Source organism: Temnothorax nylanderi, unplaced genomic scaffold, assembly GCF_030848795.1.
Source record: "Temnothorax nylanderi isolate EJ_2023f unplaced genomic scaffold, tnyl_v1.0 TNYL_tig0325_pilon, whole genome shotgun sequence".
Lineage (NCBI taxonomy): Eukaryota > Metazoa > Arthropoda > Insecta > Hymenoptera > Formicidae > Temnothorax > Temnothorax nylanderi.
In genome coordinates this window covers 15916-160094 of record NW_027249387.1, presented here as the reverse complement: position 1 = coordinate 160094, position 144179 = coordinate 15916, and the positions used below count along the sequence as shown (strand labels likewise).

At 38.8% G+C, this 144179-nt stretch overlaps 9 protein-coding genes and 2 non-coding genes across 21 annotated transcripts; 7 read left to right on the top strand and 4 right to left on the bottom strand.

Annotated features, from left to right (window-relative positions):
* Positions 1–993: 993 nt before the first annotated feature.
* LOC139781263 (retinaldehyde-binding protein 1) lies at positions 994–8601 on the top strand. Its single transcript, XM_071720113.1, has 5 exons — positions 994–1372; positions 5032–5372; positions 6397–6525; positions 6790–7024; positions 8349–8601. Exons 1-5 carry the CDS (start codon positions 1249–1251, stop codon positions 8378–8380), a joined length of 861 nt encoding a protein of 286 aa, XP_071576214.1. The 5' UTR covers positions 994–1248; the 3' UTR covers positions 8381–8601.
* Positions 8602–12758: 4157 nt separating this feature from the next.
* On the top strand, positions 12759–23150 carry LOC139781260 (alpha-tocopherol transfer protein). 2 transcript variants are annotated; one of them, XM_071720104.1, is made up of 7 exons: positions 12759–13084; positions 15889–16155; positions 19609–19700; positions 22032–22277; positions 22450–22644; positions 22769–22940; positions 23008–23150. In XM_071720104.1, the coding sequence occupies exons 2-7, from the start codon at positions 15921–15923 to the stop codon at positions 23046–23048; spliced, it is 981 nt and encodes a 326-aa protein (XP_071576205.1). In that variant the 5' UTR covers positions 12759–13084; positions 15889–15920; the 3' UTR covers positions 23049–23150. The 2 variants fall into 2 exon arrangements, with proteins under 2 accessions (XP_071576205.1, XP_071576202.1); XM_071720101.1 differs by having other exon boundaries at positions 12761–13097.
* Positions 23151–25339: 2189 nt separating this feature from the next.
* Positions 25340–46096, bottom strand: LOC139781261 (alpha-tocopherol transfer protein-like). 8 transcript variants are annotated; one of them, XM_071720108.1, is made up of 6 exons: positions 45951–46087; positions 45207–45487; positions 27862–28035; positions 27033–27586; positions 26186–26336; positions 25340–26042 (listed from the first exon to the last, which is right to left on the bottom strand). In XM_071720108.1, the coding sequence occupies exons 3-6, from the start codon at positions 28028–28030 to the stop codon at positions 26011–26013; spliced, it is 906 nt and encodes a 301-aa protein (XP_071576209.1). In that variant the 5' UTR covers positions 28031–28035; positions 45207–45487; positions 45951–46087; the 3' UTR covers positions 25340–26010. The 8 variants fall into 8 exon arrangements, with proteins under 8 accessions (XP_071576209.1, XP_071576210.1, XP_071576213.1 ...); XM_071720109.1 differs by having other exon boundaries at positions 45898–46025; XM_071720112.1 differs by lacking the exons at positions 45207–45487; positions 45951–46087 and adding exons at positions 29512–29594; positions 29667–29827.
* Positions 46097–53455: 7359 nt separating this feature from the next.
* LOC139781258 (alpha-tocopherol transfer protein) lies at positions 53456–59530 on the top strand. Its single transcript, XM_071720099.1, has 4 exons — positions 53456–55180; positions 55671–55765; positions 58387–58701; positions 58857–59530. Exons 1-4 carry the CDS (start codon positions 54844–54846, stop codon positions 59202–59204), a joined length of 1095 nt encoding a protein of 364 aa, XP_071576200.1. The 5' UTR covers positions 53456–54843; the 3' UTR covers positions 59205–59530.
* Positions 59531–61324: 1794 nt separating this feature from the next.
* On the top strand, positions 61325–76271 carry Ac3 (adenylate cyclase 3). The gene is made up of 9 exons (XM_071720119.1): positions 61325–62705; positions 66189–66568; positions 67405–67689; positions 67978–68273; positions 68822–69150; positions 69444–69779; positions 71231–71536; positions 71646–71987; positions 72447–76271. The coding sequence occupies exons 1-9, from the start codon at positions 62133–62135 to the stop codon at positions 72627–72629; spliced, it is 3030 nt and encodes a 1009-aa protein (XP_071576220.1). The 5' UTR covers positions 61325–62132; the 3' UTR covers positions 72630–76271.
* Positions 76272–76427: 156 nt separating this feature from the next.
* LOC139781267 (uncharacterized) lies at positions 76428–88977 on the bottom strand. 2 transcript variants are annotated; one of them, XM_071720121.1, is made up of 4 exons: positions 87879–88977; positions 82108–82326; positions 81437–81735; positions 76428–80046 (listed from the first exon to the last, which is right to left on the bottom strand). In XM_071720121.1, exons 1-4 carry the CDS (start codon positions 87882–87884, stop codon positions 79752–79754), a joined length of 819 nt encoding a protein of 272 aa, XP_071576222.1. In that variant the 5' UTR covers positions 87885–88977; the 3' UTR covers positions 76428–79751. The 2 variants fall into 2 exon arrangements, with proteins under 2 accessions (XP_071576222.1, XP_071576221.1); XM_071720120.1 differs by having other exon boundaries at positions 76428–80049; positions 87879–88976.
* A 9351-nt stretch (positions 88978–98328) lies between these two features.
* On the top strand, positions 98329–103426 carry Serp (chitin deacetylase-like protein serp). Its single transcript, XM_071720086.1, has 5 exons — positions 98329–98796; positions 100152–100550; positions 100703–101024; positions 101315–101614; positions 101696–103426. Exons 1-5 carry the CDS (start codon positions 98748–98750, stop codon positions 102222–102224), a joined length of 1599 nt encoding a protein of 532 aa, XP_071576187.1. The 5' UTR covers positions 98329–98747; the 3' UTR covers positions 102225–103426.
* Positions 103427–107225: 3799 nt separating this feature from the next.
* On the bottom strand, positions 107226–107323 carry Trnay-gua (transfer RNA tyrosine (anticodon GUA)). Its single transcript has 2 exons — positions 107287–107323; positions 107226–107261 (listed from the first exon to the last, which is right to left on the bottom strand). It is a non-coding gene; the product is annotated as a tRNA-Tyr (tRNA).
* Positions 107324–108338: 1015 nt separating this feature from the next.
* Positions 108339–108439, bottom strand: Trnay-gua (transfer RNA tyrosine (anticodon GUA)). The gene is made up of 2 exons: positions 108403–108439; positions 108339–108374 (listed from the first exon to the last, which is right to left on the bottom strand). It is a non-coding gene; the product is annotated as a tRNA-Tyr (tRNA).
* Positions 108440–122178: 13739 nt separating this feature from the next.
* On the top strand, positions 122179–131120 carry Verm (LDLa and CE4_CDA_like_1 domain-containing protein vermiform). Of its 2 annotated transcripts, none has more exons than XM_071720083.1 (6): positions 122179–122301; positions 123240–123369; positions 124743–124855; positions 128589–128738; positions 129026–129948; positions 130038–131120. In XM_071720083.1, the coding sequence occupies exons 1-6, from the start codon at positions 122253–122255 to the stop codon at positions 130269–130271; spliced, it is 1599 nt and encodes a 532-aa protein (XP_071576184.1). In that variant the 5' UTR covers positions 122179–122252; the 3' UTR covers positions 130272–131120. The 2 variants fall into 2 exon arrangements, with proteins under 2 accessions (XP_071576184.1, XP_071576183.1); XM_071720082.1 differs by lacking the exon at positions 124743–124855 and adding an exon at positions 124536–124666.
* Positions 131121–135238: 4118 nt separating this feature from the next.
* Positions 135239–139130, top strand: LOC139781251 (fatty acyl-CoA reductase wat-like). Its single transcript, XM_071720087.1, has 8 exons — positions 135239–135681; positions 136540–136633; positions 136775–137020; positions 137100–137245; positions 137581–137883; positions 138070–138354; positions 138636–138893; positions 138974–139130. Exons 1-8 carry the CDS (start codon positions 135521–135523, stop codon positions 139068–139070), a joined length of 1590 nt encoding a protein of 529 aa, XP_071576188.1. The 5' UTR covers positions 135239–135520; the 3' UTR covers positions 139071–139130.
* Positions 139131–144179: the final 5049 nt, after the last annotated feature.

The window sequence follows — 144179 nt, the reverse complement described above, 5'->3', positions numbered from 1 at the left end:
GTGATAGTTTTTGTTTGATAGTTGATAAAAATCGAGGAATGCGCCGATGTGGAAATATATTTAACCCGTATCGTACGAGGCTTGGAAAAGAGAGAAACAACAAATAATTATTTAATATCACTTATACAAAAGTTTACTTCGTAAATCGATTAGTCGTGAGTGTCATCAAACTTTTTAAATTAGCACACGGTGTACTCATAAAATCTGTTATTGACCATCACACTTTTATCTTCGCAGTTAATCTACCCTTCCTCGACTCTTTAGCACGTCAACAAATCGATTCCAATCAACAGCGTGTCGCGATAATAGATGTCGAGAAATGATTGTTTCCGAAGAGAGTCCTCTGTACAAGTCAAAGTCTAATTATTATTCTCATAACTTTGTTGTCGATTATCACCCTCTCTTTCGTCTCTCTTAATCTCTTTATCCTTTTAAACTTTTTAACATATAATACTAGGTCAGTTTTGACGAACAGGAAGACCGACTATTTGTTCCGCGATGGAAGCCACCGCGAAATAGTTGTTCTCGCAAATAAAAAATTTTTTCATTATAACCATTATCATTTTTATTAACGGAAAATAGATTTATGTAAACGCAGTAAAGGAATGTTTTTTTTTTTTTTTCAAGAAAAGAGTGGAAGAAGAAATCTTAGATTATTAGAAATACGTTAAGCGAATTAAATCTATAATATACATATTTATGATTTACTGCTGACTGTTGCCTTTCTCTCTACAATCAGTCAATTAGCGCGATTCGTCTTAGACCATGGATTTGGCAAACAGAAAAGTCGACCATGCGCATGATCTCCGATAAGAGATGTTTATCGGTTAATCTTGTTATTTTTAAATATGAACAAGTTTCTCGAATATCGTTTATATTCCATTACAAATGTTGGAGCAAAACTGCCAACGAGATATTATTTTAGAGGTCTGACTTGAATAATTAACAAACATATAGACAAATGGGCAGCTCTTCCCCTACGTATGTCTCCTGGAGGGAACCGGCGCGAAATCAGTGCTCCCCTCAGATAGAAGCGCGGAAGACAGAAACTCGTAATGCCGGAATGGACTTTGAGCGGTCAAAGATTGTCCCGAGACGATACACGAGAGGTACTCTCCTTCGGTGGTGGTGGCTGTAGATAAATGTTAATCGTCCTGCTGGGGACGTCGCTCAGTCGTCAGTTTGAGAATAAAGCCGGACACAGAAAGGAGCAGCTGGAAGACAAAAAGAAAAAACAGATCGTGAAAAATGGCTTTTGCTATGTCAACGGATCCACCCGGGCCGGAAGCCCGGGCCCTGGCCGAGAAGGAGCTCAGGGAAACTGAGGAGAACGTGAAAAAGGGCATCGAAACTCTGAGGAAATATATCGAAGGTTGGTGAACTCGTCATTTTTTCGCAATTTAAATCTGAAGCACGTAACACTTATTCGAGTATTTCTATTTCTAATTTGCGAAGTCTTCGTGTTTCTTTTTCCTTTGCTTTTCTACTACCAAAATATTGTTTAACCTCTTTTGTCGTACGTATTCCATGTTATTCCTGAGGAGAAAATACGCGTCTTCGTACATCGTTACAAATTTGCTCCTTAGAAAATAAATTCTTCTACGAGGTATTCGAGTTTTTCTATTCTATTCTATTTATTTATTTATTTATATTTTTTTCTAATTAATTTAATTTTTTATTACGCTTTTATAACGGTTCACATAGTTATAATGATCTTATAATTATTCAGATAATTAAAATGTTTTTATAATCAATCTAATAGTTGTAAGATTTCGCTGTATTTTAAAGATATTAGTTCAGAAGAATCTCTCGTAGAAAATATCATTTGCCAGATATTTTACCCGATAGTTTTTTACAGAAAAAGAAAACTAATAAAAAATTTTATTTCATGCATTTTCTACTGGCAAATATATTATTTTAGAATATTTCAAGATATATGTACAATATATTTTATAATTCGCGACTTTAATTTTTACAATTACTATATTCTTTATTGAATTTTAAGTCAATCTTTTCTTACAATTAGCAAAAGTGTTGCAAAAATAGTTTCCGAGTTATAATTATTGAAAAGGAAAGTCCCTTTGCAAACTAACAAATAATAAAAATTTATTACTTGGCTAATTTCTTTTGCGCGAGTGAACTTTTCTTCGGAATTTATTTAGAAACTTAGTTGGAAATTTGTTGCTTCCAATTAAAAGTGCGATATAATATGTGGAAGACAACTGTAAATTTAATATAAGAAATGGAATAAACATTTTCGAACTCCATTCATCGTCAATAAATCATATAATTTGCTACGAATTTTATCTCCGAACGAAAGATTAGCCTTCTGCGGCCCTATTCTCGAATCCTTTTCATGAAACTCGCATGCGAAATTCAATGTTTTTCAAATAGTCACAATGGATCGACTCGTATCGGCAGAATATCGAGATACAAACTTATCGAAACTGATATAATAAGAACGGTCATTCGCGTATTCTGAGAATTATGAATAGAGTTATTTATTGTTAGCTTTGCACAATAAATATAGCGTTAAGTTATCTCGAAAATTATAGAATTTGATGCGGACTCGTGCCTCTGGAAAATTTCATCACTAAATGCTAATCACCAAAGATTAGCATTATCGCGTTATTACATGTCTTCTTATATATTTTATGTCGATTATCCATTATCGCGTTTGTCCGAGTTATTTCGACTAACAAGTAAGTGATAAATATACGGCTATTAAATTAAAGAAGAAATATATATTTTTTGCGATAGCGAACGTCTGTTTTTAGTAAAGAAAGAATCTATCACGCGGATAGCCACATAGAGTATTCTTTCATATGTAAACGAAACAAGTCGTTCAGAGATTAAGAGTTTTCTTAATTTATTAATGCCATCACTTAAACAAAAATTATTATCGAGACCGTTTGAACGACAGAAGCTGAATGGAGCTGCCTGAATAGATGTATTGATAATGTTGAGGTCAGCGCTGTGACACTCTGATAATCTCGTTTCCTTTTATCTTTCCTCGCTGCAAACGCATGCACAGCAACGCGGCCCGACTCATCTTCTCGGAATTAAAATCGAACTTCTTAAACCTTAAACCGTGACGTCGACTCTTAAAATTGCTACTACACTTCACATCGTTACAAAACACATACGGAGCTTCGAGCACCGACCGTCGCAAAACATCTCAAAGTCTAATCGTCTATAGCCTTCTGTTAGTCGAGAAGTGAGAAGTAATTATTAATTTCAATTTTATATATGAAAATGAATGAAATATGCAATGTCGTTTGCTACGCAACACGTTTTTTGCGACAAATTTCTGAATATTCAAAAGTAAATGAATGCATACTCGCTTTACGTAACTTAATTTGTAGTCCAACGTAAAGCCGTTTGTAAACGTCACGCACTACAAAAACAATCTATGGCGACAGGAATGTATTAGATACGGTTAAGGAATACGTTTTCTTGTCGTAAGTGTCCATACACGCGCGTTGCGCGATAAGGACATATTGGACGATAAAAAAAATCTTTTGATAAAACGATCGATGAAGTCAAGCGCACCTTGACCCCCGGGCATGTGAAACAATAGTAGGTGCACACGTGATATCGCGCCGTTTGAGGACCTTTCGAGTCGGTAGATCTGATTCCCGAAGACACCTTCGGGACACTTGACGCTTGTTTTCCAAAATAAATGTATATCTCGATGTTACACGGAGTCGCATATCGAGACGTTGAACTCCGGAGGCGCGTAACGCTTATATCGCGTAATAAAATCGCGGTGATACAATCCCAGCGATAAGCTAACTGACGCCCGGTTTTATTCGGCAATTGGGCAACTCTTCGTATCTGTCGCTATGCGGATAAAAATTACAGGCTCCGAGAGCGCGTATTTATCATCGCGGATGTCGTCCGCAAATCGTTTTCGGTCGCGCCGTCCCTTATCCGTTTTCGTTGATCGGCATTGCGCATTCGTGTGCACGAGCATCTGTTTAAACTTGAAATGGAGAATAAATGGCGACCCTCGTGTGCAATTTCCCTAATAAGGAGCACAGAGGTGATTACTTTAAGAATAGGCATCGTGACCTCGCACGCAAAGTCGCCCCGAAGCGATCTGGTGGCTTTTATGCCATGAAAACGAGCGTAGGACGATCGGCGAAGGCTAAAATTAGCGTTTTTTTTTTATATACTGTTTGCGCACTGAATGATTAATAATTGCAAATCAAACTCGCCGATTGCCTCGTTCTCGATCGATCATTTTCATTCGAAAGTCCGCCGCATTTGTAACTTTTGTTGATTGCGATGACACACGCGACTTGACTGTGTACCTTGATCGAAAAGCTATACGATAACGTGACGGTACGATACAAAGTCCGATAATTCTGACAGATAAGAGGAATGGATCAGCTGGCGATGAATCATTAGTCGTCATTATTGTTGCAAGAAGATGCGCGCGTACCGGCTATTCATATCAGCCACGTGCGCAAGATTGCTGCGTTAGTATCGCTAAAAATAAAAAATATCTAATTTAGTTCATTATTAATAAAAAATTAATAAATAAAAAATTAACTAATTTTATGGATAGAGTGACATGGATCTATAAAAGTTATCTTTTTAAAAAGAGGTCCAAAAAAGGCGCCAAGTACAGGCGCCTGTCTATCTACAAAAAATATGATATTAGAAAATGGCATCAAGTAGGAATAAATCTTTGAAATAAAGCTGTTGTATATTTTTGAAAAATTTAATCAAAATAAAAGAAAATATTTAATGTAAAAAAACTTGACGCTGCTACACCTAAACATATTCAAAAACAATTAAAATGTGTGTTTATGTGTAAAATGGACATAATAATATGTTTTAATATTAAATATATAACAAATAATATTAATATATTATATAAATTTAAGTTACTCGATGTAGCAGCGCTAAGTTTTTTGCATTAAATGTTTCTTGGATGTCTTTGTATATCCTTTGCGTTATTTTTACGTTCATACACCATCGATGTTGTCAAAGTTAGCAATATCACGAATCTTTATGTTTCAGAGGACAAAACACTCTATTATTGTACCGATGATGATTTCCTCATGATCTTCCTCCGGCCTTGCAAATTTTATCCGGAGAGCGCGCTGGAGCTAATGAGACGCATCGCGGACTTCAAGGTGAAGCATGCGGTTCTGCTGGACAATTTGTTGCCGAGCGACGAAAAAGAGGCCTTCACCGAACACAATATCGTTAACGTATTGAAAGACAAAGATCACAAAAATCGCAGGGTGATGGTAGTGAATTCCGGCAAAGCCTGGAATCCATCAAAAGTCACCTGCGATCAGATATTTCGTATGTTCTATTTGATACACGAGTTGGCCATGCAGGAACCGGAAACGCAGGTACGAGTGAAATATCGTTATTATTGCGTCTCTCCTTACATAAACACGCAAAAACTAAATAATTAAAATATAATAATAAAGGCTAATAAAGACTAAATAATTAAATTTAGATAATTTGCTTCAGATATAAATGTAAATACGTTACAATATTAAGAAGTGAAAGAAGCTTAAATTAGACATTCTTTCTTAAACTTTTGCATATACAGGTCTTCGTATACTGTGAATCATTGTGTACTACAAAAGTATAAATTAGCTATAAACACGTATACGTGTATATAATCATCGAGCTGAACGTGCGATAATCCACGATCAGCAAAATTCCATTAACTTGACTGTGCAAGAAAGAAACATAAATTTTCGCGATCAATGCCAGAGAAAACGAAAACTTTAAACAGTATTGATACTATTATTTGTAATTATAAAATCAAATTTTACGTACGAGCACGTACACGCACTGTTAAATTCGTAGTGTCAGATTATACACAATTTGATATACTCATTTTTAACCGTTTCTATTTTTAATCATAGGTCACCACTGCTCTTACTCAATATGTTAATTTAACTAAAATTAAAAAAAAATCAACAATGTTAATTTAATTAAACCAATGCATGGAAAGTCAAAATAATACTGTTTTGTGTTGAAATAAAAAATTTCGATACACATGGTAGTTAAAAATAACAAAATGTTATTCAACTCCAAGTATTGGTTTAAACTTTAGTCTTTAACAGTGCGTTAGTTAAATTTAGTTAGTAACTAGTAATAACTATTTTAACAAAGTTAAGCGTCAAACCTAATTTTGATGGATGTAAGCGCGAGTCAGGCATGATTGCACTTTGTTCGCTTGATAAGAGATCCGATGAATAATCTAATATCAAAATACAAGAGAGAAAGAGAAAAGGGAGAAAGAGGGAGAGAATATTAAACTTTTTCTCGTCAAAATAAAATATGTAGGAAATATTAATTAACATTTTAGAATAGTTTTGTTAATAATTTAATTACAAGCGTTTTTATTCTTTTTCCTAGATATACGGCACGGTGGTGATAATGGATTTCGATGGGCTCTCCATGAAACAAGTCACTGGAATGACGCCATCCTTCTGCATGAGACTCCTTAGTTTCATTCAGGACGCGATGCCACTGCGTTTAAAAGAGGTTCGTATTAATGGTATACCAAATAAAATTGCTTCACAAAATTACTTTGAGAAAAGAAGAAGTTACCTACTTTTACGTCCTGCAATATACTTGGATCGAATATCGATGAGAATAAATATTATCTACTTGCTCTTTCTTTGTGGCTCATGTGATAGTAATTATTTTGTGTATTTTCGAAAATCAACTGTTATTATATAAATATATTGTATATTTCTAATTATATAAATATGTTGCACATTCTAATTGTACTCGATGTTCCTTCAGGTTCACTTTGTGAAACAGCCGTTCCTGTTTAACATGGTGTGGCAAATGTTCAAACCGTTCGTCCGGGAAAAATTGAAAAAACGCATGTTCTTCCACGGCTCCAAGATGTCTGCGCTCCACGCGCACATCCCACCGAGTCATCTGCCGAAAAACTACGATGGTGAACTGCCAGAAATAGATTACAGCGGTGCCGATTGGTATCCAGTGATGGTTGCTAACGAAACTAAAGTTAGAGGTATAAAATAAATCGATAAAGAAATGTCTATACATTTATAAAGTCCTTATGCAGCTTTAAATTTTCATAACGTCCGTTCTAAAGCTGGGTCTACACTATATAACAAAACACGTTATATATAGCAAAGTTATACAACTTGTTACAAAAAGAGAAGAAAAAATGTTATATAACATGATGTTATTTAACATTTTTCGTATTATATAACAAGTTATATGTTATCCATCAGTTGTCGGTAAAGATCAAAGGAAGTTATAAATCTTTCCTATATAACATATTTTAGTCAGTCTACACTTGAAACTTGTTGTGAAACATCCATTTGATTTTATTCAGAAGTTCAGTCTTGCTCTTACTGCATCTCGGAATGTTGCGTCCTTTCTACCTATCTTATGGCCGATTTTGTTTATGAGGTGTTCAAAATCAGAACTTGTCATCCTTGCAAAGTTTTTGAAACTACCGTCACATCGAACTTCTCCCATCAATAGATCTCTATCATCTCTTTCAAGATCTGCCAGAAGGGTTGTACCAATATATTTTTTTCGAGCTTCTGATGGTCGCACCCAGAATCGCCTTTTAGTCCTAATATGTTGTCCAGCCAAAATTACACAAGCTGCTGCTGCGAGACTTGCATCCTCTACGTTTGACGTCATTATCAATAGAGATGCGAAAAATGTTTTACAACTTGTTATTAAAATTATTTTTACAAAAATAATGTTATCCAGTAACAAGTTATATGACAAGTTGTACAACAATGCTGTACAACATGTTAAAAACAAATTTTTTATATAACGATGTTTTGTTATATAGTGTAGACCCAGCTTTATAAGATTAATCTACAAAAATAGATTATTGGAAGAATTTATTTTAGAGAGTTTTACATACATTTATTTTAGACTGTTATTTCTCAATATATTTATTAGGTATATCGAGATACGATTCTGCAATTTTATATACATACGTTTTGTAGTTGATTGACAATTAATATGTCGAATTACGTTAGATCATCTAAAGATCGTCTAAAGAGCAAAATTTTGTTGGATAAACAATAGTCTCAACGTGATTTCATAGAAAGAAATCTAATGAACTCAAATCTGGTGAATGTGGTGACCATGGGATTGATCCACCTTTCCTAAATTATTTGTTAGGAAAATTTAAAATTTGTATAAATAGATCACTCAAAATATATATTAAACTTTGCTAAAATGCAATTTTAATATTATTTACAAATTAAGTTTGTTATGTGTAGAACGGAAGTATTATAAAAGTTTAAAACTGCATCACACATACACACATACACACAACTAATATTTATCTGTTTATTTTACAGAGTGGAACTCTTATGGACGTCGCAAGAATTAATATACTGAACTTTCATGAGATAGTTGCTGTAGATATTGTTAAATATGTTTCTTCGCAATTTAAATAGATTCCAAACTATGGACAATTTAATATATTGAGTATATGATATTTAAAACGTAATACAACATATTTTATATATGAACAACTCTTTTTTAAACAAAATTGTATTTTGTATTTGTGTGTATAGTCCTATTAATAATAAAAAAATTGATAACAAAAAATGTAGTGCAAATTATAATAATATTCAACGAATATTAATTCATGATTTATAGATTTAAAACTTTGAATTATGATTATATTGAATTTTATTACGATAACTGAAGTACAAATATTTTATAGATAGTGTAGAGTTTTTATATGCATAAAAATAAACATTATTACTTTTATCCTTTCTAAATAACTCTTAACCCTTTTATTCCCAAATTATTTAACTACAAAAATTTGTTTGTATTTTTATGTATATTACGTGACAAATAAGCGAATTCTGAAAATATTTTGACATTTTGAAATGTTAATTTTGAAAATGTATAGTAAAGACTTTTCCACGTGTTACCAATGAATAATATATATTCACAGATATAGAATGGAAATATAGAGACCACATAGTAATATTTTATTTCATAATTCATAATATCCATTACAGTAGGAACGGTTTAATACAAGAATAAAACTATTAATTATCTTATAGATTCGCATTTAAAAGCTAAAAAGTATACTCTTTAGCATTGTATAATATCAAATTAATAAAGAGGTTTGAAAGCCGCGTATAATGTGAAGTACCTAAACTCTCGATAGCGAAATCTGTCAAGAACAGATTTTATAAGTGCCTGCTGCAAATTTTGTGGATAAAATATCAGCAGAAATATAACAGAATTTGCTAACAGAATTTGCTAACAGAACATAATAGCAGATTGACCGCGGAAACTGAACAAAATCTGCTATTTCGTAACCATTTAAATAGTGTATTTCTTAAAATGTTTACAAAATAATAAATTCTGCTCGGTTTCTACCGACAAGTTGCTGTCAGATTATATCGTTACGCTCTGCCGGCAAAACACGAATTTAATGCAGACACAGATGATATCAGATTTGTTGCGATATTTGAGCAAATCTGCTGTCAATCTGTTGTTATACTGCAGGAAAAGTTTGCTTTTTGGGTTCTTGTGGGATTCAATAATTCACTATTTACATAAATAGTCGATGTTGAAAATTATTGACGGTTCCTTATTAACCTTATAACTTATTTAATTTTATCAAATATCTAATAGCATTATAAATTGTTTGAGCTAGTATAGTAGACTCCCATAAAACGCGTACTTTATATATACGACAATTTCCTATAACGTTTGTTCCAACCCTCAATTACGCGGTGAATTATCTCCGTACTACATGGTTCTTTTCTAAACTGTGGTTTAGTACATTCAATTTATTATTGTGGTAATGGCAATTATTTTGGACTCTTGTGGTAAGATTATTCTTGTAATATGCAATTATTTTGTTGATAATTTCATTAAATTTAACATTTTATAACGTTATACATATATATAATGGCTCGTTAATACTAACAAGACTTTGTTTGCTTTGATTTATAAAATTTTTAAGCTTTTTTTGCGTTAAAACGAAATAAGAAATAATTAGTTATTGTTAAATTAAATTATATTTTTCTATAATGAAGGACGTATTCTTACGTTTTCTACTGAAAATAAATCTCGTACAACGCGGATTTTTATAGTACGAAATGCGTCCTAAGCGTTATACAGTTTTTACATTTGGTTTCACTTGCTTAGCTTTTTATTAAAACGTCACGTGTACGATTGCAACTTACTTCGATCGTAACTTCCTTCGATTGTAACTTACAATACTTCAATAGTAACTTACTTCGATCTACTTGTTTCGTAATCTACAGTTCTACATATTCGCAGTAAGCGGAAGTACTTACCTCATTATATAAATGTGATCAATTCTTACACGTAAGGCATTTATAAATACGATTTCCATGCGATTATGATAAATATAATATCGTGATGAAATCATGATACTGTGCTTATGCGTAACGTATACAGGGTGTCCCATTTTACTTTTTACGCAATTACCTTCGGAACTATTTGTTATTCGAAAATATTTCAAATAGAACTTACTCTGTTTCGAGGACATCCTATTACGAACATAAGACTTGTCTAAGTGGAGATACCTCCAAGATTTCAAAGTGACTTTTGTTTTTTTGTTAAATGGGATCCACTACTTTTTATTTTATCATCTTTTTCTATTAATCAATTTGAACAATTTACGTTCGAAAGATTTTTTATTTACTCAATATTTTTTAAAATATTCAGGGAAAATTCGGTAAATTTTTCAATATTTAGCTTTCACTATATTTCAATAATTGCTTGTCGGAGGGAAAAGTGGCACAAGACTTTTTTGACTGATTTGGTTTCAAAAATATGCTGTTGCAATAGTGCCCGAAAATAAAATGTTGTGTAAATTATATTACAACATACATACAGTACCGATCAAAAGTATCGCTTATTGAAAAGAAGTCGTTAAATACTTTTATAAAGAAAGACGTACATAAATGTTATAAAATATTATTCCAGTACTGTTATTTTATGCTTTGATAGGAATACTTTGAAAAAAAAAAAAAACACAAAGATTTTAATGATTTAATTGCATTGTTTCATATCGTCGACGATAACATGACGATAACACGAAAGATAAATAAATGTTATAAAATTTTATTTTAGTACTGTTATTTTATGCTTTAATAGGAATACTTTGAGAAAAAGATAAAGATCTTAATAATTTAATTGACGTTGAATAATTATCATTGACGATAATTGTTCAATTATATTATTAAGATCTTGTTTCTTTCCTCAAAGTCCTATCAAAGCATAAAATAACAGTACTAAAATAAAATTTTATAACATTTATGTACGTCTTTCTTCATTAAAGTAACGAATTCCCTCTCCATAAGTGATGCAATACTTTTTACCAGTACTGTAAGTGTTCACAAAAGTTGGGGCAAACAAATAGTTCCAGAGATAATTGCGCGGAAAGATTATAATGGGACATCCTGTATACGGCACGACAAATAGTATAAATGTTTCTTATGTTTTATAAAGAATTTTAACAGCGTTACTGTGCGATTTGAAGATTTACTACTCATATCGCACTCAAACGTTAAAACATTGTCAACGTCCGGTCCAAGAGGGCAGTTTGTTGATTAAAATTCGCGATTTGGCCTAGACCTCTATCAATATTCTATTGTATCTATTAATTTATTAATGCTCTATGTTGTTATGTAATATAATCGTATAATTTGATAATGAGTTGTATAATAAATTCCAGATACGGTTACAAAGGCTATTCCTTTTATTCACGATCCATATTCGCTTGGTCACCAATAATTCCGATCGAAATCCATTCCGAAAAGTTCCATAATGACTCGAAATTATCTAGCGGTCCGACAATCCGAATATCAAGATCATTCACGCCTGGGAATAACTGCAAACAGTTCGAAACTATATTTAAGTGAAGGAGATATAACTCCCGATATCCGCAGTCACGACCTCCGTTGCTTCATATTTTTCCGCGACTACGCCATTTCCTAGAGCGCAGTAAAATATTTTAACCTTTGAACATAAAAATTTCTTCCTCATTTTTCTCTTTTCTGGTGTCGCATTTTCCGTTTCAATCAAATCTCGTAATATGTAGATTCTGTGGATTTGTATGCTTATATTCTTGCGCGATGATTCAAATTCTTTTCTTTGTTCTACAACCGCAAATAAATTACCATTTTTTTTGCTGAAAATAGATATTGTAGACGAAATTTTTACTCGATCTTTGCGAACACATTTCATTTTTCATATCAATCTCTTTAACGGACTTGCTCGAAATCAAATCTTGTACATAGACAATAAAGTTATTGTTGTTAGGTGTTACAAGAAAAAAAGAAGAAATAAAATAAAGAAATATTCGTACGCTTGGCGTGAGACTCTACCGTGTCTCTCGGGACGAACACCATTTTTCCTGGAATTGTCTGCAATTGTTGTTCCGGATGTTACAAATTAATTTGTATAATCACGTAATTTAATTCCGCTCGAAACTCGAAACTTACAATTAGATATTTATATTTCAAAACATCACGATCACGCGATTTCTTCGATTCTGCATCTTGTTCCTCGCATCTTTGTAATTTTCCACGTTATTTAAGCAGCGAAGTTTTCTTCAAATATAAGTGCATCTTGGTAGCACATATATGATTGTACACGAATGATTGCACGTTTTGCAACGTCACACGCACGTGTAAAGGTGGGGAAGACCTGTGGCTTTGAAATAATTCTGACTGGATTATTTCGACGCAGTTCTCATCGGCGCGGCGATTCGTGCACAGCGTTACTGACCCTCTTTCCTCCCAGGAAAGGTGGTCTTTCCTTTTCTCTCTGCCTTCCGGGATTCGCTCGCGCGTCATTCGCGACGAGTCGAGGGAGCGATAAAGACCGGTGAATCAACACACTCGGTTCTACAGTCATCGCGGCGCTCGTCCCTGTTTTTGATGATAATATTCGCGAATCTCGATGTGGGTGAATCGAAGTCTCGGTGATGAAAGACACACAGTTTTGTAACACGTGAAAATTGTTTCGAGAATAAGGGTGTGCGCGACTCTGAGGATCGGTGCGCGACCGAGATCTCTGCGAGATCGTTGAGGTAATATATTCTGGTGAGTATTCGCATTTCTTTTCACTTTGTTAATAATTCCTGCACGCCTTTTGCTAAATGATAAGTATTTAAGTATGTCGGAAATGCGTTTGTCATAATATCATTAATATCTGTTTTTCCCCTTTATTTGCAATGTCTATATTTACACTGTTAAAAGTAAAGAATAAAATTTAAATCAATACCTTAAATTTATTTTTAACTACTATGTGTGTCAAAATTTATTATTTTAATAAAAAACATAATTATTTACTCCATCAGTTTAGTTAAATTAAAATTGTTTTAGTTAAATTAACGACATATTAAGTAAGAACATAATAAACACTGCGCGGACATCATGTTTTTGGAGCACTTACTAGAACACCCTGGGATTTTTAAGTCTAAAAAGGTTTTTGAAAGCGTTTCTGTGTTAATCCGTATTATTAAAAATTCATGTATCATTTTTAAGGTTTCAAAAAGTGATTTCTATACTTCCACAAGGCCGGAACTGTTGCAATTTTGTTTAACTATAGGAATGGTTAAAAATGACTCGAATTGTGTATAATTTGACACTACAAATTTAACACTATACCTTCCCTTTTTGTTCGCTGCAATAATTAAGTGAGGTACTTGCTTCTTGATACAGTTGAAGGGGTTATTACCGGAGTATTATTTGTTGAGAAATATGATTACGTTATGCATTTATAACTTTTCGACGATAAATTGAAACAGATGCGTGGCTAATCACTTATCTAAGTATATTTTATTTTTAATATAGTTAATCTCTTTGTGATATTAAAAAGCGAAATCTATAGAAGTAATAAAAATAATAGTAAAAAATTTAGAAAATTAAATACATATATAATATATGTAATACAATAAATCGAAACTCATGTTGCAATAGTAACTACGGTTACGCTGGAAAAATATAATTATGAATAATTCAAATTTCGTTCATTAAAGTATTAATGACATTCATATAGTACGTTTATGTAAATGCCTCCATTGTACTTTACCCGCTACGCTTTAAACATCTCATTAAAACATTTGATTATGCCACGTGAAACAATAGATAGATTTCATTAACGCTAATTCACAAAAATATATACACATATAAAACTTCTACTGGACGTGAGTATTCAACTCGCGTGATTATACGTAAGAATTATTATATAGAAAATGTCTTTTATTTTTTATTTTTAGAATAATGTTTTCTAACAAAATTTTTAGTGCCGTTTTCTTCTCTATGCAAATTTAAATTTACACGAACAGTTCTACGTAGTGACGTAATTCTGCGTGTAATAATATATTCTGTTCATACAGATAGTTCTGTGTATATGTAATAATATACATTTTAATCCTTTAAATAGCGTAATAAATAGCGGAAAAAGACGATAATCATACCGATCAACAAGTAGATTGATCTATAAAAAATGGAGCAAATAGATACTTCAGCAGCACGGTTTGGTTTTTCCCTTTACATAACGTACATCATTTACATCTACACAAGCTCTACCCATATTTACGTTATTACCGCAAAGAAAAAACTTGTTCGCTGGAAAGAAATAATGAACAAGTTTTACTTTTCGAGGAGAAAATTCTATTTCTTGCAAAATACACGTGTACATTGAGCGGATAAATAACGTATGATAAATCGAATAAGTCATAGCAAAGTAGGAAAGAGTTCTCTAAATTTTATACTTACTAGAATTAACTAATACATATCAAATTTGCTAGCGACAAAATAAAGTAATGAACAAAGATATTTCTCTGGAAATATTTGTGTTCTATGAAACAATTGCTGAGTAGCGAGAGCGTGTGGTTTCTTGAGTCATTCAAGGAAATTGCGGAATGTCAAATCAATCATTCTGGAAATTTATTTTACGATAGGATGGAAAACATGAGCATCTTGACATTTTCGCTTAACAGTGAGTGAAAATTAAATGACCAAAATAGGTTGTAATAACAGGTTACAAGTTGTGTAATAATCATAAGATAATAAATATAGCTGTTATCTCTCAAATGGGTTCGGAAGTGTGCTTGATAAGAGTGTAAAGTCTATTGGAGTGTTTATGATTTCAACTAATAATTTGCGATTCAGAATTAGAATTCTAATGTGTCACATTGCCGGAAAAGCTGAACGAAGCGTAATACTTCGTAAAATGACTAAAAAAAAAAAAAAAAACGGGCTTTACATTATAAACGGAAAGATTGTAAATTTTTAAAAACTTCGAAAAATTAATATCGTAAAAGAATTAGATATATGTATTAATGTATATTAATTTTTTTAAATGCTTAAAAAAATAGATTAGACGATTATATGCACTAAATTTCAAATTTAATTATTAATTAAAATGTTTATATAAATTTTTAGATTGCTTTTTAAATCGTGAATGAAGACTTGTTTTTTTTTTCTGAATCAATGCAGACAGTAAAACTAGTTTTACCAGGAAAAGTGGAAGAATTCGGGAATCTCTCGAAGCATACAGCTTCACCGCAAACGACCTCAACGTTGCACTCAGCTTCTCGTGTTAGTCGATGCAAAACTTGTTCTAGTACGCATACATATGCACGCACACATAACCGTTTATCTACTTCCGCGATACAGCTGACCAGAGACTAATGAACACGACAGATGGTCGACTGATGGGGAATGGAACATAATATAAAATCGGCAATTTTGTCTTGCATCTCAATTCACTTTCGTGCATTCGTTAAAATTATTCCTACCTTCACAAAGCTTGTGAAACTGACATAGCGTGTGTGTTAATATATCTTTGCCGGGCGATAATTCGTTTGCTAAAATTGTCTGACAGATATCCATTGTGCTGTAATCCAGCTGGATGCAATGGCGTCGTCCGCGACCATGAAAGAAAACATTAAATCTCCGCCGGTGATATGCAAACAAGAAATGTATGAGCACTGGAAGAAGAACGCCCCGAAGATCATGTTTGGTGAACATCAACTTTCCATTGAAGTAAATGAAACCGGCGACTTCTTTCTCCAGAAGGCTAAGGAGGAATTGCGGGAGACGCCGGAAGTTGTCGCCCAAAGTATCAAGGAACTGAAAGAGTTGCTTACAGGTAGCAAAAGCTTAATTGTATCAAAAATGTAGTTGTCACTGTGTTGTTTCGACAAAATCGATGCCTCTAATTATGGCGTTACAAGACCCTGATAGGAGTAAAAGTTAAAAAACTTGGGGAGCTATAAAAAGTTGTAAATTAATAAAAGTACACATTTTTTGTAATTCGATTAAAAGTATATCTATTAAGTATATCTATTACGTATATCATTAAGTATATCTGTTATATATATATAGTAAGTATATATTTATCAAGTGTATCACATTTGTATATTACACATTTTGTATATCTATTATATATATATATATATCTATTAAGTACATTTAACATCTTGGTATAAAAAAATTAGATTTTATGATAAATATTAACATTACTAACAAACAAGTAATGGAAGTAAACTTCCTTTGCCAGTAAATAATTCAAAACAACAGTCGTTTTATTTCGACCTAACTGGCCAGATTAATATATTAATCACAACGTTTCGATCGAATTCCGGTCCTTTTCAAGTGAGGTTCACGCAATCCATCCGCAAATCCACATACAAAAATCAATTACGTCGCTGACGTCGTGCCCTGACTACATCATGCATAACGCAAAGATATCTTGTGTGTCTCGAGACTGTTCTTATATTTTGTCTCGAGACGCACAAGATATCTTTGCGTTATGCATGATGTAGTCACGTAATTGATTTTTGTATGCGGATTTGCGGATGGATTGCGTGAACCTCACTTGAAAAGGACCGGAATTCGGTCGAAACGTTGTGATTAATATATTAATCTGGCCAGTTAGGTCGAAATAAAACGACTGTTGTATTAACATTACTGTATGCACACACACACACACACACACACACTCTTCAATTTTGTTCTGCAAGAAATCATGCTTCAGCGGTAAGCCTCAACAGAAGTGATCTTAAATTAATGTTTTTTTTTTATTTATATCTTTTTTTATTTATATCTACTTATCAGTTTACGGAGCAAATTTTGAAAAATAACATTTTGTAAAATACGATGGGTTACAATTGGGTTACAAAAAATCAAATTTAATCTTTTCACTGAAAAATCCAAGCTTGTAAAGTAAATAAATAAAAATGATTTTGAAATTTGCGGAAAGTCTCCGTAAATCGATAACTATAATCTTAATAAATAAAAAAATGTATTGATACTAAGTTCAGATCACTCCAATTGAGTTACCGTTGAAGCAAGATTCTTTTGCAGAACACAATTAAAATAAACACAGTGATGTCAATATTTACTATAAAATTTAATTTTTTTATACCAAGATATTGTCAAATGTACTTAATAAACATGCGTAACAAAAAATTTATACTCCTATTAGTTTCCAACTTTTCACAACTCCCCAAATTTTTTCATAACTTTTGCTTCTGTTAAGATCCTGTAACCCCTTAGGGCCAGTTTCACCAACATCGATTAACTGTAACCTTTGATTAAACTCACTCTTCATCTCTTTCTAACTGTCCCCCTTAGAAAGAGACGAAGAGTGAGTTTAATCGAAGGTTACAGTTAATCGGAGATGGTAAAACCGGCCCTTAAGGAACAAAGAGTAAGATAAAAAGATGTAGTCGCGTGAACCAGTAATGATTTGTCAAAACCAATTCTCCCGTGTGACGATCCATCGAGAGCCCGCCCGCATGATGTCCTTGCCGCTACTTTCTTCCTGCGTTCTCCTATTCGTTTTTCATTTTCCGACCGGTTTTCTACACGTCACACGAAGAATGCGTCCACGAAAATAAAATGTTATCATTCTCGATATCCTTTTTTTTCTTCATCTTCGGCTAATATTGACTTCTCTCACTAAAATTGCTATTGCTCAATTAGAGAAACGTACTATTAAAACAAGTTGCGTTAGATTCCGTGTTTATAAAAATTAAAGAGAAACTCAAAATAATTAATCCGCGCAAGGAGGCGCGATGACAAGTGGAATAAGAACATTTTCCCTTTTATGTAATCACCAATGAAACACGATATTTTAGCAAGATGTATCTGCTCAATTAGATAAAAGAGTGTCGTATCATCGAAAATCATGCAATTCGCAAAATAAGGATCTATTAATTTTTTTATTCCCCTACCTCGCAAAGTGGCGATTAATTTTTTTTCTTTTGCTTGAAGAACGTCAGTCGACGATAAATCGAATAATATTTCTAGAGCTAGAACGAAATTTTGCTTGCAATTACCGTTCATGTCGTAACGGTCAATTTAACAATGGTAAAAGTATATACGGCGTACGCGGCGTATGAATTCAGCCATGCTCACACGAATCGGGTAAAAACGAAAGTTGCTCGCGCCTGTATCGTAATAATCTTTAACGGAGTCACGCTTCTTGCCTACGGGCGAGTCATATGAAAATTATTTCGCTATACAAATAAAAATTCGAAATTCTTTCAGAACACTCGATAATTACTAGCATAACCGGAATATAATGACGTTTTTTGAGTATTGACCGATATTTTAAGAGTTGATTTTTGAGGTCATTTTATTAAGCAAATTCATATGAATATATGCATAGAAAAAAAGAAGTGTTAAATCAAGACTTATATTTTTATATATAAGCAAGAATCTATAATCTTCTTATAAGAATTTCAACTTTTTTTTCTTGATTAAACATATATAAATACTTTGATGCATAAATTAAATCGAATCGATTTAATTAGGTGTAGGGGGGGGGGGGCGATTTTACTACTCCAACCGGAGCTGTGTTTCAAGTCTGACAAATTTAGTCGGCGCGCAGTCAAGGTTGGAAGATATGTAAAATAGAAATAAAAATATAAAACTTTCCATTCAAACAAGTTTTCTTCGTTCAACGCAATTTATATCTCATTTCAAGATTATAGATTCTTGCTTATATATAAGAATATAAGTCTTGATTTAACACTTCTTTTTTCTTCTGTGTGCGGTCTCAAAGTTGCGGCCTCGCGTTTTAGAGGTACACAGAGTGTGTCAAAAATTCTTAAAAAATATCCTAATATAATAATATAATACTATTACTAGAACTATTACTAGAACTTCGTTCTTGCGCAATCATCATTGACGTTACGACGATTTGCGATTATCATGATATGACAAAGTAAATCTCTCACAAGAGAAATTGGTGTTTATACATCAATTCTGCATTGTCATCAGTTTCGGGCCTTTGACCTTTAGGAGTATATATACCTAGAAGAAAAACCGGAAAGGAATATAATATTTAAAAATCAGATAATCGTATCTATTATTGTGTTTTGTTTGTAAATTGCTTTGCCTTATGGAAAGAAACGCGAGGTATATTTTATATATTTGATATGTGCCATTATTATACTGCAGTCTTTGCATTTTATCCTTGACCCACTTTTCCGTTGGTTTCGTTAGCATAAATTACATACGAAATATCTCGTGCACACACTGCAGAATTGAAACAATTAATTTTTCATTAAATTATTATCTCCTTCTTCTTTAGGAGAACCTGATCTGCGCTTACCGGACATGGAAGACTACTATGTAACATTCTTGCGCCCATGCAAATGGTATGCGAAAAGCGCTTTCTCGCTAGTAAGTGTGTCATATAATTTCGTAATATCTTTAAATCACGATTTCATCTCGTTTTAAATTTATATGCTTACGTACATGAAACCAACTGTGTAGTAATTAAATGTTCAGTATTATATTATAGTCCTAAAACAATCGGATGTGCCATACAGATTTTCTGGCTAATTTTGCATTATATTCTTTTCCTGAATATTAAGCCAGATAGTTCTTGTCTACTATATTATACTTTCACTGCCAAGCGGAATAAAAAAAAATACGCCCTCAGGTCAAGGCTGTTTTTTGACTGGTTGTTGTATTTTATTGTCGATTCTAAAGACAATAATCATAGTTAGATTTTATATTTAAGATTGTTTCAAAGTCTTTAGACGCTATAGTCGCTATACGACTTGTTGCATTTATGCTTTTCCATTTTCTTTTTTTTTTTACAGCTTTAACCTGATTATTCAGGGTATCATTTGCACCTGGCTTGCGTGATTAGGTTCTGGGCGTATCGTAAATGATACACGTGCCAGAGAGAGTGTTAAACTACTAAATATGATCTACTGTATTAACTACTGGATATAAAAAGCGAACTGAATTGCAGGAAAGAAAGCAAATGAAAAAAATCATCTTTAGTTAATTATCTAGTAAGCAAAATGATAGCAGTATGTCGGCAGATTGTTGGTAACACATGCAATCAGACATGTCGGCAGACTGATATCAACTGCGTTCGCATTCAGTTCGCTAATGTTCTGCAAACAGACTCTGTTATACTTCTGTGTTGGCGTTCTGTCGACATTATATAATATAGGGTGTAACTAAAATAAGGAAAACTTCGGGAACGAGCTCCCTATCGAAACATGAAAAAAAGTTTATATCAACATATATTCGCAAACCCACTGTTACTGTGATACAGCCCAAAATGTTTTATATAAATAAAATGTTTATAAATTCACTATTTACAATCGGAGCGATTGCTTATCGGTACTTGTCTAACTTATTTATTTATTTGCTCTGTAACTATTTTCTTGTACAACTATGTAATGTATTGCACGCACGGCGTTTGCCTTCCTCCAACATTTTTGAAAAAGCATTATGCGTGTCGGAATGTATCTTTTATAAAGTGTGCATGGTGTGAGATAACTCTCTGTTTCACGTGTTTCTACGACAAATATCATCCGATATAATTGTAACCGATCTGTAGAGAGTGTTGATGATAGTGATGACGAGGACAAATAAAAGTTTTGGCACAAGAATTTTTCGCATTTACTTGTAATTTTGTATTTTAAATTATATAACTATATTCATATAATGGTATTTTATTTCATATCGCTTTATTTTGTATCGTGTGGAATGTATAAAATGATAAGGTTATAAGTTGAATAAAAATTATTTCCAGTTTCGTGCGTAAGTTAAAAAAAAATTGCCTTTCGAAAGTGTAAATTTAAAAGAGAAAAAATTGTTGGTTACGTTAATTTTATTTTACACGAATAAACATTGCTAGGTTACATAAAAAAAATTTAAAAAAAAGTGCGAGGGACAAGAGTTGAACTCGGGTCGGCAGCGTAGTAGTCGTGCGCTTACAATTTTTTTTTTAAACGAGAATATATGATTTCCTATAAATATAACAAAGTTACAGAATATTTACATTTGTAATTCCTACCTTAGCGCTTACAATTAGTGCTCCGAGCTACACCGCCTTCTCGGTAATCGACATAACGGAGCCGGTACACGACATATCGTTCAAATCGATTTTTCTCGGAAATGGCTGAGCATTGCGCTCTATCCCTTTACTCAAGGGGATACTCTTCTGGCAGAGTACTATACTATATAAAAACCTTTTTCAATTCGGTGACCCCAGGTCCGCGGCCTTCCCTTGTCAGTAACAGCGGGTTTGCGGATATATGTTGATATGAACTTTTTTTCATGTTCTGGTGTGGGGAGCTCGCCTTCGAAGATTGTCCCCTTATTTTAGTTATACCCTGTATATCAGAACCGGCATCAAATCTGTAATCTTTATGCCGACAAAATTTGTAGCAGATACGTTACAAGATCTGCTTTCGACAGACTTGGCTGCCTGGGTATATAATAAGATTTATAGTAGTAATCCAAATTGTATTTGAAAATTTATTTAAAGCTGTCTTATGATGATATTCAATGTTAAAAATTGGAAAGATGCGCTATATAAATTAATAATTCTCCTCGACGTTTTTTGCAAAGGAAGAATCACTTTCAAATTGACCGAGGTTGAGGCTAAAACCGAAAATCATCCGATTGATTCTAGGGCATTCTGTGCGTTTAATACAGAATTTGACAATAACAATAAATTGTTTAAACATGCATTTTACTTAACAGATGAAACGGTATTATCGATTCCGCTTAAACTACCCACACATATATAAAGATTTGTTGCTCACCAAAGAGAAGACTGCAATTTGCGCTGGTTTGATATATCCATTGCCGCTTCGTACCAAAGAGGGATGCAGAGTGTTGGTAATCGAGGCCGGAAAACGGTGGAAACCGAAAGAGGTGTCGCTCAATGATTTCTTTAAAGGCTTGATATGCATTTTGTTTCTGGCGATGGTGGAATATAGAACTCAGGTTCGTCGGCGGAAAATATTTCTTTAATTGATTTTCTTCAAGATATAGCTAAATATTTAAAATTAGTCATAAACTTTTAGCGAGAAATTTGTGAGAATCTCTAGAGCGCTCCATGAATAAATGCGTGAAACCGTTGCGCTTAACCGCGAAACCTTTATTTTTTGTTTCTTAGATCGCGGGTACGCATATCATTTTAGACGTCGAAGGTTTATCTCTTAGCCATCTGACGTATCTGACACCGACCTTTGCCAAGATGCTGGTAGATTTTATACAGAAGTGTTTGCCCACTCGTCTCAAGGGTATCCACATTGTGAATCAGTCATTTATCTTCAACATGGGATACGCGATATTCAAACCATTTCTGGATGTACGATCTTATATGATTTAGTTTTATAAGTTGCATAACAATAAACTTGTAGTGTATATTTTAGAACTTTTTGAAACTTTTTAAAATCTTCAATCTTCATAACGTGACGCGTTGTATATCGCAGGAGAAGATTCGTAAACGGCTTCACTTTCACGGAACAAACTGGGACTCCTTAATAGCTTTCATAGATAAAAGGACATTGCTTAGGAGGCATGGGGGCGAGATAAAAATGCCCGAAGGAGAATACGGGGTGATGCTGTGGCAGAATATGCTTTCATGCGAACCCGCTTTCGAAGGTAATTATATATATAACTAACGTTTCACTTGCGATTTAAATCGTATAAAATTTGTATTTTGTTTCAGCTGATCAACATTATGGATACATAACTAATAAAGATATATGATCGCTGCAGCTATTGTCCGGTCAATACGTTATCATTATCAATCATTATGGTTGTCAACCATACGCATGAAGCTAATAGTAATAAATAAATAAAGTGCTCAAATTGTTGGCGTCCGATATCTGACGAGATGCAGCTCGCGGCTGTTACGTTGGCCTGAAATTCGCAATTGTATGAAGAGGGAACCAAATTGTATATTATGATCCATTTAGAAGCAGGTTTTGTATTTAAAGGTGCAAATAATATATTGACGGCATCGATGAAAAATGTTGCAGAACTGTAACACACACTTAGGGGAAGAATTATTTACAGAATCTTTTTTTTCCCGAAAATTTCCAATTACAATATTAAGTAGTATTCAATAAACAGAGAATTATATGGATTAAAGTTAAGATACTGTTGATAATAATATAAAAGCGTAAAAAATGAGAGAGAGATAGGTAGATAGATACAGAGATCATAATTACAAATATCCAAAACTATAATACTGCAATACTTTTCATTAGTGCTAGATCATATGTGCGTGTGTCCATGTTGCTTATCAATAACACATAGTTGCACATCGTAGCACTAATAAAAAGTATTGCACTATATAATTTTGGATATTTTTAGATATAATCTCTCTCTCTCTCTCTCTCTCTCTCTCTCTCTCTCTCTCTCTCTCTCTCTCTCTCTCTCTCTCTCTCTTTCTTTCTTTCTTCATTTTTGACATTTTGACACTTTTATCGTATATTATTATTAATAGTATCTTAAGGCGATGCTGGAGTTACCTGCACCAGAACTTAATTTTCGCGTACATGCTATTTTTTATTGGTTCTATAGAATTATAAATCTTTTTCCAGGATTGAAGTATACGCGCAAATCAAGAAGGGACGAGTCAGCTTTACGTTGGAAAAGAAAAAAAAATTATAGAAGTATATAATCTTTTTTCTCACCGTAAAGTTGACTTGTTCCTTCTCCGTTTGGGTGTATACTTTAATAAAAATGGCACGTACGTGAAATTACATTTTGTCGATAAAACAGATGACTCCAGCATCGGCCTAACTCTAATCCACATAATTCTATGTTTATTTAACATTACTTAATATTTTGTAATTGGAAACTTTTGAAAAAAAAGATTCTGTAAATAATTTTTCTCATAATTTAGAAGAAATTCGGGTAATGTAAAATACTCTTACAAATAGAACCACCGCGATATTTAGAATATTAAGTGTAACAATCTAGCGGACAGCAGTGGAATTACTATAGCCGGTCCTATAATCTAACATTCTGACATACAAAGTGGCAGCGTGGCACAACGTGTCGTTAAATAGCAAATTGAGGCGTGTACAGCGCATACAGCGTAAGGTTAGTATATAAACTTTTATTTTACAGTTTATCTACTTAATCGATTCTTAATCGATTTTTGTTGCATGTAAAACTAAGATAGAATTTTAGTGGTATACTTAACAAGTGTCAAATGGTGTACATTTCTCATATGGTGTACATTGTATACGATAAAAAGATAAAAATGGTAATGTCGGACAAGGCGAGATAGTTCATAATCCGCCACTTTATAGCATTTTAAATATTGTATTTTATATTGTATTGTTTCTTTCTTTAGGTGTAATATTATTACGATGAGTAGATATTAACGAGTATATATGGATAAAAGTTTTAAACGTGTTACATACATTTGTATGGGATTGTTACAAAAAGCATAAAATTTTTTTGCAATTTATTATAATATAATAAATATATAATATAATAATTATTGTAGACTATTTATTATTAATATGTCTTGAAGTAGAATAAAAATTACTTTTTTTGCAAGATTAATAAAGTGATTCACCTTGCCCGACATGGTTCACCTTACCCGACAAAAATCTACCTTCGAAAATTTTGCTATAACATTAAACTCACTATAAATAAACGAAATTGGGAACACGTTGTAACAAACATTTGGCATCACAACTCAGCGTAAACAAAGTTCAGCTATCTTTCAGCTTCTCATAGTTTTCAAATTATATTGAAAAAGGCTTAGGGTAGTTCAGAATACCCGCACTTCCTCTACAGTTTTGCAACATTTTTATCATGCCATCAATCTATTATATTTGCATTTTTAAATACAAACCCTGTTTGGATCATCCTCCATGTGTGTGATTTGGTAACATACACTTCGCATTCTTTTCGCACAATTGCGAATTTCGGATTAACAGCTGCGATAGATATGTATATAAAATATACATATCTACATATATTTTATATACATATCTACAATGTATTAAATATATTTATTAAAGATATTATATAAATCCAGTCCACAATAGCAATGATATTTTATTACAAATTTACACCAAAATACATACCATCCACACACTTATTTAAGTACACAAATTATATATATAATTTTAGAATTTTTAATAAATAGCTAATTACACACATATATACATATATGTGTGTGTGTGTATTTATATTTAATAAATGATATATGAATATATCAATCGTTGCGTACGAAATGTCTACGCGGAATGTATAATACTTTTATCACATTATTACAGAGTAATTAAGATTATGATAAAAATTAAAATTACAGATTTTTAATAAAATCACTGATATCTAATTGATACCAGTGCAATTTTTGCAAGATTAAAAAAAAACGAAAAATATGATACAACCTAATCATTACAACATTAATGATTATGTCGCTCTTTTTGCATTATTTTAAATTTAAACAATCTTGCTAAATTGTTGAAAACGACAAATAAGAATTAAAAGACTATACAATAATATGCTATAAAAAAATTTACAAAGTGAGCAAGGTTTCGTTAAGGACGTTTCAAGGAGTGAACAAGAATAGTTCACGATAATCGTAATTGATGCTAAACCCAACACTTCTCTTGGGAAATGTCGCTCTATAACTGTTTCTCTGCGCATTTAATCCAAATACCTATTTTTCGTTACAATGAATTTAGCAACTGTAAAACTATTTCTTTTTGTAGCCATACGAAGAGATCGCTGCAACAGAAAAAATATCTCTCTTATCGACAAGTTTCACTGGAATACATTTGCGTCTTCAAAATAGCTTTTGAACTTTATTTTCAATTGCGTTATCTGGTTACCATTACGAGATGAGTGATAAAGTTTTCCTTTCGACTTACCTTCGTATTCCTTGTCGACTTGTATTAGCAATGAGTACCATTGGGGTCCGTCTATCGTTTTCATTTCCAGCGTACCGCCATATTGCGCCGGTAAACATTTCGGCGACATATGTTGATGCAATGATTTGCGATCGGTGCCGTGAAAGATTATCTGGCGGAAGAAAGATATAAAAACCGTTTAGAAAATCGAATCGTAAATTTTAAATATTCAGGAAGATAAATCCTACTTTCTTCGTGAAGAACAATTGATATTTTAATTGTTCCAATTGAAATATCAATTGTTCTTCACGAAGAAAGTGGGATTTATTTTCCTGAATATCAAATATCAATTGTTCTTTCACGAAGGATGTAGCCAAATCTGTCGCAAAGCGTCTGCTACAAATTTTGTCGGCAGAAACATAACAGAATCTGCTAACCGAATATGACTGCAGAAACCTAGCAGAATTTATTATTGATAATCATTTAAATGATATACTTATTTCACTTAAACGACTATAAATAACAGATTCTGCTCGGTTTCTGCTGGCAAACTGCTAGCATATTGCTGACATTTTACTTACTAGAATTCTTACTCAGTAAGTGATCTGCTCGTAGTATGACAATAGATTAGCAGCAGATTTTACTTCGATATAATTTCACAGCAGATCGTCGGCAGAAACCGAGCAGAATCTGTTATTTCCTAAACATTTAAATAGAATACATCATTTAAATGGCAGATTTTACTCAGTTTTTGCAATCAATTTGCCATTATATTCTGGATAGCAGAATCCGTTATATTTCCGCTGGCATTCTCTCAACAAAATTTGCTCTCGACAGAGCTATTTGGCTATTCGGGCAATATACTCACCCTGGTCTTCAACTTCTCCTTCAGGAACGGTTTGAACAGCGCGAACACCATGTTGAATACATATGGCTGGTTCACGATGTGTATGTTCTTGATTCTGACGGGCATCGCCTCCTGGAGCAGATCGACTATTCTCTTGGCGAACGGCGGGGTGAACTGCCAGGTTTGCTGGAGGGTGAGACCGTCCATGTCAAATATGACGATCGCGCCGGCAATCTGCGTGCTCGGCTCCAGCATGGCCGCCTCCAGATACAGCACGCATCCTTTGTAGACCTCGTCGAGGCTGCACTTATTGTGCTTCCACTTTTTGCCGAGCTCGATTATCAGTATACGCCGGCCGTGCTGGTCGCGATTAGGCAGCACGGTCAGGATGTTATGCTCGAAGATATTCTTCTCCCTGCTCGGCTTCAAGTTATCGTACACGGACGCGTGCTTCACCTTGAAGTTGTAATAGTGCTTGATGAGATCGACCGCCGACTCGGGATAGTACTTGCACGGCCTTAAAAACCTGATCAGCCAGGCCTCGTTGTCCAACGGGCATTTCAGATCCTTTTCGGCTGTCAGATGAAGAGAATTTTAAATGGTTTGACGTAAGCGTTCGAGAAGTTTAATAAGATGCGTTATACGAAAGATGTTTTTTAAACGTCTCCGAGAAATATCGTGATAATTTATTTAAGCATTTTAAAGATTAAGAGCTAAAGGTTTAAACGCTCAAACGTATTTAGCATGCGTTATTGACATTTACAATATAATTTGCATTTCATTTTATATCTTTCACACATTTCGCAATCTTTACATTAATATACCAGATCTTTCACATTTAGCACGCTACCTTTTAATAATTCCTGCAGGCGTGCAATCGACTGTTTTTGTAGCTCGGGAGATTCTCTCAATTCCTTCCTGGCGACTTCTTGCAATTCCGGACTGGGAGGACCTAGCTCGAACTCGAGCGTGAAGTCACCGATTTTTATGAACGGCACTTCGGTGAGGTCCGACAACATGATTCCTGAAAAAGTAATACAACATGTTAGCAAGACTTTTAGCCAATATTTGTCCAATTTTCATTTCACAGATATTCTCTAACAGCAACAGTAAACACTCGTAGATGTTTATGGGAACAACAAATAGCTAATTTGTGCTACTTTGTTAACAAATCAGGTTGTTAATGATATTAATAATGTAAAAGAAAAATTTTGCAAACGATATTATCTCTATACTTATCTCTATTTGTCTCTATTTATCTCTATTTATCTCTATTTTTACAGACACTTTATCTCTATTTATCGGTTAAACATAAAAAGATAAAAACATGAAGAGTAATACAGTTTTACTTAGATTATTTAGACTTTTATGTTATACCGCACACTCTATTTTAAATGCTGAAGCAAGTCGATTATTGTTTATAACATATTTTGTGGATATACATGCAATAATTACCAACACTACATCGTATACGCAACATATACCTATTTTAATTATCACGCGAACGATGGCGGAAACAACCAAGTCTCTCAAGGAGTCAAGCGATACTGCCAATCGATCGGTAAAAATGGATAAAAGAACCGAGTATTACTCGTCGTCAGGTCAGAACGATCATTAATTAGTGCATCATGAATGCAGTGACGCAGCCGACTGACTCCGGAGGATAAAATCTCCGTTGCTTGGCGCGTCACGTTCGCGCGGACAATCATTGGAAACGTGACTCAGCTACGTTAGGAAACATTCGGAAAGAATCATCCTGTGGTCAGATAATTATTCCGCGAGCTACCAAATAACTGTAACTACGGTACATTTCTACAGCGTGGCATAATAAAAAGATATCGCACTATAATAAAATTTTTATTGGATAAACATAAAGTTAAGAGGGTATCATAAAATTTTTAAACGTAAATCAACTATAAACTATTATTACTATCAAGTGTCAACTATCGTTTATCATATTTATCCAATATTGACAAAGAAGCGAAAGGAATTTGTGAAAGACACATGTATACTATTGGCTGAGTTTCGATATTCACTGCCAGTACTGGAAATCTATAATTTACGTCACGTATACCTACTATAAATTTCCAGTACTGGCAGTGAAAAACGAGACGCACAGCCTATATTTATCAAAGTTGAAAAAAGTACGACAAAGAACAAATTCAGCGCTGTTTAAATATCGTCTATGTTGAGTCACGGATAGATTTGTTTCCTCATGATGAAGAAATAGAGAAAAAACAAAGTTTATTCCATCGCTGTAGCGCGTATATTAATCACAGTATAATTTTGTCACGTATCCTCGACCTATGCTCTTGGCCACTGACTCTTGAAAGATCATTAGTTAAACCTAACCAGACAAGTTAAGAACTTCAACAGATTATGAAAGCTGTCTGCATAAGAAGCAATAAATGCCTCGAGGAAGTGGCATTATTACTTGCTGACAACACTCGACGCTTTTTAAATACCGCATGCAATATAATATTATTATCATCATTCCTACGTGATATGAATTGAGATCGATGTCGCAGAGAGAGAGAGAGAGAGAGAGAGAGAGAGCCTTGAAAGTAAACCTTGACTCTGCGACTAAAAGGAAAATAATGTAATTTTTAGCAAGGTCAACTTGCGTAACTTTAAAATCTTTCCACTCTTTCAGACCTTTCATCTCTTTAGAGCGCGACCGAGAAGCACCATTTTATTTTCACAAAGTTTATGCTGTTCTGACCAAGTTGTAAAGCGTTCGCCGAAACGCTGCAACAACGGAACGAGTGTGTGCAACGTTATATGCGCCGAAAAATAACATTACGTAACACACGCGTTTGTATGCCGCTCGGTACGCGCTCGTTTGATATACTGATGATAACGTTAGTGCAAACTAGACTAGTGCATTACCGCGGGCAGTTCCTGTCGGCCGTATGCCGGCCTTATCGCGCTTTTAAACAAGTGTGCGCACGAACGACGTTTTTTTATTTATTCTAAGCACGCCCGCGAAAGCCGGGAAACTATACCTATGTGCGCGCGCGGAGCGCGTAAGCGGCGTAACGTATTACGTACGCGAATATCAGATTTGAGATGAAGAACTTGCTGTGAGAGAATGTGTAAACGCGCGTCCGTTACGCCACGCGTCTGAACTTGCGATTTTGCAGGATGCAATTATGCAACGCCTGAGCCGAACGTTATTGCACGGCGCGCAGGAGGATATAATTTCGCGGTGGCACGCGAGACCCACCGCCGCCCGTCTCTATTTTCCGCGGCCGTGATGCGGTGCATCGTGCGGCGGCATCGCAAATTAGCTCGGAATCTTGACCGCGCGATCGCATCCACGTGGGAATTAATTACGACGTTGTCCTTACGTTGCAAATCGATAAAAGCCGGACAATGCCGACGCGATTTCCGCGGTATATACCGTGCGAAGTGCATGCACCGCGTGTTCGCAATTACACGTTCGAAAGAAATAGTATAGTCATTATTTATGTCGGCGAAGAAGTTCGATTCGATTTTTTTTTCTCCGCATGCGATATAAATTACGTAAAGGCGCGATTAATCGGAAACGGAAGGAACGAAGAGTTATCGGGATTGTATAAGCGTGGAATTTTTCGCAGTTTTCTTGTAAGTCTTGTTTTTGTTCGGCATGCGTGAAGATCGAATCTCGCACTCGTTTGTATATAATCCAGTTTCTACAAGTTTCTATAGATTTACCGCGTTCATCAATGTTCTCTTACGCGGAGAATTAGCGAGATGTATTTCCGCGGTATACACAGAAAAGTACATAATATTACCTGCAAGTAAATATTACTTGTTCTAAGTACTTGATAAGTTTATATATCCGTAAATCTACCGTAAAGTTATCACAAGCATTATATTTACTCAAAACATATTCTGGATCTTAGCAAGTGTAGTACTTCAAACAAGAATATTTAATTAATACTAGAATTCGGTTTACTTACTATATAGAGTCTATGGAAGAGAAGCATATACTTTTAAGTACATAATATTCTTGGAAGAAGAGTAAATTTTTCTTCTGAGCAACTTTTCTAAGACTTGTGCCAAGTATATATTAAAACTATTATTAAAAAAATATTCTTTGTTGAAGAAAATTACTTAAATAACTATTACTTAAAACAAATAAAATAAAATAAGTACCCAGATAACACAGCATGTCATGACAAATATGAGTCATATAATTGTAAATAGAGTTGCTTTTTGTTTGCTGCATTTTTGTCCATACTTAATTGTATATAAATTAAAACTGGCAATAAGTGAACAAATATTCCTAAAGCGTTGTCATCAAACAAAAGGCAAAGTAATAACAATCATTTTCTACTTGATGCAATAGCAATTTTCGGGCAACACACAGTCTTTGTAATGCACATAAACATTTTAGTATTGAGGAGTCACCTTGTTCCGCTTAATTAATTGTTCGACTTGATAACAACTTGCCGGCAAAATTGCAAATATTTCGTTATCTGGGTAATTGTTATTCTTGGCTGTGGAGTGATATTTTTCTGTGTGTACGCGTATTTAAAAAGAACATTCAGCACCTAACACTTGACCGACTTGTTTGCAGGCGAGGCACGTCACGGGAAACTACATTTCAAGTTTGGAGTTAGGTACCTCGTCTGCGAAGTCGTTTATGAGGCACTTCTGCTTTAATGATATATCGATCTTTCATACACGGAGGTACGTTGATATAAAAGACGAGGAACCGATTTCCTCTGAGTGAAAATGTCGAGGTAATCTTTGAGCCATGAATCGCTAAAAAGCAATGAATTTTGACCAAGTGAATTTCAAAGATGCACCGATAAAGAATAGAGAAGTATCTTTCGATTAATCTAATAATCTTACATTAGATATATTCTCTTTAAGTCAATTTAATATTAAATATAATTTAACTGTACAATTAACTTTGACAATTAATAATCAAAGTATATTAATTGTACAATTATTATGTAAAATGACAAATTAATTATTAAAATGTATGAATTGTACAATTATTTTAACACAATTAATAATCAAAGTATGTTAAAAAGGTGAAGTGTTATTTTAAAGAAAAAAGGAAATAGAATATTGTGAGAACCCAGGTAGCAAGCACTCGTCATTTTGACGTCAAATGACGTCAAAAGACGTCAAAATGACAGACTTTTGACGTCAATTGACGTCAAAATGACGAGTCTTGCTACCTGGGAAAATAATCCAGAAATATTTCAATAAATATATTCCGAGCTCATAAGCATAAGTATGTTTAGGCGATGCTTAGAAATTAAGAAAAAGTGTTCTAGATGCTCCTGCTCACTGTTTTCTACTCTTTGGCAATCGCGAATACACTTAAGTGCACTTTACTTCACTTTCGGGACGACTATTGATTTTGTAAACAACTGGCAGTCGACCAAACATCCTTTCGAATTGCGAAAAGTGCATATTGGCAAGTATGTTCACGAGCAAATAAACAATTTTCGTTCGGATTTCAATATCGAAATAATTGACTATATAGTATATTCCGGTTTGAGAATGAAAGGACGGCTTTGTTATAAAAATAAAACTCCGAATAATGTTTCCAAACAAAAACCATTATGTCCTATTTTTATTCTTTAATAATGTAATCTAATATTTCACCGCAAAAAAATACTTGATTAAAATTACAACAAATACTCTTGTATAATTATATTCTTCAACAATTTTCTTTATGAACAAAGCCATTGTCTTACATCGTTCTGTGATAAAATTTTCGCAGAAGAAAACGATAGATAATAATTGCTTAGTCCGTCGAGAGATTAGTTGAGAGTGTTATGCCCGCGGACGCGATATATTTGCGGAAGGACAACAAAGGAAGAAAGAAAAGAAACCGAGGAGCATTTTCTACTCATTGTTAACATACGCGACATCTAACATTAACGACTTCGCGACGACGCGAACCTCCTGGCCGATTGAAAATATCGCATTTGTAGCGAATTCTGAAAAATTGTAATTACGCAGGGCAGGAAGAAGGTACGAGTACATCCGTAAAATAAAGGTGCGCCGTAAATGGAACGTCAAATATTTCTTCGCGCGTAACGCGCCATGAAGCCACATCCGGCCAACGGGAAATGCGATGCTGATGACTTCTCTCGAATCAACTCGCGGGGCACTTAGAAACGTCGCTGCCTTAAAAGCGAAGGCACCGGCTACTAAGTCGCATCAAGATACTTTGTTGAGATTTCAAAGCGAGATCGGAGTTTATAATAACGAGGTCCACTTTAAATATAAGATCATCTCACGTTCACTTTATTCTCACTCTAAACTTTGTTCGTATCATTTTGCGAGATTAAACAGTAATAATGCCTTTATTACTGTTTAATATTTTATCTCTGTTGACCTCGATTTCGTGTAAACGTATAAGAAATCAAATGTCGCTTTATCCGTGCCAATTGTACCAAATTATATGATATTGCTGAAAGCAACACGTCTTGTCATACAAAATACGAACGAAAAACACATGACATAACCGACAGGTTACACAATCCCTTTTCGGACTTGAATAATGAATAATTTATAATCGTTTTCTGGCTCTTCTTTTCTATTTCTACATGGCACAATTTATCTGTGTAAATACAGCGTTATATAATCAATGAATACGAGATGTTTTTTCAACTATTAATTTCGGGAATTACTTGTTTCTGTTTATTCTAAAAAGAAACGCAAAAAAAGATTAATTACAAATTGGTCGAGGAGACTGTAAATCACAAAATAATATATTCCGCGAATGTTTTTTTACACTCATGACATTATATGTCATCATTATATTATAAGAGATTGTCCGTTTTCTCGTGAATTCCAATTTTCACGGGATATCACCTTGAAGCGGTTCGGCAGAGAGCGCTTATGCCGCATTTATGTCACGGTCATGAATCGAGTGATTGCTTCGTGGGAATCCAGGACCAGTTTTGAGCCACGAGACTACTTTGGAGCACAGTTATCGAGAATATCTATATATAATCTGTGCTGAGAATAAAAATTCAGAAAGATGTTTCTTGCTTCTTCGAAATTGACAATATTTTGGATTAGAGCACTAAATTAATCGTAAAATATTCGAATAATTCATAACTTCTGTCACTAATAAATCATCTTTATCGTTGTCTTTTTACATTAATAACATCATTGTAAATGTACTGGGTTTATTTTATCGACTTATTATGTCTTATATATATATGTTTTTTTTTCGAAAACGTAAAATAATTATCCGCGAGAGTGGCCTAAGATCCTCACGTGCGACAAATCTCAGATAATGGTGGAGAAAAGCCGTTCGCAGCAATTAAAAGAAATCCTCATTATCTGTTCAACTAGTCCGCTGGATCCGGAGGAAAATAATCGGGAAATGAGTAAAAAAAAGTCCCGCACGTTTTTGTTGGAAAGACCAATTGGAGGAATTCTCAAGAAAGTAGCAAGCTGAGAAACGCGAACGGCTTATGATAAAATGCGCCGTTAACGGTTTACAACCAACGGTGGGATTGCATCGCTCTAATAAATTTATTCCTGATAAATCCTCGGTTGTCTTAAACGACAATTTAATTCAAGGATTCAAGGATACCTTGTAAAAAATATGTTATTTGTTAAATTATTCGCATTTTTTTCCTTTCCGCTAGAAACAAGTTAAGCTCTGTGAAAAAATTGCTGCTACATAAATCTTTATTTCTGCTTCTCATTTATATATATACATACATATATATATACATACATATATATATATATATGTATATATATATATATATATGCGCGGATATGTAAACACTTTTTTATGCGATATGCATAATGATCGAATTGCTCAATAGGGTAACTCGGGGGAATATGCCACTCGTTGTGTTTAACAAAGCTACGACTAAAAACGCTCTTGTAAATACCATGAAACTGTTCATAGTTCTATATCTGATGTTTTGCATAAGTTTTGTTTATTTCCTGGCAGTATTATAGTTTTTATTTTAATAATATTATTGAAATTCAAAGAAAGTAATAAAAACACATTTTTTACACGTTTTAAAACACATGTTTTAAACAATAATGCCTCGAATGTATACGAGGAAGACTAAAAAGAAAAAAATGTAGTTGAAAAAAGTGAAGCTGACAGTTATAAAATTTAAAGTTATAAAATTTACAAAGTTTTAAGATTTCAAGGTTTATAAGATTTTAAAATTTGTAAGGTTTAAGGTTTTTAAGATTTATTTCTCATTTTAATTTTAATTGTTGCAATCCAATATTACAATAATTTTAATATTACAATTTAATTTTAAAATATTATTTTTTATGTTAAAAACTATTTGTACTGACTTATTTTAAAGACTATTTGTACTGTTTTTATGAATAAAATAACTTTTGAAGTTAAATTACTACATATTTGTATGTAGTATATTATTTTATACTATGTGGCATATTACCCATATGGTTGGGTAATATGCCATTTTGCAACACTTTTGTATTTCTTTCTTTTTAATAGTAAGCAATCAAAATATTTTATTAAAATCGTGTACAAATGACAGATAAAAGAAGGAAAAAGGAGACCAGTACGTAAAGATACTTCAAAAAGAAAGAAAAATAGAAAAAAATCAAATTTTTGTTAAGTGTGGCATATTCCCCCGAGTTACCCTATATAGAATAAGGAAAGTTTATTGGAATATCACAAATATTACAAACAAATATATCTACAGACATATTTGTTATAAAATTCTCTTCTTTTTTTTTTACTTTCAATGAGTAACGACCGATTTCACCGTCTCCGATTAACTTGATCCTCCGATTAAACTTACTCTTCATCTCTTTCTAACTCTCCCCTTAGAAAGAGACGAAGAGTGAGTTTAATCGGACGATCAAGTTAATCGGAGGCGGTGAAATCGGCCGTAAATCTTAAAAGTTTCTAAATATTTTCTACATTCAGTATCATATGTTATATAATGAATAAGCTATAGGTGTTAGTAATAAGCTGTAGCACAAGTATAGTACATTTTTATTGACTCGAGAAATCTTATATAAGATCCGAACATTTTTTAATCACAAAGAAAAGAATAAGCGCGAATATTAAATTGCATAACTCGTCATCAATAATACATCGTGCAATAAGGCCATCGCAATTTTAAGATTGCGAAAGTGCACTCTGGACAAATTCTTCCGGTTACGCAATCTCGTTTTGTTTATAGCATACCGTGACCTAATAAACGATCGATCGGACACGCGCTGCAACGAAATGACAGATTTACAAACAATTATAATGTTATCACACTTTGAATCGAGGCGACGTAAATTAAAAAGTGCTCGATCTCACAATTTTCTGTTATTTCGTAAAGTAACAACTATAATACCGCTGCGCGCCGTAATCGCGAGAACGTGATGATTTCACTGATTTTTGGCTGTTAAAGACATTCTTCGGACGGTCACTGAAGCGAACGGTACTCACGTTTGATACAACACACGTTGCAAGCAGATATGATCGATGGTGAGGAAAGAGCGTATCAAGATAAATAGACAAACTGTTGACGTGCAGTACGGCCGAAGCACGCGTTAACAGGATAGACGAAAATATGAACAGTGTTCGGCCGTTCACCTATCATGCACGTGCGCTCGGGCTTAGAAAGTTGATACAACAGATGTGATATCGGCCGCGCGCCGTCTTAGCCGTGGCCGTTCAATTCGTTCAGGCGTCGAGCCAGTCATACTACATGATGCGATTTCTGACGTCAAACTGTCGTACGTATCCGCACACGGTTCACGCGCGTAACGCTCATGATGAAACGTGCAGTAATACGAAATGACACGTCTCGTCACGTAAGTGGCACGATTTTCTTTACAGATATATAAAATAAGTAACATTTGTCCGGCAAAGGGGGACTTGGAGCTGTGCAATCGTGAGCGCGCACTTTTGAGTTCGAAAGAATCGGTTTTTTTTTTTTACTCACTTTCCATCAACGGTGCCATGATGCGCTTGCCGTTTTTCCGCAATATCAGCAGGCACGTGACTCGAGGATGGAACGCGAAATTTCGAAGAGAATGTTCGGGAAGACGCGAAAATCGATCACGGACGCTCAGACGTTCCAGACGATCCGAACGGCATCGAAAAGCGCTCGAAAATGCGGCTGGCACCGCACCGGTATCCGCTCTTATACGCGGTATAAAAAGTTTTCAGGGTCAAGAAGGTAGGCAGTAAGCGTCGATTTTGCACGAGCGCACGTCGACTCCGTTACCTGCATGCGAATGTGGACTGACATATAATTTTATCATCGCTGCCATTATAAAAATGGCCGTAACAATAAACAGAACCCGGCGGCGACGTGGCAATATGGAAATAAAACAGTATAATTATAACTTAACGATATACACGATGGATATCGCCAGGAGGCGCGACTATCAGGTCAAATCCAACTTACTGATTTGAAAAATTTTTGCGTATGTCTCGGAATGTGTATAATCTTACCGTGTGTAAAATTGCAGAACGATTTACCGTTTCTGAGATATTTGCATTAAATGTTAGAGAAATTGTAATTTTATATAGATATACTCCCTATGTAAATGTCATATTATGTGTCTCTGCTCTTATGCGGTAAAAATGAATGAAATTGTTATGTTATACTTCTGTGACATCGTGAATGGCAATCACGGTTTTTTTTTTATTTTTTAAGTTGGATTTTTTTTTCAATTTTTAAATAATTTACTTAAACAATATCAAGTATGAAAATGGGACAAATGCGATTTTTCTGCCTTTTCTGTTCCAATAATAACATGTTGTTTATGAATTATTTCTGAGATTAGCTTTACACTGTTTAATCATGAAAACAAAATTATACTATATATAAGAAACAGTTGTACCTCCTTAATTGAATCATCATTAATTGATAGAAAGGTCACATATAAAATATTCAATTTTAAATGTCAGCGTATCATTCGATATCGATAAGCAACACTCGCGTTTATTATTCTCGTTTATTTTCGCGGCGCTAACGGCCTGTAGAATTATTCGTGAAGAGAAAAAAATATTATTTTATAAAAATATATAAAATATTGAAAACTCTTTGAAAAAAGAGTATTTAAAATCAAATATATTGTTTTGCTATAAGGAATTGCTAGGAATGGAAAATTGTATCGTCAGTATATATTAAGTGTATGTATAATTACGTGTATTTATCAATTTTCACAACTGCCGTCCGTGATAATTGTGAGAAACATCGGTGTGATAAAAACGTAATTTGATGCAAATAAAAACTTGAATAATTTCTCAGTCAGCATGAGCGTTGATTATTTTATAAACAACGAACTTGCTTAATGATGCAATTAATATCGTTATGAAATCTCTTATGCAACGGATATATGTATACAGAAAAGAGTTGCTGAAATTGTATTACTTATTTATATTGATATTTTATGTTACACTTCTCATTTTGTACTAACTTGTACGTAAGTTGAAATATAGAAAATTATAACTTGATGTTAAGGCCAAGGTTAAGACACCTACTATTATATGTTTAACTTTTGGCGAGAACAAATTAATTTGTTATAAGTCTTTTTATGAAAAAGGTATGACTTAGGTAACCGGTCCCCTAAATCGTACGTATCAATTTCCCAAAAACATACTTTCGTTAAAAATAATAAATTTGCGAGCAAAAAAATATGATTAAGAAGATTTACACTGTGATTTGTTATATTAATAACAAATCAAAAAATATTTAACATATAATAATGATACGATTTGTGAGAACTCATGTTTAACATATGTTCGCTACACGCATTTACTATCACTAATAGCACTTATCACTTATCACATATGTGATTAGATATATTTGATTTAATATTATATGGCTATATAAAGAATTAATAACGTAGTTATAAAATAATAAATAATGTAATAAGCGAATAATTATTTTAAAATGATATATAAATAAGCATGTTGTCAAATCGTACTAATATATGATTCAAGAAACCACGTGGTGATATGATTTATGATACTATGCGATTTATAATATTATTACAATTTATGATAATACAAAGCATGATAAGTTTTATAAAGATATTAATTTTTATAATGATTGTAATATGTACATAAAATAAATATAAATTGTTCTACAATAAATCTCTATTTTTATAGAAATGTAGAGTAAAACCGCGTGGTTAGATTATAATTAGCTACATAATTGATAAAAAGTTACATTAATCGTATCTGAGTAATTAGTATTCATTTATGTAGGCAACTCTTCCATACATAATATAATAATATAATTATTATTATATCTTATGCAATGTAATAATAAAATAAAACTTTATCACACTAGATCATTTGATGGCGGTACACAACACAATGTAAATAAGCCCCACTTGTCGTACTTGTCATTTTACTGCCACAAAAGTGAAATGTAATACGTGCAACGAAACCTGCACGGAGTAAATATGAGCTGTTTAAAAGAATTTTCGTTTTCCCGACGCTGCACATAAAGTTGTTATATTAAGTTTCGCACCTGCTGGGACCATCATCGTCATTTTGCCGAACTGCGATCCGTCGATCCGACTTGGTGGTAAATCAGTCACATGAGAAGCGCGAACGAAAGATTGACTTGGCACTGACGTACAATAATGTGCACTTTATGAAATGATGTGCACGTCGCTAATGGAATACGTTAGAGCGACGTTTCCTTCTATATAAACGAGCACGAAGTTCGGGCCAGTTTGATCTTTACCCTTCCGCCGTCACTCGCGCGACCACGTTACGTTATGCCTCCTATATCTATATTGTCTCTTCCCCTCCACTTTATTCGCATTTAATATGTGGCCAATGATTCATATGCAATGACAACGATGCAAGCCAATGCAAGCAAATGGAAGGGGGAATGCAAATAAAAAATTATACTATAGATAAGAGGTATCGTATTACTATTTCAATGATTCTCACGAGGCGATGTTATTTTCGTTTCCTCACTTCTTCGTATCTTACTATTTATCTTATTTTTGACCTACTTGTCTCAAATCGCCTGCCACATGGGCTTGCTATCAAAAATCACTTATCATATATGTTCTTTTCTCGCGCTGTATTTTTTAAATCGGAAGGATGCAGTAGATAACCCCTTTTTCTTCACATTTTCGCTAAGAGAAAGAAGAGATTACAATAGCCGGAGAATCTATTGTTAAAATGTGTAATGCGCGGAAAGAAGCTTTATATTACATACATTAAACTTTTAATGTATATCAAAAAATTAGATGATGGGATTATGGCAGCAAGAGTATAACAAAACCTCAAAAGAAACTACTGCATTCCCTGTTCCATTATTCACCAGCCAGATTCGAATATTACCTGACAATAATTTAAATAAATTAAATAATTTACTTATATATATGTATTAAAGGGTGGATTTATGTGATAAGGTGAATCCTTTGCTTTTATATCACATATAAATAATAGATAAAATGCACTACAAAAAAAATATTATTTCAAAATTAGAAAGAATTATAATTTACAACCTTATATTAAAACAGATAAATTTAATAGATACCTTTATATTTTTAAATTGTCCCTTTTTTCAACATCATGTGCATCGTGTACACTACGTATATATATTACAACGTTTTACTAGCAATTATTGAATTAATACGCTGATAATATACATAACTACCAAGAACTAATTATTATGCTATTCCAATCTGATATAATGTAATCACAAGACGCAAATTCATATTGCTTGGAATATTATAGAATACGATTATTTTACATTTTTTTACAAAATTGTGTGTATGGTTCGATAAATATCTACATTTTAATGCAGATTTCTAAATTATTTATTCAAACATAATATCCATAACATAAAAACATTTGCATATTTTGTTTTTATTCTTTTCTGCTCTTTTCTATACCATATTATATGTTACCTATACTATTATATTATAGATATATGTTGTAATATATTGTAATTATTCAAAAATTAGCAAAATTTGATGAACAAACTGACACAATTAAATGTGTCAAAACAATTAAAAACAATTTTTAATGAAACAATGTGTCACCGAATGTCTAGCTTTATGACGTAAAACACAATGTGCTATGTCTCTGTTGAGCCATGAAAAGAGAAGCTTTTCATGGCTCAACAGATTTTCTCGATTAGTTAGATTTTTTCCGATATCATTAATCTTAAAAACATCTTCTCTATTGCGGATTTCAAAATTATTTGCGCGGATTATCGAAGATTATCGCTGAAAATATGTCGAAAGCAATTCCAAAGATAATCTTCCGAGATATACTGTGGAAAATTCTGAAATCTAGTAAGAAACTACCAGCACCTGCATCATTATGCAATGACGATGATGTTTGTATTCTCATAATTTGTTGTTAAATGAAGGTTCGTACATGTTTTTTACACTGTTCTTTTTTTAACGCGTTTTTCTTTGCAGATTTGTATACCTATATTCTCAAGGTATATACAAGAGGATGTAATTATAAATCCAATTTCTTGCTCAAGAAGTAAAATATAAAATTATGCAATAAATGTAACAATAATGAATAATATTTTATTCCGCGTTATATTATTTGGATAATTAAAAAAAAACCAAGCAGTTTATCCAGATTGACAAGTTTTCACAAAGTTAAAGATTAATCAATCTGTGTGGAACTCTTATAAAAAAGCGAGACGAGCGACAAGTGCAAATTTCACCAAATACTTATTTCTTCCTACCAAAAATTAACAAGATATCTGTTGGTTTGCAAACGCAATTGCGTTCACGCTGAGTCAGATCGATTTCCCTTTTTTCTTTTCGTTCTTATTTAAGTGTTATGTGCAACGTTTTTGTAACGCGTGCGCGCGTCAGCAGGATGCAGGAAAACAATTAACGACAAAAAACAAAGCATAAAGAGTAGGTACATACGTACGATGATTTAAATTATATTTTCATTTATTTTCCACTTAATGTCTATTTAAATTTAAATATATAAATAGAACGTACGATGATTTAAATTATATTTTTATTTATTTTCCATGAGAAGATTGTAAGGATAATGCAAACTGTTAAAAATGGCATAAAATTTATAATATAATTTTCTTTACAAATAATGGTTACATGTGAATTTTTTCAGATTTTTTCACCGACCCATTTTTGCGTAAATTAATATCCAAGTTTCACAATTTTATAATCGACTCTTATGAGAAAAAAATCCGATTCTCCACTATCTATTTTTAACAAAAATATATATTTAAAATATTAAGAAGCAAATAAATTTATGTGAAGAGTATATCATATTAAAAATATTCAAATATTAAGTTATTTTTCACCGCATAGTTTATTTGCAATACTAAAAAATTTAAGTCAATATGTAATACTCCTGTCATCCGAGCTGTGTGATGGAGGAAACTTGACAACGCTGTTCGCGGAAAGATTATGACGTAAAATGTAACCTAACACTTTTGTGTCACTTGTGTTCATAGCATACTCATTCTCATGCATTAGACTGCTTTTTGAACTTGGCACCCGAATCAAAAATCTATTCTGTCAATCGATGGTAATCCTAACAACTTTGATTTTTCATTCCACAAGTCATTACTTGTAGTAACTATAAAATTGGTTTTAAAAAATATAAATTTATATGTGAGACTTTTACATAAATATAATAATTTATATTCTTTGCACTTTAACTACATCCAATATTTTTTTCAAAATTTTAGATCAATATTGTTTTAAATATCAATATTTTAGATTGGCAGCACTCCATACTTCTTTTGTATGAAAACGCTACCTCCTCACCCTTATCTCAGCCTTACAGCCTCCTTAATGTCTATTTAAATTAAAAGTGTAATATTTACAAGGAGTGATTGATTAGTTACAATTTAATTCTAACAACTTAATTCATAATGCATTATTTGCGTCATGAACCTTAATGTCAATTAGGTACAAACATAAATGTATTCTCTTATTTTTTAGAGTTATCAAGAAACGTGTTTATGTTAAATATTATGTATTGTAGGGAACAATTAAATCTATTCCTGTGATTATTTATCTGTTTCTGCGTAAGTTTCTGCGTGAATGTATATATCATATCAATAATATCGCCGTTTAGATTAATATTTACCGCGAAGCCGATGGAAATCGACAATCAAATGAATCTGTATAACTATATTTTTACATTATTTTAACCATAAATACTGAAAACAAAGCTGGTTTTCCAAAATAAGATATTTATTTATTTAAAAATATGTATAAGATATTCGCATCCATCTTGTTGAAAGAAGAAGCACATTTCGAGTTTGTGCCGATGTAGATATTTTGTTTCGCAGAGTGTAGCTCACTTATCACAAAAATATATTTTCCCGAGTCGAAATTTTAGACCTATTTTCGACCTAAATTTTCTAACATCTGTAGATGCTAGAGGATCAATGTAGGTTTAATTTACATGGAAACTTTAGTCCTACTTAGCGTCTATAAAATAGCAGAAAACGCACAAAATGCTACTTCTAGGTTCTAAAGAGGACTTCAGTAAAGCCTCGTAAAAGCCTCCGGGTTAATTGACTATTTGACATATGTTAAAAATTCATAACTGTAAGTATAGTTACAGTTTGATTTGTTAGAAAAAGAATTTAATATTCATTGATTTGTCGGCGCAATGTACTAGTCTTCTTGTGCAGATATCTTATTATGTTTTTCGTATTTTCCATATGCAATAATAGCCGTAAGCAGAATCAAGGTCTAAAAGTTTTTATAAAGAATAATTAAGATGTATAGAAGATGCAGACATGTAGACTTCATTCTATAATGACGTATAATCTATTTCACTATCTGCACATAATAAGCAAAAAAGAGAAAAGGAAAACCCCAGTATAGTAATTAGCTGAGTTGTAAAGATTAATAACATTAATGACTGAATGATCAATACTATCTTATTCAACTTAAATTTAACTTATTTAAAAATAAATAAAGGTATAATATTTGTTATATGTCTCGCTTGACAATAAATTTTTAATCGATTATTCTATTTAAAAAATATACAACGTACAAAGATGTATTAAAAAATTTCTAGTATTTAAATTTTCTATGTGAAATAAAGTTCAAGGTTTTGCCACTAAATCTCGCGAATGTCTATAAGTATTGTGAAAGAGTTTTGCCACGTCTAAGAATAGCGTATTATTGTTCAGGAGATTATAATATCTGCAATTGTGTTTAGCAATTTTTTGTGAGATGGAAAAGACTTTTATTAGAGAACAGCGAGTGTGTGAGAGACTGTCATAATTCATAATCTTCAAGGAAGCTTTTATATGAAGATAATGTCATGAGTAAATCGCAAATTTATAAGTGTCGTAATGTCTATATGTCTGCATGCGCCTTAATAATAATAACCTGTTTTTAAACACATTAAGTAGCAAAAATTATTACAAATCAAAAAGCTTACGCATATTGTGTAGTGATAGATTTTAAAATTTCTCAATAAAAAAAAAATTTTTTAAAACACGCAAAAACACTTTCGCCTGTTAATCGAGCATTGATCCGACGCGACGTTTGCACAGCGCTAAATGACCAGCGGCCGAATTATCAAGCGGAAACCTATCTACTCTCGCGTTATCGCGCACGTAACGAAGAAAGGCTCTGTTTGCTGAATCGAAGCGTACGTGTGCGCACATGTGTGCATACGTGTTCGCGATTCTGCACGATTCCACAGCAGTGTGTGTTTTACGTTTGTGTGGGTGTAGGTGTGTGTAAACACCGCTGCGAAGCATGTTCGATCGCGCTTCCGACTTCAGATAAATTTAGTTCTATACCCAAGCGACGATTTCCCTTTCTACGGGTGTAGCTGTCCGATGGTCTTTGCATCGTTTGGTGATAGTTCATGCGTGGGAATTGCATAAGCGCTTTAAACGGTCGCGTGAGCCGCTGCTCAGCGGCTTTCAACGTGATATCAGAGATGATCGGAGGTCGCATCGGAAGCTGAACGGTACGCGATAATAACGTCTTCCGTGAAATTGATTTAGCATACGGCGCATCGAGGATGCTTCCTCCCGATGAAAGTATTGAAGCAGCCATCGTGCATGAAAAAAAATCTACGAGAAGTCGGCAGCAAATGATGACGTCTCATTAAATTCTTTTCTGAAGAGGAACTAACTCTAATTTGACTCTTAGGACAAGTGTCTCGGATTATTTGTATGAATAGTGGAGAGAGTAGTTATACAAATGTATTTGATATTTATCATTTGTTACAGCTTGATAATCAACAAAATTACAGACCTTTATTTCCGCTGGCTCTATCAGTACTCTTATAGAAATTATCCGACTCTTAGTGAAGCTAGTATTATCTCCATGAATCTCTCGTTACGAAACTCGTCTGTTGTTACTCCTCATTAACTTAACCCGAGGGGAGCAAGTATATGTCTGCGTGACAGATATAATTGCGCGGGCTCATTACACCTTAATTCCGCTTCTCCCTCATAATCCTCTTGTAATACAGCGATTCTCTCATAATGTAAGATTTAGTCCTCGTAGAGCCATTACCGCGAGGCTTCTCTACCCTTCGGAACAACGGAAAATTAATGTACGGGATGATCTTAGGCGAAACGAGATAATAACATACTTTGTATCATTAATTCCACATAAAGGAAATGCAATCGAAGAAAAAGAACGATCAATTTTCTGTCGGTATCGAAAACAGAGTTGCAATTCGAATAAAACCGCGTATCTATAAAGTAAAAGTACCAATACCTGGACACCTTTATTATTTATAAGTATAACGCGAATTAAAATCAAAGATAAAAATATTTCTCTTGTATTTTGAAACTTTAGTTATGGTATCCAAATGTTTATTTCCATAAATTTATATTTTTTTAAAGGTTTTCTTTGAAAAAAGGACATAAGTATGTACGTGTCCAGGCATTGGTACATTTACCTATAATCTTAAGTGTCCGGGTATTGGTACTTTTACCTTAATCTTCGCCCGATGGGATTTGCTGACAATATAATCTGTAAATTAACTACCTGATAAACGTATGTGGTGTATGCGCGTAGCGACACTACAGAAGAGCTCCACCCAAGTAAAGGCGTAAGACTGAGCTCCTCCAGTTCAGCTTCGACAAGTAAATGTTCCGTTGTCCCTGACACGGCTACGTCCTCATGCTTGACGAACAGATCTCGCGCGGTGCGCTCGATCCGTGGCAATCTGGCCGACGTGAATAAATCCGTTAGACGCAAATATCAAATAAAAGTATCAATGAGTGTCGTAAGATACGCTGGACGTTCATAAAACAGATTCAAAAACGCATTTACAGACGCGACCGTAATTGAGAAGTAAAGCCGGCGCGAAGCGAATTATCGCGGATAATTCGCTGCTCCATTTTTTCTAAACTGCACCGTCATTCCTGATTACCGAGCTACGATCATCGAGTCGGATATTACCGTGAGTTAGAAAGTAGTGCGATCGGTGAACGTCGCGCAATCGAAGATACTTTGCGTGTCTCGCTGCGCTGTGACGAAATGCACATGTTAATGATGTCTTCTATTATCGGACCATCTGCCGAGCGGAAATCCTTCGCGCCGATTTTTGATACAAATCGTGCGTCAGAGATGTGAGGACCGCGAATAATTTAATGATCTTAGCGCGACCGTCATCGTCTCGAGAAGCCAGTTTTTTGCCGAATAAATTGTGCATATAAACAAATCTACGTGGCCACAGATCCCGTTCTATAAATTTAAACCTTTAAACCTGTTTAGTTATTTATCAGGGAATTTTACAGCTCTCAGAAACTTATTACCTTCGCCAGTAAATAATTAACAAAAATGATTTTTACTTTATATGAATGTTACAATTAATAAATGTGGCCAGTTCGTGTAAAAATCATTTCTGTTTACAGCTCCTCTTATCACGTGAGCTCTCTTTCTGTGACTCTGTTCTCTAGAGGTCTATAATTATTTATAAGCATGTCTCGCGGACAATGGATAATAAATTTACAAGTAAAATCGTTGTTGTGCGTATTAAAAGAGACAGCTGACGACAATAAAGCACACATTATTTTTATTACTGCAAGAAATATCGAGATAAAAAAAAGTATCCGAGAAAAAAGTTTCCCCATGTTTCATTTTATTACATAATCTTTGTTCGTACATACAAGAAAGATAACAAAATCAACAATTTTTTTGGACTGCGGAATTAAAGTTGTTGTGCACGGGCAACGAGTGACGATGCGACTTAATTAAAGACCGATCCCATATAAGTGGTATATGATTTGAGAGACCTGTGGGCCTATTTTAAAACTCTTAACAGTTTCATTATCGTTATATTGTCGTTGCGTAGCCTTTTTTTATCATATATATATAATATTTGCGCAACGCAAATACAACGACAACGAAATTGTCGTTATAAGAGTTACAGAATACTGATCGCATCTAAAGTTCCCCTTTACTAACAATAAGACAATTCAGATAATACTAAGCAAGTGATTAAAATTGTGTCGGAATCTGTCAAATCCTACCAGGCTATAGCCCTTTGCACAATAGGCGATAGCGATAGCGACAGCGACAAGGTTGCCGACAAAGCTATACCTTTGTCGGCAAGTTTGTCGCTGTCGCTATCGCTATCGCTATCGCTATCGCCTATTGTGCAAGGGGCTTAACGATGAATAAAATTTTCATCAGATTAGAATGCTTGAGATCGATGCTGAAAATTGTTGCAACTTGGATATCGCATTATATATGCTAGTTTTAGATCTATAAAAATATTATTTCTGTCAAACCCAATAACCCGAACCGATAGACCAAATACCGATGGTCTTGCGTTAATTAGTTTGAATTACGGAGAGATTGCACTACATCATAAATTAATTAATACAATCTAATATATTATGTATTGCATGTACACAAATTGATATGATCTAATTTACTACCCATGTAGACGTACACCCATATTATGAGCTTAATTACGAAATTAATGAAATAATCTCGTATCATCGAATTGCTTACGTCTAATACGCACACGAGACACGCTGCTATACCTGCGAGACATTAGTCGTTTTGTAGTTGCAGGTTGTCGGCCATCCTCATTTGTCTTGCGAAAGGTAATTAAGATACAATTGTCCAACCTTGATCCCAGAGTTGCATGCATTTTCAAAGATCAAGTTCGTATAATACAGCTTTTTCATCAATTTCTTATCTACATATCCTGACTCCGCTAATCATAGGTAAGCAGTCTCGCAAGTTGAACGTTGGCTTTGTAGGAAAACAAAAAAAATTAAAACGAAGTAGGTGTAACGTTAAGCGTTGAAACTTGTCGACGGCACGCAAAGCGCCGCAAAGCGACGATGAACCAGAAGCAGCGACTTCGCCGGTGCCGGTTAACGGTCCCCCCGTGAGATTCCGCGTGAGCCCTCCAGGAAGCCAGGATCGGCCGGAGTTCACGAGCATATAGACGACGGCCCTTCCATCGGCTCTCCGCGAAAAGGTGATTGTACCAAGGCGGTCGTGCAACTTTCTCGCTGTCGGAATCGCAAATGCGGAAGAGGTCGGAGAGTACATGAGAGAGTACATGAGAGCCTATGGTGCGATTCATCGGTTAGTACCCACAGGATCGTTGCCCTGTAAAGATCGTACCTCGGGTCCCCCGTATACCGGCAGCTACCCGGTGAGTTGCCGCGCACAATCGAATTCCGATCGCGAATCGAGATCGCGAAATAACGTGCCGTTCAAGCGTCAGCGTGAATTGTAATTGCTAATTTCGCTGGATTAATTCGAAAGCTTCGTATTTGAATCCTTTTGAATGCAAAGCTTTGAAGAGAGTGGTTTTATTTCAAAACATTGGAAATTCGATCTCTCCCAAAAAGACAAGGGTTTTGCTTGGTATGTTTTTTTCTTTATTAAACGGCTATTAATGTCAATTAGAGAAAGAGAGAGAGAGAGAGAGAGAGAGAGAGAGAGAAATTTCGATTAATTTTAATATTTGATGTAGTAATGTCTCGATGCTTCGTAATTACCTATAGGAGTTATCAGACATTTCGCCAATTTTAGGTAAATAATGCCTCTAGCAATAAGTTAAATATTTGCAAAAGTTACATATTTACAAGTCTTGATAAGTGTGCTAAATTTATATATATTTTAGTTGATTTTATTAGCTTATTTATTAGTCTCGTCACATTTTAAACTTAATCTTACAAAAAAAATGATACAGCTTTGGAGTATGATATTGATTTTTTCAACAATGTCTTTTTTTCTCTTGTGCAATTTGTTCGCTAAACTAACGTCATTACTTATAAGAAACGATAAAAAACGTGTGTGAAAAAGAAAAAAAGATCAAATCGATAAAAAATTTATTGCGTACACAAAGACAAACATATTATCAAGACAATTTATCAAATTTGATTAACTTATTACTTGCTTATTATTGACTAATTACTGTCAATAAACAAATATAAAATACACAATTAATTATTATATATAAGTTTAATAATTAATTAATTAACGTAGAATAATTAATTAATTTATCGTCAGTCTTATCAGTATTTAACAAAAGAATACGTAATAATAATATTGTATGTTACGAATCAGTGGCATTATAAATTATTTTAATAAAAGTCTAATAAAAGTCCCGCTACACGCACAAGAATAATAAAAAGTAAGAAAGCGTAACAATACATATCATATATAAAGTATGCATCTGCTTGTAAATATAGAATTGGTTACGTGTATTCCTCCGATTATAGATTTAATCAGAATTATATAAAAAATACTTCCAAAAAGGAGTGTTAACAACTTCCGGTGTATCGATTATCGTGCCATTAAGAATGATATTTGTGATCTAAATTACGTGAAAGAGAAAGACGCTGCGTACGATAAAACATAGTTCCTATAATAACAGGATTTGTGTCACGAGATTGAAAACAAAACCTAAATAAGATAATGCCACTTTCGATCTCGAGAAGTAAAAGCATGCAATTGTCAGTACAAGGAAATGGTTTGTAAGGCATTGAATTTGCGGAGATAACGTAACGATATTTTCATGGACTTTCATAAACCAACTTTCTAATAATTTTATCTAGATTTTACGTATGATTATAGAAATATAAATCAACTGCTCTATTATGTCTGAATACTACGTAAAAGCAATGTTACGCAAATAATAATTTAAGATATAACTAATAGAAAGTTTTGGTATATGCTATGAGTACTGAGAGAGATTACGTTGTCAATGAAAAAAAAATAAATTTTAGCAAGGGCGAAAGAGTCGAAAATTTGCGCTCGATAACTTCGGCGGGAAATACCGGCACGAGAGGCTGAAATGCAGCCTACGTTACACGCAACTGTATGCAGTTGCATATCGACAGGCGCAGCCTTGAGTCTCGACCGTCGCGCGCGCGCGCAGATTCTCCGTAGAAATTCTCCGTGGAAGTTTTCAAGATCGAAGGCAAACGAGAAGAATTTCGGTTATTACGTTTGCAGAAGATTGATGTAGAAGCACGCGAGTTATGCCACGGATGAGTTAACGCGATCCGCGAAAGAGGGGAACCCGTTCACGAAAACGATTTATCATGCTTTCGTGGACTGACCTTGAGAGATTTCGCATCCTTCGCCAGACAAGTAGGAGTCGATTTTTCGGACTACACACGCTCACACGCAGCGGTTCACGCAAGATATTATAAGAGAAAACATTACGGGGATAGTGGCTAAAAACTATTTTTAAAATTATTTTAAAATTATTTTAACTATTTTAAAATTATTTTTTAGCGTTTTGTCGAGGTCTCTTATAAATAGATAAATAAAATATTTTTATGGAATAATATATTCCTATCGCTTTAAGAGAACCCGCATGTGTATTGATCGCAATTAGAACGTCTTTGAGACAAAGTTCTGAAACATCGATAGTGTATATTTAATATATGCTATCTTTGTAAACTTTATAATAAATTATACTAGCTTATCTTTATTTTTTATGATTCCCCAAAAATTATGAATGGCGGAGATATTGAGATAAAAAGAATAAAATTTTCTCTCTCTCTCTCTAAAACAAAAGCATACCCACCCAGCGTAATATCTTCTAAATGTTGCAACGTTACGGGCGCCGCCGCGCCGGTCTGGTTTCAGTTCAGCACAATGTAGCATTCTTTGATATTTCGTGGACAAGCCTCGGCAGAGAGTGATTGACAAATAAATAAAACGCAATAATGACGTAAGACGGAATAATTTCATGGAATTCTTAAGTTTTGACGATAAATAGATAACGCGCATGCAGCTAGACGTGGAAAATATGTTATTACCGTTGGCATACGTATGATGAAATACCGTCGAAATCAACGGAAAGAAAAAGCACTAATAACATGTACTTTAGATTACGTCAACGGAACGTCGCGTCGTTACGTCGTTACTGGATAGACGTGAACTTTCATGCGCGATCACGTGTTCTACTATGATGCACACTCTTGCGAAGATCTAACATCTAAGCACGCATGTACATTCACGTGCATTCTTCTCAGCTCGAGTCATAGCTTAGATTCTCACGTCGAGACCGAGAGCTGATGGGGAATACTTCAACGCTTGCAGCGCTGACCTTTCACCGAATCGTTTCGGATTAAAAAATGAGAAATCTCTTCTCAATTCCCCTTTGTTCGCCTATCTTCCGTGGAATTCGCTGATAATCGCGCGCGACAATTAATCCGTTGATCCCGAGCGAAGAACGGGCCCTTTGTCCGATCGCGGCGTGCACGCGACACGTAATAACCGTATACGCGGTCGTCAGTGAAAGCGCCGGACTGTCGATGCAATAAAGTGACCCTGACATATTTCGCAATGCGCCTTCGTAGTCGTAATTCCCAGGTGTAATTTGTATCGGCGAGGAGTCGCGCTTATCCTCTTCCGACCGCGTGAAAGGCGGCTCCCTAGCTACGCGCGCCACACCGTCCTCACCTTCCATTTCCTTCGCGTCGGATCTCCGCGGTTTTCATATACTTATACGCACGCGACGGTCGTTCTTCTCGCGCCGCTACTTCGTGGCGATTTCCGCGAAGCCTTTCTCTTCGTTGCGGCACAATGAATGACTCGGACATTCTGCCGACTGTTGTTCGCATGCATAGTGCCATACACCGCACCGTGACGCGTGACAACAAACGATAGCGTTACGTCACAGATAACGAGCGCGCCGAAGTAACTTCGTGAAGCAACGTTGGGAGTTCGCACGAAAGTTTACGTGAAATATCACGTCATGCTTCTATGATGATCTCGTAGATTCGTAGACGAACTAGAATTTACATTGCAGCCTCTTCGAAGAGTATCGCATGAACAGTCACTATTGATGGGCCTTGAGAATTTACACCATAGATAATTTATCTTACATGTCGCGAACGCGAATACCAGCTGATGAAACTTCATTTGTTTAAAATAAAATGATTTATGACATTGTGATTTCATGATTTGTTTAAAGTAAAATTATTCATTTTTATATTTCAGTGTATTTATGATTTAAATTTGTTTTTTTATGACACACGGACTTCATGAACATCGTTATCGATAATAATCTCAATAATGTCAATAATCTCTTCTCCGTATAATTCGTAAGTTAATCACTGACAAAGCACTCTGCAGTGAATATTAAAGAAATTGTAACGCCTTCTTAAATCCTCGCGTTGAGAAAGTTGACATTCATAAAGCAATCTATTAGACAGAATAAAACATACAAAAGTGTAATTAGACGTGCAATTAAAGATGAAAATATTCCATGTACCTACAATTAAAATAAAAGACATTATGTGAAAATGTTACGAGAAATGTTAAATAAGACAATTGTGCGAAAGAAAATTGAAAAGAAAGCTTAACAGATATTTGCTAATTAAAAAAAATCTCCACTAATTACCTGGGACTGCTGGTAGGGAATAATCTCGCATCTCGACCGTAACTATACGTGAGGGACGACCTCGCATTTACGGTACTAGCCCACTCACGGCCTCGGACACGCGAAGATGTACTAATGGTCGTTCAATTCGTGCGAGGGGCTTTTTCAACGTGCGGGACGTGCGGGCGAAAAGTGAACCGCCGAGGCCGCGTGCCGGTATACAAAGAAATGTGCGCCAGTTACATCATCGCCGCGATCGGCACCGCGCCGGGCGTACAGTATCGCGCTGCACTCGCGCGGGAAACTGCACCATAACTGCAGCTGCATCTTTCACCAGGCAGTGTTCTGACTGCGAGGCGAAAATCACATCCGCGAGCGCGATGTGCATCGGAACGCAGAATCGTCCGTTTCTCATTTTAACGTTCGTCGCCGAGCCGTCGTCCTCTTCCGTGCGTTTTAACGCGGACGCAACAAGCGTCCGCTCGACCGTCCGCGCATTCAATTAGATTTCATGTGCACGCTATATTTTTCTGTTTAAATGTGCGCAATATATCGTCCCGGCCCGCCTTCGGAGAGAATTTACCTTCGCACGAGTGCAAGAAGATAATAAGTGCTGTTTAAGAAAACAAAAAGAGCCGTCTCTATCGAGGAAAAGGAACAATACCGTGACGCTGACGTAACATGTTAGCTTGTCTCTCAGACAGACAACAGATCAGACTGCTGCTTGCTCGTTGCGCAACGCGCGCGCTGGTTTTTGTTAACAAAAAAGAAAGAGGATATGTGAATCGCGCGTCGCTACGAGCGTAAACGACGGATATCCTAACTGCGCGCGCGAGGCGTTCTCTGCGGAATTAATAGAGATAGATTTTAATTACATGTGCGTTTCGCGCGCGCGATTCCGAGAAAATGACCAGGATTGAAACGACGACGGCGGGTAGACGTTGCTGCAAGAGTAGAATACCGCCAACCGGATATTGGCTTCGTAGAGGCTGAAGGAGGCGCGTAGTTGTGTCGCGCACACAACGACAACGGAACGCGCGTTCCGTTCGCGAAAACACACAGCTATATCGTGCTCGACGCGCGTATTACGACACAGGAAAGGGACAAGCCTTTATGATACACTCCGAAACGTTTACGAGTCCACGAGGCTTGCTTCAAAGTGGCACGCTGGCATTTCGTGCCAATTAATTCATATTGAAGAGTGATACAATGATTTAATGGAGAGCAACATTGGAGACGTTGAGAAACGCTTTATCGGCGATACAACAATTTATTGGCGTTACGATATATAAATCGTAATACGTTGACGATGAGATATTCTTTTAACACTGCGCAGTTTTCTTCTTTAATGCCTATCTGCGTCATCGGTTAATTCGATAATTTCCTATTATTCATGCAAAACGTATCACTTGATACAATGTAGGAAATGTTGGTGTAAAAAGAAGGCAATTATTTTTTTTATCACCGTGTCTGTTTAATCGGTATTGAGATCGGTAAATTGAGATGAATCAGGCCGTGTTCTGAACTTCGTCCGGTTGATGCGAACTAGACCTCGCCGATCCCGCTCCAAGTTTGAGAGACTCAAGGTTCGCGCTGCTGCTAACTGCGCGGCATTTAAATAATCTTTATTCAAGGGCGCGTCGCGCGGTCAATATTGGTCGCAGGAAAAAAAAGTTCAGTTTGAGTCAGCGTCAATAAGTCGGCAAGAGGCTCACGGGAGATCATTGTTTGCGTATGCACCGGTCGCTCGCAGGCAACACGCGCAACTGCACGTACGTGCACTCGTGTATGCGTCAATGTATGCACGTACGTTTATCTACTCGCGTGTATAGATGTTCGTGTGCAAGAATATCGGGTAGAAGGAGGTTATCTGGTAACGCCGGAGACAGGCGACCGGCCAATAGTTGTACGAGCGCGATCCACGACTGAATGACCGCGCGATTTCGCTTTTTCGCGCGCACGAGTGTCGATCGAGAGACACGTCGATTCCGGAGATTCCGTGAAATCTTCCCATTAAATGGTTAAATGAAATAGATCATCGATCTATCTGTGCTGTGTGCTATCATGCCGCAGGAGAGCGAGAAGATCAGCAACGGCGCCGGCGCCGGGTCGAGGATTCTAACGAAAGAACGCTACGGTCCTTCGATCGAAAGTGACGCGGAGGCACAGAGGACCCTCGCCAAGGAGAAGTCCGATGTCAAGAGGCAGGAGGATCTAGAGCTTCGCAAGGGTGCCGACGACATGCCGGAACTCAAGGATCAAAAATTGGAGGACGACGAGCAGATCACTCTGGATCTGTGCGAGCCGCCGCCGGAAGTCATGGAGTACGCCAGAAGGGAGTTAGGGGAGACCGACGAGGTCAAGTGTCAGACGCTGCAGGAATTCCGCGATATGATCTACGGTAATTCGAGTTGGAGTATTAGCCCCGAAACGAGTGAGCGTCAACGAGAAGAGGTGTCAATGTTATAAAATCGGCGGTGCAAATTGTCCTACCGAGAGAAAAGTACAATCGCAAAGTTTTAGATTTGATGGGCGCAACAATTGTTTCTTAGACAGCACCATGTCCAAAATATCGGAACATTAGACATTTTAAAGATGTCTTAAAGTTGTCTTTAAGACGTCCTATGTCCCAATTTTGGACATGCTGTCTGGGTTGTAACACATTGATGTTAGCAACGATGCTGATGTTTCTGTAAATGTACATATTTCTATTTCTGTTATAATTAATTGGGACATCAGATTTAAAGTAAATCTTTTGAGTTAGACAGATATATGCAAAAATGACAAAAATTTCGTAGAATTAACCGTAACGCTTCGCGATCAGGCAGAAATATTGTATTTATATTATTGTTTGGTGCAAACGAGTTTGTGATGTATGCGTTCTTTCGCAGAGAGAGGCGAGTGCATGCCGCACAGGATGGACGACGATTTTCTCATCAGATTTCTTCGCGCTAGGAACTTTAACATAAAGAGCGCACATAAGCTGGTGAGTTATAGATGTATAGGCATTGACAATGACATTTGCGATGAGGCGGATAGTTTAAATCGATGAAAAAGGCGTACGCCTTTATTATTAAACGTATATGCTCGCGTCGATGTGCTTTTTGTCACGTAAAGTAAACGATAAGAGTTTACTTACAGAGTTTATTTCGCGTACAGAAATAGAACGTCGACAAAAAAAGAAAAATAATGTAACTGCTTAAATTCTTTAATGCATTAAAATATTTTGCTCACTATACGTTACCGTTGGAAAATTTATGAAAGTAAACACTTATTGGCAATCGTAATTTTGCAATGTTTTATGAGTCAATGAAAAGTTATAATGATTGTGAGATAATCGATTAACCTACTTTTTCTGGAGTACTATACTATTTCTTAATAATTTTATTACGTGTTTATTTGATCTAATCATATAACATTATTCAGCTGCTTCCTGTCAAATACGAAAACAGTAAAGAAGGATCTTGAATTTAATACAGATTACTAAACCGGATTATGTATGGAATCTAAAACTAGTTGCGTAAAGCCTCTAAGAAATCAACTTTTATGTTTCATTGTTAGATACCGTTTTCAGTATCGTAAATATTCTTATTAAACAAATATTATATACGAGGCAATAAAAGTTTTGCGTCAAATCAATAGCATACCGTCTCTAAACGAATTAAATTACTGTTGTTAATCTTTGACATTTGTCGAATCGTTAAAATACTCGCAAACATCGATACGAGATAAGCATAACGCGCGTCTGAATAACTTCTCGGCATCAAGAAGCAACAATATAACTCTTTTTATAAATCTTTTTTAAAGAGCAAATTAATTTATGTAAAATACGCGCGTGTAAAATTTATTTAGAGAGAAAGTTGAACATTTTTTTAAAGTTTTGCACTTTACTCTGTTGTGCTCCTAAATTTTCCAACGATATATATATAAATAGTCCTCTCTACAGAATTAAAGAAATCGGATGAGAGATTTAATAATATGTACTAGGCTATCGTGCCCGGTAGTGGATTTTTCCGTAATTATGAAATTAGACTTAGAAATTTATAACGTTAGATTTTATAATAAACCTCGCTTGCTTTGTAATTAAGTATACATATCTAATTTACACATTTAGGAGGATAAATTTAACAAGTTAAATGTTAAATATGTTACGTAGATAAGTGATACTTATTTTTCTTTTCGAATATAATGAAAGACTCCTGTACGCACAATCCTGCATAATTAGTAATTTTTTCCTCGTTTAGAGAATTGCGTCATTTATGATCATTAGCGGAATTACATATTCAGAAAAATAAGAAAGTGTATTATACCCAGTAGTTATGTCCAATGTAAGTCAATCAAACTAATATAATTGCAGCGACAATTTGAATCTATATATATTTGTTTTTTTTTCGTTTCTAATCTTATCGCGAACAAGTAGACATAAATCGATTTAATCGCGGTATACATTTATGTCTTTTTCTCTTTCTTATATTTTTCTCTTTCCTATATTTTTATTATCTTTCATTAACTTATATTATCTTGGATTATTCTGTGTGTAATTCAATCCAAAATTGCTTTCGCAAAGTCGCGAATTCTTTTTCGAATGTGATTAGATAAAACAATGATTGCAGAGATTATTGATGTGTATCAATATTTTTGTTTACAATATAAAAACGTCATTTTCAATTATTTTGGATGCTATTGGTTACGAAATTTTAAGAAATGTCGAAATAATATTTATGAACCATTGTGCAATTAATAGTGAAAATACATCGATGAATAAAGCGCGAACATGGAGTGAACCTTCTAGTTGCACAATTATGTCAAGGTGAACTGATCTACCTTTCAAGATCTGAAATACGCGGCGCGCTGGTATTCCACGAAAATTAGAATTAGTAAAAGCATGTCGAAAGGATCTAGCCTTTTAACCGAACACTTATTAAGCTGCTTTCAGTAATTGCGACCGTGGTATAATTGCGACATTTTAATGAAAAAGTGGAACAAAAATTGGTATGGATTTAAAATAATTTCTCCGTCCAGAACCAGAGCTTTAAGGCGACACTATCGTTAATTTTCCGATCTCCATATGCATAAGGAAACAAACGGGCTATTCATAAATGTAATTGCCGGAGAATAGCCGATGAATAATTGATTAACGATATAATTCATGCCTGTGTAACGATCAAGAATTCATAATGATATTTATCTTGAACCGCGATAATGAACGACATGGAATGTTTATCCAACGTACACGTTTGCGATTTTATAATGCAAATTTGCGAATAACGAAATACAGTTAAGAAACCTCGAAAAACACGAATAATTGGGTTGCGTGCTATTGAAAAGCGTATTACTCGAGACTTAGGATTCATACAATTTTAGAGATCACCCGCGATTGAAAACCGTACAATTCAAGACTCCAGATCCGTATAAAAGTGGGTATTTGAATCCGAGGAATTATCTACGAAAAAAAACTTTTGAAAAGTAAGATGTCACAATTTTTTTTACCGTGCTATTCGCGACTCCATGCAATTCAAATACCGTATTATTCGAGGGGTCACCCTGTATTCCCGCACGAACGACAGAGCGCGCGAGGTCGATTTCTCTCAAGAAATTTTTCGATAGATAGTGAATTACTACAACTTCAAAGAGGAACACCCGGAGATCCATCAGATGATGAGCTCGACCGAGATGAGGTATATAGGTGACGACGACGTGATCACGGTGCCGCCGTATAGAACCCAGTGCGGCAGACGCGTAATGATCTACCGTTTTGGCAATTGGGATCCGCGCAAATATTCCACCGAGGAGCTCTTCAAAGCCACGGTCGGGATCCTCGAGCTCGGCATCCTCGAACCCAGGGCGCAAATTATGGGCGGCATCGCCATTTTCGATTTGAAGGACATCTCCATGACACACGCGTGGTCCGTGACGCCTCAGGTATATCGTTATCCATTTTCTTTCTCCTTTTCTTGTTGCACGTGCGGGATCTTTACATTATTCCCATCAGGTTTGCGATAAATGTATTAATATGAAATTAAAAGGCGGAAAAAGAGTGCTAATATAATCACGCGTGTCGGCGATCCATGTTCCAGGTGGCAACTATGATGCTGTCTGTGATGGTGACCGCGTTTCCCATCAGGATACACGCGCTACACATCCTCCATCAGTCGTGGGTCTTCGACGCGATCTTCGCGGTCTTCAAACCGCTGCTCGACGCCAACATGCGAAACAAGCTGTTCTTCCACGGTAGCAACTACGAGAGTCTACACAAGCACATATTGCCCGAGTACCTGCCGAAGGTGTACGGGGGCACGAGGAACGAGCTGCCCTATTACAAGTGGATCGCGGCCATAATCAAAGATCAGAAGGTCGTCGAGGAGATGAATAAAATGGGATATTTCGTCACGGACGATATTCGCGACTCCTTCATTCAAAAGTAAAATCGATCGAGTCCTGGGGAGAGAACGGGGGGGCTTCAGGGAAACTTTAAAATATGCATGATATTCTTTTGTATACATGATATTACTTAGCAATTAGTTCGCACGCTCTTATTATTAGTATCGCCATTTAGTCTCTTATTACCGTATCTTTTTGACTTTCCGATTAAGATATACACAAGACGTCTTGAATGCGTTTTGCGTAGATTATTTTAGATAAGAATCTTAAACGCTTTATGTTATTTATATATCCAAGATATATCGTACTTGTGATTGTGTATTCAAGGTTGGTAGCTAAGGCCTTAAATAAAAGTTTTACCACGATCAAATGGACCTGGAGTAATCACCTGTATCAAGCTACACGCTTATCCGCCACTCCGATATCTCGCGTACGCGATACGTTGCAATTGCAGTTATCATGCCTCACCGCTGCCTAACGGCGTAATGCCCGCGATAAGAATCGCGGGTTGTGTTTCTCCGCACGCTTCCACCTGATGAACCTAATGCTATTTTGGCCCTTCGCCGAGTCACTCCCATCTACTCGTAAGTTGATTTCCTTTTCCCGCGATTTATCAACGGCCCCGCCGTTGATCGAAGCGATGTTATTGGGAAACGATCCATCCTACATTGTGACTTTTGATCCACGATACGTCGCGATGCAGGTTCCATCAGTTAATTGAGACTCGGACGCGCGTCGGATTTCTTCCTTCCGTGTAGCGAGATCGCCGACGAGTGTGAGGAGAATCCACGAACCGTGACTCGAGAGTCAATTGGATTATTGGCATTTTCAGTAGAAACAGACAAAGGTGATTTCTGTGGCGGATTTCTGTGATCCGAGGAAATAAGGATAGCGCGCAATCCGCTCCGGATGGTAAGCGAGTAAAAGGACGATAACCGCGGAAAAGCAAAAAAAGAGAGTCGCGTTAACTTATTCAGCTGGTAATTCGGATTCAGAGCGAATCGTTGAACGTATCGATAAGAGTTAATCGAATGGCGCTCTTGAAATAATTATTTATTTAGCTGTGCTCGCTTGACCTCAAAAACAGATAACCAAGTTGCAATAATATCCGCGGTTGGAGATCGTAAACCGATGAAGGTATAAATTGATAAGAGAATCTTTCGCGACTGGTCGGCGAAATATTCTCGGAATATAACTTCACGTATTACCGTACGCAAAGTTATAAAACTTCCTTAACATAATAAAAAGGAAGGCAGTAACTGGAAGCAAAACAAGATATTCTGCAATTACTGTGAAAAACCGGAATGTAATTAAATTAATGAAAACTAGATTTCGTCGTAGAGTAACGGTTAATAAACAGCTCATCCTGATCTAATTGATACTTTTAAATATTTGTAGCAGGCACATATCAGTGATCAAAATTTAATAGCACACGTTTAAAGCAAAGTACAAGTAATTTTTGAAATTGTAAACGCTTTATTAAAAAAATAAAAGACAATAAATATCTATGATTTAGAAACTAGCTATTTCTTCCATTAATTAAAATGATTTAAATGACTTCGTTTCTAATTCAACTTTCTTTTTTTGCTCGAAAAAAGTACATTTGACTTTTGATACATTTTGCGTAGTTAAAATCAGCTGGGAAATGTTTCTAATTATCATTTTTATTTATTTTGGTATTATTTTATTCTTCTTTTATTAACAAATAAAAAATAAATATATAAAAATATATTTTCAACACCCTTTAATTGCTTGTAATTTGGCCGTTTTTAAATTATTTAGCTGTCTTCTTTTATTATTATTTTTTTAATACAAAATTTTTGTTCGCCGTAATTTCAATCATTCACGATTTAATCATAAAAAATTTCTGGACTAAAAAGAGAGAAGCGATATAGAGTATAGAGCTTATAGTGCCTAAGGGATTCACGCGAGCCAATTGTGCTCGCCTGTCCTAAAATAAGAACTCGGCCACTCCGGGATGAACTCGAGATAGAACCAGGAAGATGAGGCCGCGCGCCGTGCGGGGGGGGGGGTGCAGTTAGGTCGGCGGATACATAGGTAGGACCGTAAAGGAGGCGCAGGTAGGGCCTGGCGTCAACTGCTGGGGTTTGTGGTGGTTGATATCGACCCGGGTCGGAGGGTCGTGTAGCAGTCAGGATCGCAAGGCGCACGCCTGGACGTGGACGGGAGCGGTGGCGCGAGAAGGAAAGCGGCGCAGGGTGGCGAAATAGACGAAGATAAATGGACAAAGAGACGCGCGGAGGGTGCTGAGGAGGGTGGAGAAGTATATCAACGTATATACGTACACACGATCGTGGAGGCAGGTCGTGCAGAAGAGGTAGTAGGAACCCGCCGGTAGTAGCAACCCGGCTGGCTAGCGCACCCCACACGCGGGTGCCAGGCGCGCCGTATCCCCGAGAAAGAGAGGCTTACACAGTCCGGCTCGTCTTGGCGCGCATGTGTGCGTGTACGTGTGTGCGTGAGTGGTGCGAGAGTGGTTGCTCGGTCCGAGTGTATATCTGTATCGCGTTATCCTCCGGGTAACAGCTGCGTTAACGGGGCTCGGGGGAATCCTGGCCGCTGAATCGCGTTTCGTCTGGTCGTGTTCCGGTGCGCTCAGCCATCCAGACTGAGTCACGAGCGAGACTACGCTCACCCCGTTCGCCCTCGTCTCTCGGCGAGGTGGTGGAACGCGCGGCGCGAGAGGGATATCGCTCAGGATTTAGGGTGTAAGTGTTGACGGGGTGCGTTATCCCGGAAACCACGGGGGCTCCATGTGCATCCACGAGGAGGAGGAGGAGAAGGTAGCCGTGATCGGTCGATCGTCTCCATAGAGAAGGACGCGGCCGGACGCGATGATGCGGTAGAGTGTGGACGAGAGGAGTAATGTGACGGTGCGTGGCGCGCACTCAGCGGAAGAGGACGAGGACGACGAGGACGAGGACGACGACGACGACCGTTAAACCGGCGCCATGTCGCAACGACAGCAGACCCCGACGAACGAGGATTCCTACCTAAGCTGTGGCAGGCCGTCGAACCTGCTGAAGACGAGCTTCAGCAGCGCCCGCCTCGAGAAGCTCTATCGCGCCTCGTCGCTGCAACAGCGTCGCGGCGGCCTCACGTGCTTCCTGATGTCGGCGATCCTGTACGGCCTCTACACGTTGTCGACGCCGGGAATGGAGCTGCCGGCACGTTGCGTCAGCGCCGTATTTGTCGGCCTGAACTCCGCCTTGTTAATCCAGACCGGCTGCATCAAGCTGAGCACGGCGCGGAACTCGGTCTGGTCGGTGGTGCCGTGCATAGTCGGACAGCTGTGGATCGTGCACCTGCCCGCTCAGCTGTTCCTCAAGTCCACCAAGGTCACGCCGGGGGACAGCCTAGCTTGGATGCTGCTGCTGCTCTACCTCCTGTTCGCCACCCTACCGCTCAAGCTGTGCCGCTGCACGTTCCTCGCCCTCGGCAGCGTGCTCGTGTACTTCATCGCCGTCATCGGTCTCTCCAGCCCGACGTTGGAGGAGCTTAAAACACAGCCTGTCGATATTCTGGTAGGTAACAGCGTTGTCTCTCGTGTGTCTCGTCGCGGATCAGTCAGATCCACGGATCCTCGAAAGAGAGAGTTGGAATTTGAGGACCGCAGAGAGACAGAATTGGCCGACGAGAGGCGACGGAACTCAAGCACCGTTGAGAGGATTTCTTTAACTCGCGGACGCGTGAAAACACTTGTCGTTTAATCCACGTTAGCTAGCCGAAGCTAGCGTAATCCATCACGTGACCTCTTTCCATTTATAGCGCCCCTCTATAAAGTTATTAAAAATAACTCGAATACTCATATACACTGCATTCTATATTTAATAAGTTAGTCCCTTCGATCGTGCCTAAAAACGGCAATAACGAGCTTAGAACGCGAATGCCGCGGTGTCTAGATTGTCGTCAGAAGGGAGACCGGACAGACAAAAAGAGAGAAAAAAATCCCCAAGTTGGAATAAAACGTGCCTGTCTCGTTGAAATCGTTTCGAAAGTGACGCGAGCACAATTGCGCGCGAGTTAAAAGAAAAATGAATAAATAGACGGACAAAAATTCCGCGCGCGTGTTAATTGCGAGCAAGGGGATGCTTTTCGCGCTTTCCGATACGCGCGATGGACAGAAACAACGGTGTTGTCGGCGCGCCGCGACTTCGACAAACTAATTCACTGTCAACCGTAGACCGGCGGCGCGTGCACCAACAATCGATCCAAGTTCAACGAGGCGTATCTCCGCCGCTTTTATGAATACGCGACACACACGGTTGCGAAGAAAAAAAATAATAAATTAGAAATTTCACGTTGTAACTCGCGAGGATTGTTTCTCTCGTGAAGAATCGAAAATCGGGTAAAAAGTCAACGTTGAATAGTTCACTCGTAATGATTTTATCTCGTTCAGAATTGTGCTGTTAAATGAGTCGAACACGTACCGTGATAAAATGTCGTTCTGTTAAAACATACGGAGATATCTGTGAAACGTGTGGGCTAGACTGACGACGTATTTAGCAGCACTATTAATTGCAAATCATACTATTTTTGGTCGTAACTCTTGACCTTAGATATGCACTGTTAACGTTCACCGCGACCGACACGAGTTACGCTACGTTTATCGCACATCGATACGTCGCGCGTCGCGCCGAAGATCAAGGATACTACAACTGACTTCTTCTCCATCGCGGTTTTTGTAGGTGTCCGATAATTAGCGATAATTTAACTCATTTGTTTGGAATAGCTTTTTGTAATAATTATTATACATATAATAAGCATTGTAATAATTATAATATTTATATATAATTATATTAAAATAATAATCGGAATTTGTACATAATTATATAAAATAATTATATCGGTGATTATATTCTAATAATTATTACAATAACGATAATTTCAAACGAATAAGTTAAATCATTGCGAATTATCGGGCACTTACAAATACGATGATTAATCGAGAAGAGGTCAATTATTGAATTAAAACTGGTTGTATTTGCACATCGGGAATACCTATTGAAACTCTCTATGCCATTGTTAAAGAATTTCCCAACAATTATCGCTATTAACTTACTAGATTCGTTAATCCAACAGGTAATACGCATTTTAACGCATTGCATTGCACATTTGATTATTATCCATCTCCGTGAAAATTGATACATACGCGCGATACGACTCGCTGCGCTTATTACGTGGGCTTGTCTTATCGATCCCGGTACACGATGTAATACCATTGTTAAAGTGATAATAAGCACTCGCGCCGCTATATATCGCCAGGAAAGTTGGACTCGTATATATGAATCCATATATACACCTTTGTTGCGAAGCGTGGCATTGAACGCATCGCGCGATAATCGAGCCGTAGTTTGTCGCTCCCGTGTGTTGCGTATCTCGCGGTTTCGCAAGTGCACGTGATGCGTCCAGTGAAAAAGATATCTCAGGAAGCCGGGAAACTCGCGAAGCGATTGCTTCATCACACTTTCTCTCTCTATCTCCCTTTCTCTCTTTTTCACACTATCTGCAATATTTGCTTTGCAATATTTTCTCTGAAATCCATTTCATCGCAAAAAATAATGCAATTATTGCATTGAATGAAGCGACCGCGCTGGAGAGTGTTTCAAACTCGAGAAAACCTTTTATTAAGCCGTGATCAGACTACGGATTGGGATTGAGATTGGATTAAAATTTGACCAATTAGAGCAAAGTTCACTAAACTTGAAGTTAGTTTTCTTTATTCTGATTGATTAAATTTCAATCCAATCTCAATCCCAGTCCGTAGTCTGATCACGGCTTTATTCCGCTGAAATTGTCGTGTGACACAAGATATCCTATTTGTTTCACTTTTTATTCAGCTGTGATAATCAACTTTTGTTGAAAAAAAAAAGAGAACTTCTAATATTCAGGGCATGTAAGAGAATACTGAACTGATTACGCGCGTCTGTCGATTGCGTTATGGCAGAGCGTTTCAACAGACAATTGGCTTCATCGATCAGTAAGTAATAGCGTAGAACGGCTGATGTGGTAAACAGTACAGGTGCATCGGCCGAGGCGTGCAAAACTTTTGGCAGCAAATATCGTGTGAAAGCGAAAGCTGGAAGTAGACGCGCGCGGCACGTGGCTCCCGTCGTTAGTAACACTCGAGTAGAGTTTGGTCAATGGTAGTTTAAAATAGAGAGCGACGAAGATAGAGGCACGTAATGAGAGCGAAATACAGAGTGAAAGAGAGCGAGAGAGAAAGAGAGAGAGAGGACAAAGAGAGCGAGAGAACGGCGCTGCGCAACGATGCGAGAGGTTGCCTTTCGATATGCGATGCGCTCGATGCTTTTTCACATGGGATTGGAACTGACTACCGTTCACCAACATGGTGGAATACCATCCGGAAAAGTGACCTCACGATCGAGATATCGACTGGCGTTTGTCGCAGGAAAATACCGCAAAAAATGCAAATATGTTAGCCGTTGCGAGACTTTTCTGTTCCATTCTGAAGATAAATGTAGTTGCCTATTTTGTTTAATTTTTTACATTAAATATTGTATTAAAACAATACAGTTAAATTTGTAGTGTCAAATTATACTCAATTTGAGTCAATTTGAGTTTTAACTATTCCTGTCGCTACTGCTCCTACTCAATATGTCGTTAATTTAACTAAAATGTTAATTTAACTAAACCAATGGAGCTAAAATAATACTATTTTGTGTTAAAATAATAAATTTTGACACACATGGTTAAAAATAACAAAATGTTATTTAACTTTAGATTTAAATTTTATCCTTTAATATTTAACAGTAAATACTAACATTTCGAAAATATTGCATGCCAAATTACAACTCCTTATAATTCCACTGCCAATTATTGTTTCGCAATTTGTCGTTTAGACGCGACGTAAGTAGCCGACGCGCAATTTGTAATCAAGTCTTAACGAAGGGTCCGTAATAAATTCTCACCAAGTGGCGCGACTAGATTGCTCCCGCGGTGCTATAGACGCTCGTAAAATCAGCTTCGTAAAAAATGTCCTGCAGATCCTGACGCTGACGCTCTTCGCCGGCGCCTCTATTTTGGGCGCTTGCGGCTATTGCCTGGCGGAGTTTCAGCAGCGCCGCGCCTTCCTGGAGACCAGGCAGAGCTTGGAGGTCCAGCTGATGATCGAGGAGCAGAGCGCGGAGCAGGAGCGGCTGCTGCTCAGCGTCCTGCCGGAGCACGTCGCGGTCAAGATGCGGCAGGACCTCGGCGCGTCTCTCGACACGCAGTTCAAGAAGATCTACATGTCCAGGCACGAGAACGTGTCGATACTTTACGCCGACATAGTCGGCTTCACCGCGATCTCGTCTACCTACAGCGCCGGCGAGCTGGTCAAGATACTCAACGAGCTCTTCGCGCGATTCGATCAGCTCAGCGAACGGTACATATTTTCACAGTTCTCACTTTAATGGATGATGCATTGGCATTGCTATTAATGAGTCTATTATGTTAATGCAGAAAAGAATATTTAATACCAGTTTTAAGAGCTACATTTTTCTCATTGTATTTGCGCGTTTTTACTTTCGCTCTATCGATCTTGCGAGTAAAGTACAGCACGCACAAGGTGAAAAACGCTGCTGTTCAAGCAGATCGATATTGTAAATATCCTAAATGTCTCGATTCGGCTGATAATTAATATCTTAATCATTTGGAGAATTAAGTCATTTAATTAAAGTCGCCAGTGAGTTTGGGATATAGTGGAATGTTGGGGAAAGAAATTAAATATTTGTCATCCGCGTAGCAGAGTTATTTTTGTCTTCGCCCGATATAATGCATGTTAAGTGCGAGTTCGCGTGCTATCGAATGCTAATCGTAAAACGGCACGGCAAAGTGGTGGAATTCCGTAGCTCGCGCGTTCCATTTCCGCCGGGGATAATGAAAATTGTATGATCGGTTCGACGGCGAAATTGATTCCATCAGTGAGCTTCCCTGTCGATTTTGTCTTCGGCTATTCCGACTCCGTAAATCCTGCCGCAGGGGGAGGTCCTTCGAGGACACAACGGCAATCGATATCGCCGGGGACCAGGGTTTTCCATTGCCGCCAAATGCACTTTGCAGTTTATGTGATCATCATCCGTCGTCGCGTAATATTCTATTTATAGTCAGAATATCTTCTTCTTCTTCACCTACCCACACGCACACAGATGTCATTAAGGAACGTTCTTCAAACCGATCGAGCAGGCAAAGAGAGTTTGCGACATGGAATCTCATTTACAGATACGAGCAAATGCGCATCAAGATCTTAGGGGACTGTTATTACTGTATAAGTGGTGCACCCGTCGAAAGGCCAGACCACGCGGTCCTCAGCGTGCACATGGGACTGTCCATGGTGGAGGCGATTAAATACGTTCAACAAAAGACGAACAGCCCCGTCGACATGAGGGTGGGCATTCACACGGGTGCGGTACTCGCCGGGGTCCTCGGACAGAGGCAATGGCAGTACGACGTCTACAGCAAGGACGTCGAGCTGGCGAACAAGATGGAGAGCAGCGGAAGGGCGGGGTAAGAAATGCTCCTTACAAGACCGTTCAGTTTGAGAATGCGATTATAGAGATGCGTTTATTAACATTTGGGACTTTTTATCGCAACCGGATTAAAAAAAGATCTTATCCTTCGGTTAATGTCAAGCGTGCTCCGTTTTATCTTAACTTTTGAATTATTTATATATCGAGAAATATTTCTCGACCGGATGTTAACGTGATCGAGAGCGAAAGGACGATATGACATTCTATCCGTCGAGAAAGGGCCGCGCCTGCACGCTGTAGCGCATAAATAAATAAATGCTTTAAGGAGAGTACACATCTCGAATGCGACGCTGAGCTTCCTAAATGGGGAATTCGAGGTCGAGCCGGCGCACGGGGAGGATCGGGAAGAGGCACTCCAAAAAGCTGGCCTCGTCACTTACTTTATCGTGAGAGCCTTGAAGCCGTTTAAGCCAGCGGTAACGAAAAGCCTTGCGTCGCTGGCGGACGCGGAAAACACAACCGCGCAAAGAATAATAGACAACGTGCAAGACAAGATGGACAATATTCGAGAAGATTCCGAGGAATTTCAGCAACGTCTGAGAAAGAAGCTTGACAGCAGAGGTAAAAAGTGAAAAAAAGTCAGGCATTTTCAGTCGAAGTTGAGGGAACGTTAACATAAAACTCGGCGAAATTGAATTCGAGGGGATCGGGGGTGGGAAACGTTGTTTCATTTTAACTCGGTAAGCGACTTAAAAATCCGCGCATGCGTTCGCAAAGTGTTACTCTCATCGGGTGTTGCGAATTATCGACGCGGGCGCTGATTACAATCGACGCTCGAGCGAGCGTGTCGCTGTGTTGATTAACATTCAACTACGTGACACAAGCGTCGGCGAAATCGCGAAAATAATCTTTCCTTTAGGTATACGTTTAAAAATTTTTAGAAACATTCGAGGGAGGCCGACAATCGATTTTACGTTTGCAAAATAATCTTTCGTTTCTAAATTCGTTAAAATCAGATTTTTCGGACGTCTTTTCGCGAATGAAAGCGACATGTTAGCCTCAGCGGGGATCCGCCCGATAGATAATGATAAACTCGATGCCAATCGTCGGACATCCGGCTTATTAACGACTCAACCTTACGTGTGACGTCAGCCTATGAACACTCGTAGGTGGTGGTACCGACCTGAAAGGTCATGCCTCCTGGTTGACCCTACGGTTCAAGGATCCGAACGTGGAGACGGCGTTTCACAGCGTCGAAGAGGCCTTCTCGCCCCTGTCGCTCCTCGGCGGGCCCCTAGTCACCATGTGCGCGGCTCCAGTCTGGAGGCTGCAGCCCTGGGGACCGTTCACGTGGGGTGGCGCGGGAGTGGTCACTCTCTTCGGTATCGTGCTGGCTGGAGCTACCTGCTTGGGCAGCGCGGTCAGGGCGATGTGGTTCAGAAGCACCCTCGCACTCCTGATGACGTTCTCCCTCATAATCTTCCTGCTGTTAGACATGGTACGAATTCGGACAGCTACTGCTTTCAATCTATACTTGCTGCCGCAGCTCGACCGTTCGCACAATTGAATTTTCTCTCTCAATTTGTTATCTTAGAAATCTCAGATTTATTTTTCTACGGAAATTCAGAGTTATTTCAATAAAAATGTAATAAATGACACTCATTACAGAATCTTCAACGTTCATCATTGTTTATCTCTTTAGTATTTCAAAGCGTTTAAGTTTTTGATAAAAATGTTTCTCTAGCAGAGAGATATTAGCTGCACGTTATCCTTACTATCCGTTTCGTGTAGACTAACTGCGTGATCGTCGACGATATCGAGCCGCCGAAGAACGCTTCGCTAAATAACTGGACCTGGCGATGTCCGTACCCTTCTTATTATTCATACATCGGCGTCCTCGGCCTGGTCGCTATCTCGATGCCGACATACCTCTGTTACCTGACCAAGGCGTGCCTGATGTACTTCCTCGTCGTCGCGCAGTCCTGCATCAATGTCCTGTTCATCTCATCGAGCCTCGACAGGGAGGACGTGGCATCGAACCAAGGAGCCGTGCCCTTTCCGCTGAAATATTCGCTGGCGGCCACCTTGTTCACCGTCGCGACCGCACTAGTCATCGTAGCGAGATACGTAAGTGTAAAATGTTTCGCTTATTAGAAAGATTTTAGATCGCTACAAGCATCGTCGGCACTCATTCTATCTTATTAGCGACTCGTTAATGTAAAAGAAATTAATATCGAATATTTTAATAAGTAAAATCGACCGATAATCGAAAATATTAATATTGATTTATGCATGATATTGAATAAATAAATAATAATATTTTTAATTATCAGGATTTTAATAATTTATATAAATTTTATATATTTTGCCTGTATGCTTTTGAACCATTGATTACTATTCGATCTAAAAACGTAATTTCATTCAAAAGCTAAATATATATAATACATTGTTAAATTGATACTTAATTTAATATTACTGTGACGCTAATAAACATCTTATAAACCCAAAAAGAATTTATATCGAGAAATATCACCCCAGTCAAGGTTCGAATCTGGATTTCCCTACTATTCGGAGCATCTATACCAATAATAAATTGAATAAATAGCGAAGAAACTTGCGCATGCTGAAATATTTCGACATTAACGGCGGTCGATTGCTACAAGCTATAACGGAGACATACATCGGTCGAGGCTTTACGTGCCGATCGATCTACGGTGCGTTGCTGCAGCACGCGAGAATGGAACGACTCGCGAAAATGATGCCTTCCTTCAAGGTCGGCATGTCGATAAAAGAACAATCAATTCTCACGGGTCTATAAAACCGCGCCGACGATTGCCTCGACGATCCATTCCGTGTCGCGTTAAATCAGATATCAAGAGCGGTATTGCGAACGCTTTGAAAATGCAATCCACGTTATTCGTACAAATTGATCATGTCGATGCACGTTACGTTTTTAAAAATTATCTACTTTATTTTCAACATTCCAACATTAAATTATTTCTGTGTGTTAAATTATCACTGAAATTATATCCCACTTCGCGTATCGGAAAAGTATATGAAGCCATAATGCGGTGTTGTAGTTTTCCCGAAATAATCCGACAATTATTTGGGTATTTGGGCGCGAAATGGAAACATAATCCATTTGTGGACGGCGATGATGATGGCTTCAATCGAGAAATTGGACCTCGGGTAATTCGCGATTTTTGAGTGGGCTTTTCACGGCGCGTTGAATGACACTCTATCCGCCTAGCACGATCCTCTATTTGCTATCGAAAGCGTCGAGTGAGAGAAAGGCGAAAGCAATTTCACAGAATTTTCGTCCTAACGAGGCATTTCCCTTGACGGAAACATAATTTGCGTGCGAGTTCCATGGAACACGAGGGAATTCCGAGTAAAGGCGCTTTTAGTTTTGTTATAAGCTATAAGCTAATTAGCTATTTTGTAATATCGAATTAATGTAAAAATGTACAACAGAACAATCAGAGATTTAACTGCGATCAGAATTTCAATCTTTCCAGTCGTTTGATAGTTTAATTTAACGGCAATATTGTTAACGACCATACGAATATTGTTTGCAGGCCGAAAAGGCGCGAAGGATGCTGTACCTGCGAGGGAGAGAGGTGATCGCGCAGAGGGAACGGGCAGCGGATATGAAGCGACGAAACGGTGCTCTAATATACAACATCCTGCCGCCTCACGTGGCCGCTTATTTCCTGTCGCGCGCGAGGCACCACGACGATCTTTACAGTCAGAGCTACGCCGAGGTGGGCGTGCTGTTCGCCAGTATGCCGAACTTCGCGGACTTCTACAGCGAGGAGAGCATCAATAATCAAGGCCTTGAGTGCCTCAGGTTCCTGAACGAAGTCATCTCCGACTTCGACGCCGTAAGTTTCTCGCCCCGTTCATCTCAATACCGCAAAGTTTTCTCGTTACAGTGATTACAGCTTCCCTTTATACTCCCCTGACTTACAACTCACTTTATCCTGCCCTTAGATCCTCGATCAGAAGAAATTCAAGAGCATCATCAAGATCAAGACGATAGGATCGACCTATATGGCCGCTTCGGGAATATCCGAGGTGCAAACGGTGCAGTCGGAGGACGGTCCCCGGTGGGGCCATCTCGTCACTCTCGTGGAGTTCGCGCTGGAGCTTAAGAAAGCCCTGTCAAGCATCAACGAGCAAAGCTTTAATCACTTCGTTTTGAAAATGGGCATCAATCATGGACCGGTGACTGCCGGTGTCATCGGCGCGCGGAAGCCTCACTACGACATTTGGGGCAACACCGTCAACGTCGCGTCGAGGATGGAGAGCACGGGGAAAGTCGGCTGCATTCAGGTATCGATCAGAAAAGATGCATTAGCAGTCGCTTCTAAATTCTTTGCTTGATAAACACAATTTTTTAACTAAAGAGAGATTTTCACTAAAATTGAACTGTCAAATAATCTTTTAATCCTAGCTCGCCACACTCCGGTCCAGTGGATTGCTGAACATTTTTCGGTTTTTTTAGTTTTCACATAATAGCATATAATTTTCTAGTTTCCTTATAATAAGTTCTGTTTAATCATTTCATTCAAATCATTTTCTTGACCTGATCTTATCATAAACATCTTATTCAGAGTCTGTATTTCCAATTTCTACAGAGTACATTAATCCATAGCTTAAAAATATTAATTAGAATGAAAATAACAATGCGATAAAGTCGAGCGGTCTGACGGACCGGAGTGTGGCAAACTAAGGACTCGAAAATAAGTGTGGTTAGCTAGGATTAAATTTAACAAAATAAATAATTTTCAGGTCACGGACGAGACGCGGAAGATACTGGAGCCGTTCGGTTTCGGCTTCGAGCAACGAGGTCTCGTCTTCGTTAAGGGCAAGGGGCAGCTCTTAACGCACTATCTCGTCTCCAAGGACGGCGTCTTTCTCGATCTCGACAGCGATCTGCCCGTCGAACCTACCCACCCGATAATCTATCAGTAATGTACTCGAAGGCTCTAAACTCGAACGAGAAACAAAATCTTTCACCGGGGATATCAAGCCGGTTGTTCAGAAAGAACCCGTTACGATTTTCCTCGGCAGGTATCGGGCTGGATGTTCTCCAACGTCCGACCTGATAGTTTCCGGGAGCTGGTGAATCCACGAATCGTAAATTAGACGACGTCTCTCTGTTCACCGAACGAATTTCTCTTCAAGGACGTTCGACAAGCTAAATGTGTATTGTCGTAGAGAACTCTCTAAATGTTAGCATCCTCGTGTCCTCAAAAGGAGAAAATGGTACGCGGAAAGAAGGACGAGGAGGATCGGAAAAGGGCTCGAGATCGACGCCCGGAGATCGTTCGCGACTGTCCGCGAGTGTCATCGTACGTCGCCATATCATCATTCATCATCATTGATAAACGCGAAGGGAGAAAAGTTTGCACACAGCTGCCGTCGATTATTCATTGTCACACGTTCGCACGCGCACACGCACGCACGCACGCACGCACGCACGCATGCATGCACGCACGGGATCACGCGTGCGCGCGTGTCTTACGAACGGCGGGGGTGCGTTGAACTCGTACAGGGTAATATTCGAAACAAAACAAGTAATAGGTTTAGAAAAACGCAGCAGGCTTGAAAAGCGCGAATGAAACGATATTTTGATGTCGCCGTGTAAATAGCAATAGATCCGTAGGGGTGAACACAGATGTTATATCGTTAACAGAGATATGTAATATAGTAAGCAGATGGAACGCCGTCTCGAGGATCTGGATAACGTAGAGGTAATTTACTTCGTGTGTGGTAAATCTCATATTCTAGGGCTAAACTTCTTTCTCCAAGTCGCACTGATCGGACACGGTTGCTGACGCGGAAGCTGCACGAGAAACAATTCGCGAATCCTGTCGTTCTTCATAGGCCGGTATTCATAGTCAGATCTTATATTTAAGATCGTCTTAAGTCTGGTCAAAGGTAGTCTTAAGACTCCATCCAACCAATGAAATGGCCGTATTAGCATCTTAAGACATTACTTAAGACAATCTAGAAATAAGATCCGATTATGAATACCGGCCCCAGGCAGCACAATGTCCAAAATCGGGACATAAGACGTTTTACGTCCAGATTTTGGGACATTGTGTGCTGTCTGGGTAGAGTATCGGTATCCCATTAGTGTCGGATCCCTTCTCGATAATTGCAATAACCCAAAGAATTCTCATCTACAGCTCTTCGTCAGTTTCCGTGTCTGATCTACACACAATTCGAATTCGATCTGCGACATTTCGATCGCCGACATACGAGGAGATAAAGAGAATTCTTGAGAGAGGTGTTGGCAGAAAAGCGCGAAGTTGTCCGTTCTCACGTCACCACTTCCGGTTATCAATGACGTTTTTCGTACATGGCATAATTTTATTACCGTCTATTCGATTGCAAATCAACGATTTAGCGCGGGCGACGTCTTTTTAGGAGTCTTAGAGAACTGTATTCTCCCGGATACACGTCATCTGTGGAGAGCGCACACGAGATATACGTATATCGGAGACAGTATATATATATTATATATAACGGCGGTACTCGACAAAATGAAAATATAAGAACATTAGGGAACTATAAATGTGCGCAAATATAAAAAAAAAACGCAACAAGGAAAACGAACATCGCCGATTACGGTAGTAATTTATTTTTCTACAGTCGCCGAGAGTTTATCACAGACCAAGATGACTCGGATACGTGCGTAACGCACACGAGGAACCTTAAATGAAATTTTCTACTGACTCTTTCGTTACGTACGACGGCATAAATCTCAGCACAAAAAGAAAAGGAACGTCTCCCCTCGCACGTGTCCAAGAGTAACTTTGTACTCACTCGCTCTTGACGAGATTCACGTGACAATTCGAGTAAAAGTTGCAACGCAATTCGCGGCGGCGTTGAATGTAACGAGAGGGTTGCGGGAGAAAGAGCATCAAGAGAGAATGAGAGAGTGGATATGAGAGATTGAATGGGAGTGCAAAAAAAAAACAAGTAGGTATCGGCCTAAACGCGAGAAAAGCTAACAATAAGTAAAAAGGTCAAAAATGGACTCTCACTCGGAGAGAGAGAGAGAGAGAGAGAGAGAGAGAGAGAGAGAGAGAGAGAGAGAGAGAGAGAGAGAGAGAGAAAGAGAGAAAAAAAAGAGAAGCGATATATTTCCACGATCGTTCCACGAATCGCGTACTTCCATTTCCGGCCGACTTCTCGCCCGCACAATCATGCATGTGCGCAGTAAAATACGCGAAATTCGACGTGTACACGCGCAGACGCATCGATCGGCACGTTTAAATGTACACACGCGTACGTAGATCGGAGAGTTATCTTGTAAGATAGCAATAAATGGACTCTCTTTCGCGTACATATACGCTATATTTTCATGAGTCGATATAAAAAATGTGGATGGATTGACGTGTGACGTAAACTATCTATGAAAAGTTGATTAATTAAGAGAAATTAATAGAAACTCATTTTGTAAAATTTTGAATCCTTAATCCTCGAGATTGGGGGATTTTGTAAAAAAAATATATATATTTTACCCCCTTCCTTCGTTTTCTTCGTTAGAAGAGATATAAAGGGCTGTCGTTGCATGGAGAATAAAAAGTAATAGAAGAGTATCCAAAACATTTTTAAACTCCGACATCGAAGATCCTAGAAGAGATTCTACCTCGCAGATTGAATTTCTATTAATTCCTTTTGATCCATTAATTTTTTTTTCCGCGGCTGATGTAGGACGCGCAAAATGATCCGCGTGTAATCGTGTACTAGTCATGTAAGGAGAATATATCACTGTTGATATGTTAGCACTTTAAATGTGACGGAGCAAATTTGGAGCAAGCGAGAAAAAAACTTGTAAAACTTTCGACTTTCTAGCGCGGCAGGCGCAGCTGCACGCGAAAAATCCGAGGGTGACATGTATAAAAACTACGCGAGAAACCCCACTCCTGCGTCGGCGAGATAATAAATGGCGTCTTTGCCTACGAGAAAATATGGTATTATCTTTTTTTTTTTCCAAACGGATGCTTGTGATGCACTTTCGAGATTTATTCATCGCGAGAGATCCAAGAGATCATTATTGTTTATTTTTTTGAACTGTATTCGTCCGGGATCCTCTTGGTTGCTGGTGCTTAAGACAGGTTTCGAGATGCCTGGATATACAGTTTATCTTAGAGAAGATAAAACGACTAACAAAATCCTGTAATGAAATTCTATGAAGATAGCATAAAAATATAAGACGAGCTTTAAACATCCAAGGATTGGCCTAATAAGCGCCGGTTTCAAAAGTCGCAAGCAAATTTATCACGAATTCAAGAAATAAAGTAATAATCACGAATATTATTTCACGAATATTATATATATGTATGCATATGAATAAGTTTGAAAACTTCTATCGGCAAATTTGGAACAAAACTTTGTCTCATCCTCTTCAGTTTAATTTTCTCGCAGTTGGTTCGCAAAATCAAGTCTATCTCTTAAGTGTCTAGGATTACACCAATCAGAGACGACAGGAGTAGCAAATGTTAGTATTAAAAACGACGTTAAATATCTTTGTAAATAAATTTCGAACTAGAACTCTGTGAGTTTTGTGAAAGAGAAGTAAAATGAAGCTAATGAGAGAAAGAGCACGATTTGGTTGACTCCATGGTCCTGAAGCCTAAAACGAATCCCTTTAATTTCTATTTGTTCGTAATTAAAAAATTGTTAATATCACGCCGTGTTTAAAAGATTGAATTGCAGAAGAACAAAGGTAAAATTAAAGCGACTGCCGTCGGCTAGTAATTTTGTAGCCCTTTTATTTTTTTCCTCTTTTGTTTTGCTGGAAGAAAGGAAAGTAATTTACCGCAAAATGGGACGATCGAAAGGAGGTAGTTACAACGTTTACAAGCAGTATACATTTAGCGTAGACGCGGTTAGACTCGGAAAACGTTTTGGTGAGTACGATCACGGATACATATTGGCACGATTAAATTCAACGCGCAACACTTTTATATCGAATCGACCCATTTTTCGCGGCTGACATCGTGGCCGATACTGGACAGGATGCTGAATGGATCTCTAAACAGAACAGTAAGTATTATAATTATATAAATACGGAAACGTATACCGCCGATTGAAAATCTGCGAATGCTATTCTATACGCGAAGCTCGAGCTGAACGTTCGTTCCACAATTAATTTGCACACTTCACGTTCCTGATTTGATCTGTTTATCAAAAATTCATTCTTTAATTTTAATTCGTAATTACAGTCTTCATCTAGACACACGAAGAAGATAAACTTCATAAAATTAAAATATTTCAATTTCCCCGTTTAACTGTATTATCGCTGCATGAATCGATGGCATCGTCACAATGGAAAAACCACAGAATAATTTAGGTCAGCTTTTTCCAGCTGTCTTTTTCACGTTCCCGCTTCTCTTCTTCTGTATTTTTTTTTCTCGATAGATATGATGATCTACGCTTGTTTTTCACGTAAATACCGAATGTGCAACTGAAAGAAACTGCTCTATTTATTTTCTCTTCAAATAACATTTAAAAATATGACATTTTAGCATTCTCACGTATTGTGTCGCAAAAAACCCCGAAACCGCAAAATAAAAAGGTACAAAAATTGTGGAGAATAGAAATCAAAATGTCAGAGTTGATATAAATTCTAGAGCGAGAGATTTCTTCGATTTCTTCATTAGCAGAATTTAGGACAGTATACGTCTCGTAGAGTCGTGAAGTGGAATGTGACGCGAGGACCTTTTTACCAATTCTGGTTTTGTTGCGATGAGCATGAAAACATCATCGCGAGATTAATTTTGAGTGTGTCGTCGCGTATCACACAAGGGAAGTAAAGAAAGAAATTTTGTTCCTTACATATATCGTAAGTGCAACACATTAGCGTTACATATATGTATACATCGTACAATACGATAGTTAAAAAAAGTAGAGAGCGGTAGTTCCGCTATATCGTGACGCGTCTTGGATAACTTTTAGAAATTTCGTTGCTTCGTACAGAGCACAACATCAAAGTAAAGAAGATATTCCTTCGTTACGCGCGCGCGCGACCATAAATATATACAATATATATAATTATGTATGTATATATGTATTTATATATTTAATTATATATAAAACAAACGCGCGACTCTCTCTAGGCTGTACGAAACGAGTTCAAAGATGCCCGTTTGAGCTTTCATAAGCTTGAAACGGAATCGAAATCGATTTTAGGATCTAGCAAAAATAAATTGTACCCTTTAGAAAATTCTTTAATGAGATAGTGTATATAACAAGCGAGTCGAGTTTATTTTTACTATACTGACGTAACGATCGATATGAGATTTTATAAAAATACGCGGTAGCCTTAACGTCGATCGCAAGTATCACGACTGGCTGGTGGCATGAAAAACTATTCAGTGTCGCATCGGATTTCGATTCGATTTCAAGCCTCGACCGTATTTGCGACCAAGCATAGACGATAAGCTGACCTCAGATTAATTTTGCATCGTCGGAAGCTCTGCTTAGTTTACCGCGGTGCGTTCGTCGTTTCCGGCCCGAAAGCCGGAATTTCCACCGAGTCGCGTTTTAACATTATAATTTAATTTGCCGGGAATGAGCGCTTCCCGGCCGATTGTCATGAAATAGAAGTTGTGTAAAGCACTTGGACAGTCGTTTAGAGGTTCCCCAAAAAATTCGCGAGATTACGCGTTCGCATGTGCGGCGTCCGTGTGAGATGGCGACTCTGCGCGCGGACAAGGCAACGTAGATTGGCCAAGGGATTGGCCGGTATTGAGTTAAATAATTAATTAAACGGCTAAAAGAGTTCTAGGATGGTCGAAAGATCGTTTCGTGTCCCTTACTTTCGCGCATCACAACCGAGCTTTTCTTTCAGATTACATATGGATCTGTCCGGGGCGAATATTGAAAAAAAAAACGCGCTGAAAATTATCTAGGAAAGATTCTGTCGTCTTATTGTTAGTAAAAATTCGGAGATATAATTCAAAAAATACGGCGATCTTTTAATTCGCGGTCGTTTGATCTTTATCTCGCGCGAGAATTGCGATTAAAACCGCGATTGAATTTTCGAGCGTTCGCTCAATTGCATAAAGCGTATCCTACTCGAGTGTTACCGAGCAGAATAGACAGTTCAACGGATGGCTCGACCCACAATCGTTCTCTCCTCGTCGTCACAGCTGCAATCCGGCTTATATTGACCGAGCACCGCCCCAGTTACCCGTCTATCATCACGGTGCAGTAAAACTCGCCGAAGAACATTTTAATGGATTTCCCGCACTTCAAGTACTGTGGAAAACGACGCGGAAATGTTTTCTTCGGCGATACCACAGATCAAAACACAAGTTTATATTCATTACCGAGATACTTAGGATCGAATGCATTCGTCGATGTGAAAATCCCCGTCAATATAGATTCACGCGCGCAACTATTTTTCAGAAAATAAACCAGCTAGACTCGCAGCAAATATGCATTCTGTAAGCCTTCTCAGACCACGTGACTTTCCCATTTTACATGTTCTCTCCACATCGAAACTTTTTCTCGATTCCAGACCTAATACTATTTATGCATATTCGCAGTATGTGATAACTATATGTATATATATCGCATATTTCTTGTCGATTTAACGGATCAAATAACTTGTCGATAACGTTATTATATGCCCTTCATTATCAATTTTTTCTCATGGCAGCGTCATCTTCGCTGAAACTTTACGTTAAATATCTAAATACACATATCGTAACGCGACAAAGACAATGAGACATATCGTATAAAATTTTTCTACAATCTGTCTGATCGCATCTAGAATGAGTCGTGTATCAACAGTCGCCACCGTCTTTTCATTCATTTCTCATTCACACGTTAATTTCGTCATTAAATGACCAATGAACACTCATTGTCAGTCAAAACGTCATCCTAGACGTGGACTGTGTCACGCAGTGTCCCGTGTCTCTTCCGTCGCTTCTCAATACTTTCTCTCGCGCGGGGCGCGTTGAGATCCAGACCCTTCCTCAGGCCTCCTCATCAGACGTTATCGCTGAAGGCACCCAAACGATTGCTATCCTGCGTCGATCCAGGATACCGGCCGGGTGCCAGCAGCCAGCCTCACGTCTTGGCGAACTTGTAGACCACACCGAACACCAGCACGCTCACCAGCATCAACACCATCGCGGTCACCACTTTGGCGAAGGCGTTCAGCCCGCTCTCCGTGGGCTGCTGCGATCTCCCGCTCGGCACGCTCTGCTTCGCGGCGAGACCGCGCGCCAGGGCGGGAAAGGCCAGGCTCTGGGTGAAGGTCAACTTGTGGAGGGACTCCGACAGGGAATACGGGCCCACGGAACCGCGGGCCGCGGCCCTCAACAGGGCGTATTCCAAATCCAGAGCATCGAACATGCTGTATCTGCTGAAGAAAGAAATATAGAAATATCGTAATTATTTCATCCTACGCGCTATAATTTATATTTTTTACAGTCGTTTTTATTATATTTAATTACTATACAGTATACACACTATTCGGCTATTTTATATAAGCTAGCGTATTCTTGAAAAGCAGTATCTTCAAAAGCACCGAACTTTCTTTTCTTCCTAGAAATTTTGTTGCTATTTTAAACGCGTTACTAATATAATTGCTATAATTAACTTCAATATTTGCTCTAATTGTTTATTTTATATAATTCTAGAATATATATATTATATAAGCTAACATACTTTTCTGGCAAACTTTTTTCAAAATCTCTCTCGCGACTTTAGCGAAAAGTTTGGTACGAGTACGACAATTCCGGCGCGAGCTCTTGGAATTGAAATAAAAGCGCAGATGAAGGTGTGACGAAGGAGAGCATAAAAGCGGGCCTTTATCAAGGCGATCCAATGTCTTGACCTCGCACGAGGTTCGGCGTGCTCGCTCACGAGATTGTAGGATTGCGACAAGCAAAAAGAGAGCGAAATTGGGGCGCGGTTGATCTCAAGATGGGGGAGGGGAAAAAAAACCATTTTCTCGAGGTCCTCGTCGTAGAAAGAACCACTTGACGTTTGCGACGGGGACTCATACAAGTGCGAATAATTCTACCGGCACGTGCACATGTACGCGCACGTGTGCAATCGTAACGCTAATACGTCATTGACGTATACCTTCCGTACATTTGCATCGTGTCAAGGTCGTTCCTTGACACGAGTCAAGACCAAGTCCGTCATCGAACGCGTGTATCCTAACAAAAGATTATTTCTACCGTTTGGATCTCTGGGACCTTGCTCGCAACGCGCATACGCGGCCAAGGATAAGGTCGGAAAATAGATATTCGCGTTGCCGATACTTTTACGAGTATAAGGAACCGAAGAAGATAATATTTCTTACAATAATACTTGTCAAACTTGTCGCGCAACTGCTTCGAAATTCTGTCCACGATGACAGTCTCTGCTGCGTCAGTATTACTAACTTTGCTCATTCATTATGATTACAACGTAGGGGAAGTTACCACCCTTTGTTCATCGCACACGATATAACAGATAGTAAAAATTTTATATGTTTGCTATAATTTTTCCAATTATTTTATGCATTATCATTAAAAGAATAAAAGTAAATTTAAATGAAAGAATAGAAAAAGATAAAGAAACAAGATCGTATTTGATAAGGACCAAAATCAATGGTCGAAACGTCGTGAGATTATACAAATAAATAATTTTTGCCAATTAGCGTCGAACATAATTTATTTCTTGAAACAAGATCGGTTCATCGGCCGAAGATGTCGGACAGAGCGCGAGCCAAATGCGTGAACGAGCATCAAATCAATTACCTGCTACTGCGTCTCCTGTCCTGCGAGTGCATCGACACGATCGCTGAACTCGGCATCGATCGCAGGCTGCCGGTGGTCGAACTGGAGGGACTCGGCGGCGCGGGCCGGTCCTCGTGGTCCTCGTCTATCGACGTCCTATCCGGCGACGGCGGACTCTTCGCCCCCGCGTTATGGTGGTTGTGATGAAGATAATGCAGCTGCAGTCGCGCGTGATCCGGATGCAGCAGGCTGGCGCGACGCGATTGCTGCGGCGTCATCGCCGGGCTGTTGCAGGTGACACCGCACGGCGACGGCGATGCCTTTAACGCATTTCACAAAAGTTATATATATTTTTTTCACACGATGTTGTGACAAATCGCGAATCGACAATTCGCGCGAGAGGATCTTAATAAAAACATGGTTAACTCTTTACGCGGAAAGGACAGTTGACCATGTTTTTATTAATAAGATTTGCTCTAATTAATTATTATTCTAATTATATACCTAAACATTTTCGTGTTAGAACGTTTGATATCCGGTAGAAATTTAATTTACGGCGCGTGCAAGAGTGTCACGAGAATACTTATGTTTGTTCGATTCACTCAAGCACACTTGAAGAGTATTGACCTATTGACTTTATTGACATACATGTGGGGATTTGATAAGAAAATAGTATCGCGTAAAACTCGCACCTGGATGGATTCGATGCCGCTGTCGTTGACACTTTCCTGCACATCTGGGAATATAAAAGCTGGAGCCTGTCCGTCGGTATCGGCTCTGGGCGAGTCGCTGGGCCATACCTGAAGAAGAGGTAGTCCCCCGCGCGTCTCGTTGCAGACTTCGGCGATGACAACGTTGCTCGTTGATACTCCGGCATTGAGGCACAAACCCAGCTCTCTCAGTGGTTTCTGCTAAACGACTTACAATTAGCAGTTTTATTTATGATTTTTGTCATAAATTCTGTATATCTTTTTACGGAACAAAATTTATTTATTTTTTTTGTTTTTCGCACACAGAGATTAAAACTTGTCGAAGTAAAATGTGCTTTGAAAATACCAATTAGAATAAAAACGAGATTTACTTAAGTTTTGTTGTTTGCGGCATGCACTCAGAACTGTATTGACTTTGAAATATTACGTAGGCTCGTATCGCGCGAGAACACCTTGCGACTTTTAGTTACCCGATGGCTCTCGATAATAAATATCGCCGCTAGAAACTTGGTAATGTCGTCGTGGCACGAGACAAACATTTTCTGCGTTCGCGCCGTATAAAAGGCCGGTCCTTCACGGCTGGATATTAGCATGTGAAATATTGAAAAGAAATATTTTTAGCCACGGTCGCGACGGTCGCGTTTCAAGAGCAGATTAATCGATCCGATACTCAGTTATTTCGCGCTGCCGCGAGCTTTACTTCCATCCTAATGACGTTTAAAAAGAGTATAACAAAAGTAACGGGGAGAATCTCGCGTAGACTTTTTTGTTAAGATAAAAAAATATCTCGAAGCTCCTGACACACGATTGAAACATCAAATCTTTTATCTTGTTGCATAAATAAAGCACAGATTTCACAGATTTCACAGATTGCTATTGCAAAATAGTGAAAAATTGAAACTTCCGTGCGATACGCTATTCTCAGCGTATTTGTCACGAAATATCATGCACGTGTCCACTTATCGTTCATTCGTAATCTCACACAATATCTTTGACGTCATATCAATGATATAATTATATTAATTTTCGTGGAATATGACTAATTACAGTTAAGAGTCCGATAAATTCCCCGAAAGATACTGTCATTCTTTATAAAATTAGTATCATAATTAATAGGTCACGTAAATTGTTAAATTGTAAATAGTTGTTAAAAATTATTAAGAATCTTATCAAGAGATGCGTCTCACGACAAGTATATTTTTCAAGTTTATTTAAATTACGTACATTTCGTAAATCCGTTCATGAGCGAGACGCTACAGCGTATCCGTTAAAAGAAGGAAAACTTTGCTAGAAATAAACACTTGTTGTTTTTAAATAAGTCGATGTTATTGAAAGATGCAGATATTGGAGAATATAGATTTTTCCGATAATATTCTGCGATCTTTGAAATATTAGAGTACAACAGGCTTTCTATCTTGCCGAAATTGGATGCTTTTATCTGCAAATATATTTTATTAATGTAATTCTTTTATAAATACAACCTTTTATTAATACAATCTTTTATTAATACAACCTGGGCACGTATTGTGGAACTTTTCGGAGTGGATTCCAAACGGAATTGTACCTACAGCTATTTCCTAGATTTCTATTGTGTTTCCTAAGGAAAATGGAATAATTCCGACCGGAATTCATTCCGAAAACGTTCCATAATACGTGCCCTGGATTAATCTTGGCTCTCGAATGACGTCATTGTGCGCACGTGGAAAAAATAAATTCTTATATGTTAAAAATGGTCCATCTATTTTCAAGTTACTGAATGATGTCGGTCGATATTCGCCATCGTTTAATTTTATGTATGTATTCTATGTATATATTCTATGGTATTGGGTTATGAATCAGGATTGAAGAACCGGCGTTATCGTTTATACCGCCGTCATGATTTACCAAAATGAAGTGTAAAGCGCAATCTGAACCGTCATCTTTTCATAACTTCTCAATGAATTATTATTTCTACCCTCGCTCGTGCCTCACCTTCGGCCTTTTCGCGCCGGGGCTTATTCGTCGCAAGGGCTCTCTATCCGTCGATCGAACGATCTTGATTTTTATTAAACCCTGCCGACGACGTGTTGTGCGGACAACACGATGGATAATAATAATACACGGTTTAAAGTTCAAAATGTCTCGCACGTCTCGCTGACCGAGAATCGCACTCACGCAGCAGGATGGCGCGCGTCCACCGAGACAGGCCGCAAACTGGGGAATAAACGGCTCGCTGGTTTCCGGTGCGGCGAGCTTGCAAAGGTCGCCCCGGTGTACAAAAAAGCGTCGAGAGAAAAAGGCCGCAGAAGCAATGCGAAATGGGTCGATGAAGCGCGAGCAAGAGGAAGTGCGGTTGCTGAAGGAAACGCGTACAGCTAGTCCCGAAATCTGGGATCTGCTTTGCCCTCTTTCGAGAGAATTAGAAAGAGAGAGGTCTCTTTCTAATTCTAAATCGTTTTCTGCAGAATATTTTTACAACTATAAAGAATAATAATATTTCGAATATTTTTCCTATTCTATAAAAAGAGGGCTAATTCGGACCCCTCGGGAAATAGAGTCAAGGGCTGGCCACGGAAGAGTGCGAAATAGATCGATAATGTGCGAGCGGGAAGTGTGTCGGCGATATGACGAGGGTCGTACCCGAAATATACAATATATCTGTTGACAAATCGAAACGAAACACGAAACTCGCAGTTATACCGCTTCGTCGATAGGCGAGAAAGAGGAAAACAGTCGCCGATGAAACGAAAATGTTGAAAACCTGTCGCCCGAGATGTCTCCGCACAATTTCTCCCCTCGATTCCTCTATTCCATTGCCGTTTCTTAATGTTCGCGCTAAGCAAAACCCATCAAACATTTTTTTTATTGCTTCGCGGAATGATTCCGAGTCACGCTAAAAGTCGTAGGGGGGAAATGCATGGTGTTCAAATCGATAATGCAAAGTCTCTCTTTTTAAAGTGCGAACTCGTTTCCGCTGTGATAAAAAGTCAACTCGTCACAGATGCGGATTCTTTTCCGTAATAGATCATTGTTATTGAGCAATAAAAAGAATTGACTAATTCGGGGGGAAAAAAATCACTGTTTCAAACCCCTTTTTTTGGAGAACGACTCCCCGAATTTGCGTCGCATCTCACTCGTGACATTCAAGATCTCCCGCTCGAATCAGGCCGCGCGAGAAAGGCGACGCAAAATATCGATCGTTACTTCGCATATTCGAACGCAATTTGCGTGCCAGATGTGTAAATGCTTTTCTTCTTCCTTTTTTTGCGAGACTTCCGCCAAATGGGAAGCTGCGAGATGCGTACTTGGCGGTACTCCAAATTGACCAGTGGAAAACCCCGCGAAGGAGCGCGAGGAAGATTGCGAGGGGTAGCTACTAGAGTATCTTAGAGCTCTTCCTTTCATCTCCGAATTTGATTAATTCAGAATCAACTAGGAGTCGGGAGGTCTGCAATCGAGAGGATATAGACTCACAAAAATGATCAAATGTACTATACACATCAGTTATTTACGACTGATTCGAAAAAAGCAATAAGCGAAAACGACTTTTCAACATCAATACTTATCGTTTTATTACGGACATCTTTGTTCTTAAATTTTCAAAAGAAATTCGTAACAATGGTGCAATTTGATTAGTTTTGTGAGTGTATGTCGCGAATCCCTTTGGAATAACCGCAACGTTGAGAGGTCGCGAATTTTAAACAATTCTTGCAAACAGAAGTTACGAAACTTCAAGAGTCACTCTCAAGTCAAACAACCTTGCGAAAAGTTGAAAGTATATTGTTCCGTATACCGAGAAACTCCGCCGTAATGCAAATCTCGTAATGCATTTTCCCGAATCTATTTAATCTAACAGCCATGAAATGTGGTAATCAACGTGTCGTGCACCACGCTAGCCCCGGCACGATCGGAAACTTTTGTCCTCCATTAATTTGCAGATTGACACGTTTTTGGAGCCCTCCGTTGAAAAGTATCTTGCGCGTCGCGTGTATGTCAGTTTTCGTGGGCAGGTTTAATTAATAAGGGATCACACACTTTGCGTTGCTTAGGCCCAGTTTCACGAGTGTCGGTTAACTTTTAACCTTAGATTAACTCACTCTTCGTCTCTTTCTAAGGGGGACGTTAGAAAGAGACGAAGACTGAGTTAATCTAAGATTAAAAGTTAACCGACACTTGTGAAACTGGGCCTTATTCGATCGAACGTTCTACGTGAAGGAACTGATAAAATTTTAACGTGACATACTCCTTTGTGATTCTTTCTGAGGTTCTGAAAGGTCATTAGAAATGAATTACGAGGATAGCTAATCGATTGGAAACTCGAAAGGGTGGCCGTTAATAGTACCAGGACGGAGTACTGATTCACATAATATAACTGCATAAAGAGACACGCTTGTTCGTGACCATGACTGTAAGATCTCGTCTTCCTGTCTGGCCTTGGCACGCGTCGGCGGTCGATGAGGGCAAGAAAAAAGGCACGGAGATCGTTTTCCTGGCACGATGCCTGTCTCGACTAAATGAAAAGTTCCCTTGCTCGGAACCATTATACTTTCCGACACTTTTCGTGCATATTTATTGCGTATGAAAATGTTTTCAAACAATAGACTCACGGTCTCGCAATCTCGCGAATTTCCGACAGATTGATCCTGTCCAGCCATTTAACTGTCACGACGGATTTGTATCTCACCACAGGTATTTAAATTATCAGAAAGAATAAATATAATTAGAATAATATTATTTACTAGAAGAGTAATATTATTTTAACTTGATAATTTAATTTCGTGATGTATTTTATAATTTTATATGGCCTGTTGATTATGGTTTTAAAAATGAAAGAACAAGAGAACTCGACAAAAAAGAGCTATTAAGTAAAACAAAGTAGAAAGGTATGGCAAAGAAAGTTTCTCATATGGAAATATAAAGCCGTTTGCCGCGTGTGTGAGTTACATCAACCTTTTAAATTTCTTTGGTTGCTTAGTGCCGCTCATAAACTGAATTCAACAAGTTTTCATAGCAGCCATCCCGGTGTAATTTAATTCAACATCACAAAATGTATTCCAGAAACGTACCGAAAGCGATAAAAGTAAAGGAATGAAATGCAAAGTAAATTCATTTTGCGAAACGCACATTTGTTACAGATACAAAAAAATTATATAGATATAAAGATGTGAAATACATAGTCAAACAATCGATTTGCGAGAAAAATATACTACATAAAAATATATTTTCAATTTATTTCACATAGACGTTCGATTTATTTTAGCAATAATTGTTATTAAATTGATTTGTCCCCCACGATACCAAATGTTTGCGTTGCAACAGCAACGGTTTACCGATCGCTCAGGACGTTCTCCCCGACCCACCTGTATGCTTCTTGCATAGTTGACTTTCGATAAGGGACGCGATGGATTTTCAAGCAACAAACAATCGACGCTTTTTATTTAAACGACACTGATTGTAAAAGCAATTTGTGCACCGACCGTGTCCCGTAGAATTTTATGTAATAACTTCACGAAATAATAATTTCAGCAAAAATATCGATCACACAAAAAATCAGATCACTTCCCTCAGTCACGCTTAACGAGCGGCTTGATTGACGGAGAACCGAGGGTCTCATCTACATTTATATTCCACCTTCAGACATCATCTTCCATAAGTCATGATCATTTCGAAATAAAATCGAGAGAGGATCAACGGACGCGAGAGAGTTTACGTATCCACTTCGAGTTTAGAGGAAGGGGCGCGCGTCGCGTCGGTCATCGACAGCGGGCTCCTACCTGCATGCTCCTGATCGCATGCCAGAAGATCCCGGCACGATCCTCCGAGGCGTCCGTTTACGTGGTCCAGGTTTACGAACGGGTGCTCTCTCGCACGCTCGGTCTCCTCGAGGTTCGAACTGTGACTGGATACTGGATCCGGCCGCGCGCGCGGCAGGACCGTGCGGTGTGCTTCGCCGCGCGGGGATTGCCAGTGGTCCGGCAGTCACGGGTACGGGAAGGGGTAAAAAGCCAGGCGGCAGAGGAAGGCCGGACGAGGGGGTTGTTTTCGCTGTGTGCCGGTCGGGGGGTTGAGAGTGGACCGACGCTTATCGGGCGCGCGAACCGCATCGGCAGGTGGAAAGATCGGACATATAGCTTGAATTTTAGCCCGAATTGAATTTTTCAGGAGGAGCCTTCCTTTACGCGGGGGAAAAAAGAAAAAAAAACACAGAAAGCCCGTCGTACATTCTACTTGTTGATTATTTTATTTCGCTGAATGTGTAACCCGCGTTGTGTTGTGTAAACTTTATCTTCGAAATGGACTTTCCTCTTGCGCGGCAAAGCTGGAGCGTGATCGCAAATAGATTTCGCACTCCGCGCTCGCTCCGTTCTTTTAAATTATTCACACACACGCACGGACTTTAATTAAATTCTTTAGATCCGAGTTAATTTTCCTACGTAAAGCTCTTTACACTAATATTGCTGCAATTAACTTTTCAATTACCTTAACAATTAAATTAAAGCAAAAAGTAGAATGTTAATTAATTTTAATTAAGCAAGAAAAATAATTATGCTGAGATCAATTATGCTAATGAGTTTAATTGATACGTATCCATCATCGGAAGCCTAACTATCAAAGATCGTTTTCATATATCGATATCTGAATTCGATAAAAATCTAATGAGTTTAATTTTGTTTTCCGTCGGCTAATCGAATCTGTTATCTCTCCCGCAGCAGCCAATTCGATTGATTGTTAATCCACGGCGCGTTCCAATTACATTTTGCTAATTAAACTAATTACGTACTCTTACAACAGATGTGAGATGGGAATACCAATGATCCATCGATTGATGTACTTTAGTACATTTATATCACATGGCGATTAAATATTTATTTAGATCCCAGTAAGAACATATATATATAGATACATTTTATATATACATATATGTATACTAGTGATAAATATTAAATTTTGGTCGTACTCTTCACTGATATTGCATTATCTCGTCACAAAATATATTTTACATTTATCACGTGTCTCGGGTTCTAAGAAACGTGCGGATTAAGTCGAACATGGATAAAAGCAGAAAGAAAATTGAAAGATAAAAAGAATAAAATCGGATTTAACAGGGATTTTCAAAGAACGGACGGCAGCATGACTTTGATCATAAGGATGCTATTCTAGGCAAAGACAAAAGTACAAAGCTGTTTAGCTCGTATTTTATAACTTTATAAATTAAGGATAAACAGAGAGAAGCTTCTATCTTTTATTAAATAAGAAGGTAATGTATGTAAAAATATAGATGGAATCAAGTAAACAAATAACAATGAGCGAGTGAAAATGCAAAAGAGTGTTATTGCTGCATCAGGAATCAGACCGACTCAAGGAAACTGTCAAGGTTGACATCTGGAGGACATGACGACATATCGAGAACCTTCGAAATTTGGGACACAAGTTTAAAAATATCTCCTGATCCGGTGCAAACACGAGCGTCAAATCCTGATAAACTGAGGAAAAAAGACAACTGCGCAAAAGTCCGTCCTTTTCCTGTTTTAGTCGTTGCTCTTCGAACGTCCTGTCCGTTGACAGCGTGGCGAAATTAATATGGAAACGCCGAGAGGCGTCCAGACATGGAACACGTAGGAGAAGATTTAATCCTCGGTTGTCATACAAATCAAAGTGACCCCAACCAATTTTCAAACAACTGTATGCTGTTCAAAAACTAACAGTTTAAGTGGATCGCAAAAAATTCTAGAATTAAGTTTAAACATTGTAGAATGTATTCTTATTATAAAAAATTAACTTTTTGAGTGGCATGTTCAAAAAAATCCTTCAAAAAGTGTTCAAAAAAGAGGTGTGACAAGAGGATTAAAACAGATAATAAAACGCGCTGTAACCGGGGAGGAAAAACGCGTATTTGTGATCGGGATAGATGCAATTTATTATGTCACGGAAAGCCCGAGAGAGCCGATAAAGCGTGCCGGATGAATGTACAGAATAATGCATCTTTACGCTTGCCGAGGTACACTCGAAGAGTAGCACCATTAGTATTGTCGAGGGTAGGAATGGAGAGGTTGATGGTGTATGAGAAGAACGTGATTGTGCTACCTCAAGAAGAGAAAAGAAAAATCGTGAGAGCGAGGATTGTGCAGGAGGACAATGCGAATTTTGAGAAGAGAATCTGCGACGAGCCGGGAACGTTCAGCAACAAATGATCGCGAGGAATGGAATTGTCTCGGAGAATGCACCGAGACACGAGGATGCAGGAAGGAACGAAGAAAGAACTGGAAAAAGAAGAAAATGCGCGCGGTGACAGATGAGTGCAAGTGCGCGACAGCGAAACCTTCCGTGCCTTCTAACTGCCCTGTTTACCCTTGTACATCGTTACGATACAAGTGAAAAGCTTTCACTCCCAGATTCCTCGAAAGGTCCAGAGAACCCCACGAGGGCGCACTTCGAAGTCTCATCGGCAAGTACGACCGAGTGCAGTTTCGTCGGCGCGCGGTGCCTTTGATTTCCATCGACTTCGATAACCGGATGCATCCCCGAGGTCGCTAGACTATCGCGATGCAGGAGATATCGGATCGGATGCACCGTTGGTCACAGGTGGAGCAAAATAAATCGAATCAAGGGGGGGGGGACGAGGGAACGACCAAGGTAAGACGAGGACGGGACGCGCGGCCACGTGAGGAAGGGGACGTGGAGGACGCGACGCCGGCGCGGCAGGAACCCCGTAGGTCAAGGTCACCACCACCGGCCAACCGGCAGGGGGTGAGCACTGGCCGTTATGTTACGGCCCTGGGAAGTTCCCGCTTCGGAACGCCGCCGGCGACTAGCGAGCCTCGGTGTGCAGGACAATCTCTTCCGACTCCCCTTCGACCCCCGCTGAAATCGATATACCTACACCTATTTCCCGACAGCTCTCCCGACCGGTCCGTGTGTGCAGGCAAAACAGGGCCTGCGGATCCTGATGCGCCACGCAATGCGACTGCAACGCAATTTTGCGAGGCACGTGTGCCGCGCGTCACGCGTGACTTACAACGATAATTAATTGACCCGAATTTGACGCCGTTAAGGACGTTCTCCGGTCCTTATACTAGAGAAAATCGATTTTCTTAGGATTTTCTTGAAACTGTGAATATACGTTAATTTAGGTGTGCTTTATGCGTGGTATAAATTTCAGTACCTCTTCCGGTATAAAAAATAAAGATACTGAGCCTCAAAATTAAAAAAAAAATTTAATTTTAATTTTTTTTTAGTTTTGGCATTTTTTCCTTATAGAACTCGACGAGAGGAGCAACTTTGGTCCTCTTGGCCAACCTCGTATCTCTTACCGTTTGGCCTGGAAAACCTTTTCATTAGTAAAAGTTGAAACTTTGAGGCTCAGTATCTTTATTTTTTATACCGGAAGAGGTACTGAAATTTATACCACGCATAAAGCACACCTAAATTAACGTATATTCACAGTTTCAAGAAAATCCTAAGAAAATCGATTTTCTCTAGTATAAGGACCGGAGAACGTCCTTAAACGGAAGGGAACCGTCGCTGTCGCATCACTCGGCGGTATACGGTTTTCGCACATAAACGCAAAAGTGATCGATTTTTTTGGCGGGGGGGGGGGGTTGTACATCATCTAAATTGCCTCGATATGCGGACGAGTGGCGTAACGCGCATCATATTACGTCGATTGATGTGCCATAAGTCCTCCGAGACCGATTCATATCCGGTAAATTGAGTACCGGAGACGCGCATAGTCCATTTAGTCTCAAGACGGTCCGAAGATCGACAAGGTCTTGCGGTCAGGAGGGATAAATATCTCGAGGGTATAGCGCTTGCGAAATTTTGCATCGCTTACCGAGATGTTCTATCGATCATCGGCAGATAAATATGACGCTTTCAGTTGATTGCATACGATTTTTTTATTTTATCTCGAAGGCGACGTAAGTCGCATCTCGCGAATCTTGTTAATAATTTCACTCACATCGATTATATTATCTTTTAAAAATATATTATTATTTATATCTAAAAATGTCCTCTTTCAGGAAAAAATCGCATTCTTTTCTATTAGAGATTATTTTAGGATTCAGTTTGAATGTTTAACTCTAGCGCGGGGATCGTTGAAATCCACGCGATGAATAACAAGAAGAGAAATTGCGGCGTTTATGCGGTTTAAAGCGAGAACAGGATCAAGTACGGAGTTTTGCGCTTAGCCGGCACGATTTAGTGAGGCCATTCGGTCAACTGCACGAGCTAACTGCCGCGCATTCTGCAAGGTGTGTGCATGACAAATCCCTCCTATCCCGCGAAACATAGAGCGCAGACTTCTGAATATTCAGCAGCACGTAATACTCCTAAAGGACTTTCTATTTTAAGCGTCTCAATATTGCGGGAAATATAAATAACCTCGCCTTTTGAAGACGTCCGTTTCGAGGGACGATTTCCCTCTGGAAATATCAAATTAAACCGGCGCGTGTAAATTAAAAAGGGAGAGGAGATTGATAAAACGAAATGTATACCGTAATGTAATCTCCCGCGATTTCCTGTTTCGGCAAAATACTAACTAATACATTTCTATTAACCGCGTACCTGTTTATGTATAGATTGCGTATAAACGTTGCTCGAATTTTCATGTTTTATGCAAGTGCTGACCGCCGATCGATGTAAACGGCCGCGAGGACGACATTACCAAAACCGCGTTACGTTTATTTCACGACATTATTACGAAAATTGCGGCTCGCTGCCGTTCGCGCGCGTTCTGTGAGGAATTGGAAAATTTAATGAAGTCTCGTTGTGGCACGTCACGCACATATCGTGATCTGGCATTTTCATGTTTGCTTTGATTAATTCAGTCTCTAAACTTCGACAGTGCGTCGCGTGCCTGTGTACCATAACACATGTACCGTGTGCGTATGTAGAAACGAGCGACTCCGCGCGAGTCTTGATAAAAGTCGAGCAAAAGTATAGCGAAAATTTATGCGAATTAATACATTGAATGCCAGACTTATTTTGCTCGTTTCTCCGCCTACGCCTGCAGAGTGAAATTTTCACTTTAGAGCTCCGTCTCGATAAAATATTATACAATATAAGCGAATTGCGCAATATTATTATACGTAATACGTTATTATTTCAATATTAACCATATTTATATTTTAAATATTTTAATATTATAAATATTATAAATATTAAAATATAATTTCAATATTATTTACACGATTACAAATGTTATTTTTTACTAGTTTTATGCATTTTTTGAGTTTGAGATCACCGATGACCGGCGCGATGTCACTGAAAGTTACATTGCCGATCATTGGTGATCGGCATTCAACGGTATTCAACGTATTAACCATCGCGCAAATAATTTATTTCCAATTTGATATAAAATCATTATCGATGATGCTCGGAGAAGAGAGACCTCGATGATCGATTCGCGATGGCAGCAGCTGTTCGACAACGCGGTCACACCGATGTATGATCACTCACAATCATTCGATTAATATCTTCGCCGATCTTCTATAAATACGATCCATCTCATAAAAGTCATTTATTACTACGACCATTAAGCTGCCTCTTGAATCGAACGCTTTGAGATAAGATAAATTCGCGGGACGGTGACCGACCAGATCGATCCTCGCTCGATCGTCGGTCGAGGATGTCGCGATCGAGGATCGAGGATCGGCACACAATATACTGGATCAACGAGAGATGGAGCCCGCGGTGTAGGAACGAGCGAGCCTACACGGTGTACATAAAATATTGGTAGCGGTGATCGGTGACGCTTTGGCCGCGGGCAGAGAAAGCTCACCGCCTCGAAGGCTTCGTCGAAGGCGCCCTGGCTGCTCCTTTTGCCGCCGACACGCCGCGCGTACCATTGCCTCGTCTCTTCTTTCCTTTCACCGCCGTGGCATATGTCACGTCAGGGCCGCATCGATCTGTCCCGAAAGACTCGCCTTTTTCACGATGACAGGGGACACGATAAATCCCCGAGGAACCGAGGGACCAGCCGTCTCTATCCCGCCCCAAGATTCTCATGGTACGCGACGTTTCGTAAACGTCTCTCGCGATCGGAGAATTTACGTCACCCATCGAATTTAAAATTCGTATAACGTATTGAAATTCCGCCCCTCGAGGAGTTCCGTTGAAGATCCCCGCGCGCGTTGTTAAGTCCGGGGGGATTAGATCAGCAGGATCGAAAACTATTTTGTACCCCGAACGTGAAATTATATTCCAAATCACTCTATTTGCCGAGGATTAAATTATATACGTTCGCTGCCGCGCTACGTATCCCAATAATTTCCTCGTTTTTTACATTCGGTGCTGTTACCATTGACATTTCGTTCTATTCTTTTCTTTCTTTTTTTTTTAAGTTTGCCGATTCAGTCAATAGCATAGATCATCGCAATTCACTTGGCGGCAAATTAATTTGACAGCCCTGTTCCACGATTTCGTGGCTGATTGCCGTCGATCTCGCAGATTTTTCTCGAGGGCGTGCCGACGCGACGTGATGGCTGTATTCGCCGACGATGGATCCAGTCGGTGGATGACCTTATCGATAACTCGAGATCCTTCGAGGTCTCCGAGTCGCTTTCTAAGCGCAGTCCAGCATGGCAGCGTGGAAGGGACGCGGCGCGATCACGCTCCGTTCGGCGATCGCAATTACGTGAATCATCGCGACACTCGACCACCGGCTCGAGAAAACGTAACCTGCCACTCGCTCGACGAGGATGGGTGAATCCATCCGCGTGCACTTCCTGCTCTCGCAGCGATCGAGCGAGCGAGCGTGACCGGGACCCCGGATCCCGCGGATCCTGATCGAGGAAGTCGATCGCGAGAGGAGGATCTTCCCGTCTCCACGAGGGATTTTTCTCGTCTCGCGACGATTTAACGATCCACGTGACTGATCGCGCCGGTCGAACGCGACGCGCAATGAATTTGAGGGAAATGTCCGAAGATAAGAATGCCGTTAAGACGCGTAATTGAACGATAATGATAGCGCGTTCCGATACTTTCGCGCCGCTACTTAGGCAAGCTAAGTGGCATTTTGCACGGTCGCTGGTTTTATATCTGGCAAAGGGCAAATTCCTGGCGCGTGTGGATCCGCGACGGATCCCGATGGCGACGATGTCGATGCACCTGCCTGCGATCGAATCGGAAAGATACGCGCCATTGTAAGATCGGCACGACGAGAGACCGAAGCGCGGAGATCGAGGCGAAGTAAATGTCGTTATCAAACAGCCACTGATCTTAAGACGCAAGTTTTGTATTTATTGCGGTATAGCCGTGCATTAGATCGAGACATACTTTCTAGCGGTTTCGAGTTCACTGTTCGGTGAACATTGTGTACAGACGATTGCACCATGTGGAGAGGCGCGCAATATTCGATTATGCTACTGAAAAATACGAAATACGCCATAAAGTCGAGAGACGCTTCATTTTTTTAACGCGCGAACGTGCTATAAAAGCCATGACCAGAATTTTTAATCCGAGCAAAGGTCGTTCAAGATAAGCCTAAAAATAATTGAAATGATAAAGTTGTGCTAATAAAATAAAAGAGTTGTTAAACGCCGTTGACGCCGTGACACGTGCTCGCGAATCACGTTCGTCGCGTGTACAATCGCGCATTGCCGCCGTGGAATTCGCAATCGACAAAGGGCGCATTCTCGGCGTACGGGTTCACAATGCTTTCCTCGCCGAGTCATCGGCTCGTAACGAAAAGCGAGGTCCGCGCCGGAATCTGCGGAGAGATTCGCGAGCACCGCTTGGCATTTATCCCGAGAGTCACAGACGATGGTGCAATAAGCGCGTTCGCGCGGGCCCGTCCAAAATGCCAAACGAGCCCTTGCCCTCCTCCTCCCCCTCCCTCCCTCTCCTTTTCTCTCTTTCTCCTGCTTTGACATTTGAAAAAGAAGATCTGCCCGGACGACGACGCCCGCGGGTGATTATGGCACCGCGCGCGCGGAATTGCGTCGAGAAACGGCGCCGCCGCGGCCGCTTTCGAGAGATGATTGTGCGATATTGTGATATTTCGATCTATCGGTCTATCATTAACTGCCGCGCGAAGCAACCAACACCCGGTCCATTAAATGAGACTACATTGACGATCGTTTCACTTTCGACCGCAGATCCACGACGGCGACGACGATGACGGCAATGATGATGATAGATCGGGTGCGGTGCAACGCGACGCGATGTGGTATTTCATTCGTGTAAAATAATATTGCAAGAAAATCGCAACGGCATGGCAGCGTAAGGAGCGACGAACGAATGTTTATTCGCTTCATTTCTCGGCGTTATGTAAAAATCTTAGGTCATCGTAGAAAGCTGCCGCGCGCGATGCAGGCGAATTTTCGCGATCTGTCGATCGATATAAACAAACATTACGTAAAAACGCTCGGACGTTAGTGATAACGTTAAATGGTATCGTTCGCGCGACTTTCCAGCAATTACGCTTAACTCGGGAACGCCCTATTTTCTACTCGGCGTTCGTACCCGATGCACGTAGTCAGATTCGCGTGTTCGCTGGCCGTGTTCTACGACATTGCCGGAAGCGCGGATAAAATGTGCGAAAGCTCGACGTTGCAAGCCTGATGGTTACGGAATTCGTGGGATAATTCGAATCGCTGGAATCGTTGCAACATTTCATTTCGCTACGACAATAGAGAGAATTTTTAACGGGCGTATCTGAGGATACGCTTCTCCATCGGGGAAATGACTGGCTGCGGTTTTAAAGTCGATAAACCGAGAGGCGTTTAAGGAGCGTTAATTGAATCCACGATGTGCGAGAGGCAAATATCGTCGTCATTTCTCCGATGGCGTCTCAACGGCGACGCTACCTCCGCAATCCCGACATTCCAATCGCATCTTCGAAATGCTTCGTCCTCGAAGATGTACTTTGATTTTTATACTCGCCGAAATACTGAGCGATTGAAGGCAATTTTATTCGTTATTCTTTCGGCCTTGACAAACTTACATCATCTCTCGCTACTTCTCATCACTTTCTCGTTTTGTTAACTTGTAAACTTTTCTAAAATGCCAGCGATGATTGTATGTCCTTGTTTAGGTGAAAAAAATCGCGAAAATATTCTCGTCTCGTTCAAAAATACCAAACCAGAGTTCTAGTTCTCAACGTTGCAATGTTTATTTTCGACTTACTTTCGATTTGCCAATTTTATTAATTTTACCGTGTTTTAAAATGTGCTAGATTCACCAATAGCCGTGTGGCTGTAAGAAGTTGTCGCTTCGTTTGTGTAATTGATCTAAGGAAGTGCTATGAATAATAAAATATTTATTAATCATTAACATGCCTTCTTTTAAGTAATCCAACAGCCTACCCCTTACGGAAAGATATAAGCAGATACATTCCCTAATGTTATAAAGAAATATAAATTAGACATATATAACGATCGGTTTATCATTCTTATATCACTCGCCATAAATTTTCGCGTCGCTGAACTTGATTTATATACTTATAATTAACAGCGATGGAGATAAAATCGGCGAGAGTAGCGAAATATTTACCGCATTGCACAAGAATTTTATGTGAGAACGCATAAAGCACTTAGAGCCGAGAGATAAGCTGACGCAGATACTTCTCTTTATGTTCCTAGGTCGAGGTCGTACGCTTGGAACCTACCACCGACACTAGATAAATCGTTGTACCTTGTACTTTCATATCGCCGGGAAATTATTGACCAATTACTCTTCCCTTCCTACGAGCAAACATGTAATTTATTAATGAAAGTCATAGATCAAAATATCTTCAAGGAGATATTTAGATTCATAGCTTCGTAGGATTGAATCTGCATCCAACACGATAGCAAAAACTTATACCGTCACTGCTAAAAGTTGGCATTCTCGTGACATATTTAATTATTTCAAAAATTGTCACGTTATTTAAATATTATATCGATCATGATGTTTCTCTCAAGGTGAAAAACAGATTGACGTTGAATGTCAAAGATTGCAGTCGTCGAGTCAGCAATTGTTCGGCACCTGGAAGGATGTAGCTCTCGCTGCTTCCAGATCCACGTCCAGTCGGGTCTGCATCCGTCGCGGTGATATATCTCGTTCACGGGGTGTCTCGGAAAACGAGGTGTCTCGGTGGTTTCGATACGTATACGTTCCTGGATCAACAGAGGTACGATCTACGCGGGCGGCAATGCTCAAAGATGAGAAAGAGGGGACCCGATCGCGCAGCGTCGTGGTGGTGGCAATATAAGGCCCGGCCAGTGGCGGGCCTCAGCCAGTCCGTGAGCGGTACCTACACCTTCAAGGTCCGCGTCCTTGAAGGCATTACTCGTCCTCGCTCGATCCGTGTGCTGTTATCCGAAGAGAATCGCCGTTGAGAGCGTCTCGCGGCCGAGGTCTAGCCTGGGTCTCCTTCGTAAGAATCGGAGTCCTTCAGCATTTAACCCCCTCCCGCGCCCTACCCCGCCCCGGAAGTGGTAAACGGGTACGTCGCTACGTCGCCACCCCACCCCGATCGGTTACCCTTTCATCCCTTCCTGAACGGTAGCGTTTCGGACGTCAGTTGAACGGGAGTGATTGAGGGGTAAAGAGTTGGGTGGTACCCTGGAAGCAGCTCGTGGCAAGACGACGACGACGACGACGACGACGACGACGTGGTCGAGAAGAGGAAGTTTCATTCCCCGCCGAGGGTCAGGACGAGTATGAGGTCCTCGCTGGTGCTGCTCCTGGTAGCAGCTTTCGTCCTTGCCGGTGAGTAACAGATTTCTCTGCCCAGCTCTCTCGCTGCCGCCGATATCGTTCTACATCGACCGGTCTATGGGGCTATCGTATTCTCGCGAGTCAGCATATGAGAGTTCTCCGTGCGTTACTGAACACAATGTATGTAGAAGACGATTTTTAGGAAGATTTGAGAACCGCGCGATCTGAGCCAAATTCTTCCGCCAGTTAAATTATTAAGTTAATTATTTTTCGTATTACATTTAGCCTTCGTCTTCTTTAAAAATTTTACAAGATTTACTAAGAATTGCGATTCGCCGGAAATGATTCGCGGTACCGTAGGCGGTGTTGAACGTACGTTCTCCAAAGCGCCGATAAGAATCTCGAATAATTAAAAAGTCGTACATTAATTAAATTATGAAAGATACGTGCGCATGTATCTTTTAAGGAAAGATCAAGAATAAATATCTAAAAAAATGCTAATCAATTGCAAAGATTAATGTACGAGGCATGATGAAATGAGAAGTATCTCGGGTATCGCACAGGTGGACACGTGAGCTCACGCAGAGCCATTCAAGATGGCGAAAGTGCCACTGCAATCTGGCGCTTGACATTTCCTTAGTCTATTCTTGTATTTTCCACCCTGAGGCACCATAGCTGGTTTTCCTTCTTTTTCACATCGCAGACAAGCAATGCTCGTGGCGGCAGGAGGAATAATTTAATATAACCGAACCGATCATCGGGACGACAGGTTGCATAAGAGATTAGAGCGTGAAAGCTTCTCGATCCGGTCGGTCCCGGATGGGTGACGTCACTGCCGTGCCCCGAGCCTCTGAAAATGGTGCGGGTGGGGGCACAACTTTCCCTGTTTATCGCTCCGCTACGAAGTGGTCTCGCGAGCCCGGGGGACCAACGGGACCGAAATACTAACTGCCAGACTATTTTCTCAAATATTGAACAAATTCTGAATAATGTCTCTAAAGAGTTGATGTGATTCAAATATTATTTGAATAAATAATAATATTCTCAAGTTTGCAAGATCGCTAGACAAATCTTGTCTTTCTTCATGTATGCTTTTTGTATAAAATGCACGGAAGAATTAGATTCTTTAATGAGCTGATAGATATAATAACTTATATATAATAAAATAATTTTAAGTATTATTAATTATTTATACGTAGTTCTTTCACTATAATAATTGTAATAGGTGACTATAAGTACTAAAAATACTTACTATAATCTGCCTTTTTTTTTTTTAAGTACAAATTCATGCTATTGTATTAACGAATGTTTTTTGTATCCAAAATGTTACTGAATTGTATACATATAATTAATACTAGACAAGATAAAGTGCCTATCACATCGCAAACCACATCGTTTTCTTTCAGAGAGTACGAGCCGAGTTAAGCGGCAGGAGGAGAAAAAGGAAGAGAGTTTCGAGAACGAGATTTGCAAGGACAAGGATGCAGGCGAGTGGTTCAGATTGGTCGCGGGTGAAGGTGATAACTGCCGCGACGTTATCCAATGCACGAGTTCCGGTCTGCAGGCGATAAGATGCCCAGCCGGTTTGTATTTCGACATCGATAAGCAGACCTGCGACTGGAAGGACTCCGTCAACAATTGTAAGCTAAAGAACAAAGAGAGGAAGGCCAAGCCCTTGCTTTACACCGAAGAACCGCTCTGCCAAGACGGCTATCTCGCGTGCGGTGACGGATCCTGTATCGAGAGGGGTCTCTTCTGTAACGGAGAGAAAGACTGCACTGATGGCTCCGATGAGAATATCTGCGGTAAGTTAACAGTCGGACAAAATTAGCGGCGCTTTTCAGCGAGCGAAACTCCGATTGCAAAGTTATCTAAAAAAAAGAAACATTATAACTCAGAAGACAACATTAATTTATTATAACTAATTAAAACGATTGCGATCTTCTCGACATTCCAGACATGGACAATGATCCCAATAGAGCTCCACCATGCGACCCCGCCGTGTGTACCCTGCCCGATTGCTTCTGCTCGGAGGACGGTACCACGATACCCGGCGACCTCCCGCCCAAGGATGTGCCCCAGATGGTCACGATCACTTTCGACGACGCCATCAACAACAACAACATCGGCCTCTACAAAGAGATCTTCAACGGCAAGCGCAAGAATCCAAACGGCTGTGATATCAAGGCAACCTTCTTCGTGTCGCACAAGTACACCAACTATTCCGCGATGCAGGAAATGCACAGGAAAGGCCACGAGATCGCCGTCCATTCAATCTCGTAAGAATTGACTCCTTCTAATAACACTGTCATTTCTCTCATTTACATGTCATTTAGAAAATTCCGCCCCCCGATTTGATACTCGTCGCGAAGTAACCACGGAGAGACCCGTTCGTGCGCAAGGTTCCCAGGACAGCAGGTTCATGAGTTCAGTAAATTGGAGGACAGGTTCACGAGTACTCCTGTTCCTACGAATGCATCATGTCATGTCGCTCATGACCATAGTCATAATTGTTAAAAATCAGAACACGGTCACTACATAAATGCTTACGTGACAACTTTGGGGTAAGGCACAACGACGACGAGCGCTTCTGGTCGGACGCGACCGTCGACGACTGGGCCAAGGAGATGGCTGGCATGAGGATCATCGCCGAGAAGTACGCGAATCTGACGGATAACAGCGTGGTCGGCGTCAGGGCGCCGTATCTACGGGTTGGCGGTAATAATCAGTTTACCATGATGGAGGAGCAGGCCTTCCTGTACGATTCCACCATCACCGCTGCCTTGAACAACCCTCCGCTGTGGCCGTACACCATGTACTTCAGGATGCCGCATCGCTGTCACGGAAATCTTCAGCATTGCCCCACTAGGTAAGTATCAATCTCAATCATAAAGAGTTCTTGGACACGCAACGACAATTGTTCTAAATACGGTCAAATAAATGTTCGCAGATCGCACGCCGTGTGGGAGATGGTGATGAACGAGCTGGATCGGCGCGAGGATCCACAGAACGACGAGTATCTGCCCGGCTGCGCCATGGTGGACTCGTGCAGCAACATCTTGACCGGCGATCAGTTCTACAACTTCCTCAACCACAATTTCGATCGCCACTACGAGCAGAATCGCGCGCCCCTCGGCCTCTACTTCCACGCCGCCTGGCTGAAGAACAATCCCGAGTTCCTGGACGCTTTCCTATACTGGATCGACGAGATCCTGCAGAGCCGCAATGACGTATACTTCGTAACGATGACTCAGGTGATCCAATGGATCCAGAACCCGCGCACCGTCACGGAATCGAAGAACTTCGAGCCCTGGCGAGAGAAGTGCACGGTGGACGGAATTCCGGCGTGTTGGGTGCCCCACACCTGCAAACTGACCTCGAAGGAGGTGCCCGGCGAGACTATCAATCTTCAAACTTGCGTGCGCTGTCCCAACAACTATCCTTGGGTAAATGACCCGACCGGTGACGGTTTTTTCTAAACTGCCCAAGCGCGAATTTCCTTCTCTCGTCTAAGTCAAATTTCTCCTTTTCCTTTCTCCTCAATCCTGCCGATCCTTTCATCCCCGTATCTCAACCTGACGTCGGTCGAAAGGTGCGTCGCGAGTCCTTGCGCGGTTCAACTTAACGAAAATCGCCGGAAATCGCCGACCAACGCGTCAGCCAAGTATCCTCGAGATTTTCGAGAGCAACGACGATTATTACGGCGACGAAATACACGGAAGAAACGAGGAGAAAGAAAATCATCGTCAGTCCGTTAGACTCCGGTGACCGCTCTTAGTTGCCAATATTTTTCGCTGTTTTTATCATTGAGAACGACGTATCTGTGATGATTAGTTCTGTTCAGTTGGAATAATACGGAGTCTAATGGACTGAAGATGAATGGAGTAAAAATGAAGCTCTCTTCGCTTCGCATTCACAGATGTCCCTTCAGCATTAACGTTCAGCTTCGTTACACTCGAAATTCGTTACTCTACGCTATAAAATAAAAATCGCTGTATTTTTTTTGGCGCGCGTGCCTCGTTATCAGCTGGTGATTAAAGTTAACGTTCATCATGCGCCAGCAATCTGTGATAGATTTGATAGAAAGCGACGTCCTCGAAACCCTCGAGGTGGCAACGTTGACCGATCGTGACGACGACGACGACGACGACGATAACGATGACGATGACGAGAGCCACGCGCATACCAATCGAAACCAGGCAGAAGCAAAAGCAAAATGTCGCGCCCCACCCGCGATCCCACGAGGAGAAATCGCGGATCCTTCGATGGCGGCGATCCGCGAGTGGGATATTCCACGTGTAATATAACCGTGTCCCCCTTCGCTCTATCGCATCTCCGATTTCCTCGACGAAAGCCACGACCGATATCGATCTATCGGCGAGTACGCGCTTTCTTCCCGTCGAACTTCCCCTTCCGCCCTGCAGAAATAATTCACGAAGACCGCCAAATCGATTGTTCCCCGATTCGAGGTTTGCCCTTATTTTTTTAAGGGCCTGCCGATTTATATAAATATATAAATATATATATATATATATATAAATTTATAAATATATATGTATATATATTATATATATGAAAATTAAATATTGTATGTATATTTGTAAAACTAAGTGATATTACCAACGTAGTGTTCTCGATGAACCTTTGAATAAAAGATTCTGAGAAATTACACACAAAAAAAGGTCTGTTTCATTTCTTTTTCCTCCCTCGGTCGCCGCGCGTTATTTATTACGATCATTCGGGTAATGGATTGGAAAGTGGGGCATGCTTAGGTCCCGCAAACTTGACCGCCATTCCGGCGGAGGAAAGGAGGGAGTTTATTTTTTCTAAGACAGCGAACGCGAAAGCACGGGTGTGGACAGAGATTCATCCGTTCATTAATTTTCTCGTTAATTCATCGTTAGTATAGAACCGCGAGATTTTAAAGCGTACCTGTTCCGAGTTAATAGGAATTAATGTGCCTCATTAAAATCACGCGATACATGTGCGAGCGCCGCAGGGAAATCCCATTTGTGAATCGTGAATAAAAAATGCCTCACTCGTAAGGACGCGTCCTACACATCCTGTTCTCGGTCAACCAGCATCCAGCGAAGGATCGTCACAAGTCTTATGGCCGGTGCGATCGTGTGCACGCGCACGTACGTGCACCCCCCATCGCGAGAGCATATTCCAATTTTATACGCCACGGACCGAGGAGCTCATTCCGGTTTCGTAATTGCTCTGAAAATCTCGCTCGCGTGTCTCGACTGTCGCGGCCTTGATCTGAATTCGATTCACTGTGCGGCGGGCATCGATGACGCGACGAATTAAGGACGACCTGATCCTCCCACGATCCTCGAGAAAACTGAAAGCGAGAGTCCAAGAAAGCGCTCCGAATTTCGAGAGTGATAATGCCAATTATTTAAGGGTTCAATTATTGAAAAATCATCGATTTGCTAATTTATTCCCGTTTAATTTGATGTATTACCAAATTCTAACAAACATAGCACATATGTGCTACGAATGTTCGTTATACTTATGTATCTTTATTATCCATAATTTAAAAAAATTGGTCGATTAATTACAGCGAAGTAGATGAGAGTTTGGAGTTTTTTTCGACAATAATTAGAGGCACGGCAAAAATAATTATACATCCCCGGGGATGTATAATTATTTATAACGTTGTACGCGAGCTTCCACACAAAACTCGAATTAAATCGCGTAAAAGTGAAGAGGAGCGTGTCGCGCGCGCATTATAATGATTCATCGCTCGCGATGAAGCACAGTTACGGTGACTTGCTCACTATCTTGGCCTACAAAGTCTGCCTTGTTAATTAAGGCAGATTAACGGCATTACGCTGTCGTTATATGGAAGACATGGAAGACATCGCAAGCGCGCAAACGTTAGCGGCGCATTTTGTAATACGTCGCTTCGCATTCTGCCGTCCCACCGTTTATTCCCAACCTACGGATCGGCGGAATCGAGGAAAAAGAAAGGACGAACGCGAGAATGGGAGAAAAATAATGGTAATCTCGTGAAATACCAACCGGCCGCCGACGGTTGCATTCCGATGCAGCCTCTCTGTCGTCGGCCGTTTAAGCGTCGTTTCGAGACGAGCTTAATCAACGTCAGGAGGATTTTGCCGCTGATGGAACTTTTATTCCGCGAGCAACAGGTTCCTCAATCGCGATCGAGCGATCGTAAATGAAAGATTGCGCGCGAAATCGGTCATACATCGCGCTAGCTCAGTTTTTGATTGGAGAGATCGGAGTGTACCAAATATTTATATACATTTCTGCAAAATACATTGTAAGAAGAGTACTACGCAGCAACCGTTAAACGTGGCCGCATTATTCTTCTTTGTTATTCAAATGCCTACTCGCATAATCGGCGTACATTTACACTTTTACTAGCGGCACCGTCGCTTTGTTGGATAATTTTTTGCGTCACGCGAATGAGAGGTGCACCCACGATCAAATTCCATTTATCCGCGGAAAGCATGCTAATAGGTTTCGCAACAACAAAGACGGTATTCTTAAAGGTAGCATGTCTCATAACACTCTTAGCTTCTCTGTGCTGGATTCTCTGCTCAGAAATCGGTAGAAATAATCGCCCTCAGAAAATTCTTATGCAATAACGGAGCTATTAAAATGTAGTTACATATAAATAGCAATTATTTTAAATAATCAATATTGTTTTAAGGGAGCACACTACGGTAATCTCGATTAGAGAGATATTACCATTTAATTTTCTAGAACCAACTGTCCATCTCGATTGCAGCCAAAAATTTTTTCTCTGCATAAATTAATCATCTCGCTAATTGCTCTGAAAATACAATGCAATTTAATGGACCGATTCACGAGGACAGCTTAAAGCGAGACGTGGGAAGGCGGCGTTGATCCTTTGCACAGTACCGGATAGGACGAATTTTCTCCTCTTCTTTAATGGAATGCAATGTTTCTCAGTGTCGGAACACTCGCAAACGGCGCTAAACGGCGCAACCTGAAAATCTCGCATAAGCGAAAGTAGAGAAAGCTGTGTATCTCGCGGAGCCATGGCAAGGCCGTTACTGTTTAAAGACGAAACACGCCTAACGGAGCCGTCCAGATGCCAACAATCACGTGCGCGCGGCTTCCAGATGCGCCACCGGGTATTTAATCGTGTTCGCGCACCGGATCGATTATCTTCGGCGGATGCGATTAAACTTTCATGGGCTCGAGCGAGGACTGTCATTAAGTCCCAAGTTCATCGCGCTGATTGTTAGTTTTAAAATGACATTATTGCTTCAGTTCGATATTACATATCTGCGCGTGATTGCGCAAAGATGCTTGATTGCTTCAAAATGCTAAACTTTTTTTTCGCGTGATATTACATGACTCTATTAGTCTAATTTTAATGCACATTAAAATAAATTTTATTTATCATGTCACATGTTCCAATGTTGCTAAAAATTATGAATATTTTCACGTCTTGTGGATTATTAAGCTCCGAATTACAAATATACCAGGGGAAAGAATTTGGAGTAAATTGAAAAAAGTCTACATGTCGGTAAGCGTAGCCCAATGCAATTGGGAAGTTCGCTCTATGCAAAGTCGTGTACGTTCCATTATTAATAGTAATTCGTTCCGGCGAAGGGAACAAAGATAGGGAATGCAATTTCGGAAACTGGAAGGCAGCGCACCGCTGCTTCGCACGCTTCCGGTGTACTAGCGTATAACTGGGACCCGAGCTAAAACAAAGAGCGAGCCGGCCCGTTAAGCCGCTTGCAAGTGCAAGAATCCCGATAATGGAATATTTAATAACTTCTGCTCTCCCGGTCGGCGGGCCCGGCCGGCTGGCGCGCCTCGATAGCCGAGCCGAACGAAGAAACGGTGTGGGTCGGTGAAATTGATTTCTACTAGGTCAGTAGGTGACGGAAGGCGAGTGACGCGACCAGATATTCGTCTATCTGTTTGCCGCGGCTTGTTTTCAGTCAGGCGTATGCAGATAAACATCGGTGCCGGCCTATCTCCGCGCCGTTAATTGAAATTCTCCTACCCGACGAGATCGGAAGCGGGGCCGAAGATTTTCTCGCAATACTTAATTTCACCCAGCCGATGATATCGCGACGGACGATTTAAAAATAAAATCCACTTCGCGAAAACAACAGATATTTTTGTCAACAGAGATATGAGTTTCTCGAAATAAAACCTGATAAGTTTGCGAAGTGTGCTTAGAGTAAAGTACATAATTGCGTATTTTATTTTTATATTAGTATGAGATTAATATTTAAAAGAATTATATAAAAAGAAGTTTTAAGTTTTAAGTCAATTGTGACATATACGAATAAAACATAATATGATATTTTTTTAAAAACTCCATATAAATTGCTATATAACAAATATTGTAAATAACTAAATAATTTTAAATAGATAAAGCGTAGGATAATATACTATTACTGTTACAAAATTGCTACTGAATTAAAGAAGCTGCATTATCATGATATAAAAAAAAAAACGTTTCCTTCGAGCCGGATTTGAACCAGCGACCTATGGATTTCTTCTGAATGGAGCTCTAAACCTCTACAGTCCACCGCTCTACCAACTGAGCTATCGAAGGCTTATGATGAAGACAACTTAAATAAGCCAGATCTTGTCAGAGATGTTGTCTATAGCTATCAAAATCAAATATTAATACGTTACGTCTTATATATTTAAATTATAGACAATATAATGTAAAATAAAATATTCTTCAAGTCAAATATAAGTTAATGAAATATGGATATATATTTTAGGAAAATAATCAATTACAGTCTACCGTTCTATGAAGCTATTGAAGATATAGAAAATACATGTATGTGGCCTGTAAAAGGATGAATAACAATCTGTTCCGCTCTCATCAACGTTGCATAGGATATTAAATACTTTTAAAAGGAAATTCTTGGAAGAAAAATAGTGAAAAAATTCCTCCGAGTCGGATTGAAACCATTGGATGGCTATATTTAAATATGAGCAATTACAATCCACATTCTATTGAGAGTATAAGAGATAATACGTATATACAGGACATTTCAGAAATAGGTAGTCAAACTTTATGAATATATTTTACTCACTGTAAAGGTGAAAAAAATCATGTGAATTGCATGGGACTTAAAAATACGTTCTTTCTGAGTATGTTCGTATGACTTTTTTAATACTTATTATGTGTAAAATATGCTACTAAAGTTTGGCCATTTGTTTATAAAATATCCCATATTAGCTCCATAAAGAAGACTGTAATATCAAATCTATATCTTGAAAAATAAAAATAAAATAAAATAGAATTGATAAACAAATTGATATATCTCAAACAATTTTTCAAATTGAGTTTAACGTGGGTAATCTATGAGTATAATACGTTTAGAAAAAATATTCCATTAGAAGACACAATTTTATTTATGTGAAATAATTCCCATATGATTAAAATGCAGATAATAAAAAACAATTAAAGAGAAAATAAAAATAGAAATCAAGAAACAAGATATGTTTCCAGCAAAAATTAAATAATTTTTCTTAAATGGATAATCCAATTAGATTAAATTTAACAAGTATTTGAAACTCGACTTTCAAAATTTGTAGCAAATAATAAAAAAATTTCCTTCGAGCCGGATTTGAACCAGCGACCTATGGATGTCTCTTTTTGCATAAACAATTAAACAACTACAGTCCACCGCTCTACCAACTGAGCTATCGAAGGCTGTTGTTAATTGCGTTTAATTTCGCCATCATAATTGACAAAAAAAAAACCAGATAGCCTCGAGTGTGTCAGCACGCGTGGACCTGTGTAGAAATCGGCGATAAATGCATTTGCAAAACAGCGACGTAAATTTACGACATTGTCGCAGCGGCGATAATCGCTTCTTGCTCGACTCGGCGTGTTCCGGTGCGTTATCGCGATAAATTAATGTAACGCTGTCGACGTAAGACAGGTAGAGAGCGTAATAATAAACCGTATCCCGCTACTGGCGTTACACGAGCGTTCCGCATGGACGAGCGAAATTCTCTTTCCATGCACTCCGATCCCGTCGAATCGCGGGACCGATTATTCGAGCCAAACAACGGGGATAATTGTGTGAAGCCGCCATTTCCGAGGACAGGGACAAATTGTCAGGTAGAACCCCCCCCCCCCCCCCGCGGCATGTGACCAATTCGACTTGGTGGAAAATCCCGCGGCGGTAAAATCCGCCCCCGGCAAGGGAAAATCTAATCTCGATGGAAAGTGATTATGCAGATTTCGTGGCAAAGGCGAGCATGGCTGGAAGCGTTTTCACCAGCGCGGTAGAGAACCAGCTGCTCGAAAATACCGAACAAGTTTAGCTGCCGCGCGCGACCTCGTTAATCCATTCCCTTTCAACTTTTTCCCGGTGTTTAATTGCGCTTTATCATGTTCATCTGACTTAATTAACGTACTACTTTGTTCATTGTTTGTCGTTGAAAGACGGAGCATGCCCGCGGATCCCGCTTCGCGGGCCTTCATCGCTGAATCGGTAGTTCGAAATCTCCGAGTAAGCTGCATATCGTACTTGCCACACCTCGTCGTATTACCCACGCACATTCCGTCCGCTTTCCTTCGAGAAGAGATTCCGCGGCGTGCGAGTTGTCTCCGGAAAAACGGACAACTAATGGACAGTTGGCTATTGAGATGACAGCGTTGCAATAGGGAAAGCATTTCACCGTTCGCGTTTCAACCGCTCTTCCGGCTGGACCCAAGGCTTCCTCTCAGACAAACAAGGACGCGACCGGAAGATCGATCGAGCGATCGCTGCCACGGCGAAGTGCATTACACGACCTCGAGACCGAGCTCGTCAGTGTCACGAGAGCGCAAATTTCTCGCGATCGATCGAGCGGCGCTGGCCTTGTTATCGGCTTTGCTCCGCGGGTTCTTTCATTTCCAATATTTCCATGCGTTTTAATGGCGATCGAGACGCGATATCGGAAGAATTTTCACAGTGAAAGGCATGAGAGCGTGCCGTTTGCGACCCGAGACTTATGCGACTGCCGCAGTTCGTTAATGGGCTCACGATTGATATCTCTATTTAACTTCGCAATATCTTTAGATGGTGGAAAAGATAATTAATTCAACTTTTCTTAATTAACCCATTCGTACTTCGAGATGCGAGCGTATCTAATTTTTTGTATTGGTATATGCGTACATTTATATTAACGGAAGAATTTATCGACATTATATTCGTAGATCGTTACCAGATATTACAGACATATATCTCTGTGTGAAGTATCGAGATGTGTGAAGGGATATTTTTATCGACTCACGGATGAAAACAAAATTGGATTCGAGAATGGCACGAGAGAACCTCTCGGCATCTTCCACTGTCGCTTTCAACTTTCAACTCTCTGTAACCATTGCGTCCTCCCCAGTCGACGAGTTCTTCTCTCTCTCTCTCTCTCTTTTTTTTAATGTCACTGAATGTACATCGAAGGTGTAACGGGATACCTATACGTTTATATTACGACACCTCTTATTATCCGCAGGAGGATCTTACGAGAGAGCGACTCGCCAGAATAAGGCGACGCATAATCGCCCGGATTGAATAAAGCACAGAAGCGTCACGCGATTTTCTCAACTACGAATATACGTTCGCATTAGCCGATGAATCACGAACAAAGTGGACTGTGATTGTAACGGATTGTCTCTTCATCATTCTTGCCTGAAGAACTAAATAGTCAAGTACTGCGGTATTAAATAACGCACCGCACGCATAAAAGACATCGCAATCAATTACTTGATAATGATTGCAGTCCTCTCTAGTAGAAGCAAAATTCTAATGACCAAAGATCTATCATCAAAAATATAAATAGCAGACAGGATATTGGCGAAAGAAAATTTAATCTATCTGTCTGAGCGTGCGAGGGGCATAAACGCATCACGAAAATGAAATGCAATTTGCGTCCGAACATAAAACGTCGCGCAAACAGGCGTTGGCGCTAAATCCCTGACCGTAAACGTACCGCACTGTACAGCGAGCCGCGTAACGGGATTTTTCAGTCGCGTCGCCGTCGTTGCGACATCGTCGCATTATTCGCACAAGCGGGGTCATTCTCATACTTATGCACGTACGAGAATATACCGGTCGATCCCGGCGCGGCGCGGCGACGAATCCTCCCGAGATCCGTGCGGATAATACGAAATCCCCCTCCTCATCCCGCCGATCCCCGGCTGCAACACCGACTTCGGCCCTGGATTACATGACGTACGACGTTTGACAGTGAAAGTTCCCGGCGGGACCGTGTTATGTGCCCTCGAGCTGCCATGCAGCGCGTAAATCACCACGTCCGCCCCGTCTTTCGAGGCTCCCAGCCGCGAGGACACCCGATTCCCGAGCTATTAAGTTCGCGAAGTTCCAGAAAATCCACGTCAGCTAAATGAGCGATAGATAAGATCGGCGCGTGTCCCCCCCCCCCCCCCCGAACTCTCAGGGACAGTCTAAACAACGTTCCTATTTATTTTCCTCCTTTTTCTCTCTCGTCCCGTTAACGTCCGCCGACGAAAATAACCGACGCATCGTGAATCTTCTCGTGCTTATCGAGGGAAGCTATTTTCTCATCGTAGAAGTTTATTTCACTCGGCTACGAAGCGATTGCAGAATCTAATCTAATGACAATTTAGATGCAAAGTAGACAAGGGGAAAGCGAGACTTTCTTGAAAACTGAAGCGCTTCTTCGCTCACGCCTCTAATCCTCTTATCACTCTCTCTCCCGTAACATGATATCTTATATAAATCGACCCCAAGCTATCGATTGAGCCTACTTAGAACTTAATCCGTTCACTCGTTATTGAGATTTCAAAATCTTTCGGGTAAAGTAAATGTAACACTTAAGACCTATGTCTGGACACCTTTATCATTTTAATTTTTAAATAACGCGAATTAAAATCGAAGATAAAAATATAATACAAGAAAAATATTTTTATCTTTGATTCTTTGATTTTAATTCGTGTTATAACTTATTCAAGAACTAAAATGATAAAAATGTCCAGACATAGGTACGTGTCCAGGCATTGGTACATTTATCTTACTCGCAACTCGTCGCTCGCGTAAAGACGGGGCGGTCTCGCGCTGCGCGTGTAGTTGGACACTACTATGTCTCTTGATTCTTTAAGATTCGCGTGTTTTTTTCTTTCTTCATCGCTCGAAATGGCGCGAGATCGTAGACTGATTCAGGAAATCGTCAATGATCCAAATCTGCCTGGCGAAGAGCTATGAACTTCGCGGATCGATAGCACGTTCTAGGGACACCCTGACCGCACTCCTCTGCCTCCTCTTGCGCATCGTACTACGGCATCTCCTCAGGGGCAAGGTCGCCCGTTCCCTACCACCGTGGTGTATGTACACGTGTGCACATACATGTGCGCGTACACGCATGTGCACAATTCCATCGATACAAATGGACCTTTTGCACGTGGCCGCGTTCTGCTTCTCTCTCCTTTCTCTCTCTCTATCCCTCTCTCTTTCTTTCTCACTCATTTTCGCTCTACTTTCGGTCCTTCATCCAGGGCACCATGTACCACCTAACCTCGTCCGACCCTGCGGACGAACTGGTGAAAGTGACAAGAGGCAAGGTCGTCCCAGGCCATCAGGGAATTACAAAATCAGGAATTCCACGAAAACCGTGCGACCGGCTCAAGCCACGTATCGGAGCCGGCATTCGATCGTTCGATACGAGGATAACTTGCGCAAGGTATATAAAAATTAAAGATTGAGCATTAAAGAGATACGGCCTTATAAATGCCGATTTGCGAGATATCCGGCAACGCGGAAAACATCTACGCTTTCGTGTCAGCATAAAAATGTAACTCTCTCGGGACCGAATGAACAAATTTCAGTATATTTTAAGTGAAAAATGTTATGTGCCTCGTACAGAATTTATAGCTCTTTCTTTACGTAGAAAAATACGCCGCAAAGTTCGACTGAATGGATATTTAATATTGAATAAATATTACAAATATTTCTGACAGAATGCAATTAGTCAAGTTCACGTGATTAATGTACAAGCTGACCGAAAAAAAAAATGATAGCGCAACTTGCTCCATTTTCCCTTCAGGTGATTTATATCTTCAGTATAAACAATTAAATTTCACCGGCGATTTCTAACGTCGCAGCTCGAAGAGACGCATATCGCTCTTCTTCACGAAAGCGTGACAAGATGGTCACTCATTTGGGTGATTATAAAACGGTTCTAAGATACCTTAGGTGCAGCTGACATTCTGGGAAAATATTGCAATCTCTAATAATAATTGATTGAACGATTATCTTGAGCGAACATCTCGAATCAACTTGTTGCCGCTTATTGTGTATCACAAAATCGACTTTAATCCGCGCGGATGTATCTTCACAATAGCGAAGAAAACGAATTTCGCAATCTTAATAGGTGCACTCAAAATACGAGCGTCGCATATCGTCGCACGTCGCTGAGCGAGACGTAATTAGCGGTGGTTAAGTTACGTGGATATCACGGAGAAATTTGCAGGAATAACGTGAAACCGTCCGTGGCAGATTTCCGGGATGTCAAGTAGATTGCGATCTATGATAGCCGTTTGATCGCACGCGCGACGATCGATCAATAGCTTCCTCGTAGATAAGCATAGTCGTGACACGTTTACGCAAACGACATTGAAGATATACGATTGTGTTTTCCAGCATGAAATACGATTTTCCGGCGTAAACGGAGTAATAAAGAACGAACAATGAAATGTGTGTTAAAAACTAGTACAAAATATTTTTGTATAACTATGTGGAAGTTGATCGATTTTTCTTAATTTACAAATTATTTTTTATTTATATTTAACGGAACAGAAAAAATTTTATTTGAAAAATAAATAATTGCTTATTTTGGTAGGATTTAGCATTTTCACTATTTTTATGTGCTTTAAATCACTTTGACTTCTCTTAAAATGAACATGAAAAGAAGAAGAGGAAAAGAGAAATGTAACGTCAGATTGATCCTTAATTTCTGAGAATACAAGTGTTGCAACCGTGATATGAAGTAATACATAAAGAGAGAGAAGATTACGACACAAATATCTTGATATTTTTTTTCTGCGACTGAAAATTGCTCTTATAAATTTATCGCCCACAGAAAAATCCGCACAGGATCGGCGTAAGACCTTTATATATCTCGCAGCAAAATTAAAACTAGGAACCTTTGTCATATTCTATTAATATTCTGGGCACTCTTTTATTCTTGTTTTTTTTACTCGATAAAATCCGATATGTCATTCTGTTTTTAAGCTGAAGATATGTAAGGTGTACCGGCTTAAACCGGCCCTGTCGACACACTGGCAATACGATCTAGAGGTCGATTTAGAAAGGTGGATCATAAAATTCGGGTCGCTGTATGAACTTTCTTCGAATCGCGCAACCGTTCCTCCTTAGCGACTCTTTCTTAACAGCTTCTCTTGGCCGCGAAAAAGTGCACACAACGCACGTTCCAAAGCCCGGGAGAGCTAATCCTGCTTGTACACACGATAATGGCCGCAGTGACAATATACATTTTCGAAAACATCACTTAACCTTCCACGTAGCAAAATCCTTATGACGCTATTCTTCTTTGTCTCGGAATGACTCGATGCATAATAAGCATCCGGTTGACACGTGAGTCGCATGAGAAGCGATATACGAAACAAGGTGGACAAAATTGACATCAACTTTAACGCTTAACTTTGCAGACTTCCACGAAAAGTAGGAAATAATCAAAGGCTAATAATATAATTAATATAAAGCGCTTAATTAATAAGCATAAATATATAATAGGATTATTATATATATCGGGTTCTCTAAATCCTCCCGCGTGAAATTACAAATGCATCTCAATTGCCTGTAATGCTCCGATTTCTCTGAATGGTAATACGAGTCTCGATTCAGATTCCAACGCAGCGGCGGCTGTCAGAATAGCGGCGTCGCGTACCTCGCGCCAAATACGGCCGTGTCCTTCGCGCGAATGGCGGAAAAATGAAAAGGAACGAATTCCCGGCGTATGACAAATCCGACACGGGTGATTCGAAGAAAGCGCTACTTATGTCTCGACGCATTCTATCGTCGCCAAAGGGAATCGATAGCGCCGCTGGCCGTGAAGCGAATTACGATAAATAACGGAAGGCTGTTTGTGCAAGGTGAACCACCTTCCTTCTCACCTCACAGAACAGATCGGACGACGACGTACCTTTCCAAACAGAATTTCTCTCCTGCGATTCTCTTTCAGAAAGTTTATAACGTCGGAAAAGAAATAATCCCCGCTGGATTATTCCGCGTCCCTGTATACGCGGTGTCCTAGAATCTCTTCCGGCGTTAATTAAAATGTCATTCATATTGAGATCTCTAAAGCGATTTGAAGAAACATCGCGGAAGATAATAAGCAACTTTTTCCTTTTAAAGAGAACCAAATTGCTTTGAAATCCATTATCAAAGGATGCAAACGACCACGTGTTTCGGGACACCACGTATAGACGCGATTCTTCATAATATCATCTTCTTAATTAACTCCCTCGCGAAACGTGCGACTCGTGATATTAGCTCCGGGCTGGGTAATTATCGGCGCGATGTGCCACGAGAGTTAATCTCAATATAAAGTTTTCTATTTAATAGGATGCCGATGAGAGAGGGGAAAGAATAAATTCCGCTGTCGACTTGGATGAGATTTTACAAGGAAACGGCTGATAATTTATTTCGTTGCGTTCTCTTGTTGAACTGTTCCCCGTAATGCGCACTTTCTGCATTACATTAAAATCGCGATCGTCGATATACCATTATCAGTGACGCGTTCGAGTAGAATATTTTAAGAGAAAATTTATTATTGAAATCTCTTCTTCGACGATCTATATCTTGCGTATACATGAAAGTATACTTTTCTCGTTAATGTATTTTTCTAATTTATTTCATCTCAGAATTATACTTGAAAACAAGCTTTTATCGTCCGTCGGGACATCCTCTTGCGACAAACATTTTCTCTTTCCAAAACTTTAGATTGCGTTGCGAAAGATAGAAAGAAAGAGAAGACTTTATATAATATATTATAATCTTCTCTTTCTAAAAAAAAATATATTATATATTTTTTAGATATTAATGTTTAAACAGTTTCTTCGTCGATCGAGAAGCGAAGCGGAAGGTTGCAGTCACAAGGTGAGCCGCTTTCGTTCCTGTGCGATGATTTTGCAATTAAATTGCCTGTTCAAACGAGAAATGATTCAACTCAACCGTACGTGTAGTCTTTCTCATATTCCAAGAAACTTAATTAAGATTAGAGTTGTCATTTAAAAGGCCATTTATATATCAAATTAAGCATTTAGTGAATTACCTTGTCAGCAGTGTAGGTACGAATTAACGTTAAAAATCGAGAAGAAAATAGGAAGAATTGTCATTCATATTCACGAGGATGAAAGGGTTTATTGGAGAAATTCTCCCAATATCGTCGATAGTTTTGACACTTCGGCGGAAAGATTCGCCCGATTACTTCGCCTTCGCCTTTTTCCTCGTCGGAAAGCGTCGGTGTCTTCGATGGGAAAGTCTGGATAAGGCGAGCCGCACGGCAGCGCATAACGACCGCGAGGAGAGAGAAGCGTTTCGAAATACGAGATGCGCATAATTATGCGCGCCTACTTAGGTGCATCGGGAATGCAGCGACGTCTCCCCCGTTTTTCTGGCACGCCCTCGTGGCCGTGTCGTTTCTACCTTTCAATCGGCGCTTATAGGGTTTTTTTTTTCTTTTATTTCTCATAGGAACGAACCACAGCGGCATCCGCCGCGCCGTCTTCGGCCGCTGCCGCGCCGCCGCGTCGTCTCTCGGCGAACAAAGCGGGATTCTCCATCGACGAGGAAACTTCGCAGGAGAAATCGCGTCGCACGGACTTCGCGGTTTCGCCTCAGACTTCGACCATTATGTATTACGTGTAATTGCATGCTTGCACGCGGTTGTGCCTATATAGCTGCAAAATAGATTTCGCACGTAGCGAGTCGCGGTGCGAACATTCCGCGACCTTATTTCGTAACAATTACATCATTACACGTTTTGCAATGTGTATCGAATGAGAGAACGTCAAACGGTCCCGCTGGAAAGCTACCATTTTCGATTTATGTGCACGGCAATCGGTTTTTTGTTTATCATTTGCGTGCGGCAACGCACGATAAACTTGCGGTCTTTTGTGTACGCGTTATTTTCGCAATTGGCGCGTGCGTCAATATTTTAGACATTTACCTTTCAAATTATACTAGAAAATTAATTTCATCACGTCGTTTATATTGAAAGATTTAATTTTGTAAATAAACACAATAATACAAGCGTATTTTCGTACTCGACATGAATTGAATTTTTTTTATACGACGTATGAAAATGTAATGAAAAAAAAAGAAACTCGGATCGTTTTGCGCGTAGCCGATACGCAAGGATAAATCAGGTCAGTTAAGTGATCGTAGATCAAAGCACGATTGAATTCCGGTCACGTGTGGCGGAAGAGGGATTGTTCGTATGATCGACGCATACCAGGGACGACGTGATTTTCACCTTGACCGTGAACAGGTCATTGTCCACTGGTTATTCCGGCATCGCGATATGGTCGACTTTTCGGATCTGTTGGACTATAATTAAAACGCGTCGCACTAGTTAAAATAACTTAATTTACACGCTTTAACTTGAATTATATAAATATATCGCCAATTTATATAATAAATCAGGATCAATTTATATATATAAATACACAATTTATAATAAAATAAATTAGAAAATAGTGCTCCAAACGCGTGAAACTTTCGCTTCCAATATCCTTCAATTTGTACGAAATAGTGTTTAATGAGAGTAATTTAAACACTGATGGATTTCAAGATTATCTATAAATCAAGGGATATCGAAGACGACAGTTTTTCAACGTTGCATTGTTGAATTAAGTTTCATAGATTTGTCACAACTTGTTTGGAAGAGTAATAATTTGCGACGCTATGCTACTTCGAAAATTTAATTTTAGAAGATTTAATACTTTTAACCTTCGAACAACGGAAACTGGGTCAAACTTGACGCGTTACTTATTTTTAAATTAAGACTTGGTTGGATACTTTATCAAAGGGTATCAGAGTTTTTACACATAAAAATAAAAAAGTAGAAAATTAATAAGTCAAAAGTAAATTTTTGCTATTACTAAATTATTTCTTTCAGGTAATAATTAATTATTATGTGTACAAAAAAATAAAAGGCCTTTATTTTCATAATGTGGAAGTTTCAAACAAAAACTCTTTTAAGCGACATAAATTTTAGTTAATTGAATGTAAGTCTCAATTCCTTATCTTTTTTTTTCTTTCGGTTCTTCTTCTTGCTGCAATTTTTGAAAGAACGTACGAAATAAATCAATACATATAAAAGGCTAACATTCGAAAATTAATTTTTCGATGCAGAAATAGGAGTAAACAAAAAATTGGAAATTTGAAAGACTGGAAGTGTTAACAGGTAGTCAAGAGCGATAATAATCTGATGGAAAGACGCGAGAAGTGTTTAACGATAGAAAACCTGCTCTCACCGGAAAGTATGAAAAAAAAACCCGGAATCAATGTGTCACAGCAGGTTTGAAGCTTCAGTCGTCAAGGATTTCGTGTATCTGAATTTAGAAAGGCAAAGAGTCATAAATAGCATTAAAAAATATATATTACTTAATTATGCATGATATTTATATGATAAAAATAAGTTATTATTAATTATGACGAGGCTTTGTCAGATGATATATGGCTCCTCAAATTATATTTAAAATATATTTTGGAGTTTAAAAAGAAGCTTACGTTTACCTAAGAATACCTATTTTTATATTCTCTCTCTTTTTAATTATCTTATCGGATATCTAAGATATCGGATTGTAATCGCTAGAATATACATTTCATCAGTTGCAATCTTGCAACTGACCCGCGCGATCTAAGCAACGATGCTTATCGCACCTACAGCGATAATTACCGCATTTCTAATGCAATAATCGAGGTAGCTTGACGCAAAAAACAATGTAAAAAGCGACGAGAGCCGTTCTCCCGATACCTCTCGAGCGACACGCTCTTAAGATCTTTCTGGGAGCACCCGAGGAGTCGAAGGTGAGCCCGCGTCGTTTATCGAGAGATCCGCAGTAGTTCAAGGAGAGAGCGAACAAGAACGTGGCGTATGTAAGAGCGGTCGACGAAAGACAGGATGGTGGGGAAAACACAAGCGAAGAAAAGCTGCAGTTCAGTGCACCGTCGTGGCCGAGGAAAGAAGAGGCTTCGAAATGCCGATTGGCAATTGACATTTATCGCGACCCCCGTGGCCGTCCTAGACGAGATAATGAAAACTCTCTCATCGTCGCCCGGTCTTTCTCTCGCCACGAGTGATTCGCGTTTTGCAATCGATGATAAGTTTAGAAGCTCGAGCACCTGCGATATTTATGGCATTCTATCGAAATGCCTCTCTCAGTCTCGCGAAGCTTCAAATAATGCCTGTTCATAAATCCGCAGACCAACTTGAGTGGGACCAGCGGGAAGCAAGCAGTATAAATGCAAAATCGACATCGAAAGTAACGCCGGCCTTTAAATTCGTAACAACAAACGACGATGTACAGTTAATGCTATTGCTCTCCGCGCGTATGACCTAGAAGAGGCGAATGTGTATCCGAGCGTTCACAATAATTTTTAACCGGCCAGCTACTTTTACCTGGCCAACCGGTCGACCAGTAAAAGATGAGGTCGATCGGATAACGAGGTCTCGTAAGGATAACGAGAAATTACGTTCGGGCTCACCTAGGACACCTCGACAACGGGGCGCGTGTAGGAAGGGGGAGGAACGGAATGGAGAGGCCGACATATACACCGCACGCACATCGCGAACACCACGAAAACTGGTTTCCTGCGCGATTCCCCATTTATTTATTACACGTACGGTGGTGAACGTGTGCCCCCGTCGGCATCCCGACACGTGCATCTCGCCAAGGACTCGGCTCGAGCGCGCATTTAGAAATGCCATTGGGTCCTCACAATGCCCGAGGAAAACCTGGCCGAAATATATGTCGCTGGGATTTCGTGTATTTTATTTTTGCAAAATTCCTAGAAAAATTCACAAAAAAACGAGATGGAATGAATTAAAGTTACACAATCTTACTAGTAATTTTGCAAAATCCTAGGCTCTGTCAGTGAAATTGTGAGTCGAAATTTTTATTAAATTTTTATATTTGTAAATATATTATAAATTATATTCACGAATATAAATATAATTATATAAATTTATATTTATATTTATATTAATAATTTTTATTCATTCCACAATATCCTGGTTTTTGGGCATATTGTACTTCTGCTGCGCTCGCCGAGGAAGAAAAATTCGATGCGTTATATATGCGTTGCATGAAAACAATTATGTCACATAAATTACGCGTGTCTGATAATTATCGATTTATACTACCACTCCGTCTAACGGCTCGAATATATCTTTTTCTCATTGCGTAACAAAAATACGTGCTAGATTGATGCTGATTCCATGCAAATTTTAATCGTTTATAACGGTGACGCTTTTTATGGCTCGCCATCGTGTCATAATTACCGGTGCGACTGAATTCTCCGCAACGTTGTGTAAGCGTAATTCTGGTATCATAAGTCAAACGTTAGTTTCAGCTGGGCAATTATCAAGCAGCGAGAGATCTTCCGCATTAGAGCGAGTTTCATTGTGTGGTTTTTCGTGTCGCTTTCGTGACATCGATACAACGACCTGGCAATACAATTTTGGCTTTTTTTGTATTCTTCAACATTGAAGAAGATCTATATTCTTTTGCGCGTGTCGCGCGGCACGTTCGTAACCTGAATTTGGAATAAACGTCTTTCGCCGTGTCACGACGATGCAAATCCTTCGCGTAATCGTACGCGTCCTGCGATGTTATTTCGCCCGCGACGACACAGATAACCTTTGCTGTGTAAACCGCAAATTTATTGGTCGTCGAGTGGATTATCATTATCGTCTCTAAAGCGCCCCGAAGGTGCGTCTATTAGAATAAGGATCTAGCGACGATCGGATCGCTAGAAAAATAGATGTACTTCTGTGCGTCCCTCCCACATTTAGATACAGCTCGGGAACTTGATTTTAAACGCTACATCGGTGCGCTACATTGTTTCGAGGAAACGCATTTTCGGGGCCGTGGCAATGGATTTCGCTGAAAGGTCAAACGCCTCTCGATACGCGGGAAACTCGCCGCGCCTCACTGCACATGCAAATACTACTCTTCCGGAAGGATTCATCGCGTGGTTACGTACTTAAAGGGATTGAATCATTAACAATTTCACGGAATCGCGAGCAGGCAGTTAATTTCCGTGCGCTAGGAGCGATTCCGCAATCACGCATACGCATGAACGTTACATCTGAAATTATATCTCTCTTGTGCGCGAACGACTTTCCTCTTCCCACGCGCGCGCGGATGTTCCGTTTTCAAGCGGAACTCTCTTTGGGCGCCGTGACGCGTCGCCTTAACGGGGCTATACCTTGAATTTACTTTGTTGAATACCCCGATACTCCTCGATACTGCGCCTTAAAATGCCACTTAAGTGCATCGTCAAGCGTGATTCCCGAATGAAAGTAACGCGGCGCGAGTGACACTTTCTCAGGTTTATGAGTGCAAGGCTTCATTCGCAATCGCTTTCGGGACATCGTAACGTTTTCATGAGGATCATAAAAAGAAGCTTCGTAAAAAAGATTCCGTTTTCACTTCTCGACGTGCGGCGATCAAAGTCACGGCTCGGACCTTGAATAGCGACACACTTGTATTGAAGAGATTATCTCCATTTAATAATCGATGCTCAAACATAAATCTTCTCAGGATTTTAAGTGCTGATTCTCCTAATTCACTTAGGTACCCAAAACAGCGTTATAAATCCAGCTTTTAGATTCTACTATGCAGCATTCCTGATGCGATTCTTGTCCGAAGAAGAAGCTGCTAACCGATTCGCCGAGTTAAAAATGGTTTCCACGTCGGACAAAAGTCGGTGGCACATAAATAAGGAATAAAGAATGGAGCCAGGTAGAAAATAGGATCCGCGTGCAAACGATTAATTTTGCATTCCATCCCACGTTCGAGCCGCGTCTCATCCCTTTAAATCCTAGGTTTTCTCATTTTTCCTTCCATTATTAAAAAGCTCCGTTTTAGAAATTATACTTATAGGTTTTAAGATTATACCATGTTCATGTCTTCCTTCGTCTAAGTCAGATGAAGTTAAAAGTTTCACGAAGAATATTATCATAATAACTATAATAATTATCAATATAATATTGTAACGTCGTCATCGCGCATGTAATAATTTTTCCAGATAAATTCTCAGTGATAGGAATTTAATTACTCATCGATTTTTCGTCTTCTCTGATAAACAGGACCTCACTTCTTTGCTGATGTCCTCCTGAGAGGTGGCAGCACGATCCGGAAGGTGAAAGTCCCACGACGAAGAGGGAAGGAGTGGTGGTGCACATATAGAGGGGCGGAGAGGGCGCGGCTTGTCCAGACGTTCTCTGTCCTGACGACGACGACGATGTCGCCGAAGTTGATATTTCTGCTGGGATCCCTGTGTCTACTCGCCGGTAAGTGCAATCTATTTTATTTACAATTTAACCGTACAAAAATTTCTCGCGTCGCGTCCTTGACGCCTATTCGAGTTGCACCGTTCACAGTCATTAAAGTTGGAGTCCGATTTTTAAATCTCTATTTTAATAAAGTAACTGTGACCGAAGAAGTACAGATATGAATCTTAAAATTATTGGAAATCGTAAGAGTTTGAATATTGCGTAATAAAGTAAAAAAAAGATCCCGTCTGTAGATATTGAAATATTGAAATTGTAAATAAAGATGAGAGAAAATTTTTGAAATTGACGTTGACAGCGCGCATTTAAAAAAAAGACAGAGAGAGAGAGAGAGAGAGAGAGAGAGAGAGAGAGAGAGAGAGAGAGAGAGAGAGAGAGAGAGAGAGAGAGAGAGAGAAATAAAACCTACTTTGGAGAACCCCACTGTCGCTTTCCCCTCCCCCGTTGCCCTGACATTTTCAAGACTTTCTACTTCTACCGGAGTTCACCGACCCCTCCTTCGATCCGCGATCGCGAAGCGCACGTTCGTGTCGTGAACCGATCGTGACATTTTCAACGATTAATCGAATTCACCTCCGCTTTGTCCCCGTGCGAAATGTCACATTCAATTCCGCTTTGAAGTCCATCTTTGATCACGCCACAATTGATCCTAATATCTACTACAACGTTTATTATCATCTACGAAAATTTTCATTAAAGATTTTCGAAAGCTTCAACGCATAAGTTATTTAAAAATTAGGACGACCTTTATCCAAGAATCCTTACTACTGAATTCTGCAACATAATTTATACAATTTCTAAGAAATTTTATTATTATTAAACGTCGTGACTGTCACGCGAAGAAGCTATAAATTGAATTTAATAGAAAGTGAATGATGTGACTCATTCGTGACGCAAAATGAGCATTATTAATCAGTAAATCATATTTCTGTCCGCAGGGACGCAGGTCAGAGCGCAAGATGACGAAGGCGGCGACGGGGACGCGAACGCCGAGGAGCTTTGTCAGGACAGGCCGGGCGACGAATACTTTCGCTTGAGCGTTGAAGGAGACTGTCGTGATGTCGTGAGGTAAGTCGCGCCGTATTATTTCATCCGCGAATACAGGATCGGATCGAGCCAGTTCAGTGCAGCACCGTCCCCGAGCAGAACAATATTACATAAACTTATACTATTTCACGCAAAAAGTAATAAAAAAATTCAAGCACCGGTTTTCCAAGCACTTGAAGAACACCGGCAAGTTGTCTCCGCGCTTTACATGATTATAATTATATCGTCTTATGTAATGCGTTTAATTTACAGCGACCGCGGGTGAATGGAATCGCGTAAGGTGAATCGGGTTTTTAATAAAAAAAAAGCTAGCTCGCTGACTCACTTCCGCCTGTACCTCGACTTATATCACTGACTCTACCGGTCGCCAGGAAGCAGACTTGTCAGACTCAATCACTATGTACTTTCCCCGGATCGCGCCGGTTCTAATCTTGTTAATTTAATCCTATTCGCCCACTTTTATTCACATATATATATTCAAGAGAACTTTGCTTAAAATTATTAATTGCCCGTTAAAAGAACGCAGGAAGCGAGACGCATGCGACATTTTGGTTATCTCTCGTTCGGCACCATGACAGAGAATGTATAAGCTCCAAGGGCACCCGGTTTTGATAGAACGCATAATAAATATTCCGGAATGCAGATGACGTCGATGACAATAAGTCATCGGTTGGTAAAAATAACGTCAATCGTTTTATTCATTGATCCAGGATGTGACTGATCAAGAATGCTTCGATCAAATTTTCCAGGACTCAAGGCGATCTGGTAGATGCAGCCCCGAGACCAGTTTAACATTTCTCTTGCCATTTGATATTTTTTATAATCGACACGAATAAGCTTTCCTTTATCGCATTCCTAATACAGCAATCATCGTGCCTTCGTTTATTCAACGACTTTCGTTCACGCGAGTACGATCGGCAAAACCTAAAATCATATCAGCGGAATACAATAGAAGCGCATAAACTCTATATTACTCATATTACGTCGCAACAATGGCTCAACGCGTAACGCCCGTTTATAATATGTCGATGCACATATACTTGCTTGTTGTAAACGTATTGTTTCATCTCTATTGTATTTCGCGCTTAATTATTTTGCGAATCGAAGGGAAATTCGAAATTACTGCTCACGTTCGAGGCTACTGCAAGGTGCGTGCGAAAAGATTTTCGATATGAGAATGATCTTAGGTGCGACAAAGCCACCGAGATCGGGGTGACCAGGCTGGCGACGGTGCGGTGCCCCACGGGTCTCGCGTTCGACATCGAGCGGCAGACCTGCGACTGGAAGACGAACGTGAAGAACTGCGATCAGCTCGAGAGTAAGCGAACGTCACGTCTTTTTCCCTAGTTTAGACTCACGCAGGCACCCTTTGTTTTCTGTCCCGGCTCCGGCAGGTGTACAAGGTCCGGCCTGAAGCAAATCACGTGTCCCAGCGGACTGGCCTTTGACTTGGACAAACAGACCTGCGACTGGAAGGGCAAAGTCACCAACTGTGACAAGCTCGAGAGTAAGTCGGAGAATCGGCGATGGCGACCGGCCAATCTCGCCGGTCAGATCGCCGATTCCCCTCGTAGACTCGCAACGTAGCACGCACCGTTCGTATCATTAGCAACTAACGCATGATACCGTTTTCACGCACCTTACGCAGCCTCGCATCCACGATGCGCAGCGACCCTGAACGTCTCTGAACGCTCATCGAGAGGTATCGAATAAAGGATGAAATAGAGATACCGTTTTTGGAAATGAAATTTTCTCAAATTGCTCGAAAGTCTTCGCGATCGATCACGATTTTGTTCCGATAACGCCGTTATCCAATTACGAGCAAGAAGTCGCTTCTTTTAATCGCGATACGAGACATTGCGCAACCGTTTTTTCGTTACGTAAGCAACGTGGCTCGAAAAAGCCAACTATGCGAAACTTTCCAACGACGCGCGAATGCCATTAAACCGGAAAGCGCGCATTAACACGACGACGGGATTCGACGCGAGATTGATCGCGAGTGAGGAAACAAGGGGGGGGGGGGGGAATTTGTACTTTCAGAGCGGAGAGCGATTAACGATCGAAAATGCCCGGGTCCCCGATACTTTCGAGAGACGTTTCTCGCCCGCCGCGCCGCGGGGATTTCTCGCCCGACCACTTTCGTCCTGAAGCTCGAGGCGAGTCTCGATGGGGGATTGGTTTCGATTTTCAACGAAAGTATCGGGGCCCAGCGGGGGCTCCATTCTATGCCTCATCGTTTCGAGCGAAACGAAAACGTTTCAGAGACGCGATGGTCGTGAAAACATCGAGCGGCTAACCCAGTTTCGAATCCTCGAAACTATCTCCCCGTATATTTTTCTCATGCAATTTCCACGACTCACCGCGCATATGACTAACAAAACTGCACTTTCCAATGGAGTTGGACGAAGAGACCAGTGTTCTCGATTCCGTTCCGGTTTAATAGTCCACCGTCCTCGTTTCAACTATTTAGAAGATGGTTATTAAATATTTTATACGCGTATCAGTTAACTTTTCTTTTCTTTATAATCACGTTGAGAATTCCTTCTGCTGAAGAATCTCTCTTTTCACGGAAGGCAATTTCAACTCACGCTAATTCTCCCTCGCCGCAATTGAGTTAACCAAACGTTTAATGTGATATTTGATTCTTGCGGTTTCGTCCAATTTTTTACTGGACTTGCTGTCAGCTTAACGTCGGTCTGTCGTCAAATCGTTAACACTATGTTGCGTGCCGGTGTGCACGCGGAAGACTATTACGCTTCCGCGTTACGACACTGTTCCCTTGTGAGCGGCGATAACCGGTAGCGAAAATATTTATCTCGCGCGAACGTATATTAGACATATCTCGTTTAACGACCGCAGAGGCATTTACTTTTGAGTGACGGCGTTCGAAGTTGGTTACTGAGTAAGCGGATCTCGCGCTAAGTGATTTCCGCTGTAAAAGATCACGGGGGGGGGGGGGGAGGAGAGCAACGTTTGCGCAAAGACGTGCATAAAGTCACATGTTGCAATTCGCGCATTGATAATCTCTCCACTTCGGGTATAATCATGATTTTTGCCACCGGTGTTTCAAAACGTAATTCCATTTAACGCACCGCTGCGTTCGATTCTCATTCCACTGAGTACGAACTTTGTGTTTAGATAAATTAATTCTGATACCTCGAACGGCCATCAGATAAACTTTAAAAGAAGTCAGTCGATTAATTAATGCACATTAGTATTAGAACATAATCGCGGTATTTATTTCGCATCATACGTTACCGCCAACGATGCAAATTTCAAATGTCACGAGTCTTTCAACGTCTTTCTCTGCAGTTTTGAATACGAGTCAACATTGGCACGCAATAATTTTCTAACATTTAGCGATCTCCCTTCTCCCCCCAATTCGCTCCAGGTACGAGGTTTCACGTATTCGTTCGCCGATCTTTCTCTCTACATCCAGATCGGTTTCGCTTCGGCGATCTGGCCTCCTTTACAGGAGTAGCTCCTCGCTACTCGGTCAGCCGTCTGACCGGCTCGCTTTTACTACTGAAGTCTCGCGCGCGATCAGTCCGATCGTTAATCTCATTGAGAGAGAGACTCCTCTTTCGCCAGTAATTCTCGTCTCTCACGACCGTCAGACGGCGAGAAATGGTAACGCGACTTTTTCACGTCCATTTTCCGTAATTTCAATGTCTGTTGCAGCTGTCGATCGGTAAACAGGATGTCGCATACTTTCCTTTGATCACAATTACGGTAATTAAGCTAAAAGGTGTAGGAAACAAAAATCATCGATTTCCAAGCGACAGAAGAATCCACACATGGAGAGTTTTAACAAATTGAATCTTCACGAATGCGAGTTAATAACAAAAAGAGATGACGTTATTCATTTCACGTTTCATCAATTAATTCTGAAAATCGCGATATCATCAAACACGCCAAATTCCTCCATGCCCACGCTGCTTTATACTCTAATTTCATTTTGCAATAGTTATTCTCGCTCCTCTAGTTTCGCTCGCACCGCATCACATTTCCAAAGCTCATTTTTTTCTCTCTCTTTCTTTCTCTCTGCCTCTCTCATTCTCTCATACACACGAATAACGGCTTGCGTGCATCGCTGCCAGTCGACGAGGCAGACAAATGCCGAGTCAAAGTTTATCTTTTGGAGTCGCCGTCGAGCGAAAGATAAACAGTCTTCCTGCGAAAACCGGTAAAGAGGTTGCAGGACGAGCCGTATACATTTTACCCTTTTGTGGATAATGAAACGAGAAGCTTTGAGAAGCGTTGACCGACCGACAAAATGCGCACTTTGTAGTGGACGGCAAATGTAAAAAAAATAAAAAACTGGAGGACGAAAATAAAAGGGGACGACAAACGAGACGAGACGAAAGCCATTCCGACGGAGGATCAAAATAAGAAAAAAGAAACTCGGAGGGCAGTGGCGTAGGAACGAGCACGTCTGTCAAGGCGTTCTCTTCTCCGAAAGAATTGCGAGAGCTCGAAATCCTTGAGCTATCTGTATATATACATATGTGGATATACTCCGCCACCACGCGTTAAAAAAATACACAGAGTAGAGATTTAATATGTTACTGTGTTCGCTAGGGTAGACAAGGTAGGCTGCGGAAATTGGGTGGCACGAATTAATTCAGCACGACCTCCCCCCAGCTTAATCGTTTTATCTTGCAGCTTCGTATTTTCGCCAAGTCTATTATGTAGAACGACACACGGTTCCTACGCTGCTGCGTGTAAATAAACGGGGAACAGTCGCATTCGGGCCTTGATTACACCTGTAGCTGGTCACGTGAATTACTTAGAGCACCAACAGCAGTTAGAATTTCATATTCAGTAGATAGCCATAAAGTGCCCGTTACGAAAAATCTTAATTACCTTGATTATACCTTGATTATAGCTTGATTATGTCTATAGTTCTTCACGTGAATTACGTGGAGCATGATAACGATAACAATCTCACACAATATTCGGTAACCTGCCTTAAACCATTTATTACGAGATCTTTCATCTATTTTGGTATAATTAATGATATCGATTTAGTTTGAATCAATACTTAATAAAGAAAATAGCGCTTTGAACGGTAATTGATATACGTTATGGTCGATTGATTGAAAGCGCAATAAGTGTATATTGTACTGGGCATTCTATGGTTATTCTATTGATATTCGATGGATTCCTATACACCTGCTCAATATTTTGGATGGTAGTCAATTTGTGGACGAGCGTCTAACGGAGATTGCGTTTTACAGAGCCGCGTAAGGTCTTGCCCATCCTCAAGACCGACGAACCCATTTGCCCGGAGGGGAAATTGTCGTGCGGTAACGGCGAATGCGTCGACAAGGAACTCTTCTGTAATGGCAAGCCCGACTGCAAGGACGAGTCCGACGAGAACGCCTGCAGTAAGTGTTGCAACGTACAATACTACGTGCGCCTACTGTGATCGTGTGATGTTAACACGAGCCGATCCCACATTTGGATTACAATCATGTTGCGCAATAGAATCGGCGTCGAGCGTAATTATTAAGCTATTGAAGTGGATGTATAATGATGTCTTTAATAACTTCAGTATCAAAAGACGGCTCGACACGTGTATAACGGCGCTTTAAGTTAAATTCTTCTTAAGTAAAGAAATTATTTTAATATTCTTAATCAATACATGTTATTGAAAAGAACATCCGTGTTACAGCCGTGGAGACCGATCCCAATCGCGCACCGGATTGCGATCCCACGCAATGCGTCCTGCCCGATTGCTACTGTTCGGCCGATGGCACCCGTATACCCGGCAACATCGATCCCCAGCAAGTACCGCAAATGATCACGATCACTTTCAACGGCGCCGTGAACGTGGACAATATCGATCTCTACGAGGAGATCTTCAACGGGCAACGACAGAACCCGAACGGCTGCCAGATTCGCGGTACATTCTTCGTTTCTCATAAGTACACCAACTATTCGGCGGTGCAGGATCTTCATCGACGCGGTCACGAGATCTCGGTATTCTCGTTAACGCACAAGGAGGACCCGCAATATTGGAGCCAGGGTTCGTACGACGACTGGCTGGCGGAGATGGCCGGCGCCAGGCTGATCATCGAGCGTTTCGCCAACATCACCGATGGCTCCATCATCGGCGTGCGGGCGCCCTACCTCAGGGTCGGCGGTAACAAGCAGTTCGAGATGATGGCCGATCAGTTCTTCGTGTACGACGCCTCCATCACCGCGTCTCTGGGGCGCGTGCCAATTTGGCCGTACACGTTGTACTTCAGGATGCCGCACAAGTGCAACGGCAACGGCGGTTTGTGCCCGTCGAGGTCGCATCCAGTCTGGGAGATGGTGATGAACGAGCTGGACCGCAGGGACGACCCCACCTTCGACGAGTCCCTGCCGGGTTGTCACATGGTCGACTCCTGCTCCAACATTCAGACCGGCGAGCAATTCGCTCGTCTGCTCCGACACAACTTCAACAGGCATTTCAACACCAACCGAGCGCCACTCGGTCTTCACTTCCACGCGTCCTGGCTGAAGAGCAAGAAGGAGTATAAGGATGAGCTAATCAAGTTTATTGAGGAGATGATCGCCAGGAGCGACGTGTACTTCATTACTATGGTTCAGGTGAGAGATCGAGCTTGCATTATTGACAATGATTGATGCATTCGTCATGCGTTAAAAATCCAAATTTTCACATCTCGTTTCTCTTCCAGGTGATTAAGTGGATGCAGCAGCCCACTGAGCTGTCCGCGCTTAGAGATTTCCAGGACTGGAAGGAGACCTGTGACGAAAAGGGTCTACCTTACTGCTCGTTGCCCAACGCCTGCCCTCTGACGACCAGAGAGCTGCCCGGCGAGACCCTGCGTCTCTTCACCTGCATGGAGTGCCCCAACAACTATCCGTGGCTGCTGGATCCGACCGGCGACGGCTTCTCCGCGAGAAAGTGATCTTATTATCCGCGAGACGAGCAACGCGCCGACGCGTCGACCGGCCGTGCGATCCGGTTATCAAAGATCGATCATTTTTCCGGCAAGTCCGGAAATCCACGTCGGATAAAAATGTGGTAATCGACCACGGCGCGAAACGAGGGCGCAGCTCTGAAAGACATGGAGAAAGCAATCGGGCGACGGGCGCGTTGAGGCGCGAGATTTCGGCGTGGAGATCCCGGAATCGTCTTATCACACAATTAGAAAGCGGTCACACGCTTGAAGATCGAGCCGTAATACTAATATTAAAGTGGAGCAAAGCGCGTCTCTGCTTTCGCGAGGGAAAACGCACCACGCCCGGTTTCTCTTCCGCGCCTATAACTATTATTATTATTTATGTAAATTAGAATCGGTAAAATCGCACATCGCCGCATGCGGTCGCGAGGATGGTCGCGTATCGATTTCTCGTAGGAAATGCCATCGCGTACGATCGCCGACGAAAACTCGCGGGAAAAAGCTCTTCTCTTTTCTATCCGTGTGACGAGAGCGGTGAGCTACAGTCTTAAGATGCGACTCTTGAAAATCGATGCTCGACGAGAACGAGACAATCCCGCAAACATCCTACTTGTACATACCACCGGATCCTTGCCCCCCCCCCCCCCCAATTCTCGTTCTTGTTGTTTTCTGGAGACTTATATACGATAACAGAACCTCGCGACCGGTGAAGCGAAAGACGAAAAACTAAATGTACCATCCCGTGCCTATCTGAACATGTACTCCTTAGAATTTAAGCAACGCGCGACATTCTATAAGTACATAATTTTTAGTCCTTATAATTTCTCCGAATAAAAACTGTACGTACAAAAATAATATGTGGGTATTACATACTAACTGTCCCGCAATCATACAATATATCTTATAATCGCTATAATATAATAATAATTATATCAAAAGATCCTGTAATAAAGATCATAATACTGATATGATGCTCTATCAGTCAAAAAATTAAATAATATCGCATAAAATTTACAAGTTTAAACCAGTAATTGAATGTTTAAATCTAAATATCTACTATAAAAATCTTTAAGATTGATTTTTGCATCATATTATATAACATTTAATTCTGCAAGAATGTAGAAATTAATTCTAATTTCTGAATTTTAAGAAATTGGTTTTAACTTCTGCATGTTAAGGAATTAATTTTATGTTTGATTTAGCCGTCGTATATATGCAATATTTAGCTTCCCTTTCAGGATATTATTAGGCACGACAAGGTCATCATAGAAAGGACTTATTAAAATTAGGTAAAAAAGGGGCTTACATTGTCTAAAAAAAAAAAATAATAATAAAAAGTGCATTGCTGCTACGAAATATAAGCGAAATAATTTAATATATTAAGATAATTATCAAATTTATTTTTATTTTACTTATTTTCTTAAATATCATGCTCTTTCTTTATTAATATTTACTAGCACTTTTTCTGTTGAATAATATTTATTAACAATTAATATTTTTAAGAAACAACGCTATTTTTGCTGAAGAAAAATATATACAGCCTGACAGCCTTTATATTTTTAATACACTTTCTTAGGCACTTATTTCTAATATTTTTGTTTATAGTAGTTTTTTATACCTTATGATTCAGTATTTTATTCCCTGCCTTACTGTACTATACATACATACATACATTTTATAATACATATCTAGCGAGCATATGCTTTTCTGGAATGCAAAACGTAGAAAATCCATTTATTTATCTAGAATATAGATCAAAATGTCGCTTTTTCGAGTTATAACGTTTTGAAAATCCAGTGTACGTGCACAATTTATGAATGAACGTGGCATGCATGTGTACGTGCATACATGTAGCACGTGCTTACTGCACTACTTCGACCAGCTGATCAGCTAATCGGTAGTCACATGCTTCATGATTAAAGGAGCGAGCCGGCGATATTCATCCCTAGATCAAGATTACAGATCGATATATAATCGTCTATATATTTTTGCACAGAAAAATTACAGCAAGCTGCATCTGATCTCATTTTAAAGCGGATGCATTAAATCTAACATTAACTTAAAGAACAAAATATATTATATTTTGATCAAAAAAAGAATTTATATAAATTAATTTATTATTAAAAATTAATGTATTACTAATACTTTTTGTATGTGTTAAATATGATAAAAATACATAAAAAAAAAGATTACAAAAGCGTCAAGGAAATGTTTTCATGGTATTATTAATATTGTGCACGACAAAATACAAAGTTGTAAGCTTGTTCGCGCTGAGCTATACATCCTATCTAATTTCTTAATTTATGAGAGCATATATATAATACTGTCTTCATAAATTCTGACTCACCAATCCGATGCGCAACAGGCGGAGTTATTCAGCCACGTAGCTACGATGATACTGTAACATACAAACATAAGATTTAAATTAAAGAAGCGCTCAAAATAATCAACATTTCAAAAAATAATTCTTAATTCATTATATTGGCCTCTAAAAGTCATTTTTCAATATATATAAAATATTTAGCAAGATAATTATCTGTTTACCGAAAAAGATCTTTACAAGAATAAAATTTTAGATAATTTCTCTGCCTTAATTACTTTTAACTTATCGAAATGAAACGATTCGAATAAATGGAAACGAATTATTAATTTTATGTAGCTAAGAGATGATACTTACCCCAAGGTTGCTCCGCCGGTGCCCGATGTCTCTCTCGGACCTCCTCCTCATCTCAGGACGTCAGTTCTCTTCTCCTCCTCCTCCTCTTACCGCACAGGACACCCGCGAGAAACACTCGCGGATAATAAATTACAATCGCGCGCGGACTAATTATCAATAAAAGTCTTTTTCGCGCGATACTGTACGGCACTCCCGTTTATAAAGCCCATGAGAAGAATATTCCGCCAAATACGCCGTAATATTCTTCAAATAGGCTTTGAAAAAGTCTTTTAGTCCGAATACTTGTACGGCACTCCCGAAACAAACGCGACGAACTGACTGCGGTTCGTTTGTTCAATTAAATCGGCGGACGAAGGGTACGTTAGCTTCCCCGTCTTTGGATTTTTATCCAAGCAGAACGAGAGTTTTGCTTGGGTAAAATCCTCGTACTGGGTACTGGGCCTTCCCACCTCGCCAAGGTCGTACCCATGGGAAGGAAGTACTTTACTCTGTAATATAAAAGCAGATAATATAAAATTAAATTATATATATATACATATAAATATGAGATATTTCCCAAAATATTTTCACATTTTCTAACATAAATTTTTCTTAATTTATGAGAGCATATATATAATACTGTCTTCATGAATCTTATGTGACTTTTTATGTCTATAGCGCAGAGAAATGATCAAAAGATACCTAAGCTAAACTGATAAATTAGCACTCTATTTTTAGTGTTGGACAAATATGTAATCTAAAGCTAATGTATATGAGTTGGAAAATCTAACATATAAATTATGTAGGAAAAAATTATTTTTCACAACACCTCCACGGAAAGTTCGACTTTCCATGTCTGTAGAGGCTAACATAAGAGCAATATCCATAGTACGATATTTAAGATCGTCTTGAGTCAGATGTTAAGTGATCTTGAGATTCCATAATGCAGCAAAATATTTCTCTCAAGATCGTACTTGAAATAATCTGAAATACGAGAATGTGAATGTTGTTCAATTTCATTTAAAGAAACAAATTAAATAACATAACTCTATATATCCATTACTATACATTCACTATCGATAAATATAATCAAATTAAATATATATTCTTTATTATATTTTATATTATTTCAATAATTGGATTGACTAATTCGGTTTAATAATCTACGATTTATTAAATCTAATTTTAAATTTTACATTTTATTTTTTAATTCTTAATTAAAAATTAAAAATTAAAAATTTTTTTTTACTTTTTAATTTTTTAAATTTGTTTTAATTTCTTAAAATTATACTCTGCTATATTATTTATTCTTTAATTTATCTGTTCTTAAAGTATAAACAAAAGTGATTTGTACATAAAATTCTTAAAATATAGAAACATTTTCACAAGAAGCCGCTACTTTCTACAATGAGTGTAATAACAATAATTTAGTAATCAACTTCACTGTGCACGTGCCAGCTGTTTATTCAAGATACCGGATTTTTGCTTTTACATACGTACATATATAAATGCGTACAACTATCTTGCGTTAAATTCTGCTAACAGCACCATGACTAGCAGTTGCATACAATTTTCCGACATAGTTGGATTCGTGGTTATTGTTTGAAGCGTGGTGATTTCAATTTCAATATATACATATTACATATATTCTTGGAAGTAATTCTCACGAAAACCATTGCAAGTGATTCGTGAATAGGCTCGTAACTGTATGGACAAAATTATGTTTAAAGAAATCAAGAATCAAAAACGTGTAAAAAATAGTTTTTGTTACAAACTATTATATATCATATTTTTATAAGATATAAATAAAATTGTACTTTATAAAATGTGCGCAATTTGACAAAACAACGCTTATGCTGCACTTATTATGTATTTAAAATTTATTTAACTTTTTGCAATTTTATTTTTTAAAGTACGTTTTATATATGTTGATTATATTGAAGAAAATTTTATTATACATCGGAACAGTTAAATGATATTAATGAAAGCATCTCATATAAAATGTAAAAAAACCCCTTTTAATTATTTGAATAAATTTCTCAGTTAAAAGATTCAATGTAAAATGTATGTACCTATAATGCATGTATACACGTGTGCACAGATAAAATTTCTTCGTTTAGTCATTGTAATCATTAAAATACGACAGTCAGCGTAATTTTCTTGGTGCCGTTTTCTTAAACAATTATCTCCTCCTCCTGTGTCAGATACGTACTCATATTCAATGTTAATAGAATGTCCCTCTTCTACGTGTTTCTTGCTCACATTTATCCTTGCGCGCATTTTCTTATCTCAGTCGTGGTACGGTTGTGGTCCCGTTTACCACGAGCACCTACCATATCCCGAGTTATAAAAAACCTGTTAACTTTCGTCAGTTTTTACGCGTTTTGACGAGGAGAATTCTGTGAGAAGCATTCCTTGCGCGGTGAAAAAAAAACTAGTTGATAGACAGGTTGAGAGAGTAATTAACCGGTTTACCTGCAACGGCGATCGAATATCGCAACAGTGATTGAAAATTGTACATTTTTATTTGTTCATTTGCAAGTGAAGAAATTAGATAAATTGAAAAATATTTCCCGCTGTGCTTAGAAACATCAGTAAGATGACGCGACGAAACAAAGACTACCTTGAAGATATGTTGAACATGTCGGATCTCACTAATAACTGCCAAAACGAAATCCCCGAATTCTTCGCAGGATGCAACGTCTTGATAACCGGTGGATCTGGTTTTCTCGGCATTCTTTTAATAGAGAAGTTGTTACGGTAAAAGGATATTTTTATATAAAAGGCTTTGTATAAAAAATCGGATGCAAATAACTTATTAAAATGCATTAATACAATATAAACTGATTTTTAACGTAAGGAATTTTAGTAATGTTCACTTTATTACAAATAATATATTATTAGAATCACAAATTCCGTATAAAACATTACGTTGTTCAATTTTTATCAGATTAAATAGTGATAGAAATTGATCGTTTTTAATAGATTGTATTATCTATATATATATATATATATATATATATATATATATATATATATATATAATTCAATGTTCCGACTGACTCATCAACACCCAGTCCAAACCTCTAAACCTAGAAACATGAAATTCGAGGAGTATATTTCTTCCATGACGTAAGCACTCACTAAGAAGGAATTTTTAAAAATTCGACCCCTAAGGGGGTGAAAAGGGGTAAAATGTGTTTTCACGACTTTCTCAATATCTCTTGGGCCCGATGAGATATCGACTTGATTTTTGCTTACAAAGGTTACCCATACAAGTGCTTAAAAACATAATTCAAGATTTTGCCCTAATCAACCCCTAAAGGGGCAAATCTAAATTCGGGGGTGAATTATAGAATCCTTCGCATACCGTAGCGAACCACGGATGTATCAAGCTAGTATATATATAATATATTGTATATGTTGCAAATTTTACTAAAAATAAATAACATAATTCAAGATTTTGCCCTAATCAACCCCTAAAGGAGCAAATCTAAATTCGGGGGTGAATTATAGAATCCTTCGCATACCGTAGCGAACCACGGATGTATCAAGCTAGTATATATATAATATATTGTATATGTTGCAAATTTTACTAAAAATAAATAACATTTTTAGATGTTGTCCGGATATAGGAAAGCTGTACGTATTCATGAGAGCGAAAAAAGAAAAATCACCTGAACAAAGGATCAGAGAGCATTTTGATAACTCTGTTAGTATATAATATAAATAATATAAATAATAAGTATATAATATATATGTTATAATATAATAATAAATAAAATATTAAATAAATATGCATATAATTAGATTAAAAACGTTTACCATCATATTTTCTCAACTTTTTTTTCAGGTTTATGACAGACTGAAGAAAGAGCAGCCTAACTTTAGTACCAAAATAATAATGATAGAAGCCGATTTAAGCAAGTTGGATCTCGGATTGTCACAGGAAAGTCGAGAACGTCTTTTAGACACAAACGTAATTTTCCACGCGGCAGCGACTGTACGATTTAACGAACCGATTCGAATAGCGGTGAACATAAACGTAAGAGGAACGAAGCAGCTTCTTCTTATCGCGAAAGAAATGCCGAATTTAAAGGTATGTAAAAGAAAGATTATTTTAATCAAGTTTTCAGATTTGTAAAAATTCAACTTACTTAGTTTAAAATATTTTTTAGGCATTCGTTTATGTATCCACTGCATTTGCTCATTGTGTGCACAATTTCATTGAAGAGAGTTATTATCCTCCGCCTATAGAAACGGATAAGATTTTGACCTTACTCGATATTCTAGACGATGAAAAATTGAACAAATTTACACCAACGTAAGTGCCTTTCAATAAAATTAAAAGAGTAAAAGTCGAGTGTTATTCAGGTCACTAGCATGCATTTTATTACATTAATTAACTAACTTATTGCGATGTATTTTTTATAATTGTACGAGCATTATTTTTAATTTCTTACTTTTCTATTCTGCAGTTAATCAAAAAGATAATTTGTCGATAAGAAAATTTGCTAATCGATAAAGAAAATTTGCATGTATTTTTGATTAAAAAATTTCTTATTTATATATTTTTTAATTTTTGTCTCTTATATTACATAATACATATACGCTTATACTTGACGCGAGACACTACTGTATCTGTTCATATAAATACAGATTAATAGGTAAATGGCCGAATTCATATGCATATACAAAGGCGATCGCTGAAGATACTGTTCGACAATACAGTGTCGGAATTCCAACCTGTATCGTACGACCATCGATTGTAACATCAACAGCCGAGGAGCCTGTAGAAGGCTGGATCAACAATGTCTATGGTGCTATGGGTGTAGTCGTGGGGTGTGCCCTAGGTTTGTTACGTACACTGCATATCGATCTTGAAAATGCGGCAGAGATAGTGCCCGCAGATTATGTCATTTCAAATTTCATCGCCGCGAGTTGGGACACTGCTAAAAGAAAGTAAGCTTACACTTCAAAAATCGAATCAAGAAAGTAAAATATCGAAAATCTTTCTAGGAATTTATATAATTTTAAGATTAGATCCTTATATTCTATAACTTTTATTAATATATCCTTCTCTAAACAACAAAATAGTACATACAAGATACATATAACTTTATCATTTATAATACATATTTTTGTTAGAAATACTCTATTGAGCATCGAGAACGCGAATCCGGATGTTCCAGAAACCGAGAGAGCGCCAATTTACAATTACGTGTCGATATGTCAAAATCCTATTACTTGGAGAAGATTCATTAAATTAAATGAACTGTATGGCATGCAGGTACCGAGCATACATTTTCTCTGGTACTATTTTTTTGTCCCCAACAAACATAAATTCGTGCACGATGTCTGTACGATATTTCTGCACCTGATACCTGCTATTATAACCGACACTGTGCTTTTTCTCAGCGGCCGAAAACCCATGTAAGAGATTTACCAAGTTCCTAAAGGCATAAAGCTAGCGCTAGACTATGTGCGATTCGTGCTTCGTAATTCGCAGTTTGCCATTCGCGCCGATTCGCCAGCGGAGCGGTTCTTTGACGAAATCAAAGAGATGAAATTCATCTCATTGATTTTGTCAAAAAACCACTCCGCTGGCGAATCGGCGCGAATAGCGAATCGCGAATCACGAATCGTCCATAGTCTAGCGCCAGCTTAACGAGCACCGCGAATCCCGCAGGATTTAATAAAGTGTAAATTTTCAGGCTAGTAAAGACATATAAGAAGGTAGACAAGTTCAGTTCTGTAATATCGTACTTCTCGACAAGACAATGGCGATTCAGCAACGACGCTGTTGTGAAGCTCTGGAGTCGTGTGAATCCGGCTGATCGACAGATTTTCAATTTCGATATAGATAACTTGACTTGGGATTCATATCTCAGACATATGATGCTTGGTATGCGCGTATATATAGCTAAAGATCCGATGAGTACCTTAGACAAAGGACGAGAGAAATATAGAAAGTGAGTAATTGCTTCTGCACATATCGCTATTGCTTTTCGCCTCATGAAACGTACTTACGATGATTTTTTTTTTCTTTCAGATTGAAGATCGCTCACTATACCCTGTTAACAGTTATCACGATTTTACTAGTATGGGGCTTTATAAGTTTAATAATTCGTATAATGTCATTCTTCTGATCTTGTAGAATTTTGTAACAAATAATTTTTACTTAGTAAAAATTAATTATAATATTAAGAGAAAAGTATATAATAGTAAAAATAAATATTTACATCGTTTACACCTTATTGTCTTCCACATCAACTTTATACGTACGTTGCATTCTCACAGAAAAGAATCAATTAGACAGAAATTTAACAGAAATTGTTTTCTATTCAATCATATGTGAGTAATCATTAACCAACGTCTTTCGTGGTGGTTTTTTGTCACAAAAAATGCAGGGTATATTTCCTTAATGAATCAATTTCTCACGTACATTTCCTTAATGAATCAAAAAGTTTTTACGCGATATATGCAATATGAATAAACTGCATTTTTAACAAGTTGAAGAAGATAAAATTTCATAAAATGTTATATTATTTAACTATAATCACTTTTCAACGTAATATTTCATATCATATAGATACTATAGATCTACTTTATATAATTCTTTCTTGTTTATATAGTTACTGATATTGTGTTCTACATATTTAGTAAATTGATATAATCTTTGATACTTATGTATAAGCATCTCATTTTTATTAAATTAAATTATTAAATTTATTACGAAAAATATTACCCCAGCCAGGATTCGAACCTGGAACGTCGTACCAATTCGACCACTGAGGCATGTGGTAATATTTTTCGTAATAATTTCGTAATAAATTTAATAATTTAATTTAATAAAAATGAGATGCTTATACATAAGTATCAAAGATTATATCAATTTAGAAGAGACCAAATCCCATGGTCGAAACGTGACGATTAATCCGACCAAAACCAATGGTCGAATTGTCACGACATTGCCAAATGTTGATTAAAAATAGAGTTTTTCTTGTTAATCACTTATTGGCGGAACAAACATATACTTTTCTATAAATAATATATTCAACGACCTTTGTCATATTCCTTTGAATTTCGTTTTTTTTTTATTTATTTAGAGTGTGTGCTCAAGAGAATTGTTAAAAACTTAGAAGAAAATAATTATTATAAAAAATACTTAATTAAACATTTTGTAAGCATAGGAAACACACGTTGATTTTGCACTTTACATGACAAATATGAAATCAATGGCGCAATGTACTTTGAACGTATGCTCGTTACGTATGCTACACGTGTTTACGCGGAAACTCAAACTCGAAGGAAATCGCCTGAATCTAATAATAGACTCGCATTAATTCGACTCGAATAAAGAAAGTTTTCAAAATTATATTTTTTAAATTAAATCGTTTATATTATTGTCTTAAAAATATATAGTCTTTAAAACATATTTTGGTTTGTTCCTACAATTAAATATTATTATTATTATTATCAAGTAATTAATTAGTTATTATCAGTTACATTGTTACATATTATTATTAATTAATTATTATTACTATCGGAAATATAAATAATTTTATATTAAAGAAATATAGACGTCAATAAATAGTTTTTCATAAAATTTTCTCGTAAGAAGCAATTTTAAAAATAATTCGTTAAAATTGCTTTGTGTATTATCATTGTATTTATATCATTCAGATAGAGTAGCAAGTTACTTTTAGAGTGCGCCGTTTGCTCTGCATAACGATTGGAAGGTAATAATATCATAGTATAAATAAACTTGCGAAATGTATTCTCAAAATAATATATTAATATAATAAAACGCGTAAAATTTTTTAAATAGTAATGCATGTTTAACGTTATAATAAAATATCATTAAGTACGATAACACTGTACGATATACCTGCCATGGATGAATTACCGACAATTTATATCGATTACAAGCAATGTCAACTAAGAATGTTAGCAACAACGTTAGATGACATTCAGATCACATAAAAATATGAAGAATATCTATTTACTATGGTTCAGGTGAGAAATCGAGCTTGCATTATTGACAACCATTGATGCATTCGTCATGCGTTAAAAATCAGAAGTTTCACATCTCGTTTCTCTTCTAGGTGATAAGAAATTAGTTTTAACTTCTGCATAATATCAAGAAATTAATTTTATCTTTGATTTAGCCGTCGTATATTCTTGCGAGATGCAATATTTAGCTTCAGGACATTATTAAACATTCTCACCACGACGAGGTCATCATAGAAGGGACTTATTAAAATTAGGTAAAAAAAAGCTTACATTGTCTAAAAAAAATAATAATAAATAAATAAATAAATAAAAAGTTTATTGCTGCTACGAAATATTTAATATATTAAGATAATTATCAAATTTATTTTTATTTTACTCATTTTCTTAAATATCATGCTCTTTCTTTATTAATATTTACTAGCACTTTCTCTGCTAAATAATATTTATTAACAATTAGCATTTTTAAGCAACAACGCTATTTTTGCTGAAGAAAAATATATACAGCTTGACAGCCTTTATATTTTTAATACACTTTCTGAGGCACTTATTTCTAATATTTTTGTTTATAGTAGTTTTTTATACCTTATGATTCAGTATTTTATTCCTTGCTTTACTGTACTACATACATACATACATTTTATAATACATATCTAGCGAGCATATGCCTTTCTGAAATGCAAAACGTAGAAGATCCATTTATTTATCTAGAATATAGATCAAAATGTCGCTTTTTCGAGTTATAACGTTTTGAAAATCCAGCGTGCGTGCACAATTTATGAATAAATGCAGCATGCATGTGTACGTGCATACATGTAGCACGTGCTTACTACACTACTTCGACCAGCTGATCAGCTGATCGGTAGTCACATGTTTCATGATTAAAGGAGCAAGCCGGCCATATTCATCCCTAGATCAAGATTACAGATCGATATATAATCGTCTATATATCTTTGCACAGAAAAATCGCAGCAAGCTGCATCTGATCTCATTTTAAACCGGATGCATTAAATCTAACATTAACTTAAAGAACAAAATATATTATATTTTGATCAAAAAAAAGAATTTATATAAATTTATTTATTACTACAAATTAATTTATTACTAATACATTTTATATGTGTTAAATATGATAAAAATACTTAAAAAAAAAGATTAAAAAAGCGTCAAGGAGGTGTTTTCATGGTATTATTAATATTGTGCACGACAAAATACAAAGTTGTAAGCTTGTTCGCGCTGAGCTATACATCCTATCTAATTTCTTAATTTATAAGAGCATATATATAATACTGTCTTTTCATAAATTCTAACTCACCAACCCGATGCGCAACAGGCGGAGTTATTCAGCCACGTAGCTACGATGATACTGTAACATACAAACATAAGATTTAAATTAAAGAAGCGCTCAAAATAATCAACATTTCAAAAAATAATTCTTAATTCATTATATTGGCCTCTAAAAGTCATTTTTCAATATATATAAAATATTTAGCAAGATAATTATCTGTTTACCGAAAAAGATCTTTACAAGAATAAAATTTTAGATAATTTCTCTGCCTTAATTACTTTTAACTTATCGAAATGAAACTATTCGAATAAATTGAAATGAATTATTAATTTTATGTATAAGAGATGATACTTACCCCAAGGTTGCTCCGCCGGTGCCCGATGTTTCTCTCGGACCTCCTCCTCCTCTCAGGACGTCAGGTCTCTCCTCTTCCTTCTCCTCCTCTCACCGCACAGGACACTCGCGAGAAACACTCGCGGATAATAAATTACAATCGCGCGCGGACTAATTATCAATAAAAGTCTTTTTCGCGCGATACTGTACGGCACTCCCGTTTATAAAGCCCATGAGAAGAATATTCCGCCAAGTACGCCGTAATATTCTTCAAATGGGCTTTGAAAAAGTCTTTTAGTCCGAATACTTGTACGGCACTCCCGAAACAAACGCGACGAACCGACTGCGGTTCGTTTGTTCAATTAAATCGGCGGACGAAGGGTACGTTAGCTTCCCCGTCTTTGGATTTTTATCCAAGCAGAACGAGAGTTTTGCTTGGGTAAAATCCTCGTACTGGGTACTGGGCCTTCCCACCTCGCCAAGGTCGTACCCATGGGAAGGAAGTACTTTACTCTGTAATATAAAAGCAGATAATATAAAATTAAATTATATATATATACATATAAATATGAGATATTTCCCAAAATATTTTCACATTTTCTAACACAAATTTTTCGTGAAAATTTGAAAGAATCGCGACGCCGATTGTCCCGATTCGTTCCTCGTTCATCACCGTGTTACGTTAACGACGACGAAATGTTCCAAGATTGTCGGTAACTTGGACACCACACGAATCAAGTGGACGGCTAGTAAAGACACGCAGTTGCCAGTTAATTATAAACAAAAATACAATTAAAATTAAATATCGCACGCACAGTACGGGATCGAGCACGATAAATCTCGCGAATGTAAAAACTGCACTATTAATACCTTGCACAACGAGAAGTCGCGAATCGTCATAACTTACGCGGCACGAAATACACGAAAATAAAATATATTAACGAACTGGTGTTGTATCACGGCGCGTGCTATTAAGGCTATTCTACAATTGCGTAAACGTAGGGTTGTAGGAGTAGGAGTAGTAGTAGTCGTGAATCTTGTACAACGGATCAATCTACAATAGAGTAACGATACGTTGGGCCAATTCCTTTTAGTGACACAAGTCGACACAAACATCGTTCTATCCTTCTTGGCATTCAATGAATAACAAATAAACTTGATTAAAGCAACCAATCAGAGTACAGTGTGTATTTCGAATGCACTCTGATTGGTTGACTCTTACGTTCACATCTGGCGTAGTCGTGAAAGATGAAGTTCAACCATCTTCCACAACACGCTTTACAACCGCAGTACCGCTTTACAACCACGCCGTACAACACTCTTACAACTACTTACGACCACGTTTACGCAATTGTAGAATAGCCTTTACTCGATATCACTCGATACGATTTCACGTATTTCACATTGTCACTCTTTTCCCCCTTCGAAAAGAATCGGAGATAGCTCGCATTACAATTCTGGCACAGCGTTCGAAGCACGACACTACATTCGAGAGTCCAGATGTATGGCGAGACCGCGAGACGGACGATTATCGCCCGTGAACGCACAACGAAACTGCAAATCACTCACAAATCACATAACCACAATTGCCGGTACCTTCGCCTCGACGTCTCCGCCTCGAGCG

Bases quoted from the DNA above. Each gene is read 5' to 3' on its own strand.
- LOC139781263 (XM_071720113.1), top strand. From the start codon at position 1,249: ATGGCTTTTGCTATGTCAACGGATCCACCCGGGCCGGAAGCCCGGGCC. The intron at 1,373-5,031 runs GTTGGTGAACTC...TTTATGTTTCAG, and splicing joins TCTGAGGAAATATATCGAAG to AGGACAAAACACTCTATTAT. The intron at 7,025-8,348 runs GTATAAAATAAA...TTTATTTTACAG, and splicing joins TAACGAAACTAAAGTTAGAG to AGTGGAACTCTTATGGACGT.
- LOC139781260 (XM_071720104.1), top strand. From the start codon at position 15,921: ATGGCGTCGTCCGCGACCATGAAAGAAAACATTAAATCTCCGCCGGTG. The intron at 16,156-19,608 runs GTAGCAAAAGCT...CTTCTTCTTTAG, and splicing joins ACTGAAAGAGTTGCTTACAG to GAGAACCTGATCTGCGCTTA. The intron at 22,278-22,449 runs GTTCGTCGGCGG...TTTGTTTCTTAG, and splicing joins TGGTGGAATATAGAACTCAG to ATCGCGGGTACGCATATCAT.
- LOC139781261 (XM_071720105.1), bottom strand. From the start codon at position 39,494: ATGACGATGATGGTCCCAGCAG. The intron at 27,587-27,861 runs GTAGCGTGCTAA...TTCATCTGACAG, and splicing joins CCTGCAGGAATTATTAAAAG to CCGAAAAGGATCTGAAATGC. The intron at 26,337-27,032 runs GTGAGTATATTG...TTCTTCCGCCAG, and splicing joins AGGAGAAGTTGAAGACCAGG to ATAATCTTTCACGGCACCGA.
- LOC139781258 (XM_071720099.1), top strand. From the start codon at position 54,844: ATGCCGCAGGAGAGCGAGAAGATCAGCAACGGCGCCGGCGCCGGGTCG. The intron at 55,181-55,670 runs GTAATTCGAGTT...GTTCTTTCGCAG, and splicing joins ATTCCGCGATATGATCTACG to AGAGAGGCGAGTGCATGCCG. The intron at 55,766-58,386 runs GTGAGTTATAGA...ATTTTTCGATAG, and splicing joins TAAAGAGCGCACATAAGCTG to ATAGTGAATTACTACAACTT.
- Ac3 (XM_071720119.1), top strand. From the start codon at position 62,133: ATGTCGCAACGACAGCAGACCCCGACGAACGAGGATTCCTACCTAAGC. The intron at 62,706-66,188 runs GTAGGTAACAGC...AATGTCCTGCAG, and splicing joins CACAGCCTGTCGATATTCTG to ATCCTGACGCTGACGCTCTT. The intron at 68,274-68,821 runs GTAAAAAGTGAA...GAACACTCGTAG, and splicing joins AAAGAAGCTTGACAGCAGAG to GTGGTGGTACCGACCTGAAA.
- LOC139781267 (XM_071720120.1), bottom strand. The intron at 81,736-82,107 runs GTGCGAGTTTTA...AATGCGTTAAAG, and splicing joins GCGGCATCGAATCCATCCAG to GCATCGCCGTCGCCGTGCGG. The intron at 80,050-81,436 runs GTAATTGATTTG...TTCTTTCTTCAG, and splicing joins GACAGGAGACGCAGTAGCAG to CAGATACAGCATGTTCGATG.
- Serp (XM_071720086.1), top strand. From the start codon at position 98,748: ATGAGGTCCTCGCTGGTGCTGCTCCTGGTAGCAGCTTTCGTCCTTGCC. The intron at 100,551-100,702 runs GTAAGTTAACAG...TCGACATTCCAG, and splicing joins CTCCGATGAGAATATCTGCG to ACATGGACAATGATCCCAAT. The intron at 101,615-101,695 runs GTAAGTATCAAT...AAATGTTCGCAG, and splicing joins CTTCAGCATTGCCCCACTAG to ATCGCACGCCGTGTGGGAGA.
- Verm (XM_071720082.1), top strand. From the start codon at position 122,253: ATGTCGCCGAAGTTGATATTTCTGCTGGGATCCCTGTGTCTACTCGCC. The intron at 128,739-129,025 runs GTAAGTGTTGCA...TCCGTGTTACAG, and splicing joins GTCCGACGAGAACGCCTGCA to CCGTGGAGACCGATCCCAAT. The intron at 129,949-130,037 runs GTGAGAGATCGA...TTTCTCTTCCAG, and splicing joins ACTTCATTACTATGGTTCAG to GTGATTAAGTGGATGCAGCA.
- LOC139781251 (XM_071720087.1), top strand. From the start codon at position 135,521: ATGACGCGACGAAACAAAGACTACCTTGAAGATATGTTGAACATGTCG. The intron at 136,634-136,774 runs GTTAGTATATAA...CTTTTTTTTCAG, and splicing joins GAGAGCATTTTGATAACTCT to GTTTATGACAGACTGAAGAA. The intron at 137,884-138,069 runs GTAAGCTTACAC...TATTTTTGTTAG, and splicing joins TGGGACACTGCTAAAAGAAA to AAATACTCTATTGAGCATCG.